The 121,896-nt window shown below is 51.8% G+C and overlaps 8 protein-coding genes across 10 annotated transcripts in view; 5 read left to right on the top strand and 3 right to left on the bottom strand.

Annotated features, from left to right (window-relative positions):
* Positions 1-10,170: 10,170 nt before the first annotated feature.
* Positions 10,171-13,616, top strand: Tmem91 (transmembrane protein 91). The gene is made up of 3 exons (XM_076839295.2): positions 10,171-10,380; positions 12,916-13,065; positions 13,458-13,616. Exons 1-3 carry the CDS (start codon positions 10,171-10,173, stop codon positions 13,614-13,616), a joined length of 519 nt encoding a protein of 172 aa, XP_076695410.2.
* Positions 13,617-15,679: 2,063 nt separating this feature from the next.
* Exosc5 (exosome component 5) lies at positions 15,680-24,963 on the bottom strand. Its single transcript, XM_076838813.2, has 6 exons — positions 24,715-24,963; positions 19,568-19,681; positions 18,934-19,055; positions 17,632-17,772; positions 16,640-16,729; positions 15,680-15,986 (listed from the first exon to the last, which is right to left on the bottom strand). The coding sequence occupies exons 1-6, from the start codon at positions 24,860-24,862 to the stop codon at positions 15,894-15,896; spliced, it is 708 nt and encodes a 235-aa protein (XP_076694928.1). The 5' UTR covers positions 24,863-24,963; the 3' UTR covers positions 15,680-15,893.
* Positions 24,964-25,365: 402 nt separating this feature from the next.
* Positions 25,366-43,136, top strand: Bckdha (branched chain keto acid dehydrogenase E1 subunit alpha). The gene is made up of 9 exons (XM_076839488.2): positions 25,366-25,483; positions 32,563-32,751; positions 32,846-32,932; positions 35,950-36,058; positions 39,891-40,052; positions 41,203-41,409; positions 41,608-41,749; positions 41,946-42,117; positions 42,585-43,136. Exons 1-9 carry the CDS (start codon positions 25,376-25,378, stop codon positions 42,753-42,755), a joined length of 1,347 nt encoding a protein of 448 aa, XP_076695603.2. The 5' UTR covers positions 25,366-25,375; the 3' UTR covers positions 42,756-43,136.
* Positions 43,137-43,508: 372 nt separating this feature from the next.
* On the bottom strand, positions 43,509-45,765 carry B3gnt8 (UDP-GlcNAc:betaGal beta-1,3-N-acetylglucosaminyltransferase 8). Its single transcript, XM_076838520.2, has 2 exons — positions 45,336-45,765; positions 43,509-44,912 (listed from the first exon to the last, which is right to left on the bottom strand). Exon 2 carries the CDS (start codon positions 44,878-44,880, stop codon positions 43,693-43,695), a length of 1,188 nt encoding a protein of 395 aa, XP_076694635.1. The 5' UTR covers positions 44,881-44,912; positions 45,336-45,765; the 3' UTR covers positions 43,509-43,692.
* Positions 45,766-48,004: 2,239 nt separating this feature from the next.
* Positions 48,005-54,755, bottom strand: Dmac2 (distal membrane arm assembly component 2). Of its 2 annotated transcripts, XM_076838938.2 has the most exons (6): positions 54,713-54,755; positions 52,836-53,032; positions 51,353-51,433; positions 49,799-49,935; positions 49,533-49,695; positions 48,005-49,129 (listed from the first exon to the last, which is right to left on the bottom strand). In XM_076838938.2, exons 1-6 carry the CDS (start codon positions 54,728-54,730, stop codon positions 49,003-49,005), a joined length of 723 nt encoding a protein of 240 aa, XP_076695053.2. In that variant the 5' UTR covers positions 54,731-54,755; the 3' UTR covers positions 48,005-49,002. The 2 variants fall into 2 exon arrangements, with proteins under 2 accessions (XP_076695053.2, XP_076695054.2); XM_076838939.2 differs by lacking the exon at positions 51,353-51,433.
* Positions 54,756-55,479: 724 nt separating this feature from the next.
* Positions 55,480-59,568, top strand: Erich4 (glutamate rich 4). Of its 2 annotated transcripts, none has more exons than XM_076839163.2 (3): positions 55,480-55,540; positions 58,205-58,395; positions 58,951-59,568. In XM_076839163.2, the coding sequence occupies exons 2-3, from the start codon at positions 58,222-58,224 to the stop codon at positions 59,176-59,178; spliced, it is 402 nt and encodes a 133-aa protein (XP_076695278.1). In that variant the 5' UTR covers positions 55,480-55,540; positions 58,205-58,221; the 3' UTR covers positions 59,179-59,568. The 2 variants fall into 2 exon arrangements, with proteins under 2 accessions (XP_076695278.1, XP_076695279.1); XM_076839164.2 differs by lacking the exon at positions 55,480-55,540 and adding an exon at positions 56,888-57,254.
* Positions 59,569-77,253: 17,685 nt separating this feature from the next.
* Positions 77,254-84,161, top strand: LOC143384107 (cell adhesion molecule CEACAM3-like). Its single transcript, XM_076839177.2, has 10 exons — positions 77,254-77,329; positions 78,183-78,542; positions 78,646-78,745; positions 79,761-79,840; positions 80,530-80,736; positions 81,305-81,425; positions 82,344-82,411; positions 83,163-83,194; positions 83,709-83,750; positions 84,015-84,161. Exons 1-10 carry the CDS (start codon positions 77,266-77,268, stop codon positions 84,078-84,080), a joined length of 1,140 nt encoding a protein of 379 aa, XP_076695292.2. The 5' UTR covers positions 77,254-77,265; the 3' UTR covers positions 84,081-84,161.
* Positions 84,162-102,112: 17,951 nt separating this feature from the next.
* The window catches only part of LOC143383160 (pregnancy-specific glycoprotein 22-like), a 20,665-nt gene continuing 881 nt past the window's right edge, over positions 102,113-121,896 (top strand). The window contains exons 1-13 of the mRNA XM_077105675.1: positions 102,113-102,176; positions 103,035-103,394; positions 106,883-107,000; positions 107,929-107,981; positions 108,323-108,354; positions 108,856-108,897; positions 109,153-109,206; positions 113,107-113,116; positions 116,989-117,348; positions 119,558-119,824; positions 120,437-120,557; positions 121,486-121,538; positions 121,883-121,896. The exon at positions 121,883-121,896 is cut by the window's right edge and continues 18 nt beyond it. Coding sequence (XP_076961790.1) covers positions 102,113-102,176; positions 103,035-103,394; positions 106,883-107,000; positions 107,929-107,981; positions 108,323-108,354; positions 108,856-108,897; positions 109,153-109,206; positions 113,107-113,116; positions 116,989-117,348; positions 119,558-119,824; positions 120,437-120,557; positions 121,486-121,538; positions 121,883-121,896 — 1,548 coding nt within the window. The remainder of the gene's footprint in view (positions 102,177-103,034; positions 103,395-106,882; positions 107,001-107,928; positions 107,982-108,322; positions 108,355-108,855; positions 108,898-109,152; positions 109,207-113,106; positions 113,117-116,988; positions 117,349-119,557; positions 119,825-120,436; positions 120,558-121,485; positions 121,539-121,882) is intronic.

Here is a 121,896-nt window from a genome sequence, read left to right as displayed (position 1 = left end):
GTGTGGTGCTGGGACAGAGGTAACGGATGGCACAGGAAGACACTGGTCTACATGTTCTCTTAGGAGTTTGTGTAGAAGTGTGAGATAGGGCAGGTAGGACTCAGGGGAGGAGGAGTGACTGGAAAGCTTTGGTTGATTAAGGGAGGGCACCCATGGAGTAGCTAAAAGGGACTAAGGCCTGAGGGGGCTCTAGAGGCTGCCTGAATTCGGGTGAGGGCCAATGGCAGGAGATTGGGCCAGGACAGGCTGAGTTCAATAGTAAGATTAGAGGGATGATCCTTGAGAATGCCATTAGCCCTCTCAACCTGACCCGAGGATTGGGGTCGGTAGGGAATGTGGAGCCTCCAGTGATGCTGAGGCCTTTGGAGACTAGAACAACCTGAGAAGTGAAGGCCAGACCGTTGTCTGACTGGCTGGAGGCAGGAAGTCTGAACCCGGGAATGATCTGCTGGATGAGGATGGAGGTGACGGTGTCAGCAGTTTCCCTGGAGGCAGGGAAGGCTTCTATCCAACTGTAAGAGAGTGCTGTCCCCAAGTCACAAGCAGTTAGGTCCTATGCCAAGGCCTGCCCAAAGACGGGGGAACTGTCCCTGAAGCCTTGGGGTAGGACTGCCCGTGTCAGCTGTTGAGACCTGAAGGATGTAGGGTCTTCCCATGTGAAGGCAAAGAGGTAATAAGGGTTAGGATGGAGGGGCACTGTAAAGAAGGCAGCTTTAAGATCCAGGATAGTAAAGTGAGTGGTTGAAGGAGAGATATGAGAAAGAAGAGTGTGAGGGTTGGGGACCAGCAGGTGGATGGGAATAACTGCCTCATTAATTAGGCGGAGATCCTGGACTAAGTGATAGGCTCCTGAGGGTTTGCGCACCAGCAATATGGGGGTGTTGCAGGGGGAGTCAGTAGGGATGAGGAGTCCCTGGGCAAGTAACCAATCTATGAGGGGTTTAAGTCCCTCCCTGTGGGTTTTGGCGATGGGAAATTGGGGACACGAAGGAAATATAGTTTGGGGTTTCAGCTGGATACGGACTGGCTTGTGGTGGGAGGCTATGACCAGCTTGGAGATGTCCCAGTCCTGGGGATCGACTAGGTCAGGGGGCAATGGCACAGTAGGTACTGTCAGGTTTTTAGAGAGGGTAAGGATTAGAGGCAGGAGGAGATAGATAGTAGTATTCTTGGAGTGTAGTTGGAGGGTGGCTCCTAGTAATTGGAGAACATCTCTTCCTAGGAGAGGAACCAGACTGGATGGAATGACCAGAAAAGAGTGTGTGAAAGGGTGTCCCTCCAGGGAACAGGCCAGCCTAGCAGTTCGGTTTGGGGAGGAGGGTTTGCCATCAATCCCCATAGTCAAGACCTGGGAATGAAACAGAGGCCCGGAGTGGGTGAACAAGACAGAACAGTTAGCCCCCGTGTCCACAGGAAAGTTATGGATACCCGCTACCTGGAGCATTAATTTGGGCTTGGTGAGGGTGATGGGGGTCCTCGAGTCTGGGCTTCTTCAGTCTTCTGTGAGCCCCAATAGTTCAAGAGAAGGGACTGCCTGGCTGGTCATACCCCTGCATGGAGGCACCGAGGAAGGGCCAGCCATGGGGCAGTCACTCTTCCAATGTCCTGTCTGCTAACAAGTGGGGCACAGCCTGGAAGGAGGCCGTGGGTTTGGGCACTGGTGAGCCCAGTGACCTTCGCATCCACATTTGAAGCAATCCCTGGTGGAGAGGAATGCTGGGTCCCCGGTGGAGCTCTTGCTTGAGCCATAGGCCTCAGGGCCGCTGCCAAGGCCTGGGTTTGGAGTGTTACCTTTTTCTGCAATGGAGCCTGCTGGGCTAGTTCAGCTGACTCCTCCCGGACATGATAGACTTTAAAGGCCATTTTCAGAGATCTCAGATAGGGGACTGAGGGCCCTCTTCAGCTCGTTTGAGCTTTTTTCTAATATCATGGGCCGATTGAGTAATAATGAAATGGGTTGCTCACACGGTAGCCCCAGAGGGAGACTCAGGATCCAGCTTAGTATATTTGGTGAGGGCCTCCATAAGGCTCTCATCTGGATCCTCTGTGATTTCTCTCAGCTTATCAAGGTTAGCCACTGCCTGCATTGCTGCTATAAGGTCGGCGACCTGGTTGGCCATCTTGACAGTCCCAGTTGGGTTCGGTTAGGGGAATGGCTGCTTCACCTGTGGGGAGAGGCATATTTGTCAGATGAATTTGATCAGGATGACCTTGTGCAGGCTGCTGGATGTGGGCTCACTCATCAGGGGTAAGGGTGGAGAACAGAAGGACATAGACGTCATGCCAGGTAGGAGTGTAAGTCAGAGAGAGGTATCAGAATTCCTTAATGTAAGTAGAAGAGTCGGCAGAGAAGGACCCAAGGAGTTTTTCAATCTGGGAAAGATCTTGACGTGAGAATGGGATGTGTACTCGGATGATCCCTTCAGCACCAGCCACTTCCCTGTGAGGACAAAGGAGCTTTGGGTTATCTGGTAAGAGGGCCTGGTGGGACCGGCTGTGGGAACTGACAGGAGAAAGAGAGGAGTGAGTGTGTGGGGGAAGGGTTTATCAGTAGAAGAGGTGGGCAGAGGAGTCATGTCTGCAGGAGAGGGGGGGGAGAGGAGCGGGAGGGGATTGGCCAGAGTAGGGGGGGGACAGGAAGGTGAGGCTGAGAGAAGCTCAGGTGCATCTGAGAATGAGGAAGAAAAAGTAGAACAATGGGAAAGTGGTTTCCTATAAAGGAGGACTTGAGCAGAGAACAGAACAGAGAGGAGAAGGGAGCAGAGAACAGAGGGAAGGACGGGAGCAGATCTCAAAAAGCCTGAACGTTTTTGCCCACTGCTCTGTCTGGTGACAGAAACTGTGCAATTCAGTGAGGGTTTAAAATCAAAAGTTTCTTCTGGGGGCCACTGTGACCCATTGTCTAAGTCCCACTGGGGCCAGGCCTCAGTGGAATAGAAGACCAGGCGGTTACAGCGTAGGTCTTGAGTGAGCCCTAACTTGGCAAAATTTGAATATAGACACCCAAAGGACTTTTGGGGTCTAAGGAGAGGACTTTGTGTTTACTATGACCTTCTGGCACCCTCAGGGGTGGGTGGGAGCAGAAAAAGGCATCCTAAATTCTGTTCCCGCTCACCAGAGGCATGGATAAGGGTTGGGCAGGGATTGAGGCGTCCCTGTAACCCACTCCGGGGCCCAAATGGATTGGGAGTGGCTCACAGGAGGACTGGGACCTCTCCACAGTTCCTGGAGCCCTGAACCGGCAGGAGTCTATGGCATGCGTGACTTATGGATAGACCCCCAAGGATGTACCCCACTCCTGTCGGCCCACATGAAGGGAGAGGGAACTAAGGAGCAGCTTGGGAATTTCTTGGTTCATCTGAAGAGGAGGGTGGACCTCTACCCCAGATGTAAGGTATGGGGGAGGCCCGAAAATGCCTCCCGGGTCTCAGCACCAGATGTAAGGTCAGGCAGCAGGCGGCAACCAAAGGTGGCAGATTTTAAAAGGCCACAGAATGAGGCTTTATTGACACTCACTCCAGGGCAGAATTCCATCAGACCATGGAGTGGACAAGAGGAGGGGCTGAGGAGAAGCCCCATGGGGGCTCCACAGGACTGGAATTTGATGGGGCAGGAAGGAAGGGCTTGGGACAGGAAAAGGGATTTTTAGAGTCCCTTGTCCCAGTGGAGTTGGTCAGGGGAACTGGCTGAGATCCAGGATTGGCCAGGAGACCCTGCTGATTGACAGGTGGTTCCATTGGTGCCCGCAGGCTGCTTGCTACTTTATTCCTAAGTCACTGCCTCCGACCTGACACTTTCTACTTCTATGAATTTGTCTGTGGAATCCTATTTGTACTTTTGTGACTAGATTATTTTATTTAGTAATAATATCTCCAGGTTAATCCATGATTTAGCATGTGTCAGAATTTCCTTCTTATTTAAGGCTAAATAATATTCCACTATAGGTATTGACCATATTTTATTTATCCATTGATTTGCGGATGGACATGTGAGTTACTTCTACCTTTTGGCTATTTTGCATAATGAACATAGATATATGAGACCCTGCTTTCACCTCTTTTGGGTACATCCCCAGAAGTGGAATTGCTGAGTCATATGGTCATTCTATTTTTAATTTTTTGAGGAACTGCCATACTGTTTTCCATAGCAGCTGTACATATTGTTTTACACCTTGCTTTTTCCACTCAGTCATACATTCTTTAAAATTATCCATGTTCCCATATAAAGATCTAACTTGCTGGTTTTCAAAAATAATTTTTTGAAGTATAATAAATGTACAGAAAAATGCACAAATAATAAATGAGCAGTTTGGTTAAATTTTATGCACTTGGGGCTTGGGTTGTGGTTCAGTGGCAGAGCGCTTGCCTTGCACATGTGAGACACTGGGTTCGATCCTCAGCACCACATAAAAATAAACAAACAAGATAAAGATATTGTATCCATGTATACTAAAAAAAAAAAAATGCACTGAATAAGCTACTGACTCACCAGAACTCAATCCAAAATAAAAACATGACTAGCCCCTACTTCATACCTCTTCCTGATGCCCCCAGGTAACCACTGTCTGGATTTCCACCTACATGGATCACTTTGCTTGGTTTCCTATTCTATATAAATGAAGTAATACAATGTGTATTATTTTTTATGCCTGCTGCCTTTTGCTCTGCTTTGTTTGTGAAATTCGTTGCATGGTTGCAGCAGCTGTAGGTCTTATATTTGCATTGATCTACAGTTTCTTTTGTGTGAAGATGGCTCAACTTATCTATCATCCTGTTGGTGGGAGTTTGTCCTTTGGTAGACACATGTTCTATCCAGCTGGGTCCATTGCTGGGTCATGTGCTATGTTCACCTGTAGCAGACACTGCCAACCTGTTGTCCAGGTGGTTGAACCAATTTGCACTCCTGGTGGAAGTTCCCCTCCTGCACATACTCTAGTGTTCCTTTTAGCAGTTCTGGTGGGTGTGTACTGGTATCGCATTGTGATTTTTTTTTTTTTTTTTGGTGATACTGGGTACTGAATCCAGGGCCTCCTGAATGCTAGACAAATACTCTACCTCTGAACTACATCTTCAGTCCTTTTTTTCAATTATTTTGAGACAGGGTCTCACTAAATTGCTGAGGTTGGCCTTGAATTTGTCATTCTCCTGCTTTAGCCTCTTGAGTAGCTGGGATTACAGACATGTGACAACATGCCAGGCTTTCCCTGTTATATTTCTTTCTTTTTTAAAAAAAATTTAATATTTATTTTTTAGTTTTCGGTGGACACAACATCTTTGTTTGTGGTGCTGAGGATCGAACCCGGGCCGCACGCATGCCAGGTGAGCGCGCTACCGCTTGAACCACATCCCCAGCCCCCTCGCATTGTGATTTTAATTAGCATTTCCCAGATGACTGGTTGAATTAGGTTTGGTTTATTTGTTTTTGCCCTATCACTGAGCCACATCCCCAGCATCCCCTTTTCTCCTAACCCCAAGGTGATGGATTAGTTGAGTTTTTTTTTTTTTTTTTTTTTTTTAATGTGGTGGTGTATGCCTGAAATCAGAGCAACTCAGGAGGCTGAGGCAGGAGGATCACGGGTTCAAAGCCATGTTCAGCAACTTAAATATGTTCATTATTCCCTTGGATTTCCTTTTTTGTGAAGTTTATGTTCAGGCTTTGCCTGCTTTTCTACACACACACACACACACACACACACACACACACACACAATTTGTCTTTTTTTCCCCCATGCTGGGAATTGAACCCAGGGCCTTGGGCAAGCTAGGCTATCACTATCACCAAGCCACATCCTCAGACCTTATTCTTTTCTTTTCTCTTGGTACCAAGGATTGAACTCAGGTGCACTTAATCACGAGCCACATCCCTACCCCCTTTTTATATTTTATTTAGAGACAGAGTCTCACTGAGTTGCTGAGGCTGGCTTTGAACTTGCAATCTTCCTGCCTCAGCCTCCTGAGCTGCTGGGATTACAGGTGTGTGCCTCAACACCCAACCCTCATTCTTTTTTTATTTAAAAAAAATTTTTTAGTTGTAGATGGACATAATACCTTTATTTTATTTGCTTATTTTTATGTGGTGCCAAGGATTGAACCCAGTGCCTCACTCATGCTAGGCAAGCGCTCTACCACTGAGCTACAACCCCAGCCCCCAAATAGGGTCTTCACTTTTTTCATTTTTTTTTTTTTATGGTGGTGCTGGGGATTGAACCCAGGGTCTTCTGCATGTAAGGCAAGAACTCTACCAACTGAGCTATATCCTCAGCCTTTGTCTCATTTTTTAATAATTTGAATAATGCATTTTTTCTTTTTTTGTGCTGGGGATTGAACCCAAGGCCTTGTGCATGTGAGGCAAGCACTCTATCAACTGAGCTATATCCCCAGCCCTGGTAATGCTTTTTTTTTTTTTTTTTTTTAATAGGAAAACCACAGAAGCATTGTGTCCTCCTCAGTGCATGGCAGGTAGCACATGATGATTTGTCCTTTTGCTGGTGAGGTTAACTAATTTCACCTTGTATTAGTCAGCTTTTTGTCACTGTGACCAAAATACCTGACAAAAGCAATTTAAAAGTAGGGAAGATTTATTTTGGCTCATAGTTTCAGAGTTCTCCATCCATGGGCAGCAGCTCCATTGCTTTGGGCCTGAGGTGAGATACAGCATCATGGCAGAAGGACAGGAGACAACTGGAAGAAAGCTTTATCCCATGGAAGCCAGAAGGCAAAGACCCACTCCTTCAATTAGGTCTCACCTCCTAGAGTTTCCACCACCTCCCCAAATGCCATCAAATTGTCAATCCACTGATGGGTTCGGAGCCCTCACCTCTGAACATTGCTGTGCTGGGGATCAAGGCTTCCTTCATCATGTGAGCCTTTGGGAGACTCTCCAGATTCAAACCATTTAACCCATCTGGTTTGGGGCATGTCTGCTAGTTTTCTCCATAGTACTGTAGTTTTCCCTGTGACTCATGAGTAAGTGTGGGAGGAGGACTCTTTGAGACTAAATAACATCCTATTTCTCTTCCGACTTTCACTGGATGGAGTAAGGCCTCCATTGGGGATCCTTGCTGGGAGCTCAAGTTCAACATATCAAACCCATCACAGATTGTAAACTGGGGCCTCCCCCAGCCCCTAAAAGGGATGGGCTGGGAAGACTATTCAAGGCTGATGATGGCCAGAGGGCTCTAGCAAGATGTGAACTCATGCCAAGGAGGATGGGGACCCACAGAGCTCAGCAATTTGGTGAAAAACTGAGGCTGCTAGGAATTCATGCCCTCATGCCACAAATATGTAAGGATGGCCCATTTGTACTAAGCACTGCTTTAGGCCCCGAGGCACAGCGGTGAACAAAAGTGCTCCAATCCCAGGCTTGGCAGAGCTGAAGCCGCTGGGAGGATTCAAAAGACAGACAAATGAGAGATCTGTGTTTCATTGTCACAGAAGACAACTGGAGCAAGGTTAAGGAGATAGTGACGGGGTATCCCTCCTGGGTAAAACACTCTGCCCCCTCACCCTCTCCCTTTCTCTGTCATCTGCCAGAAATTCTGGCTGAGCCAAGTACTAGCAGACGCCATCTGTTCTCCCCAGGACTGGGGCCTGTGCCAGCTCCAGCGTCTGGACTCTTGGCATGGTGCCCTGGAGCCCTGGGGCGAGGGAACTCCGGATGGCCCCACATCAGGCTGGGGAATCCTTCTGTCTGGCCAGATGAAGGGCTTCTGGAAATGGAAGGCCAGTGCAAGCTGGGTGGGCTCCCTGAAGGAGGTGGAGGCTTGCAGGTGGGGGAAAGCCCTCCAATCAGACAGATGGGAAGGATGGAAATAGTAACATTAATGGCACATCAGACATGTTCAGAGTACATACTTAGGACTTGGGAAAATACTGGATATTTGTTATCACTCCTAATCTAACCACTTTATGTATGTTATGTCTAAGAGGCAGGGAGTATTTCCCTAATTTTCAAATGAAAAAATTGGGGTTCAGAGAGGTAAAGTCATTGGTCATTGTCCACAGGTCACACCGCAAGTGCCCTGAAGAGCCTGGCAAAGAACCAGCTCTGTGCGGACCCAAACTCTGACTCAGGAACATCATCTGCATCACTTGAAAAGCAGCGCAGTGCTCCACCCTCGGTCCCACTTCTTGGCCTCCTTTCCCTGGAAGCTCCCCCTCTGGCTGCCTTCAGCCTCTGCTTCCTCCCCTCCTCTGGGAACAGCAAGGAACTCAGTCCTGCGTTATGATCTGCTGTTTCTGGACCAGTTGTTTACCTTGGCATCTCGGGACCTCACTTTCTTCATCTGTGAAATAGGAATGAAAACCCAGCTACTGTGAGAATGAATGGGATGACGTAATGTCAAACACTGAACACAGGGCTTGGGGCATCATCTGCACTTGATGAATTAGCTGTGTGCTCTTAGGCAAGTTACCTAACATCTCTGTGCCTCTTTCCTGCCCTGTAAAGCAAGGCAATAAATGATAGTGCCTCTTTGGGGTGTTCTGAGGAATAACTGTGAAAGTGCATATGTAAGACACTTAGTGGGCACCTAGGGCACGCATTGTAGCTGTTATCATTATTTGTTATCATTGGGCAACGGGGGTTGTGGTGGTGGGTGGGGGGGCCAAGCCAGGAAGGCCCTGGAGAATCCAGGGCGCCCCTTCCTCCTACCTGCAGCGCTAGAGCCTGGGCGAGGGGAGGAGGGGCTGCTATTTCTTATGCCCCTGCCTTCCCAGGCACCAGCCAGTGGTTGACATCAGCATTCAAGGCCCTCTCCCCGGCCTCCGCGGAGGGGCGGAGCCTGGAGCCCCCGCCCCGCCCCCGCCCCGTCCCCTTGCGCTGCGGGGCGGGGGCGCTGGGACTCAGCCCTTAGCGGAGCGCAGACCCGGAGCCCTGGCTGGGTCCGAACATCACTGGGTTAGCGCACCGTGCAGGCAGCAGGTCAGAGCGTGTGTCGGTGCGGGGGGCTCAGGAGGTGGGGGCGTCTGACTGTGGGAGGTGAGGGAGGGATGGAGGGAGGGAGCACCGTCCTCCCCGAGGGTCCTGGCGTTGGAGAGCTGGAGGCAAAGCTGTGGCATCAGCTTATAGAGGTTTGGAGTGAGCAGGCGGAGGCTTGGGCCTCCCCCAGGGAGATCATAGGGTGAGAAGAAATCTTCTTTGTGGTTGTGTTGAGTGTGATACATACATGTGAGCTGGGGTTGGGGGCATTATGGGGCGAGGCGTACCAGGGAGGACTGGGGTAAGCCGGCAGCCGTTTGGAAAACTGGAAGGTGTATGGGGAGTGTTTTGGGGTCTTGGGTGCGGGTGGAGTTGGGAGGGGGCATGAATGTTTAGGACAGGTGTGCAAAAGAAGAGAGCAGGGAAAATGTGGGTGTGCATGTGTGGGAAGCCTGTGCGTGTGGAGGTACGTGTGTGGTTTCTGATGCTATGAGGATTAGGAGTGTGCAAGCAGTCACTTGGGCTAAATGTGAAGAAGGTTGCAAGCCTGGGAGGGGTGTTTTGGGGGAGCTGATGTTTGTGCAAGGAGTCCTTTGACAGATCACCTGCAGAGGAGGGGTGGGATTGCTTGGATGGGGCTGTGTTGCAGGGCCCTTGGGAACTCAGAAGTGTGCAGTCCTGGGAATGTGCAGGAGGGGACGGTGCTAGGGTGAAGTCAGGGGCCACTGGTGGTGGGGGATGGGTGTGTGTTCCTAGGAAGGATGTGTGGGCCTGGGTGGGTGGTGAGGAGAGGTGAGCCTGAATTAGGGGACGGGGGGGAGAGTTCATGGGCAAGTAAGGCATGGTTTGGAATAAGCGTGCAACAGGTATGTGTTTTGCCTGAAGGAGAAGCCCAGAATCGAATGTCCAAACACCTGGCTTCTCTTTATAACTTGGGCCAACCTCTTTTGCTCTCTGGGCCTGACTTACAGATCTGTAAAATGGATCTGTAATTCATTTCTGCCTGAGTATCTCCAAAGTCCAGGGTTGGGAGGCGGGGAGGAAGGTAAATCTTTTCTTTTTAGTTGTTGATGGAACTTTATTTTATTCATTTATTTACATGTGGTGCTGAGGCTCGAACCCATGCCTCACACTTGCTAGGCAAGTGCTCTTCCACTGAGCCTCAGCCCCAGCCCGGAATGTAAGTCTTTTTACAACTTGTGTTGTCTTCCCTCTGCCCCCAGGAATCCTTTGCTAGAGACTCCTCCAGCCATGGACAGCCCTAGTCTTCGGGATCTTCAACAGCCTCTGCTGGCAGGCACAGCCTGTCAGCCCCCTGCCCGGGAGCCTGTCAAACCCGAGCTAGTGCCCCCATCAAGAGAAACAGCCTTTGCAGAGTCCCTAAGAGGTTGGCAGTTCCCACCATCACCTCTTCCCTCTGTGAGTGGAGGCCTGGGAGAGCCAGGGCCCCCTGCCCTTGAGGTAGGAGCAGCAGATCCTGGTGGGAGCCAGGGGACCGGGCTGGGGGTGAAGCCAGCTGCAGTCAATATTTGGCAGGCCAGTGGCTGAAGTCTCACTTCCCAACTGTGGGTGGGCTGCTGGGATTTCTAGTTAGTGTTCTTCCTGTTCTGTCTTTCCCGATTTTATTCTTTTTTTTTTTTTTGGCAGCACTGGGGATTGAACCTAGGGCCTCGCGGGTTCTAGGCAAGCACTCTAACATTGAGCTACACATCCAGTCCTTTTTATTTTTTGTGACAGACTCTCCCTAAATTGCCAAGGTTGGCCTCCAACCAGCAATCCTCCTGTCTTGGCCTCCCAAGTAGCTGGGATTACAGGCGTGCACTACCACGTGCACTTCTAGTTTCTTTATTGGTTTTGTTCCAGATTTATCCCTCCTCTTTCTTCCCTGGTCTTTGCCTTTTTGTTTTCCTTCTGATTTCTGTCTCCTCAGTGCTCTAGCTGCTTCTCTTTTTTGGGGGGTAGGGGTAGGGTACTGGGGATTGAACCCAAGGGTGCTTGACAACTGAGCCACATCCCCAGCCCTTTTTAATTTTTTGAGACAGGGTCTCACTAAGCTGTTTGGGGCCTTGCTGTATGGCTGAGGCTGACCTCAAACTTATGCTCTTCCTGCCTCAGCCTCCAGAGTCTCTGGGATTACAGGCATGTGCAACTCTATCTGCCTCTCTCTTCTCTGGACTGTGTGACCCTTTTGTCAAATTCATGTTACTTTTTTATTATTTCTCATTCCTGTACATACTGTCACACTTGTCTTTTATTTTTAAATGGTTTTCCAATTAATCTAAGAAATTACCCAAAATGTAAACCATCTATCACTATAAATCCTCATGGTATCTGTTCATGGTTGCTGGGCTTAGGAACCTGGGAAGGACTCAGGTGGAGGCTCTGCCTTGGGGTCTTCCATGAGCTTGCAGCCAGTGGCTGGAGTTAGACCTGGCGCTGGCCGGAGCCTGTCCCTCCCTGTGGTCTTGGGGTATCCCGTGCATTGTCTCCGGCAGCTTTGGGGCCGTCAGACCTCCAGCCTCCAGCGGGTGTTTCAGCAATGCAGCAGCTGCCCCATCTCTTCCCATTTAACTCAGCTGAGGAAGTCTGTAGCATTACTTTACTACATTCTTTTGATGACAAGTAAGTCGTGAACCTGCCTAGGTTCATGGTGGAGGGGACCCAGACCTCATTCCTCGATGGGAGGAATACTGAAGTCACACTTTAAGAAGAGCAGATGAGGTGGGCATGGTGGTGTAAGCCTGTAATCCAGTGAATCAGGAGGCTGAGGCAGGAGGATTGCGGGTTTCAGGCCAGCCTGTTATTTAGTGAGGCCCTAAGCAACTTAGACCCCCGCCTCAAAATAAACAACAAATAAATAGGCTGGGGCAGGGTGTGACTCAAGTTTTTTCATGGTAGTGCGCTCCTGGGCTTCAATCCCCAGTACTGGGTTAAGGGGAAGACATGGAATGGAAGATTGTTGTGACCATTATTTTTTGGTTGTGAGAATTTAACCCAGGGGTGCTTTACCATTGAGCCACATCCCCAGCTCTTTTTGAGACAGGGCCTTGCTAAGTTGTGGAGGCTGGTTTTGAATTCACGATCCTCCTGCCTCAGACTTCCCAGCTGCTGGGATTGCAGGTGTGCACCACTGCACCCCATTTATGAAAACTTATTTTTAGGCTTAGAAGGTATCTTCTTCCAGAAAGCACATGGAGTGGTGTTCAGCTGCCTGGATGCACTAATGCATAGAGACCATTTGTAATCTTATTAGTTCAAGGTTTGAATTTTCTGAGTGGCAAATTTATCTGCAGGGCAAGATGGGCCTCCTGTGTTTGTTTAACCTTGATTAAGTTTTGTCCTTAATTCCTTAAATCTTGTGAGCTATCTGCTGCTTCAGTTTTTGATTTGATGGTGTAGGCCTTGGGCATGCTCCACACCTGCTCTGCTACTGAGCTACATTCCCAGATTTTTATTGATGGGACCTCACTAAGTTGCCCAGGCTGACTCTGAACTTGTGATCCTCCTGCCTCAACTTCCTGAAGATCTGAGATTACAGGTGTGTGCCACTACACCTGGCTATTTGTAAGATTCTTCCTATAACATACTTTCCATCTAGAAACTGAAGTTTTCAGCAGGCAGTGTCCTAATTATTTAGGACACTGGAACATTTTATAACTTCCCATCTTTTTGCAGGTTCCTGATGTCTGTCTTCACTTCAGGGACTTTTAACTCAGAGGCTGTAATTAATTTAACTGAGGCTGTAGCATTCTGTTTATGACCCATGACTAGACCTGTCAATCTCTAGAAAATGATGGCAGGTGGGGCTCTTTCTGAACAGGACCAACAGCTTCTCCTCTAAGGGAGCCAGGACAGAGAAGCCCAGAGCCCACCTCTGTGAGCAACTTTCACGCCTCTGGGGAGGTACTATAGGAGTCTTCAGTGGTGCCTCAGGGCAGAGCAGTGGGCAGGGAAGGTGGGTGGAGATGCCCACCCAAGGCTCTCTCCTGTCCACAGGATATGTCATCCAGTGACAGCGACTCAGACTGGGACGTGGGCAGCCCCCTCTCCCCCCTTCTGCCCGCTGACCACCTCGGCCTGGCAGTCTTCTCCATGCTGTGCTGTTTCTGGCCCCTGGGCATCGCTTCCTTCTGTCTGGCCCAGAAGGTCAGTCTGCGTGGGACAGGGAGGGTACTGGGCTTAAGGGAACATTCACACCGTGTAAGCAAGAGGAGCCATGGCCGAAGGCAGCGGGGAGATGGGAGAAGGATCCCCTGAGCCTGCCTTCTGGGGCATGCCACTGAACTCCCGTGCCTCCTTGTTTTTCTCTATAAAATGGGAATAATTCCTGCCTTGGGGTCACTGTGAGAATCAAGGCATATAGTAACACACTTTTATCAGTCACACAGTGTTCCCATTGACCCGCTGTGCCTGATTCACAGTAGGTGCTCAGAGGCATTGGAATGCATGAATGAATGGTTTACTGGGTGGAGGAAGGGCTGTGGGAAGCAGAGCGGGGATGAGGGACACCTTTGTCACAGTGGCCACTGCCTCTACAGACCAACAAGGCTTGGGCCGAGGGGGACGTCCAGGGAGCAGGGGCTGCCTCCCGCCGCGCCTTCCTGCTGGGGGTCCTCGCCATCGGACTGGGCCTGTGCACGTATGCAGCTGCGCTGGTGACGCTGGCTGCCTATCTTGCCTCTCGAGCCCCACCCTAGTTGCCCCCACTGTGACCCCAGAGGCTGGTGGCCCTGTGCATGTGTGGGCAGGACGTGGAGATTCCTGGTGCTGAAAGCGGAGGCAGCAGCATCCAGAAAGGGGAGTGAGCTGGAGACCCCCTCTCCTTCCTGGCCGCCTCTCACCAGGCAGCAGCAACATGAGAAATTAAACAAGACACCCTTGCAGCCAAACTTGAGTCTGTCATGTGTACGGGGAGGTGGACACAGTGGTGGTGTCGGAGACCAGGAAGGACCAGGCAGATGACATAGGGGTGCAGGGTCCTCACACTGTATATGTTCAGTGGTTAGTAGAGGATTGAGCCAGGTCCCAAGTCCTCAGTTCCCCACCCGGCAGCCATGCAACTCGACCCAAGGGACATCTCTTCCAGCCTCACTTCCTCTCATCTGTAAAATGATTTTCTCTACACATCAAGCTTACATACATCCCTCAAAGAAATGGCCACCGGCTCTCTCCCTCTGCACTCTTCTGACACCTGAGTGGCAGAATCAGCACAGACTGCCTAGGCAACAGAAGTGAGAACGCTGAGGTATAACTAGTCCTGGGCTCAATTAAGGGTCTGGTATCTGCACTCTCGATGTTCCTCGTCCACTTCATTCTATGCCAGCCCCCACCACGGGGAGAGAAAACTTTCCTAGCAGCTCAAGACTCCTTTCTCAGGCCCTTCCAAATCAAAGGGACTGGGCTTGCGAAGGATGGGACTCTAGCCAGGTGTAAAGGTGCACACCTGTAATCCCAGCAGCTCAGGAAACTAAGGCAGGAGGATCATGAGCTTAAAGCCAGGCTCAGCAACTTAGCAAGACCCTGTCTCTAAGTAAAACACAAAAAAGGGCTGGGGATGTGGCTCAGTGGTTAAGCACCCCTGAGCTCAATCCCTGGTACCACACACACACACACAAAAAGGACTCTAAGAAAAACATGAAAGTGCTGGCACCAGGCAAGCAGGACAGCTGTCTGCACAGCGCTTAGCAGAAGCAAAGGGAGCGTGCACCAACTGGGCCTGGTATCAAGTAATAAAAAAAACCCCTGCAGCTTAAGTCTTCTCGCTGTTTAATGCCATTGATGGATTTTGCTAGAAAACAGCTTTCCCAGAGCATCTAACAGAGCACAATTTCAAGCTAAAGATATCTGTGCATTTCCTTCCTGGTTACAGGAGGATGAAGATGCTCCAGGGGGGCAAGTGGGGATTCTATGAGCTAATTCAAGCATGTGAAGCAAATAGTAGAGGGACAAGACTCACAAAACCCCCTACCACAGGGGTTTGCTGACCCAAACTACCCCATGGGGCCTAGTTGCTCTTAAGGTCCCTGCAAACACTAAATACTGGTGGGGAGCAGTCAAAAGGCAAGGATGCCCATGACCTCCAAAACCCTTGGGTGCCACCACCCGACTGAGCACCATGAGCCTCAACTGCTATTTACAGGGGGGTGATACCCAGCCTGCAGATCTTCCTGGGGTCCCTGGGTTTTATCTAAACAGGAAGGGCTCTGGGACTGGACTGGGGTGGGGGGATGCTTGTTCCTCTGCTGAGTAGCTGGTGACCTCAGCAGCTAACTGGCTTCTGAGCTTATTTCCTCATCTCCAAATGAGCCCCACCTCATGGGGTTGCTCGTGGGTTAAAGCAGCACTCGGCCAGATTCCTCCTGTGGCTCACGAGGTCCCACAGGGCCCCCTGTTCATGTTGTCTCCCTTTCCTGCCCTTCTCATTCCACTCACCATACCGGCTGCCTGGCTGGTCCCTGGGGCATTCTCTCCAGTTACACAAGAACTTGTTCCCTTTTCTCCTGCAGGGCTCCCCTCAGGGGTCCCCTGCTTGGTGTCTCCATTCATGTATTACATCTGCCTCTCCCCAAATGACTCTCCCAAAGTCTCATTCCTTATTTCTTGTTTTTGTCACATTTACCAGCAATTTTTTTGTTTCCTCACCCCACTGCTTCTAGAACACAGGCCCAGGGTCTGTGGTTCACTGCCAGGTTCTCAGCACCCAGCAGGGCTTGACACAGTAGGTGTTCAGCTGGACACTGAGTGGATACCGACTCATTCATCAACACAGGGGACTCCCTTTAATGCTGTTCTTGGGAGGAGGGGTCTATAACCTAGGCCGGCTGTCAGGGGCCAAGCCCCTCCCACCCCAATAAAAGCCCTGTAGCTGTGGTGCTGAAGGCCACACGGGCATCCTGGACAGAGGGGAGGCTGGGCACTGGCTTTCTCTAGCCTGAAGATGATGGCGGTGGGAGGGGCGTCCTGCGCGGCTGGCCTCAGCTCTTGGAGTAGCGCCTCTGCAGTGATTCCCGGTAGAAGCGGAAGACGTGCTGTGAGGCGGCCTGGGCAGCAGCCAGGCACTGCTGGAGCTGGCAGGAGAGGTGAGTCAGTGCCAGGGCCTCGCCCCACACCCATCTGCAGCCCAGCAGCCCCAAGAGGTTCCTGGACCCCACTGACTCCAAGCCCCACCCCTCAGCCGACTGACCATTCCCCTTCCCACCCCAGGCAAGGCAGGTGGGGAGGGGATTATCTCTAGTGCACTTCTCTCCCACTTTATAAGCTTTCTTAGTGGGGAGCAGGAGGAAGAAGCTTCAGGGATCTGAGGCTGGCAGCAACCAGACCTGAGACCAATGGGAGCAGCGTTCAGACACTCTGGAAGATACCCCAACTTGAGGAGCCACGGCTCCTCAGAGCTCAATGAGCTGGTCAGACCTTGGGATTTGGAGTCATGGTGTCAGAGACCTCCAATCTTTACTGCCACATGTTCCTAGGTCTGTAGGAAGGGCCAGGTTGGCAATGCAACCATCTCACTCCATAGTTCCAAGTTCAGTACCTTAGAGATCCTGCCCTCTGAGCTTGAAGCTGAGGGCCCTCAGAAGCTCTGCCTCCCACTTTCAAACCATGTTCCACCTTTTTTCCTATCTCACAAATTGGGCTTCCCTCCAAATTTCCACCAAGGTTTCCATGGTTACAAACATTAAAGCCCCTACCGCCCGGCTTTCACCCCACCCTATGCTGGTACCTCGGCATCAGAGTAGAGCCCCTTGGTGGTGGACATCAGTAGCTTCCGTTCCACACTGTCTAGAGCAAAGGTCAGGACTGCTCGCGCCTCCTAGGGACAAGAGGTAGAAGGTAGCTGAAGACCTCGAAGCCCTGCTTTCCCACATCTCAAGTGCAGCTGTTTGTCTATATATTACTCTGATCCTGGGTAACAGTTATCTCCTTTGTAGAACTGGTCCCCATGCTCCTGATTCCAACCAGCTGCCACACCTGCCCCTTAGAGGAGCCAATGCTAGTCATTTACCAGGCTCCTTTCCAGCAGCCAACCCCCTTTCTAGGCTCCATGCTCTGCAAGGGCTGGAGACTAGTGGATCATATTCTTTAGACTCTCTCGCTGTTAGTTCACCCAGTAAAGAAAATCTCTTGGGAAATGGGGAAGAGCATCTCAGTCCTCATTCTGACAGTGGCAGCTGCTGTAATAGCCAGAGGTGACAGGGGTTCTGCATTTCAGCATCCAGGATGGAGGCAGGATATCTTTTGAGCATCAAGAACCAACTGCAACAATGTCTCCAACATTGTCCTTACCAATCTCCTAAATTAAATACCTCCATCCTAAGTACCCCAAGTGTTGTGTGGTTTTCCTGATTGGCTAAGACCATGAGAAAACCCCAAAGAACAAGGACCTTTTGGCCTCAGGAAAGATGCTGGCCAGAGAATATGAAGCCAATATACAGAAAAAAGCAGGGATGAGAAATGAAGTAAGGGAATCTGACAGTGTTTGAAGTTCTGGTTTTAACTAGACCTCTGTTCTTTCAGGGTTTCGAAACAAAAGCCAACACATTCTGGTTGGCTTGTGCATGTCTGAATTGGGTTCTAGCACTTGCAGCTGAATGAATCCTGACGAACAGAGCAGGGCCTGCCAACTGGGGCTGAGGTGTGTGCGCCAACTGACTTGGAGACAGTGAGGCCTGGAGGAAGGCCGAGAGCCACCTGGCCATAGCCCTTCATACCTACCTTTTCTTGCTTGGCTGTGGGGTCCAGCACCAGGGTCCCATCAGAGTCCAGGGCACAGGTGACCCCGCAGAACAGGGCTCGCATGGGCACACCTGCATCCACCAGTGCCATGCAGGCAGCATTCAGGCAACAGGCCAGGAGCTGAGCCCAACGGGAACAGTTAAGAAGAACACCTACTGGAGAGCTGGCAGCTGAAGGATCACAGCAACCTGTACCTGCTAATGCCCGTGGCAGACCTCACTAGCAGATCCCAGAAAGGCAGCATGGCGGGGGATAAGCAGCTCTGGGATCAAGTAAGCCCTGTTTCACACCTGGCTTTGCCATCTTTCAGCTATGACCTCGATCAACTGACTTACGGAGTCTCAACCTCATCTCTACATGGGAACCATGATGATATTAACAAATGCATGCTAAAAGCACACAACAAGTATCTTCAGGGAAACAGGGTCAGAGGGGAGAAACCTTCCAAGGTGACATGAGACAGGCACTGGCAAAGCCAGGCCCAACACTGAGGAATCTGTCAGTCATCCTTGACACCAGGTGATGGAGCCAGGGTGGAGGGAGGAGCCGTCACAGGGTGGAGCTGCCTCAGTTTCCTGTTTTTCATCCCTAGGCTCAGCAGAGCGGAGAACAGCTTCAGCTTTATAATCAATCAGTTCTAGCTCTACCACTAACACTGTCACTTCCCCTGGGCTTTAGTTTTTACCTCTTTAAATGAGTTCTTAACAGGTTTTCCCTCCTTCCATCCACACAGTGCCCGCCTAAACGGGCCACACACCAGCAGTGCCCTCTAGAAATGCCTGTTTCTGGCCTTCATCCTTAACCTCACTTGCCTAAAGCACAGGAATCTTTCAAAGGCAGAGGTTCTGATCCCTCTGCCCTGGCTGCTCAGGGTTCCCCCAGTGTCAACAAACTGGACCCACATTAAGGGGCAGCCTGGTGATCACTGGCACAGGCTTGGAGGTCAGACAGGCTTAGGTGAGTCCACCTGCTGCTGTCCACCTGTGTCCTTAGGCAAGGCACTTCCCTTCTCTGAGCCTAAGTTTCCTCATCTGAAACATCTGTCAAAGTCCTTGGGCCCAAGTCCTGGACGAGCCACTTACACAAGGAACATGAAAGCATTGGATTTGTGTGCTGAGGGTTCAATGAGTTTAAGTATATAAGGTGCTCAGATCAGCAAGCGCTTAAGGTGTGTCTGTCTCCTTCTTTACCAGCTGGTGCCTGCCAAGTGTCTGGTGTTACAAAGCCACCAGAAGAGATTCTGGAGTACCTGCAGTCAGAGGGTGGCAAGGGGAAGGATACGGAGCCTGCATCGCTGACTACCTGGAGCACCACGGTGATGGAGGTGCGTGGGTGCAGCGATCCTAGCACCACCGCCTCACACGTGTTCCTGATCAACCGCTCCCGGCTCTTCTCTGCTACACCTAGGGAAATTGAGGGGAGGCTGTCAGGCTCCTCCCTTCTACCTGGTTCCTCTTCCACTTGCCCCACGACCTGGAGGAAAGCCCTGTGAAAGGGGTCTGCAGGTTCGTCGTGGGATGGCACAGGAACCTGCGTGGACGACAGGATTACCAGTGGGAAGAGGGCGGGCTGACTGCTACCCACCCACCCTGGCTACCATCAGCACCCAAGGAAGGAACACAGCGGAGTCTTGTGTTGCGGCCCATGCCCATGCCCATGCCCACCCGGCCAGGCCAGACCACGGGGAGTGAAAGGAGACAGGGTGAAAGGGCAGAAAAACAGGTTAAAAAAGAGGAACTGGAGACAGGGAAGAGATGGGGGACAGATGCTGAGACATAGAGGCAGGTAGAGAAAGAGACGGAAATAGCAGCGTGGCGACCAGCGGGTGCGGCAGAGACTGGGGAAAACAGGCAGGAAGGAGGTGGCCAAGGTCCCAGTGAACTGGACCTTTAGAGGTTCAGCTGGGCCCAGTTACCAGGCAACCCGATCTTTGGTCTCAGGATCACTTCGAGTGTGGCCTTGTTGAAGATCTCTTTGCTGACCTTCACCTCGGCTGGCCCATACACACCGGCCAGGACAGAGGTATCACCTGGGAAGACAGCAGGGGAGGCTTTAGTCACACCTTCCCTGCTTCTGGGTCCCAATTTGCAGCATGTAACAGCAAGGGCACCGATGGCTCGGGTTCCCCATGTCGCTCCTGCCATCTGTTGGCAGCAATTCAAGGAACCACTTCACCTTTGCCTCCACTTCCTCATTTATAAAACAGGTTGACAGCAGCATCTCCCTCACAGTGTTTCTGTGAGGAGTAAATCACTGTTCAAAGCTTGGGGTGCAGGGGCTGGGGATGTGGCTCAAACGGTAGCGCGCTCTCCTGGCATGCGTGCGGCCCGGGTTCGATCCTCAGCACCACATATAAACAAAGATGTTATGTCCGCCGAAAACTAAAAAATAAATATTAAAAAATTCTCTCTCTCTCTCTCTCCCTTAAAAAACAAAACAAAAAAAACAAAGCTTGGGGTGCAGCTGAGGGGTACAGCCCTCACTTGCCTAGCACATGCAAGGCTCTGGGTTTCCTCCCCAGAATCAATCAATATCTCTCTCTCTCTCTCACACACACACACACACACACACCACACTTCACTCACAACTCTTAGAGGACACCACCTGGCCCATGTGGAGCACACAGGAGACTTTAGCTCATATTATCAACTGACCCCCATCCCGGGAAGCTCAATGTTTAATCTCTGCAGTTTCTTGTACCTTAGAACCATCACAGAGGAAAGGAGGCCTACATGCCATCTATCTCCCGTTCCCCCCGCTGCCCCCCACCCCGTCTGAACATGAGGCTGAGGCATATTTTAGTATCACCGAGTTCCCTTGCCTGCTTCTTTGTTTAAGAAACAAAAACCAAACTGGACTATAGATCAGTTTTGCTACAAACTGCAAATAAATATGTGGCAAGGAACAAGCTCACAGGCAGGCTCCAGGGGGACGGGGTACAACAGCCACTCGCACAACTGCCCGAGGCAATGCTTCTTCCATCCCTCATCCCCACAGGCTGAGCAGATGGGTTAGAAAGGAGAACTGGAAGAACCCAGTTCAGGTCCCTACACTTCTGCTGCTTCTCAGAGTTATAGAGAACTGGTTAGTCAGGCTGAACCCAGTCCTCCCCCATGGGACTAGGGTCTGCACAGTCCACCTTTCTCCATGGTGGCACTAGATCATGACTCTCCTGTCCTCAACAAGAGGCTTGGGTAAGGAGGCAAGGAAGCGGAGGAACCAGCTCACTGTTCCTACGTCTCCTTCACCCCAGGACTAAAAACCCCATTTTCCAGCTAAGAGTGGGAAAGAGTTAGAACTGGGGAGGGGGAGTCTAGGCCCCATTGCCTACTTTTTTTTTTGGTATTGGGGATTGAACCCAGAGGCGCTTAACCACTGAGCCACAACCCCAGCCCCCTAGCCCTTTTTATTCTGAGACAGAGTCTAAGTTGCTTAGGGCCTTGCTAAGTTGATGAGGCTGACCTCAAATTTGTGATCCTCCTGCCTCAGGCTCCCAAGTCACTGGGCCCATCTCTTTCTCTTGCCAAAAAAAAAAAAAAAAAAGCAGCTGCAGGACAAGGAATTCTTAGTGGACAAGGAGACTAGGGAAGACAGCTAGAGCCGAAGGAGGCAGGCTGGGAAGCCTGTCCTTAAGCCCCACCTCAGGCTCTCTTCCTCTCATGTTGTTGTTTCCTTAACATTCTGCTTCTCTCAATCAGTTCTGGGGATATCAGAATTCAAAGATATCATCCTCCTGGTCCCACAGTGTTTGGGTCTGAGAGGCCCGGGTCAGCGGCACAGGACCTAGGACTGTCCACTGCTGCATCCCAGGCAGCTCAGGTGGAGATCTGCGTCACCCTGCCTTTCTCTTTTCTGAGCTTCTGGGCTCATCTGTGAATCAAGCTGCTGCTTTTTCTTTGGGGAGGGGGGGTGGGGGCAGGTACCTGAGATTGAACTCAAGGGCGCTGGACCACTGAGCCATATCCCCAGCCCTATTTTGTATTTTATTAGAGACAGGATTCTCACTGAGTTGCTTAGTGCCTCAGAAGATTACTGAGGCTGGTTTTGAACTTGTGATCCTCCTGCCTCAGCTTCCTGAGCCAAGGGATTACAGGCATGCACCAACATGCCTGGCTAATCAAGCTTCCTAAGGAAATCAGAGGCAGAAAGACTGAGGATGGGAATGGGGGGCTTCTGGTAGGTGTGGGGAGGGCTTCACCACGGGCACGCCCTAAACCTCCCTTGTTTCGTCCTCACTGCTGAGTGTGGCGGGACTTCATCCTACTTGGGTGTACCCCTTCCTCTCCATCCTTCTCTTCCTCAGAATCCCTACCACTGAACAGGTCTCTGGGTTCTGTCAGAATGGGACATAGAGGGTTTTCTCCGGGAAGATGGAGTCATTAATATACAGGTGATTTGCACACTTAATTCAGCAGACACAACATTTTGTTTGTATGTGGTGCTGAGGATCGAACCCGGGCCGCACGCATGCCAGGCGAGCGCGCTACCGCTTGAGCCACATCCCCAGCCCCTGCACACTTAATTTGGTATGCACCTGGTATTTGAGTGTTAGTCCAGCTGGGGTATCTGTGGGTTCCAACTGATGCTGCAGATGTCTTTCCCTCACTGGCAAGCGGGCTGAATGCACCAGGCTTCCATAGGAAGGAGCCCATCTCAGGGAATGGATATTCAGGGAATTCCTTTCCCCTTCTATCTCTTCTCCCAAAGACTCCCTACTTTCCCTGACACTATGCCCACCTCCCTCCCTCCTGACTTCTTCCTCTAAGCCCGTTACCCTCAAATCTGTCCCTGGGTACTCAATCCCTGCCACATGGACCTCTGACCTTTTTATTATTTGCAAAATGAAAGACTGGACTCAAACATAATAGTTTCCAAACTTCTCTGACAACTCACACATTTTAAAGGACAACTCCAAACTCACATAAATGTGTATAAATGGAATGGAGAAAGCATAAAACAATTCTACCCGTTATTGCTTTGATGTGCTCTATGGTTTCTTCTCTATTCCACTTAAAAAATAATACTGGTTGCAACCCAATAATGCAGTAGTTCTCACCCTGGGTGCATATTTGAGTCACTAGGGAGTTTTAAAAGATTCCTATGCCCAGGCCCTTCTCCTAAGGCTTCTAATTTAACTGCTCAAAGGTGGGGCACAGTCATTGGGAGCCTCAAAGTTCCCCAGCTACTTTAACATTTAGCCAAGTCTGCAATCTACAGTGTAAAACCATGAAGCTCTATGGGGGCTGGGGTACAGTTCAGTGATACAGCACCTGCCCTACATGCACAAGGTCCTCAGTCTGATTCCCAGAACTGCAAAACAAAATACCCACAGGAGCTCTAGCCCAGCTTCTAAACATTGGCCTGCAATCAGAATCACTGCATGACTTGAATTAAAAATAAAATGCTTGTTTTTACCAGGTGAGGTGGCACAGGCCTGTAATCCCAACTCGGGAGGCTGAGGCAGGAGGATTCCAAATTTGAGGCCAGCCTGGGCAACTTAGCAAACAAAAAATAAAAAGGGCTGGAGATGCAGCTCCGTAGTGAAGTGCTCCTGGGTTCAATCCCCCCTCCTGAAGGGGGGAAAAATGCAAGGCCAGACTAGGTATGTGGTGAGTTCTGGGGATCTGCATTTTTATAACTTTGCCAGAGAGTCTGAAGCCAGAAATACTTAAAACACACCGTTTGAGTGTCTGCAAGGATTTCCATTTGCTCTAGGGCTCTGTGGGTTTGGTTTAGAATGCAGGGCTGCCTTTCTTTCTCTCTTTAAAAAACAGGGTCTAACTATGTTGCTCAGGCTGGTCTGGAACTTCTGGGCTCAAATGATCCTCCAGAGTAGCAGGGACCACAGGGGTAAATGCCACAGTGCCTTGCTTCTCGTTCCTTAGGTTCTAAGAAAAGTCAGGCATCTGAAACCAGCCTGAGAGGTGTGCTGCAGGGAGGCCTGAGGGGAGGAATGGCTAAACAACAGAGGGATTCTCTTCCTTAGAAACCCAATCTACCCTCACAGGGGGGAATGATGACCTTTGCTCCAGAAGAATCTGCCTTGAAGCCATATTCTTACCCAAATAGAAAACCCCTCGCTGGGGTTTTCATTCCTGTTACTCCAGATGGACTGTTACACCTGAGCACTGGAGCCCTATCCTCTTATCTTCTCCAGGATGTGGCTCCAACAAGTCTCCCCTCACTCCACCCCACAATCATCCCATTTACTTGATCCTGCCACAGCAGAACTCCTGAAGTATTGTCTCCACTGCAGCATCTTGTCAGTGTCACCAATAGCCTCCAAATTATTGACCCTAACATGATCCAGCCTCTCAGAGTGAAAGAGCTGGGCAGTCCTTACAGCTCCAACACTGTTCTCTCTTGGTTCTGGTTACCACCCTCTTTTGGTTTTCCCCTGCCTCACTGGCAGCTCCTTCTCAATCTCCTTTGCTAGCTCCTCATACCCCATGAGCTCAAAGTTGGAAGGGCCTGGGCCCATCTCTTTTCCATCGCTCAATTGATGGGGGTGGGAGTGGTGAAGGTATTTGTCAACCCAGGTTAGGAACATTATCTTCAATCTGAAAAATTATTTACTTGGTTTATTTAAAGTTATTAAAGTAACCCGCCGCGGTGTAATTATAATTGAGCCTGAGGTGTTGATGTGCTTGTTGAAGGGATATTTACGTAAATGTACATATCTAACTTAATAGGTGATGTAGGTCCCCAGGATGTGTGTGTAGGAGGTAGGGCAAAAAAACTACTCAAGGGGGAATATTTACCTTGCTGAGGTTTTTCCCTATTCTGGAATATTCGCTCTTATGGGGTGGTCCGCCCCTGTCTCATCCTGAGAATTACATAACAGGGTGAAGGAAACATTCGAATCAGGAGGGAGAAATGTGTATCCCGCTGTATCCACAAGTATTCACTCGGATAAGAAGTTCTGCATCGGTGCGGGGGGCGGGCATAAACCAGCTAATATCGCAAGATGGGCACTCCATTGTAAAGTACACCACAGCCGTACTTCAAAGTAAATACGACCTAGGTATACTTGACTCAGACAATTCTAGTTTAAATTCTTACCTTGCAGAAAAGAAGCAGAGCCATCCGGCCGAGACAGCAGGTTCTGTTCACAAGCAAAGTGCCGGAGGCTACAGCCGGGGCCCCGAGGGCTGGATTCTGTTCCAGCCTCACTGTAGACCTTGGCGTCAGCCTGTATCGCCCCCTCCATCTCGCCGGAGCCCACGTGCCGATACCCGCACGGTAACTTCCGCACCGTTTCGCGCCGCGCGCTTACGTACGTACAGACTGCGTATACAGTGCGCACGCGCTCGTCCGGGACCCATTCAGAATCGGCGCCAGCACGTGTCTCAGCGTTTACCAACAATCTGGCTCCGCCTACTCCCACCTCCTAACTCTAGCAAAGCCATTGGACCATAGCAAAAAGGGGGCGGGCCTTGGCTTGGGCTCAACCTACCCAAGGTCCCCCGGCCCTAAACCGATGAGGTTACTGTCAGGTTGTCCTTTTCTCTGAGAGTTATGGGAGTAATTAAAAAGAAGCGATCAGAATAACTTTTGGGAATATGTATTGTCTTATCCACCCATATATGTGTCCTGGATGCTGTTTATCGGAAGCAGGTGTTCTTTTTCTCAGGGTTATGCTGGCATTTGAATCAGGCTTATGGTGGGGCAGCCCCGAGTCTGGCCTAGGAGAGGGGCGGATCAAAAGGGCTTGTTAGCCAAGATGGCGGTAGCGATCTCAGTGGCTAGGGTCTGGGGGCCTAGACGAGGCCTGGGCCAGGCTACCCTCCTGTTGCTGCGGCAGCCTATGGCTCGGGGATTGGCTAGATTTGTGAGTACCGAGGCCCCAGGCGGTTTTTTCTAAGGGGTATATGGGGGCGTAAAGCCTATCTTTAGAGTGTGGGTTCTCTGCAGGGTGTGAAGGAGGGCAGTCACCAGTCACGGAGGGAAAAGCAGTGGGAGAATTGGAGAGGACACTTAAAAAAAGAGCTTCCGTCTCCTTAGGAGAGGAAAAGCGGGGCAGCTCCTGTGTGGATACTGAGGGCGGGTGACACCTTGGAGATTGAGATGGGGGTTCCTCCTCTTTCCCTCTCACTGGGGAGGCGCCTTCAAGGGTCGCAGGAGAACTTTCCCCTCACAAGTCGGAGAATGAAACTAAGTAAGGCGGAGAATTCCTTCTGAGTAAAAAGTCCTGTTGAAACAGAGAAAGGAGAGCACAGATCCCTGTCACAAGCTTTTACGGGGCTTTGCGTTTCTTTGCTCTTTCTCCCCAGTTCTAAATTGAAAGCCGATTACGGAGAAACTCGTTTGATTCCTGTGTCCTCTGATGGAAAGTTAAGATATGTTGTGGATATCGTGCACAGGAGATGATCAGTATATGTTTGTTGAATTGATGAAGGGAGAAAAGCGGGAGGGAGGTTCAGACAGGGCTCTTTGCCCACGTTTCTCGAAAACACTTGAGAAAGCCTTGTTAATTATCAAAAGGGTCTGAATTGCTTTTGGTACATGCTGCTAAGGGGAAGATCACACTGCAAAAAGATGTAGTTGAGTCCTGGGGCTAGAGCTTGCCTAGTATGTGCAAAGCCCTAGGTTTGATTCCCAACCATCACAAAAGTAACAACAATAGAAAGTAGTCGGAGGGCTGGAATTGTGGCTCAGTGGTAGAGCGCTTGCCTAACACGTGCGAGGCCCCGGGTACAATCTTCAGCACCACATAAAAATAAATAAATAAAATAAAGATATTGTGTCCAACTACAACTAAAAAATAAATATTAAAAAAAGTAGTTGGGAGCCTGTATTTAGAGGGGGGAAAAGCAGTGAACTGCAAGATCTATGAGCTAAAATTCCAGATGAGACAGGAATGGTTATGTGGGTAGTTTCTGAAGCTACATCAGTGGGTTTGCATCCCACCTTGTCACTTTCCAGTTGTGTGACCCTGGACAGGGGCCTGAACCTGACACCTCTCTTGATGTAATTTTCCTTACTGTAGAATGTTAACAGTGATCACCTCACAGGGTTGTTGTGAAAATACATAAAGAGCTAAGAATTGGACCTACACATCATAAGGGCAGTAGGTATTTTGGCCACTGTTGTTAGTAAGGGAGGAGGGAAGGGACAGAAATTGACCTTGGAGATTGAGAGAGCAAAGAAGGTGACTCTGTGGGAGTGCAGGCTGGATTGGTGATGCTCTGGAAGGAATTGAAATTTCAAGATCTTCTGAGATTGTTCCTGGCAGTCTTGTCCCCAATTCATAAGGCAGAGAAGATGAAATCTGTAGGAAGGAGCTCTGGGTAGGAGGAGAAACAGGGTAAGAGAGTAGGTCAGGAATGAGGCAGGAGTCCCCAGGAAGGAGGTCATTTGAAGCAGGTAAATGCTGAAGGGTTACAGGAGTAGGTTGGGGGAACAGGGGTAGGGTAGTCTCCTGTTAATGGCTGTTCTCTGTGGCTTTTTTTTTTTTTTAAGAAATCAGATCCTCCACAGCTGATGCCAGTCCCAGGAGCCTATTGGTTGAGCAAGTGGGGCGGGAGGCAAACAGGAGGGTAAACTAGGGAAAGGTCATTTGTGACTGATTAAATCTGTTCTCCTCCTGGCTTAGTCTTCTGTTGCCTTTCCTTTTCTCCTTTGTTTGTTTTGGAGAGGGTGGTGAGAAGGAAGTTTCTACTTTTCATTGATTTACCTACTTTAAATTTTATTTTATTTTTGATGCTGGTGATTGAACTCAGGGGCTTGTGCATGCAAGGCAAGCACTCTACCAAAGGAGCTATATCCCCAGCCCTAAATTTTATGTTTTCTTAGAATCACTTGCCCTTCCCCCACCTGTTTTTATCCTACTTGCTCTGAGATTAAAAGTCCCTACTTTTTTGAGTGAAGGGAAGGGATAATAGTAAAGATTGCAGACCAGGGCTGTCCAATAAAACTTTCTTTGATAGTGGAAATGTTTTCTATTCATGCTGTCCAGTACAGTAGTCACCAGCCACATGTAACTACTGAACACTTTCAATGTGGCTAACAAAGCTAGATGTGGTGGCACATATCTATAATTCTAGCTACTAAAGCCAGCTTTAGCAACTCAGTGAGACCCCGACTCAAAATTAATAAAGGGCTGGGGATGTGGCTCAGTGGTAAAGTGCCCCTGGGTTTGGGCCCCAGTACTGCAAAAATTAAATAAAAAATAAATGTGGCTAGCAGGACTGAGGAACTGAAGTTTACTCAATTCTGATGAGTTTAAATGGCTGGTGGCTGCCATATTGGAAGGTGGAAAGTACAGCTTTATTCAGGTGGAGGTGAAGAGTGTCTTGGGAGGAGGTTGGGAGGTTTTACTGTAATAGATGGATTAAAGTAGATTATGAGAGCAGGAGGTTTCGGGGAGGGATGGGGCTGCCTTTCTTTGTCCCCTGCCTTCTTGCCTCTCCTCTCATCACCCCTTTCCTGAGCACCCTGCTGCCCTTGAGTGCTTGCCTGATTTCCTTCCCTCTGCTGCTATTATAGCAGATGTTTTTAATGGTTAGGGAGAAAAGGAAGAAAACTCAGACTGACAGGTAGTCATGAGTCAGTTTTGCAACACCACCCCAGGGCTGGGCCTGTTGGGGCCATTTCACCTCTGAGCCTCATTTGGGAATGAGTAGAGTCCCTACCCTGCTGGAAGTCGGGGAACAATTGGAGCGCAGTCTATGCTCATTACCAGTAAAGTTTCTCCAGCCCAGCTCTTCTGGGATAGCCTGTCAGGGGCTCCAGTGCCCTATGCAATAGCTCCATGTAGTAGGTACCCATGACCTCTGATGGAGGGGGTCTCACCCAGGTCCTGTAGGAATTCAGTGAGCACAGGCGCTTAGATTAAGTGCTTCATGTGGCACCTGTGCGCATGGCTAGCTCTGGCTGTCCTGGTCTCCAGGGTGCCAGACTTGGGGCCTTTGTTGTTCCCCAGTACTGAAGCATTCCACTCCCCTTGCCTTTGTCCCAGCCCAGCGTGTCCAGCAGCCTGGCTCAAGTCCCATCCTCCAGGAAGTAATGCTGCTGTTCCCTCTGGTCATAGCTGGTGAGAGTTCCTCCTATGACGCAGGCAGTGGCTTTACCCTACCTTCCACAGCCTGTGAGGCAGATATTGTTCTGTCCATGGAGAGGCACGCAGGTTCAGGGAGACAAGTTCCTGCTCAGCGTCACGGGGCTGGAAAGCCACAGAACCAGGATTTGGACTCAGGCAGTTTAGTCTACCTTGTCCTGTGGCTAACCATCATACCATCTTTCCCCTTGTGCTTGTCATCCATCCCTCCCTGTCTCCAGCCTTCCCTTCAGGTCCACCTTGGGGCCATTGTTCAGTATCTGCCTCTTTGACCAAAATGGTCAGCTGGTACACCTGCTACTACTGTGTTTGTCAAGCACTTGTGCTCCAGGCACTGGACTGGGTCATGTACACATCAACTCATTTCATCCTCATGGTAGCCCAGGAGGATGTGTACAGGAGAAACAGGCTCCTGAGGTCTGCTTGATGCTGTGCCTTTGACTATGGTGCCTGAGGGAATGACCTCACAGCGGCCTTCCCAAACTTGTTGGGCAAGACCAGGCCATTCAGCACAGGTGGCCAGGGCTCCCCTGTAGTTCTAAGACTTTTGATAAATATGTGTAGCCTCTGCCATCATAAGCCACTGGCCACTGGGCCAGCTGCCCAAACTGAAGGAAAAAAATGGGTGGGATCATATCCTTTAGTAGGCATTTTAAAACTTTTCTTTCTTTTTTAGTTGTAAATGGACACAATATCTTTATTCTATTTATTTTTATCTGGCGCTAAGGATCGAACCCAATGCCTCACACATGTTAGGCAAGTGCTCTACCATTGAGCTACAACCCTAGTCCTAGTAGGCGTTTTTAAAAAATATATGGTTTTTAGTTGTTGGTGGACCTTTCTTTATTTTTATTTATACGTGGTGCTGAGAATTGAACCCAGTGCCTTAGACTTGCTAGGCAAATGCTCTGCCACTGAGTTATAACCCCGGCCCCCTTTTAGTAGATATTTTGCACCCCATCCATAATAAGTATTTCCTCAGGCTTCAGCCATGAGCTGAGCCCCTTGCAGAGCTCACTGAATCCTCCAAGGAACCATGGGGTGTGGATGGCCATCATAAAGGAGACTGGAATTCATGGTGAGAATTCAGCTCTGGTATCAGGGGCTCACCAGGACGCCCTCCAGAAGCTTTCCAGACTCTAGGCCATGGTCCTGCTCTGACACCCTGGCTCTTCTCAGCCCTCAGCCCCTTCCCTTCTGACCCCCCCCCCCCAAGCCCCTAGTGAGACCCTGTCTCAAAAGTAATAAAACATTCCTCCCCAACATCAGCCCTGAGGCCCATTCTGTCAGTGCGTCCTTCACTTCCCCTGTGCTTCAGTTTCTCCCTTGGCAATGTGTGTTGGAGTCACCGCCTGGTATTACAATTTAATTTCAGGTACAGCCAGTCCTCCTCCTCACGCTCCTTTGTCCATCTTCTTCCCAAGGTGCCCATCATTTCCCTTTTTCCTCCTTTTTTTTTTTTTTTTTTTTTTTTTTGTGGGGATCATTGTTTGGTGCTGGGTTGGAACCCAGGGCCTTGCGTGTGCTAGGCAAGCACTCTGCCACTGAACCGTATACCCACAGCCCCCTGCTTTCCTACTTTTTAACCTTCCCAGGTTTTGTTTTTTTCTCTAATACCATTTCTTTCTTTCTTTTCTCCCTTTTTTGTGGTGGTGGTTGTGGTGGTGATGCTGCAGATAAAAATTTTTAAACACACAGTACCCCCCCTCCATCCCGGACCTGTGCTGACCCCTTGTGTGCATGGACTAGGAACTTTACACATAGCTCTCTGCAGGCTTTTCACAGGGAATTCAAAGAGATGAAGTGTTCGCAGAGAGCCACGCAGTAAGCTCAGAAATTGGAATCCAGGTCAGTCTGACTCCAGAGCCACTGAACTTAACTGCTCATTCATCCGTTCGTTTGGTAATTATCCATCAAAAGCCTGTTACGTGAGCCAACCTGGATGCCACCCCTGCCTTCCTGGAACTTGCATGTGTGAGAGACAGACACAAAACAGAGGAATCTTCCAGGTCCACGTAAAGGCCTAGCCGTGCCCAGTGCTTGGAAGGGGAGCAGGTGCTGCCTTGTCAGAGGGGAAGGCATGTCTGCCCGTGTGTCAGGCCCCAACCTGCCCTGCTGCCAGGAGTGTCATTTCCTCACCACCACAAATGCAGATAATTGCACATACATTGCATGCTACCCCCAGAAAACTTGGTGGCTTGTTCACTGCAGTTAAAGGAAGGGAGGGGGACACGTGAGCCCCTACATGTGAGTTGCAGCTCATGGTGAGCTGGTCCTCCTCTAGCTCCCCCTGAAAGTGAAGCCACAACTACTGACCTGGGAGGAAGCCAGGCAGCGGTGGAAAGGAAAGACGCAGATGTGGAAACTGAGCTGGCCTTGGGGTTTAGAGCTTGGGTTTTGAGGTCTGGATCTCAGGCCCTAGGTTAGAAGCCCAGTCTTAATGTAAATTCTGATTTTTTTGCCCATTGCAGACTGGTTACCTCCCCAAGCCTTGGTTCCCGCCTCTCCTCCCAGGCAAGAGGAACAAGCCCACCTCACAGGTGCCCTGAGGACTCGCTGAGGTGGCGAAGGCAGAGCGCTAATTGGTCTACCTCCTGCGGGGCTCTCAGGCTTTCCCAACTCTGCCTTTTCTGGTCTGAGGAGTGTGATCTCCCCACAGGGCTCCTTGCCACTTTCCAGTTTCCGGGAAGAATGCCTCGTGCTGTGCTCTTTGTCTTTTGCATATTCTGTCCCCATTGCCCAAGATGCGCCCTCCCTGACTCCTAGTTGTCCTGCAGGCTCAGCTCCAGCATCACTCCCTCAGAGAGGCCTTGCCATTTCCACTGTGCCAAGAGAAAGTACCACTGGGCAATAGGGCTCCCCTCGGCTTTACTTGTCCAGCATCTGTCTTCCTGCTAGTAGGTAGCAAGGACAGATATTTAGGGTTCCCAGAACCCTGCACAGGTGCTCAAATATTTATTGAATCAATCAGTCTGAGCTTGCAGGGGAAGCCAGGCCTGGCTTCAAGAAGGTAGCAAAATGTGTGGTGCAGTTGGCCAGGTGATGGGAGAGGAGGCCACTTCGTCAGGGTGAGCAGCAGTGTGATAGCTGCTCATAGCCAGCATTTTTCTTGAACATTTACTATTTTGCAGATAGTCTACTGAAATATACACGGTTTCCTTTAAACTTTGCAGCACTCCATGAGGTGTTTTCCATTTTTTCGAGGGGAAAGGAGATACATGAAGAGGGGAAGTCCCTGTCCCTTGTCAGCTAGAAGGACATTCGAATCCCGATAATCTGACTCTTAAAAACTCAACAACTTAAGCTCTATTCTGGGTTGGCTTCCCTGGTATGTGGCGTTGGGGTCAGTAATGGGTCTGTCAGGGTGTCTGAACATGCCTGTGGTAGGAGTGGGGGACAGAGGGAGACTTGTGGCCAGACTGGGGAGATCTCAAAAGCCAGGATGAAGACTTTGAGCCTGTGATAATGAGAATGGCAACAGCTTCCAGTTCCTGAGCAGCCTGCCATTCAGACCAAGTGATTTCATTTTTACAATAGCTCTGTCAAGTGGATGTTACTGTTTTGTTCTTGTGCTGGAGAATAAACCCAAGGCCTTACACACGTGAAGCACACACTCTGCTGCTGGGGGATGTCATTTTCATCCTGATTTTTCACATGAGAAACCTCTATGGTATTGTAGTAATTTGGCCAAGGTGTCACAGCAATAAAGTAGAGCAGGGTTCACACCCTGTGCGCCAGACCCCTTGGGGCTGTGCTGCTTACCCATCATGCTGTCTTGTGGCTGCTGGTGTTGAGCCAGCCGGAACCTCAGTGCGGCTCTTGACTCAGTACCCCTTCCGCCTTCTCCCCAGCACCCTCCCAGGCAGCAGCAGCAGCAGCAGCAGTTCTCCTCCCTGGACGACAAGCCCCAGTTCCCAGGGGCCTCAGCAGAGTTTGTAGACAAGCTCGAGTTCATCCAGCCAAATGTCATCTCCGGGATCCCCATCTACCGTGTCATGGACCGCCAGGGCCAGATCATCAACCCCAGCGAGGACCCCAATGTGAGGCTGCTCCCTTCTGCCCCTCCCCCCATGTCCAAGTCCCTTGTTTGTCTCTTCTCTGGTCTCATATGCCCCTATCTGTCTCTGACCACAGTTGCCCCAGGAAAAGGTGCTGAAGTTCTACAGGAGCATGACACTGCTCAATACCATGGATCGGATCCTCTATGAGTCCCAGCGACAGGTGCATGGGGACAGGCCTGGGGTGGGAGTCAGAATTATCCTGTACTTGTGCTTTGGACCAAAGGACAACTCCCAAGGAGAAGGGAGGGATGGAGATGTTTTTAGAGTTCTTGGGATTCTCTCAGGACTCTTGAGGAAGTATGGGAGGGGTCTAGCCCAAGGACAGAGAGATGGATGTAGTCATTAAAAACACCTGTGTGTGTGTGTGCCTGCCTGGGCTCATTGTGCTGGGAGAGGCCAAAGAGGAGAAGGCCCAATGGCCCTTCCTTGGGAGAGCTCATAGACCTGAGAAGCAGGGTGGACCCTCTGTGCTTCCCGCAGTGTCCAGGGGCCACTCAAGGCCTATATCCAATGTGTCAGTCTTTTGAAGACTTAGTGTCAGAGGACTGACCCAGTCAAGCCAATGTGCACCAACAGGGAATTTATTGATTCAGCCTCATGTCCCCAGGGCCCTATTTGCAGGCTTAGCTGGATCCAAGGGCTCAGAAGTTCTCAGACATCTTTCTCTCTTTTTTCTTTTGTCTTGGCCTTCTTCATTCTTGAGCATCGGTGGCATTTTATCAGGCATAGTGCTGTGGCTAGTGGTCAGTACTGAGCAGCTCTAGGCTCACGGAGAGGTGGCAGAGGGAAAGGACTCAGTATAGGCTCTAGAGCAAGCCTGTAAGATCCAAGTCCTAATTCTGCCCCTTTCTAGCTCTGTGGCCCTGGGAAGGCTGCTTTATCTCTGAGCACTTCCTCAGCATTGCAAAAAATGTAAATAAATTTTTTTTTTAAAGGGGATAATGCTAGATGCTACCCCATAAGGCTGGGGTAGGAATTCTGTGAGACCCAGCATAAAAGGCCTTGCCCATTGGCTGACACTTAGGCAGATTACCATGACTTTCACAATTGAACTTATGTATGTATACTAGGATTATGTTTAGCTGTAAGTGACAGATTCCTCCTCACTCCAAGGAAAAGCCTTAGCAAACAAAATCAAAAGCAGTAGCTTAACAGATAAAATAGTTTGTCACTTGGATTAAAAAAAAAAATCAGTGTACAGGTGATTTGAGGCGGGTCTGATGTCACCATGATATCAGTGGATACCTCGCCTCCTTTCACTGCTCTGATCTAATGTCCAGAATGTTGGCTTCTCCCTTCTTCAAGGTCCACTCATGATCCAAAAAGGTGCCAGAGTTGCCTCTATTGTGTCTCACTTCAGGCAGCAAGTAGAAGGAAAGTGGAAGGTCAGATATGGCACATCTCAGCTGCCATCTCCCCACCCAAACCATTATAGAACTTTCTAGCAAGTCCCCCTCAGTAATATCTGTTTTTAGTTGCTACCTACAGTGGAATAAATGTCCCCTCTCTCTCTTTCTCTTTGAGGTTGAAACCAGGAGTACTTTACTACTGAGCTACATCCCTAGCCCTTTTTATTTTTTTAAATTTTGAGACAGGGTGTTGCTAAGTTGCTTTGGGTCTCACTAAGTTGCTGAGGCCGGCTTTGAACTTGTGATCCTCCTGCCTCAGCCTTCCGAGTCACTGGGATTACAGATGTGTGCCATCGTGCCTCTCTTAACAGAGGGAAGAGGGTTAGGCACCCAGTAACCTTAGCCACTCGCCTGAGTCCTGTGTCAGGCCCCTCTCCATACTGAACTGAAAGCTACCGTCCTCCCACTCAGTTGGCACTGGAAGACTAGTTAACCTTTAATTGGCTCCCTACTTAGAAGAAAGCACTGTTTTGGTTTCCCAACAGCACTTGAAACCAGGCCCAGGAAGCACATGGAGGTGGGCTTTGCTGAGCCCCAAGGGGGACTTAGCAGGGGGTGGCCTTAGGGGGCCACCTCAAGCTCACTTTGTTCCACCTTCTCCAGTCCTGGGTGATCTCATCTCCATCTTACACCAGGAGTTCCCTGTTTCTCCAGACTTCTTGGAACTCTAGATCTACTTGGCACTTTGCCTTGGATGTCCCACAGCAAACTCAGCCTGTCCAAACTTGACCTTGGCATTTTTCTCCCAGACCTGCTCTTCTTCTTCTCCCAGTCCGTTTATCAGGGGTGGGTGCCACAAGTCACCCCTTGCTCAAACTGAAAACCTTTATCTCATCCCTTTCCCTGCCCTTCCCTTGCCAGCTCTTTCTCCTCTTAGCCGCTGTCTCTAGGTCTCACCTGAAGAATCATTCAATTTCTCAGCAGCACCACTAGGTACCCAGTCCCTTCTTCTCTTTCTGTTTCATTGTTGGCGAGTTGGCCTTCATCCTGTGCTTGTTGCCTCATATTCACAGGATGGCTGCCACAGGTCCAGGCATCATGGCTCCAAGCGAGGCAGGAAGAAGAAGGGGGCGGGGCATGGGTGATGCCAGCAGTAGAGTCCTTTACCCAGAGAGCACAAGCAAACTTGAAGAGTCTGGCTACCAGGGCGCCGGGAACCTGAGCGTTCTGTTCCAGGGCCTAGGGCTGGAGGGTTCTAGAGAAGGGGGCTGGCTTGGGCACCCTCGGCACTGCTAGCTCAGCTTTTGAGGACTCCTCTGTCTGCCCCTCTCCCTGCCTGCCAGGCGAGGCCACTGCTCCCAGTCTCCCGCTCCCTTGTGGGCCCTGGGTCCTCCATGTGCCACACAGTGGGGAGATCTTGGACACCTGTGTGACCACACTGCTCCCTGGGGCAGGTGCCACTGTTCTCAGAGCACAGCTCAGCTGTGCCAGTCGCTTTGTGGTCTGGGTGTCGCCTCCCTCACTGCTCTCCCCTGTGTCCCTTCTGGACTCATCGTGGCCTTTATCGTTCTTCTGCCTGGAGCTGCATCTCCCCTCTTCACCCAGGCTGTCTCCCTGCATCCCTTCTTGGGGCTCTTGTCCCAGAGACCCCAACACCCTGGCTCTGACCATCCTGGCAGTTCCTCTGAAGGTGGGAGCCCTGCGTGGCCTGGCCTGGGGCCAACTTTGTGAAAGACTGGATGAGCGCCATCAGAAGTTGGTGCGATTCTCATGGTGGTCATTGCCCAGTGTAACCTAGCCTGGGCCTTCGGGCCCCCTCCACTCTCAGGGCCGGATTTCCTTCTACATGACCAACTATGGCGAGGAGGGGACCCACGTGGGCAGTGCAGCCGCCCTGGACAGCACGGACCTGGTGTTTGGCCAGTACCGGGAGGCAGGTATGTCTGCCTGGGGCCCCTGTTGTGGTCCACAGTTTTGTTCTCCCAGGTGCTCTTCCAGGGGCAGCATAATGCCACGAAGGTCTAAGAAGCCAGAGGAAGAGCTTTCCATGCTGTCAGGCCAGGGACAGGACTTTGGGGAGCACGCATCTACCAGTCATTTGAGCCACAGTTGTGCCACTTCTGGAGGAGAGTGGAGGGCTGCTGGAAGGATGCAGTAAGGTCGGCATGTGCCGTGGACCCCTGTCCACCTGGTGTAGGGCTCTCCTGGCCTCTCCCAGGCTCTGCTGTCCTCCAGGGAACTGGGACAGATGGGAAGATGGCAAACACAGTGATGACAGGGAGCTTGGCAGATGCTAGCTGGGGAGCTGGGGAGGGCGAGTGAAAAGAAGGACCAGAGAACAAGCCTGAGGGAAATGGCTGAGCCTTGGCGAGTTCCCGGAGCGAGCCCTTAGCCCAGGGAGCAGCAAGAGGGCACTTGGGAGTGTGCTAGCGTAGGGGCCCCACAGGGGTATCAGTGAGCACATGCCAGGGGCAAATCTATACCTTCCTCTCAGGCAACCTCAGGCAAGTTACTTGACCATGCTGTGACTCTTGTTTCCTTGTTTGTTTATTTATTTATTAGTTCTGGGGATTGAATCCAGAGGGACTTTACCACTGAGCCACATCGACAGTCCTTTTTATTTTTTATTTTGAGACAGGATCTTGCTAAGTTGCTGAGGGTCTTGCTAAGTTACTGAGGCTGGCTTCAAATTTGTGATCTTCCCACCTCAGCCTCCTGAATTGCTGAGATTACAGGCATGTGCTGCTGTACCCAGCTGTTTAAGGGAATGGTAACCCCAAATGTTTGTTGAGAGGAGTCATGGGGCAGTTGGTGCAGAGCTATTAATACTGAGCCTAGAACAGAGTGAGCATTCAGAGTTGGTGGATAGTGTGACTGGGGCCTCTCTCTGGAACATCTCTCCAGCACGGAGGTGGAATCAGGTGAGGGTGGCCATCTACTTCCTTCAGCCGGACGTGAGCTAAGGTGAGGCAAATGGCTTCTAATATTTGAGGTTCAGTGTCATTCACAAGGAAAATCAGGTTTCCCAGACACTGGGCAGCTACAGAAAGGTTTATGCCAAGGCTGTGGTGCTGGGTGAGGAGGCAAGGCTGACTCCCTGACTCCCAGCTGACGTGCCTTAGTGAGGCCCATTGGCTTGGGTGAGTCCACTGTCCACTGTGACATGGGAGGAAACATAGTCCTCTTAGAAAAAGCCTGTTTCATTGAGCTCTGGAAGGCAAAGGTGCTGTTTGTTTTAAATTTCCTACTACATGGGAATTGTCACAGAGTGCAGGCAGACTGTGACCCCTCTGCATGAGGCAGGCATCCTGGTTAACCTGTGAAAGCCAGGCGGGTCACACATATCAGACAGGTTGTGGGTCTAGGCTGTGTTCCTTCTTGCAGCAGTCTGATCCCGTGACAGCCTTTGCATTTGCTGTGTGCACCCTAGTGCCCTTCCAGGGCTGTGTATAGAGCTCTTCCTAGGGCACAGCAGGGAGTGGCATTCAGTGAGGAGGACAGTGAAGAAGCAGCAAGGATCAAGATAGAGCATCATCTCCCGGGGACCTGCAGTTTCCTGGGTGCCGGGCCTGAGATTTTATATATATATATATATATATATATATATATATATATTTTTTTTTTTTTTTTGCAGTGCTGGGGCTGGAACCCAGGGCCTCATATATGCTAGGCAAGAGCTCTACCGCTGAGCTGCATCCAGCCCTGAAGCTATAATTCTAACACCTTCCTGCCTCCTGCCCAGTACTTCTCATGTAGAAGGGCCTGGGACCACATTTTAAGATGTCTGGTGGCAGCGCTTGGACCATTTCCCACGCTCCACAAGACCTCCTTTTCTCTTCCAGCCTGAGAGTTTTCTCCCCTAGCGGTTGCTGTGCAGTGCGGCCACATAGCGTGCAGATTTGTATTATGCCCATTCAAACCTCTATAACAGAAGATAACTAGGGAACTAGTTCTAAAGGTGAACGTTGAAGTTGTGCTAGACTAAAGTTTCAAGAAGGGCACAATTTCAAAGCTGATTGTCCAAGCAGTCTGAGCTGTGTTCACCATCGTCCCAGGGGGCATCCACGGAGTGGATAAACAGAGCTACTCCCTTGCTTTTCTCTGGCACAATTTTTAAGTTTTTTTAGTTGTTTGTGGACCTTTATTTTATTTATTTATTTATTTATTTATATGTGATGCCAAGAATCGAGCCCAGTGCCTCACACATGGTAGGCAAGTGCTCTACCACTGAGCCACCGCCCCAGCACCTCTGACACAGTCTTAATTTGAATTTTGCCTTAGGCCCCCTTCTGCTCTGCCACTTGGTGGCCTGACCTGGAGGCAGTTGTGGGAGCGCTCTGGGTCTGTTTCCTCTGTGAGTGTGAGAGGATGATCGTGCCTGCTGTGCGGGGATGCTGTAGTATTCACTTAGTGACTGTATAAAGATGCTCGGAACAGCCCTTGGCTCGTCGTATTATCTTGCTGTGTTTGCAGTTGTTTTTCAGGGAGGACGTGCATCCTTTGTGTACAGGGGGACTGCCGTGTCATGTAATGTGACCCTATTAAATTGTCATCTGAAGAAAGGGTTTGGCAGTAAAGGAAGGGGTTTGGGAACTATGGTATCAGACAGCTGCGTCTAGGTGCTCACACCCTCAGGGCCAGCCATGGGACATCTGATCCACAGCACTGCTGAAGATAGGGGTATGAGGTTGTCCCCTTGTCAGGTAGAGCAGAGAGACTCCTTACTTGTTTTAGGATAGTCACAGATTCCTGCCATCCTCTGACTTAGCAGGCAGGGCCCCTTTCACCAGAGTGGTTCCCTTTGATAGTGAGCTGGGCATCCACCAGGGGTTTGTTTGAAAAGAGGGTTTTACTTCCATAAATAGGATATTACCTCGCTAGAACAGAAGATATGAATGGGTGGCATGTACTTTAAGAATTGTATTCATTAAAGACACCTAAAAAATACCACAGTTTCTCATTGAAACAAACATCCTGTAATACCAGTGATGTGGGAGGCTGAGGCAAAAGGATCAGAAGGTGGAGGTCAGCCTTAGCAACTTAGCAAGATGCTGTCTCAAAATAAAAAATAAAAAAGCTGGGCTGGGGATGTGGCTCAAGCGGTAGCGCGCTTGCCTGGCATGCATGCGGCCCGGGTTCAATCCTCAGCACCACATACAAACAAAGATGTTGTGTCCGCCAAAAACTAAAAAATAAATATTAAAAATTCTCTCTGTCTGTCTGTCTCTCTCTCTCTCACCTCTCTCTTTAAAAAAAAAAATAAAATAAAGTATGATGATTAAAAAAAATAAATAAAAAAAATAAAAAAGCTTAGTGGTAGAGCACCTCTGGGCTCAATCCCCATTACCAAATAAATAAGTAAATAAATAAAAGTCTCTTGGGTATAGCTTAGTGGTAGAGTACTTCCCTAGCATGCACGAGGCCCTGAGTTCCATCCCTAACAAAAGAGAAGGGCTGTGGGAAGGAGAAAGAAAGAGCTAGTTAGCTGAGTTTCTGCCACCTTTTGAAAACCCGGATTGTCATCTGAACATTGGCCTCCCTCTTGACACACCTCTGCTTTCCCGTCTGCCCATGAGTCATGTCTGCAGCTCCTGCCGGGTCCCTGTGAGTCCTGAATTTGCCCCTCTTGCTCTATTCTGGTTCCTTTTTTTACAGACAGGGATACAGAAGTCTGGGAAAGAAGAGGCCCCCCCCCCCCGGGTCACCCACAGGGTTGGTGTGATTCCCCCAAACCACTCACCAGGCTAACAGCTGCCTTTTCTCCACCAGGTGTACTGATGTATCGCGACTATCCCCTGGAACTGTTCATGGCTCAATGCTATGGCAACATAAGTGACCCAGGGAAGGGGCGCCAGATGCCTGTCCACTATGGCTGCAATGAGCGCCACTTCGTCACCATCTCCTCTCCACTGGCCACCCAGATCCCTCAGGGTGAGGATGCATGCCCTGACGCGCATGTGTGCAGACCCATTCACACCTTCTGGACCCCGTCCCTTCCCCGGCCCTCATGGGTAGGCTTGTGTGTGGGCTTCCCGATGGTGCTGCTCTCAGACCCTGGCCTGTGCTCTGGACTTTCAAGGTACTTTTCATCTGGGACCCTTTTGAGGAGGCCCCAGTAATGTCCTCACCCCATTCAGCAGCCTTGAGCCAGCATGACCACAGTCTAGGTTTCCCAGGCTTCCGCCCGCCCCGACCCACTGCTCCTGGGGGAGCACACAGGCCAGAGTGCCCCTGCGTGTACACCGGGTCCAGGCTCTGTGCAGGTGCTTGGCTTCTGTTGTCACACTGCAGTGCCATGGGGGTAAAGGTTATTATTTGCTATTACTCCTGTTATAAAGAGCAAGAAATTAAAGTCAAGGAGGGAAAGTCAAGTGACGTGCTAAAGGTCTCCTGACAGGTAGGGAGTAGAAGAGCAGCTGGAACCGTGGACCATGTGATCCCAGAGCCTAGGCTCTGTCTCTACTCCTTGTTGGCCTCAGTCCCCAATCAGGCACACTCCCAGAGCTCACTGGGTACCCTAAATCCCCTTTATACAGGGTGGATGGAGACAGCGAGGGGTGGGAGAGGACTGCGGATGTGTAGAGTGGGTGGGCCTTGTAATCTTTACCTTTTGCAGGGACTTTGACCCTGAGTGCTCTGGGAGCTGTGGGTTGGAGAGGATTCTGTCATGGGGTCACTTTGCCTGGCTCTCGTTTTAAGAGTCCTCGGGCTATCCCTTGGATAACAGACTGCAGGGCAGGTCACCAGTGAGGTGGCTGCTGGTTAACTCAGGCATAAGCAGCCCGAGGCTTGGCCCTGGGGTGAGAAGGGCTCGGATTCTTGTTATATTTTGAAGGTGGGTAAATGTGGGGGATGACAGAGTATTGAGTCAGGGATGCCGAAGTTTCTGGACTGAGCAATTGGAAGGTAGTTTTTTGGTGGCAGAGAGGCCGAAGACTCAGGTGGGCAGGCTCTGGGGGGTTCCTCTCTGTGTCTAGTGACAGCTAGTCTGAGCCCAAGTTCTGGTGGGGCATGTATGAGAGAGTGTTTTGTGTGTGTGTGTGTGTCTGCTCCTGCTCACTGCCCTCTCATTGCTCTGCAGCCGTGGGGGCAGCCTATGCAGCCAAGCGAGCCAATGCCAACAGGGTTGTCATCTGTTACTTCGGCGAGGGGGCAGCCAGTGAGGGGGATGCCCACGCTGGGTTCAACTTTGCCGCCACCCTCGAGTGTCCCATCATCTTCTTCTGCCGGAACAATGGCTATGCCATTTCCACGCCCACCTCCGAGCAGTACCGAGGGGATGGCATTGGTAAGGCCCACCGCCGCCTGCCTGCGGACAGAGCCCTGGAGGCGCTGTTCCCCACCCCCTGCTCTGCCTCGCTCTCCTCCTCGCTCTGCCTTCATTTCCTCGCTCCGGACCTGGCTCAGTGCTCCGCCTCACTCCCTGCTCTTCCCTCGCGCTGCACGTTTTCCTCAACTGAGCCCTGGGGCCTCCCTGTCCCTGCAGCGGCACGAGGCCCCGGGTACGGCATTATGTCAATCCGAGTGGACGGCAATGATGTGTTCGCTGTGTATAATGCTACCAAGGAGGCCCGGCGGCGGGCTGTGGCAGAGAACCAGCCCTTCCTCATTGAAGCCATGACCTACAGGTGCCTGCCTCTCCCATCACCACCCCCACAGTCCTGACAGCTACCATCTGTAGCAGCTCCCTCACTACTGCCCCTAGAATGTGGCTTCCACACCTGGGGGGCATCCCCCCCCCCCGCCTTTGCTCCCTTTCCACCCCTTCCTCCCTAGTCCCCCTACTCCAGGAGCCCCAAGTTGACCAGGGCCCCTCCTGGGCAGGATTGGGCACCACAGCACCAGTGACGACAGTTCGGCGTACCGCTCAGTGGATGAGGTCAACTACTGGGACAAGCAGGACCACCCCATCTCAAGGTTGAGGCTCTACCTGCTGAGCCGTGGCTGGTGGGACGAGGAGCAAGAGAAGGCCTGGCGGAAGCAGTCACGCAAAAAGGTGAGGGGCCACTGTCACTTAGGCCGGGCGTGCTGGGGGGGCTGCTGTGCTGGTGGGTAAGAGCTCTGGGAGAATGGGGTGCTGGGATCTGGGGTTGTCAAGCTGAGAGACTCAGAGGGTAACCCATTGTGTCCCCAGGTGTGGCTTGTGGCATGAGGCTGTCACTTGGCCTCAGCCACATCTTGCAGTATGTCCTGGGCAAGCTGTCCTTCCACTTCCTTACCTCTGGAGAGGGTACTGGAGTGCTCCATTTAGAGGGTGGCCTGAGGATGTGACAGCTTAGTCTCCGAGCAGTGGAGATCCGCTCAGGGACAGTCTGACACAGTTAACTTCACCTCCTTTGTCTTCATCCTCTCCATTGTCCAGATGGGAACATAGAGGTTCAGCAGCTACCCCGGGCTCAGGCTCCACAGGGAGAGGCAGGGCCATGGGGAGGTGTATGCCTCCCACCCTCTGGTGTCCCCCAGGTGATGGAGGCCTTTGAGCAGGCCGAGCGCAAGCCGAAGCCCAGCCCCTACCTGCTCTTCTCGGACGTGTATCAGGAGATGCCCACCCAGCTCCGGAAGCAGCAGGAGTCCCTGGCCCGGCATCTCCAGACCTATGGGGAGCATTACCCCCTGGACCACTTTGACAAGTGAGATGCTCCCTAGCTACTCCGATAGGTACCACACTCTGAGCTGAGGAGGGAGGCCTGGCAGGATGCCCACCCCCACTGCTTCCCCAGCCAGCTCTAATAAATTACTGGTGGCTGGGTTGTGCCTCAGACTGTGGGGGTGGCTCCTACTCCCCATCCCTCCCCTCCAGGCAGCTCCACTTGGGGGGCCATGTTTGCAGCAGTTGCTGAGACTTGGTCAGCTCCTCTTCACCTGTTACGGCGCCTCCTTCCAGGGGCCAGCGTGCCTAGGAACCAGAAGCTCCTCTGGTGGGTGGGTGAGGTGGCAGGGTGGCCTATGGAGTTTACTCAGTGACAGTTGGTCAGGGGAGTAAATAAACTCTGCGGCTCTGCCTGTGGCTCTTCAGCACCTCTGGTCTCTGTTACCTGGAGTTTGGGGGACAGGGGAGGGTCCAACATGACTAATCTGGGACACACCCGGCTTCTACACATTAGATACATAAGGACAAAGCTGTTGAGATATTTGCTTCCCTTGCAACTTCCACAGGCTGGAGGGTCAGGTTTGGCAGATGGATGGGGTGGTGGGAGGCCCTCCAGAGATGGTCCCCTGCTCTCCCATGGGATAGCTCAAGCCTAGTGTCCAGTAAAGTGACCAGGATACCTATCAGATCTACCACTCCAGGAAGGGGTGTGTCTACAGTGAAGGTCCAAGGGCAGCTGAGCTCTGCTTCGTTGCACCCCGCGGCCCCACAGATGCAAAAACCATTTGAGGCCTCAGAGTGGGGAGTACATATTTTTCAAAAACAAAAGGTAGACAAAAACAAGCCTCATCCTTTCTGTCCAGTCCCCTGGACAGAGAGTGCCCAGGAGTGGCTCAAGCAGTCTAGGATCCAGGACCTGCACCCTCACACCAAGGCCTGGGAGCGGGGGCAGACCAGGTTAGCCCCTTCTCCTCGCGAGGCTCAGCACTGTGGCTGCAGCTCCTGCAGCTGTCTCCAGAGCCGAATGCTGTCCTGGGGGCTGAGGGGCCGTACCAGCAGCAGGTCTCGGAGTGTACAGGGGTCTGTGGTGCGGTCTGCTGGCCAGGCTGTGAGGAAGCCTGGGTGTGTTCGTGGCACTAGACCCAGGGCTCGGAAGCAAAGGCCTGTGTAGACATCATCGAATGGGAAGGGTGCCACGCGGGCTGCCGCCTGCAGCAGCCAAGGAGCCAGGCGCCCCGCGATGACATAGCCACCCCCACTCGCATAGGCTGGGTAACCACCTTCAAAGAAGGACCCGGGCACATAGAAGGGTCCCCCAGGCTTCCTGAGGGGCTTGGCCTGGGTAAAGACCTCACCCAGGTAGAGACTTCGGGCCCAGGTGGGCGGCAGGGCCTGCAGGTGATCCAACAGGGCGGGCATGTGTACAAAAGCATCGTCCTGAGCTTGCAGGACAAAATTCACCTCCGGACAGTGGTGGCCCAGCCAGGCCAGCAACAGCAGGTCTTTGAGCGTCCGATTGTAGGGGACGTCAAGGAAATCCCAGAGCAGCAGGTCATTGTAGCGACGGCTCTCCCAGGCCACCAGTGAGCGCAGGTCAGGCCCCCCCTCACCCACTGGGGACCCCAGCAGGAAGAGCCTCCGAATCCCAGGAGCTGGACGGCCCCACGTTTCCCTCACGGCCTGTCGTTCTGCAAAGCGTCCTGGTTCCGACTTGACAGCCAACAGCAGGAAGGGGACGTTAGTGTCTGAGCAGCTGGCTACTTGGCTGCCTTCAGGCAGCCACTGTGGGAAGGTCCGGCAGGCTGCTGACAGCAAGAAGCGTCGGAGGTCCTCAGGGTAGGAGGTGAAGTCTGGGATCTCAGCAGCAGCAGCAGCTCCCCAAGCCTGGCAGCCCCCTGCCTCAGCACTGCTCTCACTGGGCAGGGCTCTCAGCCGCCACTGCTGCTGGTTCCAATAAGCTGAAGGCAGTGGGCCAGTCTGGCCCAGGCGGGCTGAGAGGTTGGCAGGCAGGGTGGGCTCAGTGCTGGCTGATGTGGGGCCTGACAGCGTACCCCGGGGTCCTGGGTAGGCCTTGCTAAGCCGGGATTCGGAGGTCCACTCGATGTACACTTTGAGGCCCAGGAGCGTGAGCAATGCTGACAGGCAGAGCAGACACTTGGGGCAGCGCATGACCTGGCCCAGGGAAGGGGCAGCCGAGGGAGCTGCAAAAGGGAGCCACAGGGGAGCTACAGCGGTGTGACCAGCCTCTAGAGGGCCCTGCCGGGCCCCAGGCAAATTGCCTCAGTTTCTCACTGTCTTAGCCAACCCTGTAATGGCTTCTCTCATTCTCTGACCCCAACAGGTCACCCCCAGCCTGCCAGGGACCCAACTGGCCTGGGGACTTTCCCCTCTATTCCAATCCCACTCTATTTCCACCTTCATAAAAGCCCTGGAGGTGACCTAGTCCCCATTTCCACTGGCCACCATTCCTACCTCCTCTTCTCTCCATTCTTCCCGGGAATCAGGATCATTTGATCCCCAGCTGGCTGGGGGGTTCCTTTCACTTCTCAGAAACCCAGCCTCCCTCTCCCAGCAACACTACTCCAGGGACAGGGTTGGGGGACCGGGATCTGTCTCCTCTGTACCTTTTGGTCTGGCTCCCACCAGCTCTTGCCGGGCCTCTGGTCAGGTTTTCTCGGTGCTGCCCCTGCCTGAGTGTCGTCAGGCTGCCAGCCCAGCCCAGCCCAGCCCAGCCCAGCCAGGGCGGGAGCAGGAGGCTGGAGGGCCCCAGGGGCCGGGAGGGGCCGGGGCGGGGCTGAGGGAGGAGGGAGTGGGGAGGCGGGAGGCCCAAGGGGAGATGAGCCTCCCTGCAAGTTAGGGCTGGTTTTCTGGTGAGACGGGGGAAAGGTGCAGGAGTGGCCACAGCAACAGACGGGACCCTGTGAGGCCCAGGAGGGGTGGTCCAGGAGCCTAGGGGAGAGAGTCCAGGAGAGGGTGAGGCCAAGGACTGGGTGGTGTCAAAATGACCCAGAAGGAAGCCGAGTCCCAAAGAGGAAAGATGGGGAGGGAGGCCAGGGGCTGGCTTGAGGCCACAGCCCAGAGGCGGTGTGAATGTGCTGAGTGGGGATGGATCCGCTGCCAGAGATAGGGATGTTTGCTGTTGCGCCTGTAGTCAGGGTAGGGGTGAGGACTGGCCTGGCAGGGAGGAGGCGGGACATCAAGGGGAGAGAAAGACAGCCAGGGAGACCTCGGCCAGGAGTCAGGAAGAGAGAAAAGAGGGAGACAGAGATGAGAGAGCCAGGAGAAGATGGGGAAGGTGCCCTGGAGGGCGTGGAGCAGGGAAATGGACATGGGTTGGCTAGGAAGCCCCTGCAGGAGCCGAGGTTGAGGGCTGTGGGTGGAGGACTGGGAGCAGGAAACCGGAAGGTGGAGACTGACACTGGGAGAGGTAAAAGGAGCCTGTAAGGAACTAGCAAAGAGGAACAAGGGAGAAGGACCAGGTGAAGGGGAGCTAAGTGAAGGGCAGTAGGGGTGATGGGGGAGCACACAGGAAGCCAAGAGAACCTCCCCCCTCTTCGCCTAGGCCACCTACCCAAAGGGAGGCCTGTAAGCAATTCCTAAGGCTCTCACCCAGTCCTGGGGCCAGCTACCCTGGTGCCTCCCCTCCCTCGCTGCAGTGACTTCAGCATCACTCATGTCCCACCCCTGGGACTAGAAAAGGTGTCTGCCTGTGTTTACACCCCTGTCCTCCAGGGACCTCTGCTGTTGGGACTGCGCTGCCAGCTATCTAGGGAGGGAATAGGTGGGGCTTCCTTGTCCCACTGTCTCCTGGGACCTTGGGGCTGACCTCTTCACCCACCTGGTTGGAGAGATACTGTCCAGAGTTTGTCAGGAACCCAGTCAGCAGCAGAAGCTTGTTATCTGTCCAGCTCTGACTTCCTCCTTTAGGTTTGAATAATGGAACAGCTGGAGGAAGAGAGTGGGGTGGAAGTGGTGAATGCCAGTGGAATAAAAGCTACTTCTAGGAGGACGGCCAGGGGCCAGGCAGAGCCAGGCAGGGCCAGCCTGCCTCACCTGGGGTCAGGAGAGGAGGTCAAGCCCCCTGAACTCCTGCTCATCTCACACACAGGTTTTGGGCCCCTCTCCTGGGGCGTCATTCTGGGTCCATTGAGGAGAAACCATATAGCAGTTGGAACAGGGAAAGTTTGATATAAAGAGGATTAACTAAACTTGGGATTGAAGAAATGCAGGATTAGTCTGTTAATAAGAGGTGTCTACTTGTGGATTGCAGTTGAAGGTGGCCGTGCAGATCCAATTTGATCACTCCAACCTGGTGTGTCTGTCTCCCTAATTAAGCCTTTGGATTCCTTGCCTCTATATTATGCCAGGGCAGTTCTAGTCTCAGCCTCTTTACTGTAGGCTACTTTTAGGTCCAAGTTCCAGTCAGCCAACCAAGAACTGTTAGAACCACCCCTGTTGCACAAAGTAACCCATTAAATCAGGCATCTCTGGTAAGTGTGCTCACCTTGCAAATGTCAAAGCCCCAACTAGTGTCAGAACCACCCTCATTGGTCTGACACACTTAAAATCTATTCCTGCACACATTTCCCAAGTTTCCGACTATACATATATTTGCAGTCTTGTTCTATGGTATGTAAGCTGTTCCTTCCTGTATCCTGGTAGGTACCTGTTCCCCTGGAGCAAGCTGAGATTTGACCCTTGGCATTTATGGATGTGGGGCAGCAGGGGAACACTTGTAAGTCTTAATAATGGATGCCCCCTTTCAAAGTGAGGATCCCAAGTCATCACAAGTTTTCCAAGCATAGGCAGGTTGATAGATCCCTTGGCACTGGTAAAGGAGTCTCTGAGTAACTTGACGCTTTGAGATGGGGTCCAACAGATGACCATTATAGCTTTTGGTGCTATAATGAAACCTCTCTAGTTCTTAGATGTGACATATTGGGCTTGTCATTATCTGTAAGCACTTAAAGGCATTCCCAAGAATCCATCAACATCTTACTGTTTAGAATTGTCCCAACTGTCACAGCTTTCAAGTCCAGCAGCCACCGGGGCTCCCACGCACGTGTTTCAGTTGGCAGCTCATCATGCTGGATCACCATAGGTGATGCCAGGGCTCTGATGCCACTGTGTTCTGGAGCGTCCTGTTTCCCATCAGCAAGGAGCTTAGGGCTATGCTTAAGCCCAAAGCTACAATGAAACCAATCCCAAAATTCTATTTAGGAGTCTGTGTCCTGAGAAACTGCAGACAGATTCTGCCTCCATCTGGATCCAATCAGGAGAGGAAACCACACAGTAATTTCAACAAGCAAAGTTTAATATAAAGAATTATTGATCTCAGCAGTGAATTGGGATCACAAGGAATTCATTGGTAAACTGCCTTCGAATTGACCAGAAGCCCATCCGGAGTGCTGGGGAGTTATTCACAGAGAATCATCAACGGAGGCCCCTGTGAGACCACTGATGGAGGGGGCGGGCACCAGAGGAGGCTGTGGACCACAGGCTCTCCAGGAGCTGAGTGTGGGGGAAGCCACCAGCCCGGCAAGACCAAGACCTGGAGCAGGTAAGCTGTAGGTACAGCAGAGCACGGGCCTCTCCTCCTGGAATGTTCCTCCAGCACCCTCTGGCGGGAAGTCTGTCCTGCCAGTTGGCAAAGGAAAATATTTTAAAGGCCCAGCTTCATTTTCACAGAGCAGGCAGAAAAGTTGAATTTGGAGCTCAAAATCAATAAATCAATTACTGGCAACACTGTGGGAGTTCGGGTGGTAGTGGCCTTCAGTAAGTGTGGGCCAGGGATGCTGGACATGCTGCTGTAAGCTGACCAGTCCTGCACTGGGGAGAGCCACTGCTGTCAAGTGCTTGCAGCACCCCATGTCAGGGTCCCTGCAAGAGACGGCCACATACTTAAATGTGGGACAGCTTAGGAGAGGCCTCTTGACAAGGCTGAGCCATGCGTGGGGCGAGGACAGCTCCCTGTCCTACTGATTGGGAGACTCTACCTCACCAGGCCCTAGAGGCAGGGGAAGGAGCAGTGTGTGGAAAGGAGTGCCTGACAGGGTGACAAGAGCCCTGACTGCCAGCCAAGGGCAGCTGGGAATAAACACCTGACCTCATGCCCTCCTTCCCTCGGACCTGCCAGGCCCCCTTTCCTGCTGCGTGATCCCCATTGCAAGTCAGAGTGTGGGCACCATCACACATTCCATCAGCCTGCTGCCATCCACGGGAGAGCAGAGTGGGCTGAGGTCAGGCAGGGTTGGGACTGGCCGAGTCCTGAGGCTGCTCTTCCAGCCTCAGCTACAGCACCTGGTCCTCATCCATCCCCAGGACCTCACAGTTGGGCAGCATCTCCTCCACCAGGATCCGAGTGAGGCCTGGGTAGGACACAGCTGGGAGGTTTGAGATGTCCAGCCTGCGAAGGTTCCTGAGGGAAAGAAGGGCACTGCATGAGGACAGCATGTGTGTGCTTACAGTGGCTTTTTTTTTTTTTTCTGGGGATGGAACTCAGGCCTGACTGGCTAGGGCTAGGCAAGTGCTCTACCACTGAGCTACAACCCTGATCTCAAAACTTTATTATAGTAAGCCCATGAAATCCCCTGGTTAAGTATACATTGTTCTGCATCAGTGTAAATACCATGAAGGCTTCATTAAAAGAAAACCATCATTTTAATTCTTCCAGACGTGTGCTGCGACTGCTCATCCATACCTACCCCACAACCTTAGGGTATAGGGACAGCCCAAAATTGCTCCCTTCCCATTTTCTCTCCAGCATCAGGGTTGGGTGGGAGATGCCCTGGGGCAGGGCCCAGGCTGAGCTGAGGTCTTACTGGAGGTGGTGGAGGCAGGCGAGGCCCCGTTCAGAGATGTGGGGACACCCTGATAGTGAGAGCTCCTGCAGTGAACCGGCCAGCATGTAGAGGCGGCTGAGACACCAATCGTCCACATTGGGGCAGCGCTGCAGCGACAGGGACTGGAGCTCCTTCAGGGGCACTGTAGTGGGAGAAGGCAGGAGGGTAGCAGGGGCTGTCTGGAGCCTACCACCAGAAAGGGAGATATGGAGGCCCTCCAACCCCTTCCCTTTCTTCCCCCTCACAGAGGTTGTCCAGGCCGTCGTAGTTGATGGCACAGCCACTGGCGTCCACAGCCTGCACAGGCACTGTCTGTAGCTTCACGAACTCAAGGAAGAAATGGCCACGCTTATCCGACCTGATCCACTCATGGTCCTGAAACCTGCAGAAGAGAGTGAGGGAAGCCAGGGGTGGCAGTGCAAGCCTATAATTCCTGCAACTAAGGAGGGTGAGGCAGGAGGATCACAAGTTCAAGGACAGCCGGCAGTTTAGTGAGGTCCTCAGCAACTTAGCAAGGCCGGGTCTCAAAAAAATAAAAAGGGCTATATATGTAGCTCAGTGGTAAAGTACCCCTTGGCTCAATTTCAGTACCAAAGGAGGGGGGAGAGGGAGGGAGTATTGATATTGATGTTTCCAATTCCCCAGAACCCTCCCTTGCCCCTATGATAAAGCGACTGCACTAACACACTTCCTGTATACACATCAGCCTGTGCTGAGAGCCTCACGGCAAGGGCCATGTTGGATCCCATGACAATTCCAACACAGATGGAATGCTTGTCCAGGCTTACACACCTGGAGGCTGACAGATAACATATGAGCACAGAGCTAGGTGCATCAGTCCTTGTAGATGGGCAATGGTTACAGGCATTCCAGACTGTTCTAATGAGGTTGCTCAAGGAAGTGCTCAGACTAGGTCCAAGTTGTTTATTTTTTAAAATTTTTGCAGTACTGAGGATTGAACCTGGGGTGCTTCATTACTGAGCTACATCCTTAGCTCCTTTTATTTTTTTTTTAAATATATATTTTTAGTTGTAGACAGACACAATACCTTTATTTATTTACTTTTATGTGGTGCTGAGGATTGAACTCAGTGCCTTCAATGTCCTAGGCAAGCGCTCTATCACTGAGCTACAACTCCATTGCTTTTTTTTTTTTTTTAATTTTGAGACAAGATCTTGCAAAGTTACCCAGGCTGGTCTCAAACCTACAATCCTCCTGTTTTGGCCTCCTGAGTTGCTGGGGTTTCAGGTGTGCACCACTGTGCCTGGTCAGGTAAGCTTTTCAAATGGAACAAACATGAGGATTAGATGAATCTTTTGGGAATTATTTTTCCAAAAAGAAGGAAAAAATATCAGGAAGGAGGAGAAAGGGAAGGAGAATCAAGTGGGGAGAGGGAGCGAGAAAAAGAAAAACTATTTTCTTTTTTAGATGAAGTCTAGCTATGCTGTTCAGGCTGGCCTTGAACTCCCAGGCTCACGCAATCCTCCTGCCTCAGCCTCCTGAGTAGATGCTGAGACTATAGCAGTGACTAACCAACTTTATTGAGGACATGTTATGCAAGGCCTCATTACAGATGTTTAGACTACTGAATTCCAGCCCTTACTGTAAACCTTGTTGATTAGCTACAATCATCAATCACATTTTATAGATGACACAACAGAAGCCCAGGAACAGGTCCCACACCCCACAGCCACTAGGTGGCAAAAACTGGTACACAGGAAAGCCCATTTGACTGCAGAGGCTGGTCTCGGAACCCTGCTGCCCCTCCCAACCCACAACAGAAACCTTTGCTGTCATACTTGACTGCACCTCCCTGCTTCAGGACAAAGAAGGCTCCTGCGATGTACGGACCATATTTCTCCTGGATGTGGGCGAGGGATCTGCCAAGAAAATGGTAGTAAAGGTAAAGCCTGAGAGCACCGCACCCCTCGCCATGCCCCAGTGTTGCTGAGAGGAGCAGAGTCCAGAGCACTGGGCAAACACACCTGGCTGTGAATCTTTATTGAATGACCATTAAATGCTGGGCACTGGGGGCACAGTGGTGACCACAGCAGATAACCATCCCTGACCTTCCTTTTTGAGCTATCTGAAAAGAAGAGATAGATGACGTTCCAGGAAATAACCACGAATGGCAGAGTACCAACACAATGATGAAAAGAAGTCACGGTGGACACCCACAGGGAGTGGCTTGGTCAGGGGCTGGACTTGTGGAGACTGGTTTAGTTTTAGGTGTTAAAAGACAGTTCTGGGGGGGCTGGGGCTGTAGCTCAATGGTAAAGTGGTTGCCTTGCATATGTGAGGCACTGGGTTTGATCCTCAGTACCACATAAAAATAAATAAAGATACTGTGTGTTTATCTGCAACTAAATAAATATTTTTAAAAAATAAAAAATTAAAAAGATTGGGGCTGGGGTTGTGGCTCAGCAGGTAGAATACTCGCCTAGCACGTGTAAGGTGAGTATAAACAAAATAAAAGTATTGTGTTGTAACTAAAAAATAATAATAATAAAAAAGATAGTTCTTGGAGGCAGTGAGATTGGGCAGACTTGAATAGTGAGAAGGAATGAGAAGGTCAAGGCCAGGGCCTGCCAGGCCTAAGGAGCAGAGTAGCCAAGCTCAGAGGCTTGAATTTCAATGGCTGGGTTCATAGCAACAAGGAGGCCTTGTAGGTGGGGGTGAGGGGAGTCCCTGGGAGGGGTCTCAAAGCTCATGGCAGCCAGGTCTTAGGGCCTTGGAGATGGGGCTTTTACTCTAGTTAGTCAGAAACCATTTGGAGTTTTAGGCAGGTGGTGATGGTTTGTATTTTACTTTCTTGTGGGTCCTTTGGTTGCTTTGTAGACTGTAACTGAGAACATATTAAAGGTCAGGAGATGACCACAGTGACCTGACATTATAAACAGTGGAGGTGACCAGACCTGGAATATTCTAATGTTGATGCCCTGAATGTGGAGGGCGGAGAAGCTAAGAGTTAAGAGGACTCCTTAAAAATCAGTCTGAACGTCAGTAGCACCGGTTCCTGTGATGAGGAAGGCTTAGAGGTGAGCAGGTTCTTTTAAGGAGAAATGAAAGGTTTTATTCTAGCCATGTTAGGTAGTGAGGCCAGGTAGATCCCCCAAGTGGAGCTGGTGGCAGCAGGTGCCTTGAGGAGGGTGTGGGCAGGATATGAAGATGCAACAGTGGTAGGGAAGCCCTGGTGCTGGCTGGGAGCAGCAGGGCAGGAGTGAAGCTCTTACTGGTAAGGCCTGATTAGCAGGCAGGGTCTTGCAGGCTGCAGGTTCTCACCGATTTTCCTTGTGCACCTTCTCTATCTTCCTCTGGAGCAAGTACTGTCTCAGAGTCTCCACATCATAGAAATGGTCAGTCAGGAACTGGAGCAGTGTCCTTCTCTCCCTCTGACTGCCCTCCGGGGGCACTGCCCCACTCAGACCATGGATGCCCCTAGTACCTCCATTATATATTGGGGCCAGCAGGCTCAGGAACTGGGGAGAGGAAGAGGAAAGAGGGGCTGGGTCTGGAGCTGGACCTCCCCTCCGTTCTTGTTCCATGAACCTCAATCCCTTGCTTCCTGAAAGTTCTCCTTTCAGAACTTCCCAATTCTGAGCTGGGGATGAAGCTCAGTGGTAGAGCACCTGCTTCATTGGCACAAGGCTCTGGGTTTAATCCTTAGCACCAAGAGAAAAATATAAAACTCTTTTGGATTCTAAAAATTTCCCCATGTTCTCCCCAAATTCTTCCTTTAATCAACCCTAAATTTTCTCCTTGATTTAGACAAATATTCTGTTTTTTTTTCCAAATTCTTCCACCAAGTTATGTTTTTCTCTAAAAACCTCAATTGTCTGACTCCTTTAATTTCTGACAAATTGCCTGTTAATTTTACCCAATTCTCCCTGGAATCTTCCTGATTGACCCTTTTCTTTCCACTGAAATATAATCTTAATTAATTTTATTATTTTATTTTGTTAGTACTAGGTATTGAACCCAGGGCCTTGGAGAGTGCTAAGCAAGCACTCTATTAATGAACTACAGCCCCAGACCTCCCTTTTAAATTTATCTCTTTAATTTACCATGGACAGAGCACTTGGGCACTCTCTAAACCCCGAAAAGACCAAAAAATGTATAAGCCTTTAAGAGAAGGTGTGAAAAATGGAGGTGCATGCCCACAAGAGAAGCCACCCCACCCCAACCCTTCGATTTCCCTTTCAAAGTCTCCTCTGCAGTACTGGGGGTTGAACCAGGGGCGTTCTGCCAGTGAGCTATATCCCTGGCCCTTTTTAAAATTTATATTTTGAGACGGGGTGCTAAACGCCCAGGTTGGTCTCGAACTTCTGATCCTCCTGCCTCAGCCTCCTCAGTCGCTGAATCACATCCCCAGCCCTTTTTCATATTTTTAAATTTAGAAAAAGGGTCTCGCTTAGTTGCTTAGGGTCTCGCTAAATTGCTGAGGCTGGCTCTGAACTCGCGATCGATGGCCTCAGTCTCCTGAGCCGCTGGGATTACAGACTTGCGCCACTGCGCCCGGCTCCTCTAAAAACTCTGAAACTGACAATTTTGCCTGAATTCATTCCTTGATTTTTACCCAATTCTTTAAATTCTCTTAACGACTATCGCAAATCCCTTAATTTCCCTCAGATTCTTTTCACTGGAACTCCCAAATTCACATCTTCATTCCTAACTCTGTCCTCATGGTATCATTGGTTTTCCACCAAAATTACTAAATCTCCATGAATTTCCCTCAAATTTATTCTCCGGGCTCCACGTTGGAACCCAATCCCTAACTCTCAGGCAAAACATTCCCAGAGCTCTTCCCCGCCCAGAACCCACCCTCGCAAGCTCATTGGCTCCTTGTGCGAGCAGTCGTATCCCTCAGTCTGATTGGCTAGGCACACATCCCTCCGGGACAACCTTTCATTCCCATTGGTTTCCCTCGCTAAGTCTCCTCCCACTTGCTCCCTAAAACTCCGCGCCGATTGAGGCTCCCCGGATCCTTCCTGCCCCCTGCCCCATACTCCCTGAGGTACACTCCCGGTGTGAGACCTAGCGCCTAGCGGGAGATGCCTCTGTTCCCTTATACCGGGCTCCCGAGGGTGACAAAGGGCCCGAGGGTGGAGGCTGTAGAGCGGACTTCAATTTCGGGAGCTCTAGGAGGCCCGGTCACTTACCGACCTGGGCGCTGCCATCTTGCCGGGCTTACGTAGTCGGAAGGGGCCGGTCTTTTCTTTTCCCGCCCCCCTTTTCTGCCGCAAATGCCTTCTCTTGTGGCCGCACCCTCTTAAAGGCGCATTCTGATTTTTAGCTAACTCGTTTTTAAGGATTGCTTGGAGTACTTTCTCCACGGGCCTGAAAAACTCTACAAGTCCTTCTCTAGGAAAGCTGGACAGTCCTTCCTGTCCTTAGAAAAGCTGTACATTCATTTCCTTAGACTGCAGTCGCAGTTCCCCTGATTTCCTTCTCTTCAGAATAATTTGGCTAAAAAACAGATTGTGTCTTTTTTTTTTCTTTAAACCGGAGTCAAGCAAGGGGAAGGTGGAGTGGGTGATGAGGTCAGACAAAAGGGTAAGACACTCACTGGGTTCAATCCTCAGCACCACATAAAAATATTTTTTTAATTAAAAAAAAAAAAAAAAGGGTAAGACACTGAGATCAGATCTCAAGACTGATATTGTGAAGTGTTCAACCTATTTTGGAGGTCAAGCCTAGATCGCTTAAAGATTCCGTGGGGGGCTGGGGATGTGGCTCAGGTGGTGGCATGCGTGCGGCCCGGGTTCGATCCTCAGCACCACATTCAAACAAAGATGTTGTGCCCACCGATAACTGAAAAATAAATATTGAAATTCTCTCTCTCTCTACCTCTCTCTCTTAAAAAAAAAAAAAAAAAAGATTCAGTGGGAAGTCTTGTGTATAGAAGTTTTCATTTTCTCATTTCACAGATACTTCCTGAGCTCCACTGTGGGGTGTCAAGTACTGTTCTGAGTGCTGAAGTTACCTTGGTGAGCAGGACCAACCCAGCTTCTCTCTCAGGGAGTTAGCATTCCAGCTGGGGAGAGGATAGATAAGAAGCAAATGAATAAGCAAGATCAAGTCAGATAGTGTTTGATAAGAAGTAGATAAGAACAGTGTTTTCATAAATATAATAGGCAGTGACTGGGACATGGAGCCATCAGCAAAAAAGGCCTTTCTGAAGAGGTGACATTAATGATGGAAGTGAGTCAGGAGTAGTGGGCATGCCTGTAATCCCACCAACTCAGGTGATTGAGGTAGGAGAATTGCAAATTGGAAGTCAGCCTCAGCAATTTAGCAAAATCCTTTCTCAAAAAAAAAAAAAAAAAAAAAAGAATTGGGGATGGGCTGGGGTTCTGGCTCAATGGTAGAGCACTTGCATATATGAGGCACTGGGTTCAATCCTTAGCACCACATTAAAAAAGAATAAATGAAGGTATTGTGTCCATCTAAAACTAAAATAAATAAATAAATAAATAAAATAAAAATTGCAAAAAATCTAGGGCTAAAAAAAAGGGCAGGGACTCGGGGTGTAGCTCAGTGGTAAAATATCTAGTATCAAAAAAAAAAAAAAAAAAGGAAGTGAATGATAAGGAAGAAAACAGCCATTCATTCCAAGGTCTAGGGGAAAAGTGTTTCAGGTAGAAATAATAGCTAGTGCAGAAGCCCTTATGTGGGAACCAGCTTGCAGAGAGAGGTTGAGATTGGGTCAGAGAGGTGGACAGAAGGCTGACTGCAGGCCCAGTAGGATTTTATTCTGTTCCCAGCGAGGAGAGTGTCAAAATCTTATTTATGTTTTGTAAAGATTATTTCTGCCAGGTGGAAATCGGATATAAAAGGTTGAGGAACGAGCAAAGAGGCTATTGCAATAGTCTAGGCAGTGATGATAGTGAGAAAGGATCTGTTTGAAGGTCATGCCAACAGTTTGAGAAACTAAGAAGATTGGGGTGTCCCTTATGGAGATGGGGAAACTAGAAAAGCAGCAGATTGGGGAAGGTGGAGATGATAAGCTGAATAATGCTCCCACCTCCAAGATATTTATATTTTGTGATCTTTGGAACCTGTGACAGTAGTCCTTTATATGGGACTTTGCAGATGTGAAGTAGAATCTTTATTTTTTTTTTTAAAGAGAGAGGGAGAGAGAGAGAGAATTTTTTTTAATATTTATTTATGTTTTTAGTTTTCAGCAGACACAACATCTTTCTTTGTACGTGGTGCTGAGGATCGAACCCCGGCCGCATGCATGCCAGGCAAGCGCGCTACCGCTTGAGCCACATCCCTAGCCCAGAATCTTTTTTTTTTTTTTTAATTTTTTTTTTTTAGTTGTAGAAGAACACAATACCTTTATTTTATTTATTTATTTTTATGTGGTGATAGGATTGAACCCAGTGCTAGACAAGTGCTCTACCACTGAGCCACAAACCCAGCCCTAAGTGAAGTAGAATCTTGAGAGGGGGAGATTTTACGAATAATCAGTGGGACCAATATACCCACAGGATTCCACTGGGCAGATTGGAAGATCAGAGTCAGTGGGAGACAGGATGGTGGAGGCAAAGGTTAGAGTGAAGGAAGAAGGGGCTGTGAGCCAAGGAAGGCCGGTGGCTTCTGGAAGCTGGAAAAGACTTGGGAGTGGATTTTCCCCTGGACCCTCCAGAGAGAACCAGCCCTGTGCACCGTCACTTTAGACTTCTGATCTCCAGAACAGTAAGAGAATAACTGTTTTTTTAAATATATATATGTTTTAGTTGTAGGTGGACACAACACCCTTATTTTTTATTTATTTGTACATGGTGCTGAGGATTGAACTTAGGGCCTCACATATGCCAGGCAAGCGCTGTACTGCTGAGCCACAACCCCAGCCCATAACTGTTGTTTTGAGCCACCAAGATTGTGATAATTTTTCACAGTGTCAACAGGAAATTAATCTTGTCTGGTAGTTCACAGTTGAGAGTTCTGTTCTGGCCATGTTGACCTTGAGTGTCTGACATCCATATGGAGCTGCTGAGTTGGGGTCTGAGCTCAGGAAGGAGGTTGGGACTGAGTCAGGAACTTGGGAACCATTGACTTCTCAGTGGAATTTTATAAAACTTTGGGTTTGAAAGAGAGGCAGAGGGAGGCCTGTAGAACTCCCTAGTCTTTTCCACAGCAAGGCCACCCTGATGCAGGCAAGTCCAGGGCCAGCAATATTGGCCACTCTGTTATGGATAGCAGTCTGGACACTAAGGGACCCTTAGGCAAGCCCTGGGATGGCGAGAGCCAGGGGACAGGTAAAGACCACCAATCTGGGGGCACATAAGAGGTCAGGTGATGTAATTTAGGAAAAGGCTGAGAAGGAGGGACTGGAGAGGTGGGAGGATGCAGGAGAGGCAGGACAGACAATATCCACAGAAACCCAGCACCTGTGGGTGGTCTGGTCTGAGAAGAGGCAGGAAGGTGGAGTTTGATCTCCCAGAGAGGCTGTGGCTGGACCATGTGAGAGCTGAGGTAGGAATTCAGGAGGGAAGAAAAAAAAAACCCACAGCCAGCTGATTCTCAGTGAAGAATGGACTTTGGGATGCCTCTGCTAGCACCCCCCACACTGCCCTTTCCTCCCCCAACCCCATGACTCCCCAGGACACTGAGTCACCCTGAACCTTGCTACTTCCTCCTCCTAGCAGCCACTGATTAGACTATGGAGCTGTGGATGCAGCTGAAGCAAGCAGGACTGGAGCCCCCTGGACTGGGCCCACTACCCCAGGCCCTGAGGGGACCCCCCCCAGAGGGGAGCCCTGGACAGACCCTTCTGTCCCCAGGGGAGGAACCTGGAGGTGCCAAGGAGAGTCTGCTGTGGATCTGGGAGGAGCTGGTGAGTGAGGAGGGATTTGGAGGGACAAGAGATGGAGAGAGAGAATGAATAAGTGAGTGAGTGACGGTGGTGAGGTAGAAAGGGCCAGAGGCTGGAAGACAGGAGCTGGGAGACAGGAATGAGAACTGGAGGCAGAGGTGGAGGGAGAAGCAGAAACATTGCGAGGGGCATGGAGACAGAGAGGCAGGTGCAAATCAGAGTTCCTGGGACAGAGAGGCAGACTGGATCTAAATATGAGGGGTGGGGAGAGAGATGCGATCAGCCACGGCAGGAGTGTAGACATGGGCAACAGAAATAGATACAGACAGGGAGAGACCGGGACATGGAGAGACACAGAGATGGGCAGAAAAGTGGAAGCAGACAAGAGAGACAGAAATGGAAAGAGAGACTGAGATAAGAGACAGGAGGACAGGCAGGATGGCACCCAGGAGCACAGTGAGGACCTGCCCAGGTGCTGTGGGCCAGGACTGGACCTGGGACCTGCTCCCACCCTAGTCCTGGTGGGACCCCTTGCCCTCTGTGTGGCATGCCCCTGACACTTCTTCCTGCCCGCAGGGAAAGCTGCGCCGTGTGGATATCCAGCTGCTGGGCCAGCTGTGCAGCCTGGGGCTAGAGATGGGGGCACTGCGGGAGGATCTGGTGGCCATCCTGGAAGAGGAGGAGGAGGAGAGCAGCGATGAGGAAGAGGAGGAGGAGGAAGAGCCCCAGGGGAAGCCGGAGGAAGGATGCCCGGGGACCTCCTTCCCAGTCCCACGCCTCCCTGACTTTGAGATGACTATCTGAGATGCTTTAGTTTGATGCACAAATGAGATATATATTTATGCAAAGGAGAGGGGAGATTTGCAGGTCAAATCCAGTTTGAAGCCAGTGGGCACTCCAGAGCTGGTTCTTTCTCTGATGATGTCTGGGGATGAGATCTAGGCGTTGGCCTATGACTGTAGGCAGGTTTGAATGCAGGTGATGTGGAAGGTGTACAGAGACGCTGCAGAAGAGCCTCAGGTGTGGCCTTGGAGATGCGAGTCTTTATGGATATGGTGGAGATGTTTGCAGACTAAGTTGAAGATCAATACCATCCAGTGTGGTAGCCATTAGCCAAACATGGCTGTTGAGCACTTGACACATGGTAGATTCACATTGGGATGTGCCTTGTGTAAAATATGCACAAAATGTAAAAGATCATGTGGTAAAAAGAAAGTAAAACATCTCAATAATTAAAAATATTGATTATATGTTGAAATGATAATATTTTGAGTATATTAGGATAAAATATTATTAAAATTAATCTTGCCTGTTCACTTTTATTGTGGTAAAATAATAACATAAAATTGATTGGGTTAACCATTTTAAAGTATGTGGTTAGGTGGCATTAGTAACATTCTTGTGGTTGTGTAACTATCACAAGAACTCCCTTCATCCTGCAAAACTGAAACTCTAACATTAAATAGTAACTCTACATGATCCTGTCCCTTCTCTATGAACTTGCTAATCTAGGTACTTCATCCAAGTGAATCACACAATATTTTGTCTTTTTGTGTCTGCCTTATTTCACTGAGCATGATGTCATGTTGTAGCATTTGTCAAAATTTCCTACCTTTTTAAGGCCGAATATTATTACATATATATAATATATTACATAATATATAATAATATATTACACATATACCTATATATTACATATATAGGTATATATGGTATATAGGTAAATATATACCTATATATAATACATATATGTGGTATATAAGTGTGTGTATATATATATATATATATATATATATAGGTATATATGTAATATATTTTATATTGTAATATATATTGTATATATATTACATATATAGGTATATACATATATATGAAGGTAGGTATGTACTTTTTGTTTATCCATTTTATCTGTGTTTGGACACTTGGGTTACCTCCAATTTGTTATGACTATTGCAAATAATACTGCATAATATGAATATGATGTACAGATGTCTATTCAAGTCTCTGATTTCAATTCTTTGGGGTGCACACCCATAGTGGTATTGCTGGACCCTTAGAAAATTCTGTGTTTAGTTGCTGAGGGAAGTAATATAGTGCTTTCCACAAAACCAACACCTTTTTAAATTCCCACCAGCAGGGCTCAGGGGTTCCAGTATCCCCACATCCTTGCCAAAATTTATTATTTTTTCTCTCTCTTTTTTTTTTTTTTTTTAAGTAATAGCCATCCTAATGGATATAAAGTGTTATTGTGGTTTTGATCCATATGATTTGTGTGATGTTGGGTGTATTCACCTGTTTCTTTCATTTCTTTTTTTCTTTCTCTTTCTTTTCTTTTCTTTCTTATTGTGATGCTGGAGATTGAATCCAGGGTCTCTGGCATGTTAGGTGAATGCTCTACCACTGAGCCACGCCCTCAGCCCCACCTATTTCCTTTTACATTTTCAAGTATGGTTGTTAGAACATTTTTTTTTTTAATTTTTATTTTTTTTAAGAGAGAGAGAGAGAGAGAGAGAGAGAGAGAGAGAGAGAGAGAGAGAGGAGGAGAGAGAGAGAGAGAGAGAGAGAGAGAGAGAATTTTAATATTTATTTTTTAGTTATCGGTGGACACAACATCTTTGTTTGTATCCCGGGCCGCACCCATGCCACATCCCCAGCCCAGAACATTTTGAATTATGGTGTAGTGCCAGGCACTGTCATGCACACCTGTAATCCAGGGACTGGGGAGGTTGAGGCAGGAGGATCTCCAGTTCAAAGCCAGCCTCAGCAATTTAGCGAGGCCCTAAGCAATTTAGCAAGACACCCCCCCCCCCCCCCCCCCCCCCCCCCCCCCCCGTCTCAAAATAAAACATAAAAAAGGACCGGGGAGGGGCTGGGATTGTGGCTCAGCAGTAGAGCGCTCGCCTAGCATGTGTGAGGCCCTGAGTTCAATCCTCATCACCACATAAAAATAAAATAAAGATATTGTGTCCAACTAAAAAATAAATATTAAAAACAGGGCTGGGTGTGTGGCTCAGTGGTTAAGCACCCTAGGTTCAATCCCTGGTAACCCCAAAAGTTACAGTGTAACTCCTGCTGCATTTCTGTTTCAAATGTTTAAAAATAGGATGTGGGTGGGGGCAGATGAGCATGCAGGATTTACAGATGTGATCCCAGATGGGTTACAAATGTGTTGTTACACCTCCACCTGCTGGAGATGTACAGCATCTACAGATAGCAGCCCAGAAGCCCCTGGGCATGTGATTCTTGACCAGGACTGGGGTGGGGATTTAGGTAGAGTGCTGGTTTGCATATTGGTGTCTCTTCTGAAGCTCATGTTGGAGTTTAATCTCCATTGTGAGATATTAAGAGGGTGAAAACTTAATTCAAGTTTGGAGGTGAGGCTTTGGGGAGGTGATTAGGATGGAAGCCATCGAATAGTAAATAGCTTTATAAGAAGAGGGAGGAAGACGAGGACACAGGACACATTCATATGATTTTCTGCACCACCTCAGAACTCTTTCAGCCACAAGGCCATCACCAGATGTGGCCCCTCCACCTTGGATCAGAACTTGAGCCAAAATAAATTCCCTTCCTTCCTTCCTTTCTCTTTCTTTTTTTGGTAGTAGGAGCACCCAGCAGTGTTCTGTCATTGAGTGACATGCCCAGTCCATTTTTATTTTTTGTTCTGAGACAGAGTCTTGCTAAATTGCTGAGGCTGGCTTCAAACTTTCAATCCTCTGGCTTCAGCCTCCCAAGTTGCTGGGATTATAGCCATGCACCACTGGGCCCAGCCAAACCTCTTTATAATTTACCCAACTGTGGGTGTTTTAGTCAGCTTTTTCATTGCTATGATTGAAGGACCCAACCAGAACAACTGTAGAGGAGGAGAAGTTTATTTGGGGGTTCAAGGTTTCAGAGGTCTCAATCCATAGACAACAGACTCCATTCCTCAGGGCTCAAGGTGGGACTGAACATCCTGGTGGAAGAGTGTGGCAGAGGGAAGCAGCTCGATTCTTGATCAGAAAGCAGAGAAAGAGAGAGAGAGTCCATTCCCCAGATACAAAGTACATACCCCATGGCCATGCACCTCCTCCAGCCACACCCCAGCCCCCACTCAGTTAATCCCATCAGGGACTAATTCAGTGATTAGTTTAAGGCTCTTGAAACCTAATCATTTCCCTCTGAACCCTCTCGCATTGTCTCACACAGGAGCTTTTGGGGACAGTAGCAAAATGGCAAAGGCAGACTTTCTCCCCAGCCTGCTCCTCATTTGTCAACCTGAGTCAGGTCTGCAGCTCTGCTGTATGGGGACTGAGGAGAGCATTCGAAGTCAGACCCCAGCACCCAGGGAAGGGGAGAGATGCCCCACAGAGACTGGGGGAGTCTGGGGTGTCTTGGCGGCTACATCCAGGCAGTGGGAGTCACCCTGCAGAGATGAGGAGGTCAGGTGCATGGCCTGGGCCATGGCGGTAAACTCTGTGGGGGAGACAGAGTGTGAAGGTGGCCGGCCCCACCAGCGCTGTCCTCAACACCATTTTTACTGAGCTGCATCCAGCAGTGACTGAGTCAGCACCAATCAGGGCTGGGTGAGATTTAAGGATAACTCATTGGAAGTGGTTGACATAATGCCCGGGATGTAGACAGGGCTCAACACATGACAGCAGCTGGTAAGGTGGAGTAGAAGGCTGGGCACAGGGCCCGGGACTCTCTTTTCATTCATTCTACAAATATTTGGTGAGTGCTTAAAGTACTGTCAGTGTTGTTCAAATGCTGGGAAAAGAGAAGGCGGCCAGTAGAAAAAGACAGTGCTCTCAGATGCTAGCTCTTACCCAGTGTGTGCCACGCTGGACTGGGCTGGCAGTCCAATGCAGGCAGCTTTCAGGAGGACGAGGATGCACCTACCAGGCCGGTGGGACCAGGCTCGCCAAGGCTGGGGCTCGCTCAGACTGGCCAGCAGGGAACTCTGGGTGTGCACTTCCCCCACCTGCAGGCCATAGGACCTGGCACTGAGATCACACCAAGACCAGGTCCAGACAGCCAGGCCCTGACCTCAATATGGGGCCACCCTTCCTTAAGCTCCCCTCTTCCGCCTCCATCTCAGACTCCCTCACCTCAGAGCCCTGCCCTGCCCCACCCCCTCGTGCCTTCCACTTGGACTTCTAGAGATGTGCTGTCCAGTACCACAGCCACCAGCACGTGTGGCCACTGAGTACTTGATAGGTGGCTGTTCTGAATTCAGAGGTTCCATGAGCATAAAACACACACTGGGTTTCAAAGATTTAGTATGAAGAAAATCATGTAAAATAATATGTTGTTTTTTTGCTGTTGTTGACTACATGTTGCATTGATAATGTCTTGAATACGTTGGGTTAAATAAAATACCTTCTCTGGAAGATTTTCACTTGTTTCCTTTTGCCTGTTTCAATATGACAATTTGAAATTTTACCAAGTGCGCAGGGGGCCTGGCTTACTTCTATAGGGCGCGTACCTGCAGTGATGCCCTGGTTCCACCAGATGGCGCCAACACAAGCGCTGCAACCTCAGGAAGCCACTGGACAGGGTAGGGCTGGGACCAGGATTTGAGTCCATTGGAAGTCTTAGAGAGGGCATTGAGACCTACTGTTCCCCCACGGGGAGCTTCCAAGGGGGTAGATTTTCCATGTTCTGGAGAGCAGGAGGCAAAGCATGTGGTAGTTTGATTAATGACCCCAAAGACCTGCATGTCAAATATACCGTGTATCATGTGGTGATGACTGTATCACACTCTTCTTTCACCTCAAAGGAAGTCTTGGTTGCTTCCAAGTTTAGGCGATTATGAAAATGCTGTTATAGAGATCTGTGTGTAGGTGTTTTTGTTTTTCAGTACTTGGAATTGAACCCTGGGGTGCTCTACCACTGAGCTGTATCCCCAGTCTTTAAAAAATTTTTTTGAGACACGATCATACTAAGTTGCTGAGGCTGTCCTCAAAATTGCCATCCTTTTCCCTCAGCCTTAAGAATACCTGGGATTACAGGTATGTGCCACCATGCCTGGATACTTAATATTTTTTTTTCCTTTTCTTTTCTTTCTTTCTCTTTGGTACTGGGGATTGAACCAGGGGCACCTAACCACTGAGCCACATCCCCAGCCCTTTTAAATATTTTATTTAGACAGGGTATTTTTAATATTTTGGACAGGGTCTCAATGAGTTGCTTAGGGGCTCTCTAAATTACTGAGGCTGACTTTGAACTCGAGATCCTCCTCAGCCTCCCTCAGCCTCAGGAGTTGCTGGGATTACAGGTGTAGGCCACCACGCCTGGCTACTTAATGATTTTTGAAGAAGGATCTCTGCATTTTAAGTTTTCATCTCTCAATTTGTGTAACTGTTTCTGCCTCTGCTGCAGGGGGTGACTACTCCCTTTGGAAAAGGAAAGGCTTGACCCCCCTCAGGAGCTGCAATTTGTACTTTGGCCACCAGTGGGCAGTACCACTACACAATAACCTGCAGAGACCCTGAACCCAGTTTATCTTCTAGTCTGTCTTTTTAACTCTAAACTGGCCCCTGCTTGCAGCAGGAATGTTCTGGAGCCCTTTTGTGCTGCAAATTGCAAAGAGTTAAATCCATAATTTAAATCCAAAGGCTGGGAGTTGGGAAGAAATCCCAATTACTTGGCTCACCTATAAAATAAAATTAAATAAACAAAATTAAATCCACCGCTAAACATAGAAAGACAGGAATGGGAAGGGTGTGCATGTTTTTGTTGTGATGGGAATGAGAGCAGTTGAGTCCTCATTTTCTAAAAAATAAGATCTAGATAATGCCTGAGAGAAAGTCCAATAAGTAGCCTTAGGCACGTTGTTTAGAGATGACTTTGGTTCTATTCAGAATCACTGTTGCTGTTGACAGATCTCATCAGCATGGCCCTAGACTGGAGAAGTTGGGAACTATCCTGTGACTGGGAATCGCAGGCTTATCATGGCAACGTCCGTGCTGTCATATAATACAAGAGAAGACAACATCCAATGGCAGGTGCCAGGACAGGTCCCTAGTGACCAACGTGCAGAGGGGGGAGCTGTTGAGGCAGCAGCCCAGGGCCAGCAGCTGGTGAAGGGGGAGCCTGGGGAATGAGAGGGGAGGGTCCTCGGGAGTCAGGAGGTCAGAGTCAGGCCCACACTGGCTTTGCTCACTGTGACAATCAGGAATAGAATAATTTCATTGTTCCAGCTGCAGACGGGCTTCATGAACCTAAGGTAAAACCTTGGGCTGTGGGTCACCCATGTCAACAGCAGGCCCGCTGAGCAGGCCAGACACACCTGGTTAATATTAGTGTAAGAAGTCTGAACTTCATAGATCATTGGCCACATGACATATGGTAAGCCCTAGAGTGTGACCTCTGTTTATTTGGGGTCTTCTTTTTTCTTTGACATCAGGGGATTTAAAGGATTTAAATCCTTTTTAACCTAGTATTATGATCATCCCACAATTGACCTCCTTTCCTCTTTTAAAAACAAACAATTTTTATTCTTACAGGAATTGAATATTATGCATATGAAATATTCTTGAAGTCCCCATACATTTCCCAGGTGTGTACCTCAGGGTCAGCATGTGGCAGTTGAAAAAAATATATACCCAAGAGCTTGGTGTGGTGGCACAATCCTGTAATCCCAGTTACTAGGGAGGCTGAGGCAGGAGGATCACAAGTTCAAGGTCAGCCTGGGCAACTTAGAAAGACCCTTTCTCGTAATTTTAAAAAAAATTGTAAAAAGGGCTGGGGATGTGGCTCAGTGGTAAAGCACCTTTGGGTTCAATACCCAGTGCCTAAAGAAAAAAAGAAAACACACTTAAGTGGATCCCTGCTGCTCTACCCAGGAGGACACAGGATACTATCCCTTATAAGCCATAAGTAGAATTTATGACACTGATCAAGTATCTGCACGGTTCTGTGTATGACATAAGCGATTTTCTGTGACCCATGGCTGCTGGGTGAAGTTAATTCTATTTTACACACACGGGACCCTCAGGCCTGAATTCTGCCTAACTCCTCTCTATTATGTCCCCACACTGGGGTTTGAGCATTTAGTGCAGGACACATCCAGTGCAGACAGACTCCACAGATCAGAACCTGTCACCTAAATACACCCTGCAGAGAGGTCAGCTGGCTTATTTAAGCACATAAGTCTGAGATTCTAAATCTGCACAATGGGGTGACACCCCTGTCCCTCACTGGGATGGAAGGAGCAGATAAGATGCAGGGAAGGTATTTCCACTGGCCTGGACACAGATGCCTCCTGGAAATAGTTTCTATCATAATTACTAAGCCACTTGTGTTGACTGGCTAGGGTCTGCCCTCGGAGCCTGTCACAGCTTGGAAAAGAAGAACCAGAGGAGGAGGCCTTAGAGGGAGCCCGGGCAGGATGTGGCCCAGCTGCATGTGCAGAGTGGTAGGCCAGAGCACATGCACGGTGTCAGACCAAACCCGAGGAAATCGCCAGAAGCAGAGAGTCGGGAGGACTCGGTGATGATATTGGACCTCGGGGCCATTTCCTTCCACCATGTGGGTCCCCTGCAGGGCCTGGAGTGGTTCCCCTGAAGACCTGCCCTTCAACCCCCTTCTCTTCTCCTTTTGAGAACCCCAGGCCTCTCTGACTGGGGTCCTGGTCGGGGTGGCTCTGGTGGCTGCTCTGGGGTGTTTCCTGCTCCACACAAGAACTGGAAGGTACCCAGGCTTTCCCGACCTGATCCCACCCAGGTGACCCCAGGCCTGAGGGAAGGAGACCCATCCTCAGACTCTGGCCTGACTCCGACCTCCTGACTCCCCGAGGACCCTCCCCTCTCATTCCCCAGGCTCCCCCCTCCCCAGCTACTGGCCCTGGGCTGCTGCCTCAACAGCTCCCCCCTCTGCACATTGGTCACTAGGGAGCTATCCCTGTCACATTCCTTGTGACTAAAACACTAAGGGTCACTCCAGGGAACTGGGCTGCATGAAATAATCACATAAGAGACAGAGATACCTTTTTCTTTGGGGTCCTGTGACGGTCCTCTGACCTTATGGGTCCATGAAAAGAGAGAGAACAAGCATATGCTGAACCCTTTTATTGAGGAGAAGCCATTCAAATGAGGCAAGGAGTCAGGATTCAGGGCGCTGAGTCTAGCTTCCTGATGTCTGCTGTCAGCAGATTGACTGACACCTAGGAAGGCCACACCCAAATTCCGAGCAAGAGAAGGGGACACACAAAGGGCGTTTCCATGGAACATTCTATTCCAAACAGGGCAAAGGGGTAGTATCACAAAGGAACAGGTGAGCGTAGCTCAATCCATGGGGCGACACACCTATGTCGGAAGATGCATCTCAAACTTCGGGGACCCGGGCAATTCCAGGTCACTACGAAATGTAGTGACAGTCAAAGCCTCTCCACTCAAGGAAGGAGAATGTGAATCATTCAGACTGGCTGCCACATATCCCCACAGCACTCCTCCTTCCCTCACACAGCAAACCTGCGCACTACCTGTGACAGTGTTAGTCCCCCAAACAGCACATCCTTCAGCTTACTTCACCCACGCAAGTGAGGGGTGAAGCTGTGGATTTAAGGGTGGTCCCATCCCAGCTCACACAGGGCAAGTGGAAGGGCCTGGAGAGGCTGGTGGGGTCAGCTCCACACAGCTGCCTGGTTACCTACAGCCATGATATGTGAGGTGGGCATTCCAACGTCCAGCTCAGATAGTGTGTCCTAGAATGTCCTTGCTTCCTGGCCAGGTGGGTGGAGAGAGGACAAGGCCACTGTCACATTTCAGTACTTCCTGGCCTGAGCAGAGGGTCTGGCCATAGCAGGGACACTGAGGTCAGGGAGAATCAAGATACACATGGCTCCCCCAGTGTCCTGCCCACATGGTAGCCCTACTTTCCTGCCCCCAGGTTCTGGACCCTTCCACTCATTCAAACTCTCCTGCTTTAATTTCTTTCCTGGGTCCTCAGTCTCTTTCCTGGATCTCTCCGTCAATGTTCTCCTGAACCTGCATCTGGGAGAGACCTTGCGCCTTGGTCCAGGGCAGGAATGGACATGCTTCTCTCTCTTTCTCCCTTCCTGCCCCTCCCTAATCTTTCCCCCTCCCTAATCTCAGGGAAAACTCCATTCTAGGCAGATTTATCTGTCCTTGAGTATATACCCACCACAGGAACAAAGTAATCCAGACTTTGGGGATGGTACTAGAAGATCTCAGAAATGACTGTTTCCCAAATGAACAAATGAATTACACTCCAACAGAGAACATGTGGAATGAAGCCTCTGAATCACCTCTTTAAAACCCCTGTTCCTGCTCAAGGGGAGAATCACAGCCCACAGCCTTTGGGACAGGAGATCCTTGTGTTTCTCCTTTGCTAGCAAAGCAATAAGACTTCCTTTAAAAAAAAGGACAAGGGGCTGGGGATGTGGCTCAAGCGGTAGCGCGCTCGCCTGGCATGCGTGCGGCCCGGGTTCGATCCTCAGCACCACATACAAAGAAAGATGTTGTGTCCACCGAAAACTAAAAAATAAATATTAAAGTTCTCTCCTCTCTCTCTCTTTCTCTCAAAAAAAATTATAAAAAAATAAAAATAAAAAAAAGGACAAAAGGGATTTTCTTTATGTATATATAAAAAGTACCAATCAACAATAAAGTCTTTCCTCAACTTTCCTCTCTTGGACCCCCTCCTAACACAGAACTCATGGAGAAAGGAGGTCTCTACCCCTCTCATTGGGAAAGGGATATCCTCATTCCTGTCAGACTCCAAAGCTGTGACTGTTATGCCAGATTTGTGGGACCCCAATAGACCTCCAGGAGTCAAATCAGATGCAATCACACAAGAGTCTTTTTTTTAATCTTTATTTTTTATTTATTTGTTTTTATGTGGTGCTGAGGATTGAACCCAGGGCCTCATGCATGCAAGGGAAGTGTTTTACCACTGAGCCACAACCCCAGCCCACACAAGAGTCTTTGATGCAATCACACAAGAGTCTTTATTGCAAGCTTGAGACTGACCTCATAACTGTTTCTGACGCAGCGGTCCCAGGGAGTGAGATTTTATAGGTTTTGGGGGGATACTCTATGCATCATAACATCACACAGCAAATCATTTCACACCACGGAAAAGTCAAACAACAACTCTTAACATTGATTAGCACATTCACTGGTGGGAACAAGTTGGGTAGGGGTGATTGGTTAGTACAGAGGGGGGATTCGTTTGAACTGATTGGTTTAAGCCACGAGGGGTATACGTCCTAAACTAAATGGTTTCCTAACATGATATCAATCACTATAAACTACTTGGGGGTCATCTGGCATTCCAGGTATTTTCCCTGTCTCATGCTGATTGGTGATTGCTAGGGGGTTGCTATGGATCCTCACCTACCTGAGTCAGGGACACCTGGCACCACAGATCTCTCCTGTTATTTGCAGACAAACAACTCAGCAGGGTGGGTCTGTGCCTAGGAGTGCTCTGTGGGTTTTTCCAAGGACAAGGGTCATGCCCCTCTCCTTGAACAGGCTTTGCTCTGAGGTAGAGGCTGGTTTCTCAAAATTGGAGTCACATCAGTTTCTCATGACCTTTTCCTGCACCTTGAATAAGCCTGATCTTTCCTAGGACCAGTGTCCAGCATGGCCTCAGAGAGTACCACTGCCCAGCACTGACCCCCAGTGAGTGCCCTTTCAGCCTGTGAGTGGCTGGGAGCGCTTAGGCCTACCCTATTGGCATCAGATCAATATTGGCATCAGATCGGTATTGGCATCAGATTTGCCATTTTATATCAGGAGCCATTTTATCTAGAGGCTCCAAAGTTTCTGTTCTAAGCAATGCTGCTTAACTTCCCATAAGAACATGTGCTTGCTAACTGATCAGCCCCACCCTGGCTTATGACTCAACTCCTGAGCAGCTAATGAAATTCTTCTTTAAGGCCATACAGCTGTTCTGTGAGTGCTGACAGGACGCTGCTCTCCTCAGAGGGACAGCCTTGTCCGTAGGCCTCGTGCTACTGATGATAAATCTCTTGCGTGAGATTCGGTGTGTGGCGTGCTCTTTGGACTTTGCGTGGACTCTGTAAGCGTCCTTTCATACCCCACAGTGTTCACTCCTGCAGTCACCCCCCTGGGGTTGGACCATTTTCTGGGGCTTCAAGGAAGTCTCTCCTAAAACACGACACCCATTGACCAGGCTGGACCTGTGGCATCTGGGTCATGGTGCTCTCCTCACCTCACTAGGCCACTAAAATAGCTAGACATTCTGAGAGCTGAAGATCCCCAGTCCCTCCTGCAGCAGGGGCCCAGCCCTCCCACACCCTAATGCTAACTCCTGCCTCTGCCTCTACACCAAGGTCCTCTGACAGCTCCAACTTCCGGGTAGTCCCCCCAAGTAACTTCCCACAGGGGATCCAGCTGTGCAGGCTCAGGGCGGGGGCACTGTCAATTCCCACACAGCACACACCCCCTCTTATGTTCAGCCAGGAAAAGGTAGGCCTGGCCCTGGCCAGAAGCTGGACCACTCTTCAGGGATAAGACCACCCTCTCCCTGATGTGAACCCACTCTGGGTCTGTCTGACTGTCTTGGGGACCCTTGGAATCCAGTAGGTGCAGAGTGTGCACTAGGAATATTAGGGATCCTGGGTACATGGCAGTGTAGGGGGACCACAGTCTGGACAGAAACTGGGGTGTCTGTCCAGAAGTGGAGGCTGTGCTCAGGACCCAGAGCTGGTACCTCCTGAGAAGAAAGGGCTAAACAGACACAGGGAGTAAGCTCTGGCCTGTCAGAGACCAGAACCTTCCAGGCACCACCCAGCACCTGCTCACTGGAGTCCCAGCCTTGATGAGCCTCCCTCACTGACACTGATATCCACTCTCTGTCCCCTGCCAGACCCCTTTCCCTGGCCACAGGTCTGCGGTTCCCATCTACCAGGTGAGTGTGGGTGATGAACATTCTGGCCCACAGTCCAGCGGGGACCCAGGAGCTGCCCCTCCCCACACCTTCCTGAGATTTCCAGGAAACAGCAGCCAAAATAGGATCAGGGTGGTGAGCAGGGGAGGGGGGGCCTGGGAACAGGAGCCACTGAGCCCAGCCAGGAGCAGGCACAGAGCAGTCCCAAGGGGGCCAGGGCCTAGGAGTCCCTGTCACTGTCCTCATAAGGACACAGGGTCAGAGCCCTTTTTTTTTTTTCCCAGGAATTACTAAACCCTGACGTGGACATCTACTGCCAGGTCAACCACAAGCCCATGTGGCTTCTTAGTTCCCACTAGACACTATTCCATATGGGCTGAGGGAGGGTCCTACTAGGACCCCAGACCATGGGTGATGGGGCAGAGGGGGAGCCTGAGCCCTGGGAGACTCTGGCATCTGGAGCGGGGAGGTCCTCCTGGTTTTGGGGGACACTCATTTTCATCACCTTTTCTAGCTGTCAGCCTGCAGCTTGGTTGGGCTGCAGCTCTTTCCTCTGCCTTTGGAGCCAGCAGCGTGGCCTCTCTGCTCTGCTCCTGCCCCATACCTCCCGTTCCTTCCCTGACTTTCAGCCTCCCACTCTCACTTGTAGGAAAGGACCTTGTGACTACTTGGACCCACCAGATGGCCCCACAGGAACCTCCTAAACTCATGGCCCTTCTGTCATCTGTAATGCGTCTTTTACAATGTGGCACATTCTTAGAATCTGCAGGTGAAGGTGGGCACATCTCTGTAGAGACCCGTCTCTGTCCATCACAAGGCCATTTTTTTCATCTTTCACTGAAAACCACACATGGGCATCTGCACTGGGTCACCTGGACTGTGGTGTCACATCATGAAGTGACATCCACAGCACCTCCAGCTCTGAGAGGGAAGCAGGGGACACACCACACCACAGCCCCTCACCACCTTCTTCCTGCTGATGATGCTCAGGTCTTAGGAATAAAAGACTAGTGAGATTCTCACCAACCTTCAGAAGCTCACAGGTCGTCAGCACCACGGACAGAGTCTCAGGCTGCTGGTTCCCAGGCGCTGCAGCAGGCAGGACCCAGAAAAGAAGCGTCTGCTGAGAAATTTGTCCATTTCCATTCTACACAAGGGAGTTATTCCAGGGATGATCCAAGTCCCCTCTAATTTACATAGTGTGAGGCCTCTGCACATGTCAGGGCATTAGGGTTGTTGACTCGTCCACTAGCAGATTGCTGCACCAGAGCCAGCCTCAGGAGGGTGAGAGCCTGCTGCAGGCTCACTCACGGTGGGTGAGAGTTTAAGGCACACTCAAGGCCCTGGGTTTCACCCCAGCAACACACACACACACACACACACACACACACACACAGCCTCTCAGTCTCAGGTCCCTGTGTTGCCTACCACCTTGTGGGAACTTTCACTAACTCTTGGCCCCAGGTCCTGTCCTGGGAACACACCTGCTGGAGCACCTCTGAGCACAGCATCCCGCTCCCTGAGCCACACATGAGCCCCTGGGAACCTGGGTCAAGCTGAGCCCCTCCAAGCCAAGCATGGCACCTGTCTTCCTCCTTCCCATCTCGTCCCATCCAAGGAGGTACTCTGCTCCTATAGAGCCACCCTGGCCCTCCAGGGACTCAGGTCCAGTCCCTGCAGTGTCCCTGCAGGTCACACTCACAACACCCAGGCTGCCCAGGGGAAGGGTCTCCTGTGTGCTCAGGGGAGCCTCCCTGACTTTGATGAGGTGGAGTCCTCCTCACCTTCTGCATCTGAGCAGTCCCCAGGTCCTCTGTACCCTGTCCCTGCACCCACTGTTTCTCCCTGGACACAGCCTCAGATCCCGACAGGCGGAGGAAAGGTGCTGTCTCTCTAGCAGTCCTTCCCATTCCGACCTCGTGACGATGCTCAGGCCCTTGTGACCCCCCTCTCTACAGGTGCCTTGTACCCTGGGCTCCTGAACACCTGCCCCCTCACATGCCGGCTTCAGGTCAGTGACAACCACCAGCTCTGACATCCTCACCCACGGCAGGTGTCTGAGCAGACTCACCAGGTGGGACACCTGAGGCTTCAGCAGGCAGGAGCACCCTAGTCCCTCTCCTCCCTCTATGGGGGGAGCGGGCCCCACAGGTTGCCTCTGATCATCAGCCCCAAGAACCCACACCTGCTGGTGCATCTGCTTCAAGCCAAACTCCTCAGCCACTCACTCCCCCCATCTTTCCTGATCCTGCACAAAGTGGGAAGAACCCACCCACCTAGAGGTCTCCCTGCTCACTGCCAGCCTTGGGTGGGGACAGGGGTTCTCCAGTAGTCACCTGTGCTCAGGTCAGGTAATCTGTGGGACCAGGCAGACAGGAAGACCTCCCATGTGCCTTCGACTCTCAGGGAAAATAAACAGAAAACAACTCTAACCAAAAGTCAGAAGGCAAAAGAGTCCCATGGATTCCTAATAGTGCCTCATCATGACTATGAGCTCCCCAGGATAGTGCTCCCTAGGGAAGGAGGACTTAGACTCTCGGGAACTGCTAACCCCTCCTCCCTGTGCAGGTGAGGAAGCTCCTCAAAACACAGCAGTGAGCAGGACGCTGAGCCAGGTGACCTGACACACGCAAGTTTCAGGTGGATGATCTGGACGGCCTTGGCCACCCTGTCATCACCACCCAGGATGATGGCACCTTGTCAGGGAGAAATGGCAGGTTCCTGGGACCCCTTCCTTCCCCATCCCACACAGTGCCGTGCCTCCTGAGACACTCCCTGGGTCACACTGCATGGAGAGGGCAGCGTGAACCTCTCCAATCCCATCCAGACCTCCATGTGAATGGCTGGAAGCAACCTCCATATGATCTTCCCCAAATTCTGTGGCTCTGGGGGAAATTGCAGAGCTGAGGACCCTCAGCTAAGGTTCCATGCAGTGGCCTGACTTTGAGGAGGGTTGGGAACTGTGAGGTGTGACAGGGTCTCTGACCCTGAAGCCTGATTCTCTGCTAAGGGAATCTCCAGGTGGGTTCTGGCAGGATCCTCCAGCTTTCCTGACAGTGCAGCCCAGACACCCTGAGGACAGAGGGGATGGGGAAGTCCCCGAGGAGGGAAGAGGAGTCCCAGAGACCCTCACTACTCAGAGTTCTTATTTGAGCAGGCTCTGAGGTCATCTAGGGAGGGGAAGGGGACAGAGACCTGTCCACCTGAACACATCACTCATGTGATATTAACCCTCCTCTCTGCCCACCCACCCTCCAGCATGGCTCTAGGGTGGGGACATGCTGTGGGATCCTCAGTACTACAGACAGAACTAGGTGGAGTATCAGACCATAAACTTGAGAACAGAGAGAGTTTTGTTGAGATATGTTGAAAATTCAAGATTAGAAGTGGTTCATTATTAAAATATATATTTGATAAATGCTTAAAGATGATGCAAAAAAATATTTTCAAGGCTCCCGTTTACATTCTCCTCATTGTCCACCAGAGGGCGGCAGAGGCCAGCCTGGCTCCTCCCCTGACCTCCTCAGCAGGACCCACAGCCCAGCAGGGTCTGAGCTTCCCAGCCCAGCCTCAGCCCACAGTCCTCCTGCTTCTCTAAGCTGCCCCAGATGGCCTCTGTCAGCTCCATGCTGAAGGCCATCCTCTGCAGCCAGCTCCTGCCCCTGTTCCTTCAGGTCTTCCCAGGGGCAGGTCCTCTGGCTTCAAGTCCTGGTCAGAAAGGCCCTTTCCCAGGGGAGCCTTCTGAGCTCCCGCTCCAGCACAGGCTCTGGCTGCCTAAACTCTGTCACTAGTGGCCCTTCTCTCTGTTTCAGCTAGCTCCTCGGTTCCAGGTGCTCCCTGGGTGTCTGTCTGCCCTGAACAAGAGAGACTCCATGAATGCAGGGACCACGTCTGTCCTGCCCTCCGTGGGACTCCCAGCCCAGTGCCCGACACCTAACAGATGCTCAATGAATACTCATGAAATGTATGGAGAACCAATCAATCAAAGCACATGACCTCCATGTGGCCGCCAAAGTCAGACTATGTTCCATGTGCACAAAGGAACACGGGCCTCAGCTCTGGAGAAGGCCAGCAAGTGCCTGAAGCTGCCCAGAGATGAGGCCTTCATGCTGGTAGTGTTGGGGGAAGACAGAGGCCTCCTAACAGTGAGGGGTCATTCCTGATTCTTTCCACAGCCCTGACAACCTCTCCCCATCTCTACCCAGTGAGTGACATCCCTTTTCCCAGGAGGTCTGGGCAGCTGCCTGTCCTTCCTCCACTCACTGATGCCTGATCTGGAACTAACTCCAGATTCCCCATCCCAGATGGGATTTCTACCAGGGAAAGCCAGAGCCCCATGTGACAACAGGGGAAGGTGACTCTCAGCCTCAAGGGCACCAGGCCTGAGGATTCCTGTGCCTATGGTCCCTGCAGACATCTCAGCAGCCCAAGGAGTCTGGGGCATGAGGGGAGCTCAGCACATCTCAGAGGGGCTGGGGGTTCACAGGGCTTTCTCTTCCCAACAGAGGAACCAGGGAACCCTGGTGGAGATGCAGGTGGGAGCATCTCCAGTTCCTGGACCCTGTGAGCAGGCCCACACAGAAGGCAGACAGGGACAGTGATGACTTTGGAGCCAAGTCCCTATGTGCCATGATGGAGAAACCTGGTATTCTGGACCAGCCCCCATGCTGGTTCCCTCTCCCCAAAGCTTCAAGAGACACCACCCATGTCCTTCCTTTGAAACCTTGGGACAGATGGCTCCTCCTGAGGCCGCCCATCCCCGGGTGCCAAACTCTCCCAATTCTGAGCATCGGTCCTCAGGACAACTCCTGTCCTCTCCCTAGACTCACCCTGCACTAGGTAGTGTCAAGCAGCCTGGGGACCCAATGTGAACAGGACTCGCCCTGCAACCTGTAGATCAGAGCCACCTGTGCTCAGCATCTCTGCTACAGTTACGTCCCCACAGACACTAACTACAGGTCTCCTCATGACCTTCAGTGGTGAATATGTGACTCAGTCCACATAGCATTTGATTCTTTGAGACAGGAGCGTGGCTTTGGTTGTAGATGGAGGTAGAGATGTCACCTGATTTCCACCAGGGCACCAATGGTCTCATGGGCTCCCTCCCACCTGCCTGCTGTCCCCACATTTCCTTCCTGTGCCTGGGAGAACACTGCTTGGCCACAGATCCTGTGTAGTCCACTCCTTCCTGGCCTCATGCATGGGGAAAGGCAGGGTGACCACAAGAGAACCATCCAGGCAGAGGACAGAGGCCACCCACAGATGACATGGGCAGGCCTGAGCCACAGCTCCACCAACAAATGGAGAGAAAAGCTCTCCCTGAACTCTCTCCCCAAGGGCAGCAGAGCCCACAGTCAACCGCCCCTCACTGCCACATCCTCCTTCCAAGGACACAGGTCACTTGCACTTGCACAACCGGGACCTGAAGTTCCCTCTGAGAAATTTGGAAGTGGGATCTGAGCTATTCTGGTGACATAAGAGATAGAGGATAGGTCCCCATACCTGTCATACCTCAGTGGCACCCATTTTAGCCTCCAGAGACAAGTCTCTCCCCTTTCTGCTGGGAGTAAGCCACCTTCCCAGAGCATTTGAGAACATGCGGAAGATGAGGGGCCACCATGCGATCCTCTATCATAAAGGGTAGTATGCCCAGGGTGAGGGGACCCCAGGGGTTCCCTGGGTGGTGCTGAGAGCCCTGAGGCCAGGACACAGCTGAGGCCAGTGCTGGGTGAGCCACTTCTCTCAGGGGACAGTCCCCACCTGCCTTGCTCCTCAGGGTGTGGTGTGCAGTAGTGAAACTCAACAGGGGAAGCAGAAGGGACAGGAGGCAGGACTGAGAGGGAGGGGACAGAGAGGTTCCTCAACAGAGACCCCACCCCCAGCCCAAGTGACCCAGGAAAGTGCTCCTGCCCTGGGAGGAGGCTGAGCTCAGAGAGGAGCAGGGCAGCAGGGCTGACTGGCCTGGACCTCGGCTCCCCAGCAGGTCTGCAGTGAAGCTCCTTCCACAGAGGGGACAGAGCAGCAGGGACCATGCGGCCCCCCTCAGCCTGTCCCTGCAGAGGGGGCATCCCCTGGCAGGGGATCCTGCTGGCAGGTAAGAGGGGACAGTTCCCTGAAAGAGGGCGGGAGGTGGAGCACAGTCTTGCTGGTGCCCCCTGGGAGGACATGGCCATCACAGGGGACACAGGGCTTCACAGGGAACCTGATGGGAACAGAACACAGAAGACAGAAGCTCACCAACAGGAAACTCTCAGTGACCCGGAGCTGATGAGGGGGATGGAAAGCTCAGGGGTTCTCTTCCCCAAGTTACTCACCAGGGGCCATTGTATTGAAAATCAGTGTTAACAGTCAGGGCCACTCTCCAAATAGAAAGGCAACTTGAGCAGTGGACACTGTCTGCAGCCACCAGCCTCAGACATTGGCACAGACACCTGGACGCTCAGGCGGGGACCCTGCTTCACTCACCCACAGGAGGCTGAGCCTGGTCCAGGCCCTGGGCCACAACAAGGGACAGACTAGTCTCTGCCTCCTGGAGCTTCCTCTCTAGAGGGCAGGAAGCCAGGCCAGAGGGAGATCTGCAGGTGAGGCCAGGTGCTGTGTAGATCTAGGAGGGCAGAGAGCAGGGAAATGTCCACAGGGAAGACCTGGGGTCTGTAAGGAGGTGGTCAGGGGATGCGGGTGCCCAGGTGCCCTGGGTGTGAGCAGGGATCTGAGGGCACTGAGGGGCCAGCCTTGCAGACACCTGGGAAAGGTGTTCCCAAGAGAGGATGACAGGTACAGGGGGTTCTGAAGGAACAGAGTCATGCTGCTGGCCTTGACCAGGGACACATGCACACACCACACACCCCAAGGCTGAGGAGTGAGGACTCCTGCTGAGGACGTGAGCCCCATCTTTCCAACCAATACGAAGGGCCCAGTATTGATGGATTTCTCTCTCTTCCCTCCAGTCTCATTGCTAACCTTCTGGAACCCGCACCCTGCTGCCCTGCTCACTATCCTGTCAGTGCCTTTCGATGCTGCTGAAGGGACAGACGTTTTTCTACTGGTCCACGATGCTCCAGAGCACACTGTAGGTTACGCCTGGTATAGAGGGGAAATAGTAGACCGCATCTGTCTAATTGTATCCTACTCGAATCTCTCACACACAACTATCCACGGCCCTGCGTTCAGTGGTCGAGAGAAAATATACTTCAGTGGGTTCCTGCTGTTCATGAATGTGACACAGGAGAACACAGGATTCTACACCCTACAAACCACAGCTGCTAATTTTGATACTGAAGCAGCAACTGGAGAATTCCGAGTACACAGTGAGTGATGTTCCAGGTCCTCCGGGTGTTGGGAGGGGTTAAATCCACTGCATACAAGGACCCTGACACTGGAATCTGCCTCGTGTGCATTACGTCCCCACAGTGGAGTTGGAGTATTTAGTGCAGGACACACGCAGGGCAGACAGACTTCAGAAGATCCGAGTCCTCTGCCAGAATCCACTGGCAGAGAGAAGGGTGGTCTGGTGGGAGACTCAGCCCAGGCAGAGCAGTCTCAGCCCAGCCCCTGTGTCCTTCCCAGGGGCATGGCCCTGAGAAAGACCCTACAGGACTGAGTCAGGCCTGGCCTGAGGGCCCTGGAGTCCTCACAGAGAAGGTCAGCCCAGGAAGTTCCTGTCCCAGATCTCTGTCCCAGGGTCCTGGCTCCAGGTGACCCTGAGGACGTGTGGCCAGGGTTGGAGTTTGGCTTCCTGTTGAGGGCTGCTGGGGAGCAATGATTTACTGGCTCCCTGATCTGGTAGCTCCTGGAAGTGGTCACCAGCCAGGGCACAGTCCCAGGAGCCACATCTGGGCAAGGGCACCTGGGCATTTCCTTCTCCTGGGACTAGCAGTGGTGAGCACAGAGGGACAGGTGCCTCAGGCCAATCAGGTGCCCTGATGGACCTCTATGAGGCTCCACAGGAAGGTCCATGTCCCCAAGGGGAGGAACAGAGGAAAGAGATGCTCCTGGAGCTCCTGGTCCTCCCAGGACCAGCCCAGGGCGCTCTCACTGGGAGGCAGATCAGAGTAGGGGCTGTTTCTTTGGGGGCAGCTCCTCCAAACCAAGGTCAGTTACTGTGAGTATTTCAAGGTTAATTTATAGACAACATGGTGAACCAGACACCACTTCCCATGTGTCCGATAAAGGGAAACTGAGGCACTGGGAACACCGTTGCTGAATCAGGCCACACAGACCTTGGGTGGCAGATCAGTGGTGCATGTCACTGTGCAGCCAGAGCACATCCTCTGTATACTGGTGGCCTATGTGGACAGGCCTGGTAATCCCTCCTTCTCCAATATACATGGCAGCAGTTTCCAGAAATCTCTCTCTCTCTCTCTCTCTCTCTCTCTCTCTCACACACACACACACACACACACACACACACACACACACACACACTTTTATAGCATTCCAACTGTGGTGTAACTGTTCACCGGAAAAAGCAGGTGCTGGGAACTGAACACCCACGTAAGGGGATCTGAGGTGCAGTTTCAATGAAGGAGGTGGGTCCCTGTGAAAGGAATGATGCTGCTGTCACAGAAGGGGACCAGGTCCAGCAGATGTGACTTCCTGATAAAGGGTGAGTCTGCCCCCCCCCTTCCTCTCCCACATGCTCTCTCACCATGGGGAGCCCCCTGCTGTTAAGATGCAGCAAGCTGCCCTCTTCACATGGGGCCCCTAGATCTTGCACTTCCCTGGCTCCAGAACAGTGAGCAGGAGATCTCTCTTCTTTACACACCACCCAGTCTCAGGTGCTCTGTTAGAGCAGCCCAAGATGCACCAAGACCAGCACAGAAGTTCTGGAAGATAAGACCCCAGAGTCCACGGGAAAACCCACTTGATAATGAGGTGGCTGGACCTGGGGCCTGAGAGGAGGTTTCCCATCTGGATCCCAGAGGGATATCAAGGGGACAAGCCAGGGGTCCGCTGATATCATCTAGAGTCAGAGGGAGGTTAAGCAATTTCTTATTTTAATTGTAAGGTAAAGAAGCGTGGTTCAGGAGGTTGGCGTGTAGTCCAAGGTCAACATATTTGCTACATTTTGAAGTTTCCCCTAGAATAGACTTGAACCATATCAGAACCAAGATCATAAGAAGGTCATCTTATTTCTGGGTCCTCCCTACACGGTCATCTTCTTGCTGAGTTCTCAACCACTGTCCATGGCCTCAACAATCTATCTCATCCTCTGGACCACCCGAGAACTGACAGACATCTCTGAGGACAGGCCTCAGGCCCACGCTCAGTCAGCCCCCTGCTGTTTTCCCACAGGGCTTGTGGCCCAGCCCTCCCTCAGAGCCACCAACACAGAACCACACTCTGTGGCCATGACCTGCCTCTCAGATGACCCTGGAATCTCCATCACGTGGATCCTCAATAGCCAGACTCTGCAGCTCACAGACAGGATGCAGCTGTCCCCGGACCACAGGACCCTCAGCATAGACCCCGTCAGACAGGAGGATGCCGGGGAGTATCAGTGTGAGGCCTCCAACCCCGCCAGTTCCACCAGGAGTGACCGCTTCAGGCTGGCTGTGATCTCTGAGTGGCCCCCATCCCACCCAGTGTACCTTCATATATTTCACTGTCAAGGGCCACCATATGGCACCAGCCATGAGCTTGGGGTAGATGCCAGAGCTTAGAGAGAATGTGGTTGACTACCCAGAAATTAGGTCCCTTGATGTCACCTTGGTTCTGATCTGACCTGAGGCTAGGCCTGGGCTAGACAGTCTGTGAGGGCTGCCCACTGACACTGTCCTGAGATGGGAAGGAAGAAAGGAGGAAGAGGCTTTAACAGGATCATGAGCAGGATGTGGCCCAGCTGCATGTGCAGAGGGTCAGGCTAGAGCACACGCAGGGTTCCAAAAGTAAGCAGGAAGAAATCTCCAGAAGCAGAGAGTCGCAGTTGGGGGGACATGGTGACGATGACATGACAAACTGAACTTGGACCTTGGGGCCATTCCCTTTCATTCTAGGTGGGCCCTCTGCAAGGCTCAGGGTGGTTCCCCTAAAGACCTGGACCTTCATCCCCTTTCTCTTCTCCTTTCAGCAGAAGAGAGGACCCCAGGCCTCCTAGTAGGGGCCATTGCTAGCTTCGTGACAGGGGTCCTGGTTGGGGTGGCCTTGGTGGCTGCTCTGAGGTGTTTCCTGGTTCACAGAAGAACTGGAAGGTACCAAGGCTTCTCCCACCTGATCCCACCCCCAGGCTGGCCCTAGGCCTGAGGGAAGGAGACCCATCCTCAGACTCTGGGCCTGACTCCGACCTCCCCACTTCCAGAGGACCCTCCCCTCTCATTCCCCAGGCTCCTCCCTCACCAGCTGCTGGCCCTGGGCTGCTGCCTCAACAGCTCCCCCTCTGTGTGCTGGTCACTAGGGACCTGTCCCCACAGCACTGTCCTCCTTCCCTCACACAGAACACATCCTGTGACAGATTAGTGTTCAAAAATGGTGCCTCCTGCACCAAGTGAGGGGCAAAGCTCTGTATCGGAGGGGTGGTCCTGTCCCAGGTCACCCAGTGCAAATGGAGGGTCCTGGAAGGCTGGTGGGGTCAGCTTCCTACATCTTCTTGGTTACTCGTGGCCCCTGATATGGAGGTGGAGTTCTGGGGCCCAGCCAGGATAGTGTGTCCTAGAATATCCTTTGTTTTCTGGACAAGGCCACTGTCACATTTTAGCACCTCCTGGCCTGAGCACAAGGCCTGGCTACAGCAGGGTCACCAAGGTCAGGGACTGTCAAGATGGAAGTGGCTCCCACAGTGTCCTGCCTGTGTGATGACCCAGCTTCCTGCCCAGGGCATAGACCCTTCCATGCAGTCAAACCCTCCTGTTTTAATTGGTCCTGATTCCTTAGTCCCTTCTCTGGGTCCCTTAGTCCAAGTTCTCCTGGGTCTGTATCTCAGAGGGACATTCACCTCTTACTCTGGGCAGAGGTGGCTTCTCAAGTCCTTTCCTCAGTTCCCCTCCCCTGGGCCCCTGGTACACAGACCTGATGGAGAGAGGAAGGTTTCACACCCTCCCGGAAATGGGGTACCCTCCTCATCCCCTATCTGACCCCAGTCCATGACCTCTCCCTGCACCCTCATGAATAAGCCTGACCTTTCCTAGGGTTGGTGTCCAGCAAGGCCTCAGAGACCCCCGAACCCCAGCATCAAGACTTGGTGAGTGCCCCTTCAGCCTGCAGGTGTTTGGGAGCCCCTAGGCCTGCCCCACAGTGTCCACTCTTGCAGTCAATAACCTTTCCAGGATCGAGACCTTTTCCTGGGGCTTCAAGGAGCCCTGACATGAAATACTCAGGAGAGGGGACCCAACTGGCCAGGTCAGCCCACACCTGTGGCATCTATTCACCTCTCAGACTCCTTGGCTCCCTGGGTCACTAAAAAGGCTACAAGGGCTCTCCCAGGACATGTTGACTGTCCTGACTCTCTGCCGCAGTCTGGCTGGGCACAATTCAGGAGCCACTTCTCAAAAGAAACGAACTTTATTTTTAGAACACACACACCACACCACACAGCTCTCCAGGAAAACCCTCAGAGCCCAACTGCCACAACCGGCTTCCCACAAGCCTCTCAACCTCCCCCACTCCTCCTGCTCTTGAGGCCGATTGGCTGGGTCGCGTGGGCGGAGCCAAAAAACTCCCCCAATGAGCAGCTCCGTGGTCTGAAAGGGCGGGGAAACAACCCAATGAGCATCACCGCAGAGGAGCCAATCAGTTGGCAGCTAGAAGTTTGCTGGGGCCGCTGTGAGCCAATCATCAGCTGGCAGCTGGAAGTTTGCTGGCAGCTGGAAGTTTGCTGGGGCCCCTTCGGCTGTGGCTTTCAACAACTCTCTATAAGCCGAGGACTCCCAGTTCCTCCTGCAGCAGGGGCCCAGCCCTCACCACCCTCCTGCTAACTCTTGTCTCTGTCCCAGGCCAAGGTCCCTCTGACAGCTCCACCTCCCTGGTAAGTGCCCCCATCTCCCTCCACACAGGGGACCCAGCTGAGCAGGCTCAGAGCAGGGTTGCTGTCAACCCCAACACACCACAGTCAGCCCCTCTCGTGTTGGACTAGCACAGGTTAGCCTGGCCCTTGCCAGACGCTTGGCCACTCTAAGGGACAGGATAACCATCACTTTGTCCTCAGCCCACCCTGCCTCCTTCCATCTGTCTCTGGGGAATCCTGGAGGCCAGCAGGTACACAGTGGGTCCTGTAAGTTTCTAATCAGTGGTCCAGGGTTAATGACGTAAAACACAGTCAGGACAGCCACTGAGGTGACTATCCAGAAGTGGAGGCTGGTGCTCAGGACCTAGAGCTGATACCTCCTGAGAAGAAAGGGCTAAAGCAGACACAGGGAGTAAGCTCTGGCCTGTCAGAGACCAGAACCTTCCAGGCACCGCCCAGCACCTGCTCACTGGAGTCTCAACCTTGACGACCCTCCCTCGCTGAGCCTGATGTCCACTCTCCCTCCTCTGCCCAGGCTCCTCTCCCTGGCCACAGAGCTGCTGTTCCCATCTACCAGGTGAGTGTAGGTGAGAAATATTTTGGCCCACTGTCCAGGGGGAACCCAGGAGCTGACCCTCCCCACACCTTCCTGAGCTTTTCAAAAACAGCAGCCCAAACAGGATCAGGGTGGTGAGCAGGGGAGGGAGGGGCCTGGGAACAGGAGCCTCTGAGCCCAGCCAGGAGCAGGCACAGAGCCGTCCCAGGGGGGGCCAGGGCCTAGGAGTCCCTAGTCCCTGTTCTCATAAGTACACAGGGTCAGAGCCTCTTTGTTCTTTTTCAGGAATTACTAAACCCTGACGTGGACACCTACTGCCGGGTCAACCACAAAGCTGATATGCCTTCCTAGTTCCCACCAGTCAAGGCTCCATATGGGCTGAGGGAGGCTCCTACTAGGACCCCAGACCATGAGCAAGGGGGCAGAGGTGGAGCCTGAGCCCCTGGAGACTCTGGCACCTGGAGGAGGTGGGGTTCCCTGGGTTTCTGGAGACCCAGACAGGCTGCCCTGGGCTCTGAATGGCCAGAACCAGGCTGCCTGTGCCCAGGAGCAGGGGCTTCAGGGAGAGGGAAGGGCCCCTGTGGGTCACCTGGAAAGGCACTGAATAAAGACCCCCTTCCCTCCTTCGTTCCTTTGGTTCTTGTGGGAACGTCTCTTGGCAGACACTCCCCTCAGGTTCCAGGTCAGCTCTGCCCTGTGTCACGCAGGGGAATCGTGGTCTCTAAGTTGTTCCCACAGGGTTTCTCTTCCTGGGAGACAGGAGCTGGGAGGTGGAGCCAGGGCAAAGGTGGGGTCTGTCCACAGGGAAGGGGGAGGGTCCCAAGGCCCTGCAGCCAGCAGAGCACTCAGTGGCCCTCACGCTCCAGGGACCCAGGGTGGCTAGCTCTGGTCACTGATTATTTCTCTGCCCAAAGCCCAGTCCTCAGCACATCTTCACCTCTGCTGGGACACAGACTGAGGCTGTCAGAGTAATCAGGGGACAGGGCCAGACCCAGATCAGACCCTGGACAAGGGCCTCCCTTGGCTTCAGTCCTTGGGGGGCCACTCTGAATGACCCACGCCTCCAGTCCTGAAGCGAGGGGCTCTGACCAATCACTACATTTCGTGGTGACTTGGGCATTGTCCCAGCTCAGGAAGTAGAAGGTGTATCTTCAGTTGTAGGTGTCACCCTTGAGTTTGAGTTACATTCACCTGTCCCTTGTAACCCTGCCCCTTCTGGCCTTTTTTGGATAGAACTTTCTAAAGAACAAGAGTTGTCCCCTCACCGATAAAAGCCCACTTCTGAACGTGCTCTAGCTCTGTCGCCAGCCTCTCGTGACTTTCTCTTGCTCTCCCTTTTGGGGAGCCTGAGGCTGAGAGTGGAGAAGCCATTCAGAAGCTTGTTTTAAGGTAAAGTGTGTGTCTGTGTTTTATTTGGGTCCCTGGAAATTCACATGAGCGACCTTAAGTTCAGCTGCCTGCACAGATCAGGAGCAGCAGGTGGTACCCAGAACCAGGGGCCACTCAGAGTGAATTTCCAGGTTGACTGAGAGAGCGCGCTGTAGAAATTTAGTGAATCGTGGTTTGGGTGGGGGTGGTGACGGAGGAAGCAGGCAGTTTCAGAGCCAGGGACATTAAAGAATTATCATGGGCAGTTCCATTCTTCAGATACAGAAATATACTTAATAATCCTGGAAACTCTAATCAGCTGGAGAGGAAAACAAGTCAGGAGGGCCCACCTGGCTCAATTCCTGAAAACAGTCAATGACCTATGCCTGTGGTTTTGTGAGCAAGATTCGCCAGATTTGCTTACTTGGGAGAGGCTAGGAAGAAAATTGTATCAAGGCTGCCTCTCTGCCAAGCTGTCTACCAGTATAATAGAGAGTGTTCAGAAGGTCTGACGGCGTTAGAAATGTGTCCTTTTGTAGATCAAGAGGAGGACCAATGGTCCCCGGAGGACCTGTTAGAGGGCTTCAGAGAGCCATTAGGAGTTTGGAGCAAGAGAAGTGGCCAGAGGCTGCTTCTAAGCGGTCTTCTCTATCTACATCGGGACCAAGGATGGAGTCAATTTTCACTCAGTCAGTACCTCGCAAACCTTGGGGCAAGACCTAAGACCAAAAGTTCAGTCACAGCTGAACCAGACAGACCCAGTGATTTGGAGGAGCGCCAAGGGGCGTGTTCCAGAGAGGAAACTAGCCTAAATCGGGTTTCTGTGAGGCGGATTCAAAATGGAGGGGAAGAAAATGGACAGGAAGATACTGACGAAAATCAGCCTCAATCTCGAGGGCCGTGTTTCAGTTGTGGCTTGAAGTCCACCCCTCCCCGCTTCAAACAAACCGGACAATTCCTAAGCTGCTCCTTTCCCCCTTCCTTCATCCGGGCCGACAGGAGTCGGGTAAGTTCCCTTATTTCCCCTGACCTTCCTGGGCATTTGTCTCTGGACTGCAAGTCTCTGCACAATAAGGGCAGAGACCTCTCTTGGTACCGCCTGGCGTGGGAAGATTTGGACAGACGTGTTGGCGGCCCACCTCCATTTCTGACCTCACTTCTGCAGTTAATCCTCCTGCTTTGCCATTCTGCGGACAGCCCGTTTGAGACCTCAACTTCTGGGTCCCCAGACCAAGTGTATGGGGCCCAATTAATTCAGCAGGAGCACCCTTTACTGGAACTTAAAATCAGTCATAAAAAATTTGGAGGTATCGTAGATAGTGGGGCTGATAAATCTGTTCTCCCTCATAGATTTTGGCCCCAAATCTGGCCTTTACATATTGTGCCTGGCAACTTAGAGGGCATAGGTCAGATATGTCAACCTGCACAAAGTGCTCAGTATCTTCGTTGGGAAGATAAAGATGGTAATTCTGGAATTTTCAAGCCTTATGTTTTAGACACCTTACCAGGAAATTTATGGGGTTGTGATATATTAAGCAGCTTAGGCTTATTATTAGTAACTCCAAGTTCTAACATGTCATTTGAGGGACTTAAACAAGGACTTATTCCTAGGGAAATTTATAGGAAGACTACCTATCTATAACCCAATCTCCCCAACAGAGACTAATGCACCCAGCCAAAATTTTTGGTAGGGGCCCTGACTGTTAGGTTGAAGGCAGTGACTTAGGAACAAAGCACCAAGCAGCTCTCGTGTGTGTATGTGGAAAAAACTTCCATCAGGCACCCATGGAACGGATTGTCAATCAGCAGGGTCTCCTGGCCAACCCTGGATCTCAGCCAGCTCCCCCAACCAACTCCAGTGGGACAAGGTACTCTCAAAGCCCCTTTTCCTGTCCCAAGCCCTTCCTTACTGCCCCAAGCCCCATCAAATTCCAGTCCTGGCGAGCCCCCACGCGGTTTCTCCTCAGCCCCTCCTCCTGTCTGCTCTGTGGGTCTGATGGAGTTCTGCCCCAGAGTGAGACTCAATAAAGCCTCGTTCCGTGGCCTTTTTAAATCTGCCTCCTTTTGGTTGTTGCCGTTGCCTGACCTTACATCTGGTGCCAAAACCCGGGAGGGATTTTTGGGCTACTCCCATAAGGGCTTGAAATCCACCCCTCCCCGCTTCAAACAAACCGGACAATTCCTAAGCTGCTCCTTTCCCTCTTCCTTCATCCGGGCCGACAGGAGTCGGGTAAGTTCCCTTATTTCCCCTGACCTTCCAGCCCCTCTCTGTCCAAGGGGGTCTATCTGTAAGTCACTCTCGTGTCATAGACTCCCACCCATTCCGTTCAAGGCCCCGGGAACTGTGGAGACATCCCAGTTCTTGTGTGAGCCATTCTGATCCATTTGGGCCTCTGGCGGGTTTCAGGGATCTTCAACCCCTGCCCTGCCCTTATCTGTTTCTCCGGTGAGTGCGGTCAGGATTTGGGATGCCTTTTTCTGCTCCCACCCACCCCTGAGGGTGTCAGAAGGTCATGGGAAAAACATGGAGTTCTCTTAGACCCCAAAAGTCCTTTGGGTGTCTGTATTCAAATTTTGCCAAATTAGGACTAACTCAAGAACCGCCTGGTCTCTTACTCCACTGTGGCCTGGCCCCAGTGTGACTTAGGCAATGGGTCACAATGGCCCCCAGACGGAACTTTTGATCTTAAACCCTCACTGAATTGGACAGTTTCTGTCACTGGACAGGGGAGTGGACAGGAAGTTCAGGCCTTTTGAGATCTGCTCCCGTCCTTCCCTCTGGTCCCCGCTCCCGTCTCCTCTCTGTTCGGTTCTCCTGCTCAAGGCCTCCTTGCTAGGGAAAACCCCAAACTCTCTCCCATTGTTCTTCAACTTCTCTTTCCACGATCTCAGAACCACCAAAACTGCTCTCTGACCTACCTTCCTCGTCTTCCTCCTCCCAACCCACACCCATCTGCCCTGCTGCCACTCTCACCCCTCCACCCCTCCTTCTGCTGACACAGCCTCTCCTCCCCCACTTCAGGACCCTCCCCCTCCCCCCTCCTCTCCTGCAGCCACGACTCCTCTGCCCACCTCTTCTACTGATAAGCCCTTCCCCTCCCGCTTCCCCCTCTCACTCCTCTCTTCTCCTGTCAGTTCCCACAGCCGGTCCCACCAGGCCCTCTTACCAGATAACCCAAAGCACCTTTGTCCTCGCAGGGAAGTGGCTGGTGCTGAAGGGATCATCCGAGTACACATCCCATTCTCACGTCAAGATCTTTCCCAGATTGAAAAGCTCCTTGGGCCTTCTCTGCTGACTCTTCTGCTTATATTAAGGATTTCTGATACCTCTCTAGGACTTAAGATCTTACCTGGCATGACGTCTATGTCCTTCTGTCCCCCACCCTTATCCCCGATGAGTGAGCCCACGTCCAGCAGCCCACACAAGATCATGCTGATCAAATTCGTCTGACAGATATGCCTCTCCCCACAGGTGAAGCAACTGCTCCCTTAACCGAGCCCAACTGGGACTATCAAGATGGCCAACAAGGTCACCGTCACTGTGCTCGCATGGTTCAATACCTTATAGCGGGCATGCAGGTGGTTTCATTGAGGTGGTTAACTTTGATATTTACTCAATCGGCCCATGATATTAGACAAATCTCAAGAAAGCTGAGGAGGGCCCTCAGATCCCTATGTGAGATCTGGTGAAAATGGCCTTTAAAGCAGGCTCCAGTGCAGAAACTCAGGCCTTGGCAATGGCCTTGAGGCCTACAGTTCCAGAGAAAGCTTGGCAGGGAAACCAGCATTCCTCTCCACCAGGGATTGCTTCAAATGTGGATGCGAAGGTCACTGGGCTCGCCAATGCCCAAACCCACGGCCCCCTCCTTCCAGGCCATGCCCTACCTGTTAGCAGACAGGACATTGGAAGAGTGACTGCCCCATGGCTGGCCCTTCCTTGGTGCCTCCACATGGGGGCATGACCAGCCAGATAGTCCCTTCTCTTGAACTATTGGGGTTCTCAGAAGACTGAAGAAGCCTGGACTCAGGACTCCCACCACCATTGCCAAGCCCAGGCTAATGCTCCAGGTAGTGGGTATCCATAACCTTCCTTGTGGACACAGGGGCTGCCTAATCTGTCTTGCCTCCCACTATGGGCCTCTGTTTTGTTCCCAGGTCTTGACTATGGGGATTGATGGCAAACCTCCTCCCCAAACCGAACTGCTAAGCTGGCCTGTGCCCTGGAGGGACACCCTTTCACACACTCTTTTCTGGTCATTCCATCCAGTTCAGTTCCTCTCCTAGGCAGAGATGTTCTCCAATTACTAGGAGCCACCTTCCAACTACACCCCAAGAATACTACCACCCATCTCCTTCTGCCTCTAATCCTTACCCTCTCTAAAAACCTGACAGTACCTACTGTGCCATTGCCCCCTGACCTAGTCGATCCCCAGGACTGGGACATCTCCAAGCTGGTCATAGCCTCCCACCACAAGCCAGTCCGTATCCAGCTGAAACCCCAAACTAAATTTCCTTCACATCCCCAATTTCATATCTCAAAAACCCACAGGGAGGGACTTAAACCCCTCATAGATGGGTTACTTGCCCAGGGACTCCTCATCCCTATAACTCCCCCTGCAACACCCCCATATTGCTGGTGCGCAAACCCTCAGGAGCCTATCACTTAGTCCAGGATCTCCACCTAATTAATGAGGCAGTTATTCCCATCCACCTGCTGGTCCCCAACCCTCACACTCTTCTCTCTCATATCCCTCCTTCAACCACTCACTTTACTATCCTGGATCTTAAAGCTGCCTTCTTTACAGTGCCCCTCCATCCTGACCCTTATTACCTCTTTGCCTTCACATGGGAAGACCCTACATCCTTCAGGTCTCAACAGCTGACACGGGCAGTCCTACCCCAAGACTTCAGGGACAGTTCCCCCGTCTTTGGGCAGGCCTTGGCATAGGACCTAACTGCTTGTGACTTGGGGACAGCACTCTCTTACAGCTGGATAGAAGCCTTCCCTGCCTCCAGGGAAACTGCTGACACCGTCACCTCCATCCTCATCCAGCAGATCATTCCCGGGTTCAGACTTCCTGCCTCCAGCCAGTCAGACAACGGTCTGGCCTTCACTTCTCAGGTTGTTCAACTAGTCTACAGAGGCCTCAACATCACTGGAGGCTCCACATTCCCTACCGACCCCAATCCTCGGGTCAGGTTGAGAGGGCTAATGGCATTCTCAAGGATCATCCCTCTAATCTTACTATTGAACCCAGCCTGTCCTGGCCCAATCTCCTGCCATTGGCCCTCACCCGAATTTGGGAAGCCCCTAAAGCCCCCTCAGACCTTAGCCCCTTTGAGATACTCTATGGGTGCCTTTTCTTAATCAACCAAAGCTTTCAGTCACTCCTCCTCCCCTTGTGTCCTACCTGCCCTAACTCTCATTTCTACGCTGACTGGTGTCTTCCTGCACCATCTGTTACCTCTATCCCAGCACAACCCGGAACTGAATTAGACCCTTTTCAACTGGGTGACACAGTCTTACTTCAACAGCTGCATCCTCAAATGTTGGAACCTCGCTGGACGGGACCCCATACAGTCATACTTACTATCCTAATGGCAGCCAAGCTCGTGGGCCACTCCCCCTGGTACCATGTCTCCTGCTTTAAGAAAGCACCTATTCCAAATGTCCAGTCCAGGACTTCCACCACCATTCTTTTACTAATCATTAATCTCTCTGAAGCTTCTATTCCAACCCACAGATGGCGCTTCTACATCCAAGTGACATGGCAGCAGGATGGCACCACCCGCTCTCAGTTTATGGGTCAAGCCCTTCCACTGGCTGCAATCGGGCGGTCACCCTTAACATGATTGGATTCAACCAGACCACATTGTCCCACCTATGTTCAGCAATGCTGTGCTTCATATCAGACCAAACTTAGGAATCTTGTAAGTGCTAGCCCGACACCTATGGTGGGTGCCCTTATAATTCATGCAAGAAATGCTTCCTAGATAAGCCTTGCTATGAGAATCGAGCATACAACAAATAACTGTTTGGGACCCATGGGGCCTGAAATGGGCTTCTGGTGTTAATGGTAAATTTTATTCTTGATCACCACTCATCCTCTATCAGAATATGGAGAACTTATGTACAAACGTTTCCTCAAATTCCCATAACCATCCAGGAGCAAGAGAGGGAACTCCAACACCAGCTGCATGCAGATGCCCATCCTAAAGCTGACCCTTTCTCTGGATGGCCCTAATACTTCAGGGCCTTCAGCTTCTCAATTTACCCAAAGTTAATAACATTTCAGTCTATTTCCTCTGCACGAGTTTGGATCATACTCCTTTAACTGCAATTCCCATTGATCTTTCTCTTAATACCTCAACCATACCCCAAGGGCCCCCCTCTCCAGCTTGAGAAAGTACCTCTTTTTCATAACTCATCAGGGAATTTCCCCTGCTGCTACACTGCCTCTGGTTCAGCACCCTGTGGCCAGATCGTTCGACCTTTGCTCCACTGAGGTTCTTTTCCTGGTGCAATGGTACCCTAACAAAAAATCTAAGCCTCAGCTTGCCCTTTGCTTTTTGTGTTCCTTCCACCTTGGTCCCTCAATTAACTCTGTACAGTGAGGCTGAATTAACATGGCTTGTCACCACCTTCCTTTCCAGGGAAAGATGGGCCGCCTCTCTACCAATAGGGGTTGGACTCTCCCTGACCTCCTCCCTTGCTGCCTTCAAACCAGGGGCAGGAGGACTTGGTTCTGCAGTAACCGCTACTCGGAAGCTTGAACAACAACTCTGGTAGAGGCATCGGCCGCCTCTCTCACTTCCCTACAAAAGGCAAATAACATCCATTGCCCAAGTTTCATTATAGAACCATCGAGCCCTCCATCTCCTGTCAACAGACAAAGGAGGAACCTGTCTATTCCTGAAAGAAGAATGCTGCTATTATTTCAATGAAACTGGATTGGTCGTAAAGAATGTCGACACCCTCTGTCAGTTGGGTGAAAGGCTTAAACAGCAACAATCAAACGACCCCTGGCCAGGCTGGCTAAACTCTGCCCTCATTACGTGGCTGACTCCCATTCTCACTTCTGTATTAGTAATAGGATTTCTATTAATGATTGCTCCCTGCCTCTCAGGTTAACTCGAAAGCACATGGGTGAAATTGCCAGAGTGACCTACAACCAGATGCTCCTACACCTCTACAGTCGCCTCCCCACCGAACTGACAGCCAAGCCACCTCCTTCCCCCCAGTGCCCTTAGCCAGCAGGAAGAAGCCAGATAAAATTCACCATCCTATATCATCAAAAAGGCCAGGATGTTAGGTTGATGGCAGCGACTTATGAACAGAGCACCAAGCACATGCGTGCGAAAAAAACATCAAGCAGGCACCCACACAACCACCTGTAATCAGCAGGGTCTCCTGGCCAATCCTGGATCTCAGCCAGCTCCCCAACCAACTCCAGAGGGACATGGGACTCTAAAACCCCCATTTCCTATCCCAAGCCCTCCCTTCCTGCCCTAAGCCCCATAAAATTCCAGTCCGGTCGAGCCCCACCACAGTTTCTCCTCAGACCCTCCTCCTATCCACTCTGTCAGTCTGATAGAGTTCTGCCTGGGAGTGGAATCTCAGTAAAGCCTCATTCCGTGGCCTTTTTAAATCTGCCTCCTTTTGTTAGCTGCCATTGCCTGACCTGACACTGACCTTATCCCCTGACCCAGAAAACAGCAGAAAAATTAATTGGCTCACAGAAGAGCCAATCTGGGTTAGTCAGTGGCCTCTAACAGGGGAAAAACTTAAAATAACTCACTTCAGGCTGGTCATTTAGAACCTACACTCAGTCCTTGGAACACACACATCTTTGTGATTAAGAAAAAAAAATCTGGTAATTGGAGATTATTACAAGACCTTAGAGCTATTAATCGTGTTATAGAGCCCATGGGTGCATTACAATCTGGGCTTCCTTCTCCTACAGCCATTCCTTTAGATTATCGTTTGATAATAATAGATTTAAAAGACTGTTTCATCTCTATACCTTTGCAACCAGACAACTGTTAAAAGGTTTGCCTTTATGTTCCAGTAATTAATTAAAAAAAAAAAAAAAAAACAGAAGATAGTGCTGGAAAGTGTTGCCTCAGGGAATGTGTAACAGTCCTACTCTATGTCAAAATTTTGTGGCACAGGATATCAGGCCTGTGAGGGAAAGATTCCCTGATGCATATGTTATTCATTTTATGGAAGATATACCTTTAGCTCATGCTAACCCAGATGTACTCTTAAAATTTTTTGCCCAATTAGAGACTTCACTCACGGCAATGGGTTTGTGTATTGCACCTCAAAAGTAGCAAAAGACATCTCCTTTTCAATATCTAGGTCATGTGATTGAAGGACATACAATCCGTCCTCAAAACTTACAAATCAGAGTCAAACAGCTGCACACCTTTAATGATTTTTGAAAACTATTGAGAGATATTAGTTGGCTGAGGCCATATTTAAAGCTAACTACTTCAGATTTGAGTCCTTTATTCCAGATATTACAGGGAGATTCTTTTCCAACTTCTAGTCAGCTCACAGCAGAAGTGAGAACGGCTTTGAGGAAAGTTGAAATTGCTATTAAAACTCAATTTACTAGAATTACTCCACAAGAGCCTATATATTTATTGATATTTTCAACTGCTTATGCTCCTACAGGGGTGATACGGCAAACATTGGGAGTTATTGAGTGGATCCATTTAGCCCACTCTCCTCAAAAGTCATTAATTCCTTTTCACATTGCAGAATGAGCTCATTTATCTATTAAGCTACAATCACAAAAACTAAAAGGGGGAGATAGAACTAGGACTCCCCAAAATAACCTCAATCATGCTCTGTTCATTTAAAATTTTCTAAATTGTGACACAGAAGGTCGCACTGCAGCTGAGTGACAGGTGTCTTCCACAGCAATAGGTCCTTTAGGCCGAGTTTGGTGGAAGGATTTGCAGACAGGTCAATGTAAAGGATCAGATCCAGTGATTATGTGGGTAGAGGTCATGCTTGTATTTTCCCATAAGTGCTTTTCGTCCTACTTGGGTACCTGAACATGCCATCAGGCGTGGAGAACCTAGAGCCAAGAAACAACTGAAGATTGACCCTGACTTTCCCCAACAAGAGGAACTCTTGAAGGAAGGGAAGAAAAAAGATGGCCCAGAGAGACTCAATGATGAAGCTATGAATTTGACGCTGGAAGCTGAACGAATGATTCGACAACAAAGAAAAGTTAAATCTCCAACAATGATGCTTGCTGAAATAGTAGCTCTATTGAGCTGAAATGTAAATGGGAATCAGGGAGAAACTTATTGGACATATTTTCCAGATTGACCTTTAGTACACCCAGCAGTGTGGACTAGAGAATCCATCCCCGTATTTGCTAATGACTCATATATGATGGAGGATTTACAGACACCCATATTACTTCCAACCATGTGACTGGATTTAATTTTTTCTGGCTATAGTGCTCAATTACCTTTGTATTGGTCTCACAGTAAACATGCTGGCTATCTAAAAGTATCATTTGAGGAAAAGACAACAGCTGAGAAACCTAGACCAACTAATCGTACTGTTTCTGGAGACTCAAAACCTTATATCAGATCAGTTGTTAAAAATAAGACTTTCTCATAACAAACCAGTCATCTCAGCAGAACGTCCACAAATACCTCATTGTCCTAACCATTCTGCAAAAGAAATTGACATCTTTCCTAAGTGAATGGATTGTATAAATACTTTTCCAGTACAACATAAGGTGTTTGGAAATACTGGGTATATTTTGGACTGGTCTCCTGGAGTTGACAAAAATTAATTGCACAAGAGTATTGCCATGACTCGTGGAGGATTTGTTAGTAACATGTTGACCTTCATTGAAGGTGGCATTCAGAAAGATGTTTGACGCTTAATTGCCGTATCAGAATTTTTACATTTTACTGACAAACCTTTACAGGATTTGTAGGCAAAAACTGTAAGGAGGGTTCTTGTTATGGCTTATGGGCCTGTGTTCAATCTCCTTATGTTTGAATAATTGGAAATGTAAAAGTTGAAAGGAAAGATGATAGATATCTTGTAACATGTAATAAATGTAACTTAACTAACTATATCTCCAGATATAACAGAGGGAAAGGAGTGCTGATACATCATCAGCCCTCTTTTTGTCTTATTGCCAGATAATATTTCAGAGTTGTGGTATGCTGATGCTGTTTTTCAAGTCTTACAACAAATACAAGCCCAGCTATTGAGACCTAAACGTGCTCTGGGACTTGTAATAGTGGGAGTTGTTGCTTTAGTTTCCTTTATTGCTTCAACTGTCACAGCTTTGGTGGCCATATATCAAAATATTCAACAGGCAAATTTTTTTTTAATAATTTGGCTCAGAATACTTCCAAGGTTCTTCATAATCCAAAAAATATTGATAAAAGGATTGAGACTAAGCTAAATGCCTTAGAGGCTACTGTCATAAATATTGGTAATGAACTTTCAGCTTTGAAATTTAAGGAAAGACTTAAATGTCACATGAGCTATAAGTATATGTGTGTTACTGCTGCCAAATACAATGCTTCCCAATGGGTTGGGAGAAGGTTAAAAACCATTTGTTAGGTATTTGGCAAAATAATAATGACAGCTTGGATCTTTTGGTGTGGCATCATCATATTCAAGATATACAAAAAAGCAAAATTGATTTTTTGGATCCTACTTCTTTAGCTGATCAAGTAATTAAGGAATTGAATGCCTTTAACCCTGGAAACATTCTTAAACATTCTGCATGGTGTATCCTTGTATTGTTCTCTTTGCTACTAATTCTCTCTTGTATTGTAATTGTAGGACTCGAAATAATGACCCATCACCTGCTTTTTCAAAGAAAGAAGGGGGAATGTGTGGGGAGCCACTCTAAATGACCCACCATGCCTTCCAGTCCTGAAGCAAGAGGCTCTGACCAATCACTACATTTTGTGGTGACTTGAGTGTTGTCCCAGCTCAGGAAGAAGAAGGTGTGTCTTCAGATGTAGGTGTCACCCCTGAGGTTGAGTTACATTCACCTGTCCCTTGTAACACTGGCCCTTCTGGCCCTTTTTTGGGTAGAACTTTCTAAAGAACAAGAGTTCCCCCAATAAAAGCCCACTTTTGAACGTGCTTGCTCTCTGTCGCCAGCCTCTCGTGACTTTCTCTTGCTCTCCCTTTCGGGGAGCCTGAGGCTGAGAGCAGAGAAGCGTCCAGAAGCTTGTTTTAAGGTAAAGTGTGTGTCTGCATTTTATTTGGAGTTCCTGGAAATTCACACAAGTGACCTTAAGTTCAGCTGCCTGCGCAGGCTGGGGGCAGCACCCTCCCATCACCTTCCACTTGGCCCTGCCTGTTCTCATGGAACCAGCCTCCTCTCCACACTCCAGCATCCAGGGCAGAGGCTCAGGGCTCCCCACATGGGACTCTCCAGGCTCCATGGTGATGGGACCCTGACCTGGGTTCCAGGGTGACCTCTGTAGTCTCCACACACCTGAGCTACTGCTCCAACATTTCCCTGAAAGCTGAAGCTGTGAAGTTCTCAATAGGTTCACGTGAATCAGTCCACTACATTCCTGGAAATAAGAGGTCCATGAACTAAAAAAAGCTCAGGGGACGCCTGAGAGTTGTCTGTTCTGAGATGAGAAGTAGGAAGAAACCTTGAAGATTCCACCAGGACTCAGCTCGAGTGAGGCTCGTCCTGCATGAACATAGCATCAGATTTGACACAGGACTTCTCTTGCCTGGGTTTCCTGGTGCTGCCGCCACAGACTGGCTCAAATGCAGGCAGGAAACAATGGAATCAAGGTGTCCTTGCATCTGCATTCTTCTGGAGGCTCCTGGGTGTGTGCACACAGAAACACAAGTCCTTTGAGACCAGGTCACTGTTGCATCTTAAAACCTGGTGGGAACTATCATGGACTCCTGGCCCCAGGGTCTCTCCTGGGAACCACACCAGCCTGGAACCCCCCCTGAGCACAGCATCCTGCTCCCTGAGTCACACATGACCCCCTGGGAAAGTGTGTCAAGCCAAGCCCTACAGGCATGTCACCCCTTTTTCCAAATTTCTATCTTATCCCATCCACGGAGTCAACTCTGCTCCTATAGCACCAGCCCTAGCCCTCCAGGGACCAGGTTCAGCCCATGTAATGTCCCTGAAGGTCACAGTTACACAACCCAGATTGCTCAATGCATGGGTCACTGCTGAGCTCAGAGGAGCCTCCCTGACGTGGATGGGGTGGATTCCTCCTCACATTCTGCATCTGAGCAGTCCCCAGGGACCTCGGCACCCTGTCCCTGTGCCCACTGTTTTTCCCTGGACACAACCTCAGATCTCAACAGGCAGAGCTGAGGTGCTGATTCTCCAGGAGTCCTTCCCATTCTTACCAGGTGAACCTGCTCAGCCCCTGAGACCCTCCTCTCTACAGATGACTTGTGTTCTGGGCTCCTGAACACCTGCCCCCACATCATGCCAGCTTCCAGTCAATGACAACCACTCAACTCTGACATCCCCACCCAAGGCAGGTGTCTGAGCAGACTCACCAGGTGACACCCCTTCGGCATGCAGCAGCACCCAAGTCCCTCTCCTCCCTCCCCCAAGGCTGCCTCTGACCACCGGTCCCAGGAAACCAAACCTGCCTATGCCCCTTCTCACAGTGAAACTCTTCAGCCACCCACTCCCTTACATCTTCTTTGACCCTGCACAGAGAGGGATCGCCCTGAGTCCTCTCCCTGCTCACTGCCAGCCTTGGGTGGTCGTGTGGGTTCTTCAGGAATCACTTGTGCTCAGGTCAGGTAATCTGTGGGACCAGGAAGAAATAAAAAACCTCCCACATCCTTTAGAAGGGGGAAAAAACCCAGAAAACAACTCTAACCAAAAGTCAGAAGGCAAAAAAGAGTTCTGTGAATTCCGAATAGTGCACCATATTGGCCATGAACTGCCCAGCACAGTGCTGCATAGGGAAAGGGAACCCAGATTTCCAGGAACTGCTATCCTCTCCTCCCTGGGCAGGTGAGGAAGCTCATTAAAACACAGCAGCGAGCGGGACACTGAGCCAGCAGATCTGACACACACAGGCTCAGGTGGATGAACTGGGTGGCCTTGGCCACCCTGTTATCACCACCCAGGATGGCTGGTGGCACCTTGTCAGGGAGAACTGACAGGTGCTTGGGACCCCTTCCTTCCCCGTCTGACATAGTGCCATGCCTCCTGAGACACTCCCTGGGTCTCTCCAATCCCATCCAGACCTTCGTTGTGAATGGCTGGAAGAAATCTCTTTATGATCTTCCCCAAGTTCTGTGGCTCTGGTAGAAGATAAAGAGCCCGAGGAATCCAAGCAGAGCCTGAGTGGTCTGACCTCCTGAAGAGGGTTGGGAACCATGAGGTGTGACAGGGTCTCTGACACTGAAGCCTGATTCTCTGCTAACAGAATCCCCAGGTGGGTTCTGGGAGGATCCTCCAGCTTTCCTGACACAGGTGTCTTTGCCTAGACACCCTGAGGACAGAGAGGAGGGAAGAGGAGTCCTGGACACCCTCACCACCCTAGGTTCTGATTTGAGCAGGTTCTGAGGTCATCTAGGGTGGGGAAGGGGACAGAGCCCTGTCCACCTGAACCCTCTGACTCATGTGAGGATCACGTGAGGCTCAATATCTCCCTTGTGCTCACACATGCTCCAACCTAGCCTGAGGGTGGTGACATGGTGCTGGATCCCCAGTACTGCAGACAGAACTGGGTTGGGCATCAGACCATAAAGTTGTTATGAGAGAGAGAGAGAGAGAGAGAGAGAGAGAGAGAGAGAGAGAGAGAGAGAGAGAGAGAGAGATTGATTCTTTAGAATACAAAGATAAAAGTAGTGCATATTTAAAATTGAATGTATATTTCATACATGCTTAAAAACAATGTAAAAAAGAAAACATTTCCAGGTCTCCTGTTTACACTCTCCTTACTGTCCACCAGAGGGCGGCAGAGCCCAGCTTGGCTGCTCCCCAGGGCTCCCCAGCTCTGCCTCAGCCCACAGTCCTCCTGCTTCTCTAAGCTGCCCCAGATGGCCTCTGTCAGCTCCATGCTGAAGGCCATCCTCTGCAGCCAGCTCCTGCCCCTATTCTTTCAGGTCTTCCCAGGGGCAGGTCCTCTGGCTTCAAGTCCTGGTCAGAAAGGCCCTTTCCCAGGGGAGGCTTCGGAACTCCCACACCAGCACAGGCTCTGGCTGCCTAAACTCTGTCACTAGTGGCCCTTCTCTCTGTTTCAGCTAAATCCTCGGTTCCAGGTGCTCCCTGGGTGTCTGTCTGCCATGAACAGGAGAGACTCCATGAATTCAGGGACCACGTCTGTCCTGCCCTCCGTGGGACTCCCAACCCAGTGCCCGACACCTAACAGATGCTCAATGAATACTCATGAAATGTATGGAGAACCAATCAATCAAAGCACATGTCCTCCATGTGGCCGCCAAAGTCAGACTATGTTCCATGTGCACAAAGGAACACGGGCCTCAGCTCTGGAGAAGGCCAGCAAGTGCCTGAAGCTGCCCAGAGATGAGGCCTTCATGCTGGTAGTGTTGGGGGAAGACAGAGGCCTCCTAACAGTGAGGGGTCATTCCTGATTCTTTCCACAGCCCTGACAACCTCTCCCCATCTCTACCCAGAGAGTGACATCCCTTTTCCCAGGAGGTCTGGGCAGCTGCCTGTCCTTCCTCCACTCACTGATGCCTGATCTGGAACTAACTCCAGATTCCCCATCCCAGATGGAATTTCTACCAGGGAAAGCCAGAGCCCCATGTGACCACAGGGGAAGGTGACTCTCAGCCTCAAGGGCACCAGGCCTGAGGATTCCTGTGCCTATGGTCCCTGCAGACATCTCAGCAGCCCAAGGAGTCTGGGGCATGAGGGGAGCTCAGCACACAGGACCTGACTTTGTTTCCATCTCAGAGGGGCTGGGGGTTCACAGGGCTTTCTCTTCCTCTTCCCAACAGGTGAACCCAAGGTACCCTGGTGGAGATGCAGGTGGGAGCATCTCCAGTTCCTGGACCCTGTGAGCATGTCTAAGCAGAAGCCAGACAGGGTCAGAGATGACTTTGGAGCCAAGTTCCTATGTGCCATGATGGAGAAACCTGGCGTTCTGGGACTGTCCCCCAAGCTGGTTTCCTCTCCCCAGAGCTCCAAGAGATACTTCCCCATGTTCTTCCTTTGAATCCTTGGGACAAATGGCTCCTCCTGAGGCCCATCTGTGGGGAGCCACATTGAGTTACCATGCCTTCCAGTTCTGATGCAGCACAGGGATCTGAAAGATCACTGTAGTCTGACACAGTAGTGCCATGATTCCTGACTCTGTCCCCACCCCTCTTGGGTAGCAAGGCCAGTCTTCTGAGTAGGCATACCCCTGGGGTTGAGCTACACTCACCTGTTCTTTTGTAATCCTACCCCTTTGCCCTGTTTGGGATAGAATGTTCTGTGGAAATGCCCTTTGTGAGTCTCCTTCTTTTGCTCTGCCTTTGGGTGTGGCCTTCAACCTGCTGACAGCAGACATCATGAAGCTAGACTCAACCCCCTGAAACCTGACCCCTTGCCTCTTGTGAATGGCTTCGCCCCAATAAAAGCATTCAGCACATTCTCCCTCTCTCTCCCCTCCCTTTTCCAGGGACCCCTATAGTCAGAGGAGCCATCACAGGACCCAAAGAAAAAGGTATCTCTGTCTCTGTGTGATTATTTTATGCAGCCCAGGTCACCTGGAGTGACCCTGAGTGTTTTAGTCATGGAACGTGACACTCATCCTGGGTGCAAAGCTCTCCCGGGAGTCCTCAGGACAACTCTTGTCTTCTCACTAGACTCACCCTGTACTGGGTGTCAGGTAACCTGGGACACAAGCTGCAGCTTGTAGGTCAGGGCCACCTGTGCCCAGAGGTCAGGGCCAGCTCTCAGCATTTAGACCCAGGGCAGCATCCCTGCTATAGTCCCTGATGCTGGCAACAGGTCTCCTCAGGAGCTCAAGGGGTGACAATGGAATTCCTAGCCAACACTCAGCATGTTGATTCTTTGGTTTTGGCTAGAGATGGAGGGGGAGAGTTACCTGATTTCCACCTTGGAACCAATGGCCACCTGGACTCCCTCCCTCATGCCTGCTGTCCCCACCACTCCTCTTTGGGTGCTTGGCCAGAGGCCCCTGTATAGTTAACTCCTTCCTGTCTTCATCCATGAGGAAAGCCAGGGTGACCACAAGAGAACCATCCAGGCAGAGGACAGAGGCCACCCACAGAGGACGTGGGCAGGCCTGAGCCACAACGGCACCAGCAAATGAAGAGAAAAGCTCTCCCTGAAATCTCTCCCCAAGGGCAGCAGAGCCCAGGGTCACCTGCCTCCCACTGCCACATACTTTCTTCCAAGTACTCAGGTCTACTGCCCCACAGGCCCAGGCCCCGGAGCTCCCTCTGAGACACTTAGATGTGGGACTCTGAGCTAGGCTGGTGACACAGAGAGAGAGGACAGGTCCCCCCCACAGTCATTCCTCAGTGGGACCCATTCTAGCTCCAGAGCCATGTAGGACCCTTCCTGCTGGGAGTAATCCACCTTCCAGAGGGGGGAGAACAAGGGGAGACGTGGGCCAAACTGGGGTTCTCTGTCATGAAGGAAATATGCCCAGGGGTGAGGGGACCCCAGGGGTTCCCTGTATGGTGCAAGCCTGAAGGCCAGGACACAGCTGAGGCCAGTGCTGGGTGAGCCATTTCTCTCAGGGGACAGCGTCCCCACCTGCCTTGCTCCTCAGGGTGTGGCATGCAGTAGTGAAACCCAACAGGGAAAGCAGAAGGGACAGGAGGCAGGACTGAGAGGGAGGGGACAGAGAGGTTCCTCAACTGAGACCCGCCCTCAGCCCTGTGACCCAGGAAAGTGCTCCTGCCCTGGGAGGAGGCTGAGCTCAGAGAGGAGCAGGGCAGCAGGGCTGACTGGCCTGGACCTGGGCTTCCCAGCGGGTCTCTGAGCTCCTTCCACAGAGGGGACAGAGCAGCAGGGACCATGCAGGCCCCCTCAGCCTGTCCCTGCAGAAGGGGCATCCCCTGGCAGGGGGTCCTGGTGGCAGGTAAGAGGGGACAGTTCCCTGAGGAGGGTGGGAGGTGGAGCACAGTCCTGCTGGTGCCCCCTGGGAGGACACGACCCTCACAGGGGACACAGGGCTTCACTGGGAACCGAATGGGAACAGAACACAGAAGACAGAAGCTCACCAACAGGAGACTCTCAGTGACCTGGAGCTGATGAAGGGGGATGGAAAGCTCAGGGGTTCTCTTCCCCAAGTTATTCACCAGGGGCCATTATATTTTGAAAATCAGTGTTAACAGCTCTGTCAGGGCCACTCTCCAAATAGAAAGAGCAGTGGACACTGTCTGCAGCCACCAGCCTCAGACATTGGCACACAGACACCTGGACCCTCAGGAGGGGACCCTGCTTCACTCATCCACAGGAGGCTGAGCCTGGTCCAGGCCCTGGGCTACCACAAGGGTCAGACTAGTCTCTGCCTCCTGGAGCTTCCTCTCTAGAGGGCAGGAGGCCAGGCCAGAGGGAGATCTGCAGGTGAGGCCAGGTGCTGTGTAGATCTAGGAGGGCAGAGAGCAGGGAAATGTCCACAGGGAAGACCTGGGGCCTGTAAGGAGGGGGTCAGGGGAGGGGGGTGCCCAGGTGCCCTGGGTGTGAGCAGGGATCTGAGGGCACTGAGGGGCCAGCCTTGCAGACACCTGGGGAAAGGTGTTCCCAAGAGAGGATGACAGGTACAGGGGTCCTGAAGGAATGGAGGTCATGCTGCTGGCCTTGACCAGGGACACACATGCACACACACCACACCCCAAGGCTGAGGAGTGAGGACTCCTGATGAGGACGTGGGCCCCATCTTTCCACCCCATATAAAGGGCCCAGTATTGATGGATTTCTCTCTCTTCCCTCCTAGTCTCTCTGTTAATCTTCTGGAACCCACACCCCACCGCCCAGCTCACTATTGAACCAGTGCCTTCCAATGCTGCTGAAGGGACAGACGTTCTTCTACTTGTCCATGATGTGTCGAAGAACGCTGTAGGCTACACCTGGTACAGAGGGCAAATAACAGGCCGCAGCCATCTGATTGTATCCTACTCGAATATCACACACTCAGCTATCCCTGGGCCTGCCTTTAGTGGTCGAGAGACAATATTCCCCAATGGGTCCCTGCTGTTCATGAATGTGACAAAGGAGGACACAGGATTCTACACCCTACGAACCACAGCTGACAATTTTGATACTGAAGCAGCAACTGTAGAGTTCCGCGTACACAGTGAGTGACGCTCCACGTTTTCTGGGTTTTGGGAGGGGTTAACTCCATGTACACACAGGACCCTGAGACCTCCTACCTCCTGCCTACCTCCTCCTTCTATTACGCCCCCACAGTTGAGTTGGAGCATTTAGCTCAGGACACACGCAGTGCAGACAGACTTCAGAAGATCCGAGTCCTCTGCCGGAATCCACTGGTAGAGAGAAGGGTGGTCTGGTGGGAGACTCCTCAGCCCAGCCCCTGTGTCCTTCCCAGGAGCATGGCCCTGAAAAACCCTGCAGGACTGAGTCAGACCTCGCCTGAGGGCCAAGGGATCCTCAGAGAGAAGGTCAGCCCAGGAAGCCCTGCTCCAGACCTCCTTCCCAGGCTCCTGGCTCCAGGTGACCCTGAGGACATGTGGCTTCCTGTTGAGGGCTGCTGGGGAGCAATGATTTACTGGCTCCCTGATCTGGTAGCTCCTGGAGGTGGGCACCAGCCAGGGCACAGTCCCAGGAGCCACATCTGGGCAAGGGCACCTGGGTACCTCCTTCTCCTGGGACTAGGTGTGGTGAGCACAGAGGGACAGGTGCCTCAGGTCAATCAGGCGCCCTGATGGACTTCTATGAGGCTCCACAGGAAGGTCCATGTCCCCAAGGGGAGGAACAGAGGAAAGAGATGCTCCTGGAGCTGCTGATCCTCCCGGAACCAGCCCAGGGCGCTCTCACTGGGAGGCAGATCAGAGTAGGGGCTTTTTCTTTTGGGGGCAGCTGCTCTAAACCAAGGTCAGGTTACTGTGAGTATTTCAAGGTTAACTTAGAGACAACATGGTGAACCAGACACCACTTCCCAGGTATCCAATAAAGGGAAACTGAGGCACGGGGAACACAGTTGCTGAATCAGGTCACAGAGACCATGGGTGGCACATCAGTGGGCATTGTCAGTCTGCAGCCAGAGCCCTGTGCCCTGCATGCTGAGGGCCTATTAGGCATCTGTGCACCAGAGACCAGTCATTGGCTCAGGGCACTGGCAGCCTGGAGGGGACAGTGTGGTCTGGGAGTGAGAGCAAATGGAGGAGAATCAATTTTTACTTTACAACAAAATACCCTCCCTCAACAGAGTGCCCAGGTGTCCCCCTCACAGCCGTCCAGGACAGAGTGTCAATCCTGTGTTAACTGAGAAATCCTTTACGTCTGAATCCAACCATCTAAGCCATCAGGACTGGGCTGGGCGTCCTCACTCCCTAGTGGTCACTGAACTGCTCTACTCCAGGCAAATCCCACCTGGGTCCAAGGTGGACAGGCTGATAGTCCCTCCTTCCCCAACATGCATGGCAGAGGTTCCAGAAACCACAAACCAAACTATTATAGAGTCACTGCTGTGGTGTGAATGTGCCCCCAAAACATATAGTAATAATTGAACTCCCAGGGATCTGAGGCCTCAGGGAAGGAGGTAGGTCCCTGTGAAAGGAAAAAGGCTGCTATCACAGAAGGGGACCAGATCCTGCTAGGTGGCTTTCTGATAAAGGGTGAGTGTGGCCCCTTCTGCTTCTTCTCTCGTGTGGGCTCTCTCTTGTCCAAAAGAAGGTCCACAGAACAGGGTAGAGGAGAGCTTGGCTGTGGAGTCGCTAATCAAGACCTCCAGAGGCCAAGCCGGAAGCAGGTCTGACTTTATTGCTCAATTACCATGTATATATACTCAGGCAGAAGCTAAGCAGATTACAGGCAGCCACCAATGCAATTTCTGGCCACCTGTCCCTGCAGTGACCCATTGAGGAGTGGGCCGTGGAGCAAGCACAGGGACTGAAACATGCAGCCTCATGCCCAGGGCTGTGCCTACGGGTTAAGCAATATGCTGCTCACATGCCTAGCACGGGGGAGTGGGTTACCATTCAGATGCCCTGAACGTATGCCATGTATGCAGTACTCCATGCACCTGTCCCCACATCCTCTCTCACATGCTCTCTAACCATGGGACGCCCCCTGCTGTTAAGATGCAGCAAGCAGCCCTCTTCACATGGGGCCCCTAGATCTTGCACTTCCTGGCTCCAGAACTGTGAGCAGGAGATCTCTCTTCTGTACACACCACCCAGTCTCATGTGCTCTGTTAGAGCAGCCCAAGATGCACCAAGACCAGCACAGAAGTTCTGGAAGATAAGACCCAAGAGTCCACGGGAAAACCCACTTGATAATGAGGTGGCTGGACCTGGGGCCTGAGAGGAGGTTTCCCATCTGGATCCCACAGAGATATCAAGGGGATCAGTCTGTGGTCTCTCTGAGGTCATCTAGGGTTAGAGGGAGGTTCAGCAAGTTCCTATTTTCAGATGAGGACCCTGAGGAGGTTGCTGTGTAGTCCAAGGTCAACGTATTGCAGTATATTTTGTAGTTTCCCAGAACAGACTTGAACCATTTCAGAACCAAGATCATAACAAGGGCATCTTATTTCTGGGTCCTCAACCACTGTCCATGGCCTCAACCACCCAGCTCATCCTCTGGACCCCTCCTCCACATAATGTGGCCCTGAGAACAGGCAGACGTCTCTGAGGACAGACAGGGCACCAGGCCTCAGGCCCACGCTCAGTCAGCCCCTTGCTGTTTTCCCACAGGGCTTGTGGCCCAGCCCTCCCTCAGAGCCACCAACACAGAACCACACTCTGTGGCCATGACCTGCCTCTCAGGTGACCCTGGAATCTCCATCACGTGGATCTTCAATAGCCAGACTCTGCAGGTCACAGACAGGATGCAGCTGTCCCCGGACCACAGGACCCTCAGCATAGACCCCGTCAGACAGGAGGATGCCGGGGAGTATCAGTGTGAGGCCTCCAACCCCCCCCAGTTCCACCAGGAGTGACCGCTACAGACTGGCTGTGATCTCTGAGTGGCCCCTGTCCCACCCAGTGCTTCTGTCATATATTTCACTGTCAAGGGCCATCATATGGCACCAGCCATGAGCATGGGGTAGATGCCAGAGCTTGGAGAGAATGTGGTTGACTACCCAGAAATTAGGTGCCTTGATGTCACCTTGGTTCTGATCTGACCCGAGGCTAGGCCTGGGCTAGACAGTCTGTGAGGGCTGCCCGGTGACACTGTCCTGTGATGGAAGGAAGAAAAGAGGAAGAGGGGTGTGGGGTGGGGCTCAGTGGTAGAGCACTTGCCCGGACTGTGTGAGAACCTGGGTTCAATTCTCAGCATCAAACAAACAAATGAATAAAATAAAGGTCCTTCAACATCTAAAAAATATATTAAAATAAAAGAGAAGAGGAAGAGACCTTAAGAGGAGCATGAGCAGGATGTGGCCCAGCTCCATGTGGAGAGGGTCAGGCTAGAGCACATGCAGGTTTCAAAACCAAACGTGAAGAAATCGCCAGAAGCAGAGAGTCAGGAGGACATGGTGACGACGTGACAAACTGCACTGGGACGTGGTGCCATTTCCTTCCACCCTGTGTGGCCCCCTGCAGGGCCCAGCTGGTCCCCCTGAAGACCCTACCTTCAGCCCTTCCTCTTCTCTTTCAGCAGAAGAGAGGACCCCAGGCCTCCCTGTGGGGGCCGTTGCTGGCATCGTGACTGGGGTCCTGGTCGGGGTGGCTCTGGTGGCTGCTCTGGGGTGTTTCCTGCTCCACACAAGAACTGGAAGGTACCCAGGCTTCCCCCACCTGATCCCACCCAGGTGACCCCAGGCCTGAGGGAAGGAGACCCGTCCTCAGACTCTGGCCTGACTCCGACCTCCCCACTTCCCGAGGACCCCCCCTCTCACCCCAGCCGCCCCCCGTCCCTCACCAGCTGCTGGCCCTGGGCTGATTGCTCACCAGCTGCCTCCTCTGCACATTGGTCACCAGGACCTGTCCCCACAGCACTGGTGTCCCTCCCTAGACGAGTGTTCCAAAGGGCACCTCCTGCAGTATTTGCCCCACACCAAGAGAGGGCTGAAGCTCTGTGTATGAGGGGTCCTGTCCCAGGTCACTCAGGGCAGGGCTGGGGCCTGGAGAGGAAGGTGGTCCACTCTCCACACCTCCTCTGTGACCCAAGGCCCCTGATGTGGGAGGTGGGATCCCAGGGCCCAGCCAGATAGTGTGTCCTGGAAAGTTCTTTGCCTCCTGGCCACATGGGCTGAGAGCACAAAAGGCCACTGTCACATTACCTCATCTCCTGGCCTGAGCAGAGGGTCCTCCACAGCAGGATCACCAATGGGGGTCGGGGATTTTCAAGATGCAGGTGGTTCCCAAATGTCTTGCCTACGTGGTGACCCTGCTTCCCTGTCCCCAGGTCTGGTCCCTTTTACTCAGTCAAACTCTCCTGCTCTAGTTCTTCCTCAATCCTCAGTCCCTTTTCCGGGTCCCTCAGCCAACGTTCTCCTGGGTCTGCACCTGGGAGGGCCCTTCACCTTGGCCCAGGGCAGCAGTGGTGTCTTAAGGCCTTTCCTCCCCTCCCCTCCCCTGGGCCCCCTGTACACAGACCTGATGGGGAGAGGAAGCTGTCACACCCTCCTTGGAAATGGGGAGCCCTCCTCATCCCCTATCTGACCCCAGTCCATGACCCTCCTGAATAAGCCTGACCTTTCCTAGGGCCAGTGTCCAGCATGGCCTCAGAGACCACCGCACCCCAGCATCAAGACCCGGTAAGTGCCCCCTCAGCCTGAGGGTGGCTGGGAGCCCCTAGGCCAGCCCCACAGTGTCCACCCTTGCCCACAAGCACACGTCCAGGGTTGAATGTTTACACTGGGGATTCAAGGATCCCTGTCATCAAACACAACAGGGGACCCACCTGGCCAAGCCAGCCCAGACTGTGGCTTCTGGTCTCCTCAGGTTCCTTGGCTCCTTGGGCCACTACAAGGGCTGCAGGGTCTCTCCCAGGACATGCTGTCCCCCTGACACTCTGAAAGCTGAGGACCCCTAACCCCTCCTGCAGCAGGGGCCCAGCCTTCCTCACGCTTCTGCTAACTCTTGTCTCTGTCCCCAGGCCAAGATCCCTCTGAGAGCTCCACCTCCCTGGTAAGTCCCCAGCTCTCTCTACACAGGGGACTAGCTCTGCAGGCTCAGGGGCACTGTCAACCCCCACACAGCACAGACACCCCCACTCATGTTGCTCCAAGACAAGGTTAGCCTGGCCCTGGCCAGAGACTTGGCCACTCTCAGGGACAGGTCCACCATCGCTCTGCCTTAGCCCACTCTGCTTCCCACCATCTGTCTCAGTGAGCTCTGGAGGCCAGAAGGTGCAGAGTGGTTGCTGGGAGCTTCTATCAGTGCCCTGGGTTAATGATGGGGACCACACTCTGGAGAGACACTGGGGTGTCTGTCCAGAAGTGGAGGCTGGTGCTCAGGACCCAGAGCTGGTAACTCCTGAGAAGAAAGGGCTAAATGGACACAGGGAAGTAAGCTCTGGCCTGTCAGAGACCAGAACCTTCCAGGCACCACCAGCACCTGCTCACTGGAGTCTCAGCCTTGATGATCCTCCCTTTGCTGACCCTGATTTCCAATCTCCCTCCCTGCCAGGCCCCACCCCCTGGCCACGGAGCTGCTGTCCCCATCTATCAGGTGAGTGTGGGTGATGACCCTTGCCCACAGTCCAGGGCCTACCCAAGAGATGCCCCTCCCCACACCTTCCTGATCTTGCCAGGAAACAGCAGCCAAAATGGGATCAGGGGGCAGTGAGCAGGGGAGGGGGGGCCTGGGAACAGGAGCCTCTGAGCCCAGACAGACACAGGGACAGACAGTCCCAGGTGGGCCAGGGCCTAGGAGTTCATGGTCCCCTGGTTCAGAAGGGTCAGAGGCCTCTTTGTTCTTTTTCAGGAATTGCTAAACCCTGACCTGGACATCTACTGCCGGGCCGACCACAAGGCTGATGTGGATTCTTAGTTTCCACCACAGGATGCTCCATGTGGGCTGAGGGAGGGTCCTGCTAGACCCCAGATGCTGGGTGATGGGACAGAGGTGGAGCCTGAGCCCTACTGGACTCTGGAACCTGGAGGGGGAGGGGTCCCTGGGGATTTTAGAGACACAGACAGGCTGCCCTGGGCTCTGAATGGCCCCTTGTAGTCTGCCTGTGCCCAGGAGCAGGGGCTTCAGGGAGAGGGAAGAGCCCTGTGTGGAAAGGCGGTGAATAAAGACCCCCTTCCCTCCTTCGCTCTTTTTGTTCTTGTGGGAACGTCTCTTGGCAGACACTCCCCTCAGGTTCCAGGTCAGCTCTCTCCTGTGTCACGCAGGGGAATCGTGGTCTCTAAGTTGTTCCCACAGGGTTTCTCTTCCTGGGAGACAGGAGCTGGGAGGTGGAGCCAGGGCAAAGGTCGGGTCTGTCCCAGGGAAGGGGGAGGGTCCCAAGGCCCTGCAGCCAGCAGAGCACTCAGTGGCCCTCACGCTCCAGGGACCCAGGGTGGCTAGCTGTGGCCACTGAATACTTCTCTGCCCAAAGCCCAGTCCTCAGGACATCTTCACCTCTGCTGGGACATGGACAGTGACTATCAGAGTAATCAGGGGACAGAGCCTGACCCAGACTCAGGCCCTGAACAAGAGCTTCAAGCCCTGCCTGAGGCTCCAGCCCTGCCCTCCCATCACCTTCCACTCTGCCCTGCCTGGTCTCTCTGGGACCAGCCTCCTCTCCACACTCCAGCACCCAGGGCAGAGGCTCAGGGCTCCCCACATGGGGCTCTCCAGGCTCCATGGTGATGGGACAGAGGGTCTCCTTCCTGAGCTTGGGCCCAGGATGTCCACTGCAGTCTCTGCATATACCTGGAGCACTGCTCTATCTCATTCCCTAAGGCTTGCAAGGGTGACACTCTCACGTGAGTTCATGTGGATCAGGCCACTACATTCCTGGAAATAAATGGTTCATGTACTAAAGCTCAGGGGCGCTCTCCTGATGCCTCACAGTGGTCTGTGCTGAGATGAGAAGTAGGAAGAGACCCTCGGAGTGTCCAGCATGACTCAGCTCTAGTGAGGCTCCTCTGCATGAACACAGCATCAGATCACACACGGTGACTGCTCTCGTCTTGGTGTCCTGGTGCTCTTGGTACAGACTGGCTTCCACGCAGTGGCTCCAACAGCAGATACCAAGGTGGCCATGAGCTGCGTTTTTCTGGAGGCTCCAGGGGAGTCAGTTTCCTCACCTTTTCCAGCTTCTAGCTGCTGCCTGCTTCCCTGACCTGTGGGTCCCCCTCCCCTTTGAAGCCAGCAGCTTCACCCTGCATCCTCTCTGCTCTGCTCCCCCCACCCCTCCTCCCCCTCTGTGCAGTCCTGCCCTCCTCTCTCACTTGCAAGGGAAGGACCTTGTGACACCTGGACCCACCAGATGGACACAAGAACCTCTCAATCTCACGACACTTCATGTCATCTGTAAGGTGTCTTCTACCATGTGGCACATTCTGATTCTGTGGGTGAGGATGGGGACATCTCTGTTGGGACATTTCTCTACCACCACACTACTCAAGGATATTTTTTTAATTCTTTGACTGAAAAGTGCACATGGGTAGCTGAACTGGGTCACCTGGAATACAGTGTCGTTTCATGAAGTGACATAGGCAGCACCTCTAGATCCTAAAGGAAAGCAGGGGACAGGCCACAGCCTATCCCCTCCCCCACTTTCTCCCTGCTGATGATGCTCAGATCTTAGGAACAACAGAACCCTGAGATCCCAGCTCAGCAACCTTCAGCAGTTGCTGGTCGTCAGCACCACGGACAGAGTCCCAGGCTGCTGGTTCCCAGGTGATGCAGCAGGCAGGACCCAGAAGAGAAGGGTCTGCTGGGAAATCCACCCATTTCCATTCTGCACAAGAGAGTTATTCCAGGCATGACCCCAGTGGCCTCTACTATACTGTGAGGCCTCTGCACATGTCGGGGCATGAGGGTTGTTGACTCGTCCACTAGCAGATTGCTGCACCACAGTGGACCTCAGGAGGCTGAGAGCCTGCTGCAGGCTCCTGGTGACCGAGACTCAGGGGCTGGGTTCAAGCTCAGTGGGAGGCAGTTGCCTTGCCTGCATGAGGCCCAGCGGATGACCCCAGGACAAATGTGCACACGTATGTGTACACACAAACACAAGACCCCAGCATGATACATGAATGTGTGTGTGCACACACCAACACAAGTCTCCTGAAACTCAAGTCCCTGTTGCAGCCTAAAACCTGGTGGGAACTTTTACCTAACTTCTGTGTCCTGAGAACCACAACAGCCTGGAGCACCCTCTGAGCACAGCATCCTGCTCCCTGAGCCACACATGAGACTAAGGGGTTGAGTTCAAGCTCAGTGGGAGGCAGTTGCCTTGCCTGCATGAGGCCCTGGGGATGACCCCAGGACAAATGTGCACACGTATGTGTACACACCAACACAAGTCCCCTAAGACTGAGTTCTCTCTTGTAGCCTAAAACCTGGTGGGAACTTTTCCGTAACTTCTGTCCCCAGTGCCTGTCCTGAGAACCACACCAGCCTGGAGCACCCCCTGAGCCACACATGAGCCCCTGGGCAACTGGCTCCAGTCCATCCAGTGTCCCTGCAGGGCACACTCACAGCAACAGGTTGCTCAGAGAAAGGGTCACCTGTGCGCTCAGGGGCGCCTCCCTGACTGCAATGGGGTGATTCCTCCTCACCTTCTACATCTGAGCAGTCACCAGGGTCCTCTGTACCCTGTCCGTCTGCTCACTGATTCTCCCTGGACACAGCCTCAGATCATGACAGGGGCATTTGAGGTGCTGTCTCTCCAGAGTCCTTCCCATTCTTACCATAGGAAGCTGCCCAGCCTTTGGGACCCTCCTCTCTAAGGTGCCTTGTACCCTGGGGTCCTGAACACCTACCCCCACATCATGCCAGCTTCAGGTCAGTGACAACCACCAGCTCTGACATCCTCACCCACTGCAGGTGTCTGAGCAGACTCACCAGGTGGGACACCTGAGGCTTCAGCATGCAGGAGCACCCTGGTCCCTCTCCTCCCTCCCTGGGGGGAGTGGACGCAGAAGCTGTCCCCAACCTCCAGACCCAGGAACCCAAACCTGCCTGTGCACCTGCCTCCAGCCAAACTCCTCAGCCACCTGCTCCCCTCCATCTTCCCTAATCCTGCACAGAGAGGGGTCAGCCTCCTAGCGCTCTCCCTGCTCACTGCCAGCATTTGGTGATCAGACGGGTTCCTCAGAGTCACCTGTGCTCAGGTCAGGTAATCTGTGGGGCAGGCAGAAAGGAAAAGCCTCCCACATGCCTTTGAAGATGAACAATCTCTAACCAGAAATCAGAAGGCAAAAGAGTCCCCTCAATTCCTAATAGTGCACCACCTTGGCCTTGAACTTCCCAGCCTAGTGCTCCCTAGGGAGAAATAACTTAGACTTCTAGGCTCTGTTATCTCCCCCTCTCTGTGCAGATGAGGAAGCTCCTCAAAACACAGCAGTGAGCAGGACGCTGAGCCAGGTGACCTGACGGACACAGGCTCAGGTGGATGATCTGGATGGCCTTAGCCACCCTGTCATCACCACCCAGGAAGGCTGATGGCACTGATCCCACACAGTGCCATGCCTCCTGAGACACTCCCTGGGTCACACTGCATGGAGAGGGCAGCGTGAACCTCTCCAATCCCATCCAGACCTCCATGTGAATGACTAGAAGAAACCTCCATATGATCTTCCCCAAATTCTGTGTCTCTGGGTGAATCTGCTGAGCTGAGGACACTGATTCCAAGTGGAGCCTCTGCAGCCTGACTTTTATGGAGGATGGGGACCATGAGGTGTGTCAGGTTCTCTGACCCTGAAGCCTGATTCTCTGCCTCAGATATCTCCAGGTGGGTTCTGGCAGGATCCTCCAGCTTTCCTGACAGTGCAGCCCAGACGCTGTGAGGACAGAGGGGATGGGGAAGTCCCTGAGGAGGGAAGAGGAGTCCCAGAGACCCTCACCACCCCGGGCTGTGATTTGAGAAGGCTCTGAGGGCATCTAGGGTGGGGAAGGGGATGGCGCCTGTCCACCTGAACACTCCGGCTCATGTGAGGGTCATGGATGTTGAACCTCCGTTGTGCCCACATAGGCTCCAGCCTGGACTGAGGGTGGTGACATGGTGCTGGATCCCCCGTACTATGGACAGAACCATGTTGGGCATCAGACCATAAACCTGAGGTCACCGAAGAGCTTTGTTGAGTGCTATTGAGAATTCTAGACTAAAAGTGGTTCTTTTTTTGAAATTAAATGTACATTTCATGCAGGCTTAAAGACAATATAAGAAAACATTTCCTAGACTCCCATTTGTGCTTTACTCACTGTCCACCAGAGGGCAGCAGATCAGCATGGCGGCTCCCCAGGGCTCCCCAGCTCTGCCTCAGCCCACAGTCCTCCTGCTTCTCTAAGCTGCCCCAGATGGCCTCTGTCAGCTCCATGCTAAAGGCCATCCTCTGCAGCCAGCTCCTGCCCCTATTCCTTCAGGTCTTCCCAGGGGCAGGTCCTCTGGCTTCAAGTCCTGGTCAGAAAGGCCCTTTCCCAGGGGAGCCTTCTGAGCTCCCACACCAGCACAGGCCCTGGCTGCCTAAACTCTGTCACTAGTGGCCCTTCTCTCTGTTTCAGCTAGCTCCTCGGTTCCAGGTGCTCCCTGGGTGTCTATCTGCCCTGAACAAGAGAGACTCCATGAATGCAGGGACCACGTCTGTCCTGCCCTCCGTGGGACTCCCAGCCCAGTGCCCGACACCTAACAGATGCTCAATGAATACTCATGAAATGTATGGAGAACCAATCAATCAAAGCACATGACCTCCATGTGGCCGCCAAAGTCACACTATGTTCCATGTGCACAAAGGAACACGGGCCTCAGCTCTGGAGAAGGCCAGCAAGTGCCTGAAGCTGCCCAGAGATGAGGCCTTCATGCTGGTAGTGTCGGGGGAAGACAGAGGCCTCCTAACAGTGAGGGGTCATTCCTGATTCTTTCCACAGCCCTGACAACCTCTCCCCATCTCTACCCAGTGAGTGACATCCCTTTTCCCAGGAAGTCTGGGCAGCTGGCTGTCCTTCCTCCACTCACTGATGCCTGATCTGGAACTAACTCCAGATCTCCATCCCAGATGGAATTTCTACCAGGGAAAGCCAGAGCCCCATGTGACAATAGGGGAAGGTGACTCTCAGCCTCAAGGGCACCAGGCCTGAGGATTTCTGTGCCTATGGTCCCTGAAGACATCTCAGCAGCCCAAGGAGTCTGGGGCATGAGGGGAGCTCAGCACATCTCAGAGGGGCTGGGGGTTCACAGGGCTTTCTCTTCCCAACAGAGGAACCATGGAACCCTGGTGGAGATGCAGGTGGGAGCATCTCCAGTTCCTGGACCCTGTGAGCAGGCCTACACAGAAGGCAGACAGGGTCAGAGATGACTTTGGAGCCAAGTTCCTGTGTGCCATGATGGAGAAACCCGGTATTCTGGGACCAGCCCCCATGCTGGTTCCCTCTCCCCAAAGCTCCAAGAGACACCACCCATGTCCTTCCTTTGAAACCTTGGGACAGATGGCTCCTCCTGAGGCTGCCCATCCCCGGGTGCAAACCTCTCTCACCTCTGAGCAGCAGTCCTCAGGACAACTCCTGTCCTCTCCCTAGACTCACCCTGCACTGGGTGTCAGGCAGCCTGGACCCAAGGTGAACAGGACTCACCCTGCAGTTTGTAGGTCAGGGCCACCTGTGCCTGGGTGTCAGGGCCAGCTCTCAGCATTTAGACCCTGGGCAGCATCCCTGCTACAGTCCCTGACACTGACCATGGGTCTCCTCAGGAGCTCAACTGGTGATCACTGGACTCACAGCCAACCCTCAGCATGCTAGAGATGGAGGTGGACACATAGCCTGATTTCCACCTTGGAACCAATGGCCACATGGGCTCCCTCCCTCATGCCTGTTGTCCCCACCAATCCTTTTTGGTCCTGGAGAACCCTGTTCGACCACGTGTAGTTCCCTCCTTCCTGGCATCACACCTGGGGAAAGGCAGGTGACCACAAAAGAACAATCCAGAGAGGACAGAGGCCACCCAAGAGGCCATGACAGGTCTGAGCCACAGCAATGCCAAGAAATGAAGAGAAAAGCTCTCCTGAAATCCTTCACCAAGGGCAGCAGAGCCCAGGGTCACCTGCCGCCCACTGCCACATCCTCCCTTCCAAGGATACAGGTCACCTGCTCCTGCACCCCAAGGCCCTGAAGCTCCCTCTGAGACATGTCGATGTGGAACTCTGAGCTAGGCTGGTGACACAGAGAGAGAGGACAGGTCCCCCCCACAGTCATTCCTCAGTGGGACCCATTCTAGCTCCAGAGCCTTGTAGGACCCTTCCTGCTGGGAGTAATCCACCTTCCAGAGGGGGGAGACCAAGGGGAGACGTGGGCCAAACTGGGGTTCTCTGTCATGAAGGAAATATGCCCAGGGTGAGGGGACCCCAGGGGTTCCCTGGGTGGTGCTGAGAGCCCTGAGGCCAGGACACAGCTGAGGCCAGTGCTGGGTGAGCCACTTCTCTCAGGGGACAGCGTCCCCACCTGCCTTGCTCCTCAGGGTGTGGCATGCAGTAGTGAAACCCAACAGGGAAAGCAGAAGGACAGGAGGCAGGACTGAGAGGGAGGGGACAGAGAGGTTCCTCAACTGAGACCCCGCCCCCAGCCCTGTGACCCAGGAAAGTGCTCCTGCCCTGGGAGGAGGCTGAGCTCAGAGAGGAGCAGGGCAGCAGGGCTGACTGGCCTGGACCTGGGCTTCCCAGCGGGTCTCTGAGCTCCTTCCACAGAGGGGGACAGAGCAGCAGGGACCATGCAGCCCCCCTCAGCCTGTCCCTGCAGAGGGGGCATCCCCTGGCAGGGGGTCCTGGTGGCAGGTAAGAGGGGACAGTTCCCTGAGGAGGGTGGGAGGTGGAGCACAGTCCTGCTGGTGCCCCCTGGGGAGGACACGACCCTCACAGGGGACACAGGGCTTCACTGGGAACCCGATGGGAACAGAACACAGAAGACAGAAGCTCACCAACAGGAGACTCTCAGTGACCTGGAGCTGATGAAGGGGGATGGAAAGCTCAGGGGTTCTCTTCCCCAAGTTATTCACCAGGGGCCATTATATTTTGAAAATCAGTGTTAACAGCTCTGTCAGGGCCACTCTCCAAATAGAAAGAGCAGTGGACACTGTCTGCAGCCACCAGCCTCAGACATTGGCACACAGACACCTGGATGCTCAGGGTGGGGACCCTGCTTCACTCATCCACAGGAGGCTGAGCCTGGTCTAGGCCCTGGGCTACCACAAGGGTCAGACTAGTCTCTGTCTCCTGGAGCTTCCTCTCTAGAGGGCAGGAGGCCAGGCCAGAGGGAGATCTGCAGGTGAGGACTGTGCTGTGTAGATCTAGGAGGGCAGAGAGCAGGGAAATGTCCACAGGGAAGACCTGGGGTCTGTAAGGAGGTGGTCAGGGGAGGCGGGTGTCCAGGTGCCCAAGGTGTGAGCAAAGATCTGAGGGCTCTGAGGGGCCAGCCTTGCAGACACCTGGGGAAAGGTGTTCCTAAGACAAGTACAAGGGTACTGAAATAATGGAGGTCATGCTGCTGACCTTGACCTGCGGACACACATACACCACACAGCCAGGCTGAGGATGAAACTCCTGCTGAGGACCTGGGCCCCATCTATCCACCCAATACAAAGGGCCCAGTTTTGATGAATTTCTCTCTCTTCCCTCCTAGTCTCACTGTTAACCTTCTGGAACCCGCACCCCACGGCCCAGCTCACTATTGAACCAGTGCCTTCCGATGCTGCTGAAGGGACAGACGTTCTTCTCCTCATTCACAATGCATCACAGAATCTCATAGGCTACAACTGGTTCAAAGGAAAAACAGCAGACAGCAGCCATGAAATTATATCATACCTGGTATCCACACAGGTGTCTACCCCAGGGCCTGCATTCAGTGGTGGAGAGAAAATATACTCTAATGGGTCCCTGCTGATACAGAATGTGACACAGAACCACACAGGATTCTACACTCTGCAAACTGTAACTGCCAATGTTATAGTTGAATTAGCAACTGGAGAGTTCCATGTACATGGTGAGTGATACTCCAGGTGTTGGAGGGGTTAACTCTACTACACACACAGGACCCTGAGACCTGGATCTGCCTACCTCCTCCAGTGCATTACGTCACCACAGTGCTTTGGAGCATTTAGTGCAGGACACACACAGTGCACACAGACTTCAAAAGATCTGAATCCTCTGCTGGAATCCACTGGCAGAGAGAAGGGTGGTTGGTGGGAGACTTGGCCCAGGCAGAGCAGTCTCAGCCCAGCCCCTGTGTCCTTCCCAGGAGCATGGCCCTAGAAAGACCCTGCAGGACTGAGTCAGGCCTAGCCTGAAGGCCCTGGAGTCCTCCCAGAGAAGATCAGCCCCAGGATGCCCCTGCCTGAGACCTCTGTCCCAGGCTCCTGGCTCCAGGTGACCCTAAGGACGTGTGGCCAGGGTTGGAGTTTGGCTTCCTGTTGAGGGCTGCTGGGGAGCAATGATTTACTGGCTACCTGATCTGGTAGCTCCTGGAAGTGGTCACCAGCCAGGGCACAGTCCCAGGAGCCACATCTGGGCAAGGGCACCTAGGCATCTCCTTCTCCCAGGACTAGGTGTGGTGAGCACAGAGGGACAGGTGCCTCAGGCCAATCAGGTGCCCTGATGGACCTCTATGAGGCTCCACAGGAAGGTCTATGTCCCCAAGGGGAGGAACAGAGGAAAGAGATGCTCCTGGAGCTCCTGGCCCTCCCAGAACCAGCCCAGGGCGCTCTCACTGGGAGGCAGATCAGAGTAGGGGCTTTTTCTTTGGGGGCAGCTCCTCTAAACCAAGGTCAGTTACTATGAGTATTTCAAGGTTAATTTATAGACAACATGGTGAACCAGACACCACTTCCCATGTGTCCGATAAAGGGAACCTGAGGCACGGGGAACACAATTGCTGAAACAGGTCACACAGACCATGGGTGGCAGATCAATGGTGCATGTCACTCTGAAACTAGAGCCCCATGCTCTGCATGCTGAGGGCCTATTAGGCATCTATGGACCAGAGACCAGTCACTGGCTCAGGGCACTGGCAACCTGGAGTGGACAGTGTGGTCTGGGAGTGAGAGCAAATGGAGAATAATCAATTTTCACTCTACAAACAAATACCCTCCCTCAACAGAGTGCCCAGGCCTTGCCATCACAGCCGCCCAGGACCAGAGTGTCAATCCTTCGTTATCTGAGAAATCCTTTACATCTGAATCCATTTTATCCATCAGGACTGGGCTGGGCTGTCCTCACTTCCTAGTGATCCCTGAACAGCTCTACTACATGCAAATCCTGCCTGGATCCAAGGTGAACAGGCTGATAATCCCTCTTTCCCCAACATACATGGCAGAGGTTCCAGAAATCACAAACCAAACTTTTATACAATCACGGGTGGGGTAATGTGCCTCCCAAAGCATGTAGTGGTCACTGAACTCTCAGGGATCTGAGGTGTGGCCTCAGGGAAGGACATAGGTCCCTGTGAAAGGAACAAGGCTGCTATCACAGAAGGGGTCCAGGTCCTGCAGAGGTGACTTTCTGATAAGGGGGTGAGTGTGGCCCCTTCCCATTCTCCTCTCCCAGGTGCTTTCTCACCATGGGGAGCCCCCTGCTGTTAAGATGCAGCAAGCAGCCCTCTTCATATGGGGCCCCTAGATCTTGCACTTCCATAGCTCCAGAACTGTGAACAGGAGATCTCTCTTCTTTACACACCACCCAGTCTCAGGTGCTCTGTTAGAGCAGCCCAAGATGCACCAAGACCAGCACAGAAGTTCTGGAAGATAAGACACAAGAGTCCACGGGAAAACCCACTTGATAATAAGGTGGCTGGACCTGGGGTCTGAGAAGAAGTTTCCCATCTGGATCCCAGAGAGATATCAATGGGAGCAGTCTGGGGTCTCCCTGGGGTCATCTAAGGTCAGAGGGAGGTTGAGCAAGTTCCTATTTTAAGATGAGGAACCTGAGGAGGTTGCTGTGTAGTCCAAGGTCAACGTATTGTACTATATTTTGTAGTTTCCCAGAACAGACTTGAACCATTTCAGATCCAAGATCATAACAAGGGCATCTTATTTCTGGGTCCTCAACCACTTTCCATGGCCTCAACCATCCAGCTCATCTTCTGGACCCCTCACCCACATTATGATGGCCCTGAGAAGAGGCAGACGTCTCTGAGGACAGACAGGGCCCCAGGCCTCAGGCCCACGCTCAGCCAGCCCCTTGCTGTTTTTCCACAGGGCTTGTGGCCCAGCCCTCCCTCAGAGCCACCAACACAGAACCACACTCTGTGGCCATGACCTGCCTCTCAGGTGACCCTGGAATCTCCATCACGTGGATCTTCAATAGCCAGACTCTGCAGCTCACAGACAGGATGCAGCTGTCCCCAGACCACAGGACCCTGAGCATAGACCCCGTCAGACAGGAGGATGCCGGGGAGTATCAGTGTGAGGCCTCCAACCCCGCCAGTTCCACCAGGAGTGACCGCTACAGACTGGCTGTGATCTGTGAGTGGCACCCGTCCCACCCAGTGTACCTTCATATATTTCACCGTCAAGGGCCATCATATAGCACCAGCCATGAGCTTGGGGTAGATGCCAGAGCTTGGAGAGAATGTGGTTGACTACCCAGAAATTAGGTGCCTTGATATCAGCTTGGTTCTGATCTGACCCGAGGCTAGGCCTGGGCTAGACAGTCTGTGAGGGCGGCCCACTGACACTGTCCTGAGATGGGAAGGAAGAAAGGAGGAAGAGGGGGGTGGGGTGTGGTTCAGTGGTAGAGCACTTGCCCGGACTGTGTGAGAACCTGGGTTCAATTCTCAACATCAAACAAATCTTAAAAATATATTAAAATAAAAGAAAAGAGGAAGAGACCTTAACAGGAGTATGAGCAGGATGTAGCCCAGCTCCATGTGGAGAGGGTCAGGCTAGAGCACATGCAGGGTTTTAAAACAAAGGTGAAGAAGTCTCCAGAAGCAGAAAGTCAGGAGGACATGGTGACCACATGACAAACTGCACTGGGACGTGGTGCCATTTTCTTCCACCCTCTGTGGCCCCCTGCAGGTCCCAGCGTGGTTCCCCTGAAGACCTGACCTTCAGCCCCTTTCTCTTCTCTTTCAGCAGAAGAGAGGACCCCAGGCCTCCCTGTGGGGGCCGTTGCTGGCATCGTGACTGGGGTCCTGGTCGGGGTGTCTCTGGTGGCTGCTCTGGGGTGTTTCCTGCTCCACACAAGAACTGGAAGGTACCAGGCTTCCCCCACCTGATCCCACCCAGGTGACCCCAGGCCTGAGGGAAGGAGACCCATCCTCAGACTGTGGCCTGACTCCGACCTCCCCACTTCCCGAGGACCCCCCCTCTCACCCCAGCCGCCCCCCGTCCCTCACCAGCTGCTGGCCCTGGGCTGATTGCTCACCAGCTGCCTCCTCTGCACATTGGTCACCAGGACCTGTCCCCACAGCACTGGTGTCCCTCCCTAGACGAGTGTTCCAAACGGCACCTCCTGCAGTATTTGCCCCCACACCAAGAGAGGGCTGAAGCTCTGTGTATGAGGGGTCCTGTCCCAGGTCACTCAGGGCAAGGGCTGGGGCCTGGAGAGGAAGGTGGTCCACTCTCCACACCTCCTGTGTGACCCAAGGCCCCTGATGTGTGACGTGGGATCCCAGGGCCCAGCCAGATAGTGTGTCCTGGAAAGTTCTTTGCCTCCTGGCCACATGGGTGGAGAACACAAAAGGTCACTGTCACATTTCTTCATCTCCTGTCCTGAGCAGAGGGTCCTCCACAGCAGGATCACCAATGGGGGTCAGGGATTTTCAAGATGCACGTGGTTCCCAAACGTCTTGCCTACGTGATGACCCTGCTTCCCTGTCCCCCCATGGCATGCATCTTTCCACTCAAACTCTCCTACTTTAATTCTTCTCAACTTTAGTCCATTTTCTGGGTCTTTAAGCCAACGTTCTCCTGGGTCTGCACCTGGGAGGTCCCTTCACCTTGGCCCAGGGCAGCAGTGGTGTCTTAAGGCCTTTCCTCCCCTCCCCTCCCCTGGGCCCCCTGGTACACAGACCTGATGGGGAGAGGAAGGTTTCACACCCTCCTTGGAAATGGGGAGCCCCCCTCAACCCCCATCTCGCCCCAGTCCATGCACCCTCATGAATAAGCCTGACCTTTCCTAGGGCCAGTGTCCAGCATGGCCTCAGAGACCACTGCACCCCAGCATCAAGACCCGGTAAGTGCCCCCTCAGCCTGAGGGTGGCTGGGAGCCCCTAGGCAAGCCCCACAGTGTCCACTCTTGCCCACAACCACACGTCCAGGGTTGAATGTTTACACTGGGGATTCAAGGATCCCTGTTATCAAACACAACAGGGGACCCACCTGGCCAAGCCAGCCCAGACTGTGGCATCTGGTCTCCTCCTCATGTTCCTTGGCTCTTTGGACCACTACAAGGGCTATAGGGTCTCTTCCAGGACATGCTGCCTCCCTTGACACTCTGATTTTGAGGTCCCCCAGCCCTACCTGCAGAAGGGGCCCAGCCCTCTTCACGCTACTGCTAACTCTTATCTCTGTTCCCAGGCCAAGGTCCCTCT

The sequence above is a fragment of the Callospermophilus lateralis genome, chromosome 18 (assembly GCF_048772815.1).
Source record: "Callospermophilus lateralis isolate mCalLat2 chromosome 18, mCalLat2.hap1, whole genome shotgun sequence".
NCBI classification, from domain to species: domain Eukaryota; kingdom Metazoa; phylum Chordata; class Mammalia; order Rodentia; family Sciuridae; genus Callospermophilus; species Callospermophilus lateralis.
Note: the sequence above shows the minus strand (reverse complement) of the source record. Positions and strands in the feature narration are given on the sequence as shown.

What these genes read in the sequence shown, in the direction of transcription:
- Tmem91 (XM_076839295.2), top strand. Translation starts at nt 10,171, where the DNA reads ATGGACAGCCCTAGTCTTCGGGATCTTCAACAGCCTCTGCTGGCAGGC. An exon ending in CAGGGCCCCCTGCCCTTGAG is followed by an intron (nt 10,381 to 12,915) that starts GTAGGAGCAGCA and finishes TCCTGTCCACAG; the next exon opens with GATATGTCATCCAGTGACAG. An exon ending in CCTTCTGTCTGGCCCAGAAG is followed by an intron (nt 13,066 to 13,457) that starts GTCAGTCTGCGT and finishes CTGCCTCTACAG; the next exon opens with ACCAACAAGGCTTGGGCCGA.
- Exosc5 (XM_076838813.2), bottom strand. Translation starts at nt 24,862, where the DNA reads ATGGAGGGGGCGATACAGGCTGACGCCAAGGTCTACAGTGAGGCTGGA. An exon ending in CTCTGCTTCTTTTCTGCAAG is followed by an intron (nt 19,682 to 24,714) that starts GTAAGAATTTAA and finishes CTGTCTTCCCAG; the next exon opens with GTGATACCTCTGTCCTGGCC. An exon ending in GGCTCTACTCTGATGCCGAG is followed by an intron (nt 15,987 to 16,639) that starts GTACCAGCATAG and finishes CTCTCCTGCCAG; the next exon opens with CTCCAGCAGTGCCTGGCTGC.
- Bckdha (XM_076839488.2), top strand. Translation starts at nt 25,376, where the DNA reads ATGGCGGTAGCGATCTCAGTGGCTAGGGTCTGGGGGCCTAGACGAGGC. An exon ending in ACCCCAGCGAGGACCCCAAT is followed by an intron (nt 32,752 to 32,845) that starts GTGAGGCTGCTC and finishes CTCTGACCACAG; the next exon opens with TTGCCCCAGGAAAAGGTGCT. An exon ending in ATTGAAGCCATGACCTACAG is followed by an intron (nt 41,750 to 41,945) that starts GTGCCTGCCTCT and finishes CCTCCTGGGCAG; the next exon opens with GATTGGGCACCACAGCACCA.
- B3gnt8 (XM_076838520.2), bottom strand. Translation starts at nt 44,880, where the DNA reads ATGCGCTGCCCCAAGTGTCTGCTCTGCCTGTCAGCATTGCTCACGCTC.
- Dmac2 (XM_076838938.2), bottom strand. An exon ending in CGACGGCCTGGACAACCTCT is followed by an intron (nt 49,696 to 49,798) that starts GTGAGGGGGAAG and finishes CTCCCACTACAG; the next exon opens with TGCCCCTGAAGGAGCTCCAG. An exon ending in GCCTGCCTCCACCACCTCCA is followed by an intron (nt 49,130 to 49,532) that starts GTAAGACCTCAG and finishes TCTTTCCCTCAG; the next exon opens with GAACCTTCGCAGGCTGGACA.
- Erich4 (XM_076839163.2), top strand. Translation starts at nt 58,222, where the DNA reads ATGGAGCTGTGGATGCAGCTGAAGCAAGCAGGACTGGAGCCCCCTGGA. An exon ending in TGTGGATCTGGGAGGAGCTG is followed by an intron (nt 58,396 to 58,950) that starts GTGAGTGAGGAG and finishes TCCTGCCCGCAG; the next exon opens with GGAAAGCTGCGCCGTGTGGA.
- LOC143384107 (XM_076839177.2), top strand. Translation starts at nt 77,266, where the DNA reads ATGCGGCCCCCCTCAGCCTGTCCCTGCAGAGGGGGCATCCCCTGGCAG. An exon ending in GTTCACAGAAGAACTGGAAG is followed by an intron (nt 81,426 to 82,343) that starts GTACCAAGGCTT and finishes CTCATGAATAAG; the next exon opens with CCTGACCTTTCCTAGGGTTG. An exon ending in CTGACAGCTCCACCTCCCTG is followed by an intron (nt 83,195 to 83,708) that starts GTAAGTGCCCCC and finishes TCCTCTGCCCAG; the next exon opens with GCTCCTCTCCCTGGCCACAG.